Source organism: Esox lucius, chromosome 7 (assembly GCF_011004845.1).
Source record: "Esox lucius isolate fEsoLuc1 chromosome 7, fEsoLuc1.pri, whole genome shotgun sequence".
In the NCBI taxonomy this organism is placed as follows: domain Eukaryota; kingdom Metazoa; phylum Chordata; class Actinopteri; order Esociformes; family Esocidae; genus Esox; species Esox lucius.
In genome coordinates this window covers 40,429,818-40,551,713 of record NC_047575.1, presented here as the reverse complement: position 1 = coordinate 40,551,713, position 121,896 = coordinate 40,429,818, and the positions used below count along the sequence as shown (strand labels likewise).

Here is a 121,896-nt window from a genome sequence, read left to right as displayed (position 1 = left end):
TTTAGAAAATACTTTCTTTCTGTATTGTTAAATGGAAATGCCACTTCCAAAGACACTTACATTGCTGCCCCTTTTAATCGAGTAAAACAATTAACAGGGTACATACTGCCTTATAATCTATGACTACATTGAAGCACAAAGCACTTAGACACTTTCTTAATCATGATCAATCAAGTGCATTCATATACCTTCCTTTTCTCACTACAGTAGAGCACCTTTCCTTATTTGTCTGCAGGGAGGGCCACATAATAATAGGACAGTTTGACAGTCCCTTTCCAATGTTCAGCTCCGGCAGGGATGTTGTTGTTTTGTACAGTAAACAACACAGCGGGTGTATCTGAGTCACATGTGCCTAACACTTGCAGTTTGTTTGCACACCTTTGTTCTTCATATTTTGTGAGCTCTATAGAGCTACTTACGGGCAGACCCCAGGTTGTGAGCATGGGCAACCTCACCTCCTCTGCACTGAACCACCTCACCTCCTCTGCACAGACCCACCTCACCTCCTCTGCACTGAACCACCTCACCTCCTCTGCACTGACCCACCTCACCTCCTCTGCACAGATCCACCTCACCTCCTCTGCACTGACCCACCTCACCTCCTCTACACTGAACCACCTCACCTCCTCTACACTGACCCACCTCACCTCCTCTACACTGACCCACTTCACCTCCTCTATACTGACTCACCTCACCTCCTCTGCACTGACCCACCTCACCTCCTCTACACTGACCCACCTCACCTCCTCTACACTGAACCACCTCACCTCCTCTGCACAGACCCACCTCACCTCCTCTATACTGACTCACCTCACCTCCTCTGCACTGAACCACCTCACCTCCTCTACACTGACCCACCTCACCTCCTCTACACTGACCCACTTCACCTCCTCTATACTGACTCACCTCACCTCCTCTGCACTGACCCACCTCACCTCCTCTACACTGACCCACCTCACCTCCTCTGCACTGACCCACCTCACCTCCTCTGCACTGACCCACCTCACCTCCTCTGCACTGACCCACCTCACTTCCTCTACACTGACCCACTTCACCTCCTCTGCACTGACCCACCTCACCTCCTCTGCACTGACCCACCTCACCTCCTCTACACTGAACCACCTCACCTCCTCTGCACAGACCCACCTCACCTCCTCTGCACAGACCCACCTCAACTACTCTGCACAGACCCACCTCACCTCCTCTACACTGACCCCTGAGCATCGGAGCCCTGCAAAGCTGTGTACTCAGTCCCCTCCTGTACACCCTGTTCATGCCTGACTGTGTGGCCACACACAGCTCTAACACCATCCTTAAATTTGCGGACGACAAAAAACATTATGGATCTTATCTCCAACAATGTTGAGAACACTTATAGAGGAGGTAAAGAACCTGGCTACATGGTGCCAGGACAACAACCTGTCGCAACGTCTGCAAGACTAAAGAGACGAGCGTGTACTTCAGGAAGCGTCAGATCGGGTCTTGCCCCCATACACATTGATGGAGCTGTCTCTCCAAATGTAAATTCATCCAAGATGACCTTAATTGGCCCAGACAAGCGAACTCGGCAGTGAAAACTGCCCCAAAACAACTATATCCTCAGGAGACACAATAAAATTGGCATGTCTGTAAAAAGTCTCCCCAATTTTACAGGTGCACCATAGAAAGCATCCTCTTTGGCTGCATTACTGCTTGGTACAGCAACTGCTGTGCTGCAGACCGGAAGTCCCTCCAGAGGGTGGTAAAGTCTGCGGAGTGCATCATCGGCTGCCATCCTCCCTCCGTGCAAGGCATCTACCACACACGATGCCTGAGGAAAGAACGTAACATCATCAAAGATCACAGCCACCCAGGCTATGGCCTTTTCACACTGCTGCAAAACGTTAGACATTGGAGTGTAACAGGGTGGAACATGCCTTTTTAGTGTGTTTGGTATTAGTTGGGTTATTTTTGCAGTGGGATATAATTAACTTGGGCATGTACAGGTGTGCTTGATGGAGTTTTCTTTTAGCCCCCCCTATTTAATGGTGTATTACCAGTCACACAGGGGCTGTGTAGCGGATTGTTTGTGTGCAGGTGCGAGAAGAAGTGCTGCACCGAATGCGTTGTGGAACCTCCCTCTGATCTTCGGTAATCAAGAAAAGTGCGACTCAACCTTGCCTTGGAACTGGTTGGTGGAAGTATCCAATGGACTGACAGGCTACCTGGGACACAACATTGGGACTCAAGACTGCGGGCGGTCAACCTTTTGATTAGGCTTTTCCCTTTTTTGTAATTAGAATTAAAAAAAACAAGACAGATGATAGTAACCATTGTGTCGCGTCATTTCTCTGTTCAGCTCTATGCATGTTACCTTATTAATACGCACTAACAGAGTGCGTTACAGGAGCACACACTCCCAGACTCACAAACAGTTTCTTCCCTCAGGCCATAAGGCTACTCAACCAGCAAAACTGATCCATGATCATACTGATCACACATGAACATTCCAAATGCTCTGATGTCCTTTCAGATACATTTAATGGGCATTAGAACATTATTTTGGATGTGCCATTCATAAAAATATTAAACTTGTATGTATCTATAATATTCAATACTTCTACCATACTGTAAATACTCTACTCCTAGAATTGCTGCTAGTTTACATTTTTATGCATATTACTGCCATATCTATAATATTCAATACTACTACCAATATTGTTGCTAGTTGATAGTACTCTTCTAAACTACAGTCTTCTGTATATTATATTTTTTTGCTATATTTTTGCAGTATACATATTTTTCTTATTAATTCTCACTATGTAGTTGTAGTGTGCTATACCACCATTCATAAGCTTATTACACTCGAATGTGTCTATAATAGTCTATAATATTCAATAATTCTACGAAATTACATTGTTAAGTATATTATTGCCATACTTGCCGTATCTATAATATTCAATAGTACTACACAAATTACTGCTAGTTTAAAGTACTCTTTTTAAGCTACTGCTAGTGTACAGTATTATGTACAGTTGTGTTCATAAGTTTGCATTCACTGGCTGAAATTGTGACATTTTGGCATTGATTTTGAAAATGTAACTGATTTAAGGATAGTTATCATATGAAGCCATTTATTATCACATAGTTGTTTGGCTACTTTTTAAATCATAATGATAACAGAAACCCAAATGACCCAAAGTTTTTTGTCGTATCTCAAAAAAAGTGTAAGAAACCTTGGCGTAACCCTTGACCCTGACCTTTCCTTTGATGAACATATAAAATGTGTCTCAAGTGTTGCTTATTTTCATCTTCGAAACATTGCAAAAATCTGAAACTTTCTATCAAAACCGAATGCAGAAAAACTAATCCATGCTTTCGTTACTTCTAGACTAGATTACTGCAATGCTCTTCTTTCCGGTTACCCTGATGAATCAATTAATAAACTTCAATTAGTGCTGCACACGGCTGCTAGAATCCTAACTAGAACCAAAAAATGTGAACACATTACTCCTGTACTAGCCTCTTTACACTGGCTGCATGTTAGGGCTGATTTTAAGGTTTTATTGTTAACCTATATATCAATACATGGACTTGCTCCTACTCACCTTGCTGAAATGATCCAGCCATACATACCTACACGTAACCTACGATCGCAAGATGCAGGCCTTCTAACTGTACCTAGAATCCCTAAACAAACAGCCGGAGGAAGGGCCTTTTCTCATAGAGCTCCACTACTGTGGAATGATCTGCCAATTAAGGTTAGAAATGCAAACTCAGTGCAAACGTTCAAGTGTCTACTGAAAACTAATATCTACAGTACAGTTTATGATTAGGTGTAGCCTGGCCCAGGGGCGTGAAGGTGATCCTGTCCACCCTTGCTGTCTTGCCAGGTGGGCTCTCATTGCCATTGGGATTCCCTCTCTCCAATGCTTCTCGGGGGTGGAGTACCTGGCTTGTTGTTGTCTCTGTTGCGCACTTGTACAATTGGGCTATACTCTGCTGGCAATACTCGGCCCTCATTCAGGGTGGTTGCGATTGGTGGGTGTCCCTTTGGTTGATGCTTGGCAATGTGGGTGAATTGATTTCCTGCCTGTTGGGCCCTGTCCAGGGCCTCCCCCAGATAGGGCCACAGAGTCAACGGACACCCCCTATCTCAGTCCCAAGGTCTTATGCTGATATATTATTGCACTGGGGGAGTAGGGTCAGTTCTCCTACTCCACTATAAACCTTGTTGATATGAGGAATGCATTTTCTGAATTTTCCCAGTCTCCTCCCGTTTTGAACTTTTGAACACCTGCGGAGTACCTGGCTCAGGGGGCTCGTTGCTGTCCCTGTCCAGAGTCCTCCTGGTTGTGTTGCAGATTGAGACGATGCCTGACGATATCAGCAGCCACTGTGCTGACACCTCCCCACTCCCCCGTGTTGTCCCTGTCCTTATCCATCTGGTCATGCTTCTGACCTGGACTATGTTTAAATAGACTCTGGACTCAGACCACATGCACTTATTGAGTATTACAATTACTCTTAATATGTTCACCCGGCACAGCCAGAAGAGGACTGGTCACGCCTTTGAGCCTGGGTCCTCTCTACGTTTCATCCTAAATTTTGGCCTTCTTAGGGAGTTTTTCCTAGGCACTGAAATTCAACACTATTGTTGTTTGCTCCTTTGGGTTTAAGGCCAGGTGTTTTGTAAATGTACTTTGTGACAACTGCTGATGTAGAAAGGGCTTTATAAATAAATTGATTGATTGATTGATTGAATGTTTGGCCTTGTTACAGACACACAAGGTGACACACAGGTGAAAATCTCAATTAAAGGTGAATTTCCCACACCTGTGGCTTTGAAATTGCAATTAGTGTCTGTGTATAATAGTCAATCCTCTCACATGGATGCACTGCGAAGGTTAGATACTGAGCAGAAAATAACTGTCAAAAGACCTGCGGAACAAGGTAATGAGACTTCATAAAGATGGAAAAGGATATAAAAAGATATCCAAAGCCTTCCAAATGCCAGTCAGCATTGTTCAATCACTTATTCAGAAGTGGAAAATTCAGGGATCTGTTGATACCAAGCCAAGGTCAGGTAGACCAAGAAAGATTTCAGCCAAAACTGCCCGAAGAATTGTTCGGGATACAAAGAAAAACCCGACAGATAACCTCAGGAGAAACCTCTGGAAAAAGACGGTGTGGTTGTTTCAAGGAGCACGGCAATGATCCCGCCATGGCTTTATCTGATTTATCAATACACGTTCATTTCGACCAGGTGCGACAGTTTTGTAAATCTCACTAGGAAATGATCATATATCTCTTCCTAAGCTTGAATCTGAGATCTTTTCTGAGAATTTTTCATGAATGAGAGCCAATGCACAAGCCTGTGACTTTGTACTCTGCTGTCTGTTGGTTTGCTTTTCTTGGGAAAATTAAATGGATACTCATGTCTTTGTGAACAGTGGTTCTGAACTTATTTACTTATCATGAATTTATTTGCATTTGTGTAGCTGGCTATACATGAAAATATGACAAGAAGTTACACTTTGATTTGAATGTTCCATAGGACTGTGCTGGTTTTACTGATCAAAGCATTTGACATCAGGGATATGCTGTCATATTGACTAAACCAAGGGGAGCATTTAGGGGGTTCCTATGCAAAAACCCAATGGAGAATTCCTTAGTAATAGCATTTTACAAATGTGAAGTTTATTATTGATTATAAGTTTTAAGATTGGGAATTTTATTGGAATCTGTTCATCTAAATCCTTACTGGATAATATTTTCCTCAGCCATGGCAGTAATACTTACCTGAACCTAACCCTAACCTCAATTACCTAACTTTTAACTGTCTGAACTGAACCTAGCCCTAGTTCTTTAAACTAACATACTCTAACACTATACCCTAAACCAGATGTCTTAATGGGGACCAGACAAAATTCCTTAATTCCTTTTTAATGATCTTTGTGGTGATGTAAACTTAGATTACACACACAGCAGCAGCACTTAATGAAAACAAAACAACCTGTTCTTACTTTAATGTCTCCAAGCTCCAGTGTGGATCTTTCAGTTCAGCAGAGGACAACTTCCCACCTGGGTGATTATTGTCTCTAGTGGGAGGGGTCGGATCTCAGAGCTGACGCCAATAGAAACACAGCCTTCCTCTGTGACTGGATTGCCTGACAATCGGGAGAGTTTTATTTTACAACACACTACTACCCTCTGCTGGTTACAGGGAGAATGGTAGAATAACAGTCAGAAAAAGTTTGGTACCACAATGTTAGTACATTATGTTTAATCACTGAACTCTCCTTGTCCTCCCATTTTCAAATGCACATTTTCAGTTTCAGTTTGTATTTTGCCCTGTCCATTTTCCCTTTGATCCTGACCAGTGCTCAAGTCAACCTTCGTCACTTGGCCTTGGGATCTATACTGTTTTTTGGCAAAGCTCAAAAAAACTTGATGCTGCCTTTTTTGTGTTTTTTACCAACTGTGCTCCAGATATAATATATTTGAAATGATTTTATATTCATCCGTTGACTGGTGCCTTTCCACAACTTTAATGTAGATCTTTCAAAAGCCTTTCTGCCCATAGTGGATCCTTTGCTTTGAATTGCACTACTCAAAAGTAGAGTTCCATTGGACCAAATGTTTCTATTCTGAACTAATCAAAGTCACAACAGTTGATCGCAGATGGAAGCCAAAGCTTGATTTGTGTTCTGAAAGTTGGTTGGTTATACCTCAGCAAGTTTGCAACTGCAATTCTAAGGAGCGGGGGTAATTTATCCAAATATGCTATTTTGCAGACTTAATCACTTGAGTGTTTCCCAATTTCTGACTGTTACATATAAATTATACTGAATATGTATAACTAAATATGCCTACCAATGTCAAATTTTTATAAGTCAGCGCTATCCTTCCTAAATTCCATCAGGTAAAAGCCTGCACTAATAAAATTATGACACTTAAGGAGAGATCATAAAATGAGATTTGATCAAATAAAAAAAAGGTAATATGTTTAATGTAGTATTGATTAAACTTTTCCATACAAAAAAAATATATATTTTGTGAATTGATTTCAAATACAGGTGCTGGTCATAAAATTTTAATATCATCAAAAAGTTGAATTATTTCAGTAATTCCATTCAAAAAGTGAAACTTGTATATTATATTCATTCATTACACAAATACTGATATATTTCAAATGTTTATTTCTTTTAATTGTGATGATTATAACTGACAACTAATGAAAATCCCAAAGTATCTCAGAAAATTAGAATATTACTTAAGACCAATACAAAAAAATGCTTTTTTGAAATGTTGGCCAATTGAAAAGTATGAACATTAAAAGTATGAACATGTACAGCACTCAATACTTAGTTGGTACTCCTTTTGCCTGAATTACTGCAGCAATGCGGCGTGGCATGGAGTCGATCTCTCTGTGGCACTGCTCAGGTGTTATGAGAGCCCAGGTTGCTCTGATAGTGGCCTTCAGCTCATCTGCATTGTTGGGTCTGGCGTATCGCATCTTCCTCTTCACAATACCCCATAGATTTTCTATAGGGTCAAAGTCAGGCGAGTTTGCTGGCCAATTAAGAACAGGGATACCTTGGTCCTTAAACCAGCTTTGGCACTGTGTTCAGGTGCCAAGTCCTGTTGGAAAATGAAATATGCATCTCCATAAAGTTGATCAGCAGCAGGAAGCATGAAGTGCTCTAAAACTTCCTGGTAGACGGCTGCGTTGACCTTGGACCTCAGAAAACACAGTGGCCCAAACCATCACTGATTGTGGAAACTTTACACTGGACTTCAAGCAACGTGGATTCTGTGCCTCTCCTCTTTTCCTCCAGACTCTGAGACCTTGATTTCCAAAGGAAATGCAAATTTTACTTTCTTCAGAGAACATAACTCAGCAGCAGTCCAGTCCTTTTTGTCTTTAGCCCAGGCAAGACTCTTCTGACGCTGTGTCTTGTTCAAGAGTGGCTTGATCAAGGAATGCGACATGTCTTGCATATGTCTGTGCGTGGTGGTTCTTGAAGCACTGACTCCAGCTGCAGTCCACTCTTTGTGAATCTTCCCCACATTTTTGAATGGGTTTTGTTTCATAATCCTCTCCAGTGTGCAGTTATCCCTATTGCTTGTACACTTTTTTCTACCACATCTTTTCCTTCCCTTCGCCTCTCTATTAATGTGCTTGGACACAGAGCTCTGTGAACAGCCAACCTCTTTAGCTATGACCTTTTGTGTTTTGCCCTCCTTGTGCAAGGTGTCAATGGTCGTCTATTGGACAGCTGTCAAGTCAGCAGTCTTCCTTATGATTGTGTTGCGTACAGAACTAGACTGAGACCATTTAAAGGCCTTTCCAGGTGTTTTGGGTTAATTAGCTGATTAGAGTGTGGCACCAGGTGTCTTCAATATTGAACCTTTTCACAATATTCAAATTTTCTGAGATACTGAATTTGGTGTTTTCATTAGTTGTCAGTTATAATCATCAAAATTAAAATAAATAAGAAATGAAATATATCAGTATGTGTGGAATTAATGTATACATTATACAAGTTTCACTTTTTGAATGGAATTACTGAAATAAATCAACTTTTTGATGATATTCTATTTTTATGACCAGCACCTGTACATGTTTTACATTGACTTTAAGTTTGGGACACTCAGTGTTTGAGAGCTGCCTAATTAAAACATATAACCTCATTTACGCATTGAAGATTTAGGGAGGTTAGTCTTTAAGATCCAGTGAGGTTTCTTGTAATAGAATTGGTGGTATGACAACTAGATTAATACATCAATTTGTTCATTGTCCATGATGGGACAAAAGGGAGAAATTATAGAAAATATATTTATTATTATATCCTTATTTATTCATTATTCAGTTAGAAGGTCTTTGTACTTTGTATGCTTGATTCTTTACGTATACTAAAAGACTTGTCTTTCTTTGTCAGCAACTCATGTTCTCTCTATCTGTGTTCAGGGGCAGTAATGAATGGAATGTTGGCTGAGCTAGGCCCCTAGTCTCCATCTATGGGTTGAAGACTAGGCCTTGGGCCTAGCAGAAACCACTAGAAGTCTCTCTTTTGGGGTTACGTTGCAATAGCAGCAGTGGGGCTCCTGCTCCTTTTATTATAGAGGTGAACAGGACCCTATTCCTTATGGGGAGTGCTGAGTTAGAAAAACCACCAATAGTAACATGCCCCAGCTGTCGTGCGTGAGCTTTCAACAAGTTGTCTGGGCTACCGACATTCTATGATTACCTATGTCTCCTGGATCTATGTCTGTATGCAACCTTGCATTTCCTAAGCTACATCATGGCCACAACAATTCCTTGTGCTGTATGTACATTTTGCAAGTGCTGATGTTGGTGGGAAGGAATATAAGTCTGAAATTTGGCAATGTAAAATCAGAACAACTGTTATGACACCACCCTGTGTTGGTCCGTCTACCTTTTTTGTCATGATGCTTGTTCCCGAATATACGATTGAACCTGAAATAATTAACTGTTATGTTAATGATTGAAGAAGTTTTTACTTGATAAATTGCGAACATTTTCATCTTCTACACCTTCCTAAATACAATATGTAGATATGGTCATGCAAATAATTCCAAGGTAACCTCATAATACCAGTGTCACACTACTGTAGCCAGTGAGGGTAGAGGAACCTGTTCGTGGCTCTGAATGGTATAATAACCAAAAGAATGGATAGGCAAGGCACAAAAAGGAGAAGGTTTATAACTTTTTGGTATTTATTGCAAAGACGAAAAAGTCCAAGATCCATTGAAGAAAACAGAAAATGAATTGTAATACAATGTTATCTAACAAATCAGAAATTTGTGGTAATAACACTGTAATATAACAGCAATAGCCAGAACAAAAAGAACCAAAGTTTCAGTAATAAACGCCTATGCAAAGAGTGATAATTGCCTTGGAATACTAATTTAAGAAACAAGATGTTTATCTTATGACACACGGTTCAGACCCATACGTAATCTGTTTTTACAAGCCTGTCGGATTTTGGAAATTCTAACTCCATAAACAATAGGATTGAATAGTGGCTGGCACATGAGAAAATACACTGATAAAATAGTCTGAAATAAAGGTGGAACATTAGTCATAGGTCTGTCAATTCTACTCTGGATCACAGTTAAGAAACAACCAAAGGAGAAGTTAAGCAGTGATGCCAGATGAGGAGTACAGGTGCTGAAAGCTTTCTGTCGAGTCTCAATGGAAGATTTCAAACAAATTGTCAAAATCTTAATATAAGAGAAGAAAATTGTAAACAATGGGATAGCAAATAACAGAGCAACACCATTTAGGCCAAATATGTTATTAACTCTCATGTCAGAAATTGAACATGCAAGTTTCACTACAAGGTAGTTGTCACAATAAACCTTTTCTATAAGATTTCCACACAATTGTAATCGAACAGTTAAAGACAGATGTACAATGTTATTTAAAAAAGTGAACCACCATATTGCACAAACTAAAGTACACACCTTCTTTGGGGTCATAATGATGTTGTACTGTAGTGGATAACATATAGCAAGGTACCTGTCATAGGACATGACAGCTAAATTACTGAGTTCAATACATGCATATGTATATATACAAAAGATCTGTAGATAACAGTACACAGTAGAAACTGAATGGACATCTGAAACCAAATTAGTCATGAGAGCAGGAAACAAAGCAGTGCTTCCATACAAATCATTTACAAACAAACTACACAAAAACAAATACATGGGTTTGTGAAGGCTTCTCTCTGTACATATGACCACAATAAGCAATGTGTTGGCAGCAAATATAGAGATATATAACACAGTTGTTATAATGAAACACAAGTACTTCAGCTGTCCAATGTCTCTGTATCCAACTAATATAAATGAAGTGAATTGCGTTGCGTTATTCATTTTCCTAATAGTACTTATATACATATATGAACTTAATTACTTAATTCGTAGACCTTACATATGTTTTCAATACTCACGTCATTATGGAAAAGCATTGTTGCCTGTGGATAGAATGGGCAGTGAGAGTAAGACATGGTGTACAGCAATTACTATGTACCAGGAAACATAATGAGTCCCTGATGTAGTGTAAATAATGCTAGTCCAATAACCCTTAAAAGACAGTACCCGGTATAAGTCAGTGCAGGCCTACAGTATCTTCTGTGTCAGTGCCCATTTCCCTACTGAGCTATTGTCACAAGGCTGACCTACCTTTTATACCTTTTAAAGGAAGAGAAAGAAGTACACAGAGTTGTTTTTATTGTGTCGTGTTCCTCACTCAGTCGGCCCTCCCTCCAATGTTGTCCCTGCTTTTTGTTTAGTTTTAGTAAAAATACTACCATTGCCACAAGCAGAGCAGTGTTTCTATTACATTCATTTATAATACGTATTTTGATTGCTCATGGGGATTTTATTATTTGTATGTTACAGACCTGAGCTACAATCCAATGTATTAAGTAACAAGATACTTACAAGGGACCAGTGTTGTGTTCTCCTACAATACATTGTTATGTATATCTTTACTATATTTTTGTCTCATATATTTCTTAATTCTTAGGTTCTTACTACATAGATGCCGTGTACCATGTCACAAAAAATCCATTGTTCAGAATGACGTTGTGTTATTCGGTGCATTTGATAAATACAAATATGTGGACTTTGACTAATCACTAACAAAAAAAAATGTGTCCTTACAAAGTGATTAAGAAATATAATTACAAAGAAAAATAATATAAATTGGGAATTTAATTTATTATACAAGTAAAAAGGTGTTTCTATTATGTACAGGTCACAATTTGCCCTGATGGTAGTAATTTGTATACAGGACATATTTTTCTCTGCATCATGCACTTGTAAAATTGTGTCCTGTGCAGAATATGTTTTAATGTGAACGAAAGCCAATCAAACACATGCTCATCAACTAAATTAGTACAAAGAACAACTTTCTAAGGGTCTCAACTAGTGAATAGACACCTCTAAGCGACTTTTGACAAACTCAATGTAAAACAAAATATCTGTATTTACATTAAAGCACACAATAGCTAGCTGTCTCATGTGCGAGTTAGCATGACATTACATTATTTTACCCATAACTCCCTGTGTGTTTTTGCTAGAAGCACCACTATTTTTTGCATTAACAGAATGTAGTATTGTGAGGGGTTCTCACCAGGAAAGAAGTTTAAGAAGAGAGAAATCATGAACATCCTTGTAAATATGCACATATTTGTGCTACAAAAGTGTATTTTACTTCACAACTTAAGTTTTCAATTAATTTGGAGTGGTTGCAGTTTTCTAAAACATGTCGTTTCACAAAACAGTTGCCATCCCCTAACAATTGGAACTAAAACTCACAAGTTAACCCTTTTGGCCCTGTGAGTAGTGATTAAACAATGCTTCGGACGTCATTATTAATCACCTGGTGATCATACATCTGAATGATACATCTCTTTGAGAGATGTGATATTAAGATGTGATATTGAAAACTGACAAGCATATATTTCTTACGTAGGAATTATAAATGCATCGTTGCCAGTGTTATCATCAAACCCACATATGAAAAAGTAATCACTGGGACTCAAACCGGGATTACAGCATAGCCTTCTACAGTACTACACGTTGAGCCACTGGCCAGGTGATATTCCGACTGAAATTCTAACAATAATCTATGGTACTGGGCCTATACACGTCAGACCACAACACTCCCACTAACATGCTTGACTGTAGGCAAGACACACTTGTCTTTGTACTCCTCAACTGGTTGTTGCCCCACACGCTCAACACCATCTGAACCAAATACGTTTATCTTGGTCTCATTAGACCACAGGACATGGTTCCCGTAATCCATATGCTTATTCTGCTTGTCTTCAGTAAATTGTTTGTGTGCTTTCTTGTCTTTCATCTTTAGAAGAGGCTTCCTTCTAGGATGACAGCCATGCATACCAGTTTGATGTGTAGTGTATGGTCTGAGCACTGACAGGCTGACCCCCCACCCCTTCAACCTCTGCAGCAATGCCGGCAGCACTCACACATCTATTTCCCAAAGACAACCTCTGGATATGACGCTGAGCACGTGCACTCAATTTCTTTGGTCGACCATGGCGAGGCCTGTTCTGAGTGGAACCTGTCCTGTTAAACCTTTGGATGGTCTTCACCACTGTGCTGCAGCTCAGTTTCAGGGTTTGGCAATCTTCTTATAGCCTAGGCCATCTTTATGTAGAGCATCAATTCTTTTTTTCAGATCCTCAGATAGTTCTTTGCCATGAAGTGCCATGTTATACTTCAAGTGACCAGTATGAGGGAGTGTGAGAGCAATAATACCAAATTTAACACACATTCTCCCTATTCACACCTGAGACCTTGTAACACTAACGAGTCACATGACACTGGGGAGGGAAAATAGCATCCTGCTCCTGCACAACCTTCCCTAACACACCTACAACCTCCCTCTCCTGAATGTCAATCACACCCAGATCACATCCTGCTCCTGCACAACCTTCCCTAACACTCCTACAACCTCCCTCTCCTGAATGTCACTCACACCCAGATCACATCCTGCTCCTGCACAACCTTCCCTAACACACCTACAACCTCCCTCTCCTGAATGTCACTCACACCCAGATCACATCCTGCTCCTGCACAACCTTCCCTAACACACCTACAACCTCCCTCTCCTGAATGTCACTCACACCCCAGATCAGTCACCCGAATTCTAGACACCTGTTCCTCATCCACACTCCACTTCTATAGTCGACCACATAGTCGGCCACTTCCTCTTTGTGATGTATTGTTTGCGTTTCGTGACATACTGAGCTGGTTATCTTCCCAGCTTAATAATCTTCTTTGCCTACCTGTGATTGACCATTTCCCACCTCGTTTCGTGTGTTTGTGTTTTCCTGTACCATTGCCTGGATTCTGTTCATGACCTCCTGCCGACCCTGACACCGACTCTTGCCAAGCCCTTCTGCGTTTCTGCCTGTCTATTTTGGAATACCTGTGTATGACCACTGCCTGCCCTCTGTCCTGGTCGTCATATACTTGCCCTTGTTGGCGCTGAATAAAACTACCTCCGCATTCTGCGTGTGCATCCATAACCCTGTTCCAAGTGTATTGTTAGCCAATCAAGATTCCAGCCAGAAATTATAACCACCACGTAAAGATTAAGGATCTCCAAGTATGTCGATACGGCCTGAGTGACTTAAGAAAAGCAAGGCAAAGCAAGTGTATTTGTCTAGGGCATTACACACACAAAGCCATTTCATACTTCACAAACACATGAACAGAAATAAGAGAGAAAATGCAGAATAAAATGAAATAAACAAATAATACAATAATAGCCTACAGTAGTGATTCAATATTTAATATTGTGGTACGTTTGTATGTGTAATATTCCTCGTCATCTTATTTCATGTTATCTATTATTATAATTTTTAAGATCAAATTTGATCGTATGCATGTTTCATGAATGAGGGCCAAATTATTTTTCTGGGAAGGCCTTGCTTATTTCAGCAAGACAAAGCCAAACCACGTTCTATGTATTACAAAAGCATGGTTCTGTAGTAAAAGAGTCTGGGTGTTAAAGTGGCCTGAGTGCTGTCTAGACCTGTCACCCATTGAAAACATTTGGCGCATTAAGAAATGAATAATACAGCAAAGGAGATCGCGAACTGGAAACAATAACTTTTCTCAGTTTCAACATTTGATGTGTTTTCTTTGTACAGTTTTCTATTGAAATGGGGTTTAAATAATTTGCTCATCTTTTCATTCTGTTTTTATTTCCATTTTACACAGCGGATAGATCATTAATTATGCTGTGTTCGTTCTCGGTAGGTACCCCCTTTTGTTTTTGTTTTGCACAAATAAAAGGACCAGTGCCTGTCCCCTGCCCAGGAGCCATCAGTGCCACCCCTGGATGCGTCGGATGATGAGCCCCTGCAGTTGCCACCTCCTCCTTCTGCTCCAGTGCCCTGTAGATCTAGCTTCTTCCGAGCAAATCCTGTAGTCACTACCCACACCCACCTGGTTGTGTAGCTGGTCTGGATTCTGCCCAAAGACTCTGGACACAGGCCCCTGTATTTATTGTATTTAATTGTCATCTAAACATGCAACAAATACTGATGGGGCCCAAAAAGGTAATGTACTCTTATGAATTTAACTCCACAACAATCTCATTTCTTTGTGTGAATAATATTTAGTGTCCTAATCCTCCTAGAGGTGTTCAGTGGAACACAGTGCTACATAAACATGGACATAATTTACTTGTGACAGGTAGAGCAATGTAGCTTTACCCTCATTTACCGTCATTTACGGTGAGATCCCACCTTAAAGGTGGTGACCAAGAATGACCAAGGACTATAAGAAAACCTGGGATGTAATCACTGAAGTATAATAATAAGACATGCTATTTATCATCTTGATCAGTATTATTGATCTATACTTTTATATTCAGTACCGCCAATCTACAACCATGTTTCCAAATAAGTTGTGATGCTGTGGTAAATGTAAAGAATGCAATGCTTTGCAAATCATCTAAACCCTATATTCAATAGAAAATACACTGAACAAAATTATAAATGCCCCCATTTATCCGATAAACCAGTCAGTATCTGGTGTGACCACCATTTGCCTCAAGCAGTGCAACACATCTTCACATAGAGTTGATCAGGTTGTTGATTGTGGCCTGTGGAATGTTTGTCCAATCCTCTTCAATGGCTGTGCGAAGTTGCTGGATATTGGCAGGACCTGGAACACGCTGTCATACACGTCGATCCAGAGCATCCCAAACATGCTCAATGGGTGACATGTCCAGTGAGTACGCTGGCCATGCAAGAACTGAGATGATTTCAGCTTCCAGGAATTTTGTACAGATCCTTGCAACATGGGGCAGTGCATTATCATTGCAGCCACATGAGGTGATAGTCAAAGAAAACATATCAAAGTTTAAAACTAAAAAGTTATTGTTTCTTTAAAAATACATGAAACAATAACATACGTTTGCATACCTTGGCATAAGTTTGCATACCCTGGCAGAAATTGTGAAATTTTGGCATTGATTTTGGATATATGACTGTTCATACCTTTTGTCTTTTATTTAAGGATAGTGATCATATGAAGCCATTTATCATCACATAGTTGTTTGGCTCCAGTTTAAATCATAATGAGAACTGAAATCAACCAAATTGCCCTGATCAAAAGTTTACATACCCTTGTTACAGACACACAAGGTGACAAACACAGGTGAAAATGTCAATTAAAGGTGAATTTCCCACACCTGTGGCTTTTTAAATTGCAATTAGAGTCTGTGTATAAACAGTCAATGAGTTTGTTAGCTCTCATTTGGATGCATTGAGCAGGCTACATACTTTGGAATCTGATCATTAACAATTACAATATGGATGTATGTTTCATTGGAAGTGAATGTGCCTAGATAATGAGAACAACAGAAACATCTCTGTTTAGATTATCTCTCTGTAGGTTGCACTCTGATAACCACAGGAATGTTTACAGTGACCATTTGGCATGGGGGTTATTGTCTTGGAAACCTGATCTGTGCTATAGGCTAGCTGGCAACTATATTTACAGTGAGAAGATAATGGAAAGTTCACCGAATGACATCTGTGCTGCAATTTTCCAATAAACGTGAGCGAACTTCTCCCTCGATTTGATACAGGTTCTACATTATTTAACCACTATATGTAACGCTGATTTCTAACAATACTGAATCATGCGGAGCAGAAAATAACTGTCAAAAAACCTGCGTAACAAGGTAATGAAACTTTATAAAAATGGAAAAGGACATAGAAAAATATCCAAAGCCTTGCAAATGCCAATCAGTACAGTTCAATAACTTATTAAGAAGTGGACGATTCGGGGAGCCCTTGATACCAAGCCTAGGTCAGGTAGACCAAGAATGATTTCAGCCAAAACTGCCAGAAGAATTGTTCAGGTTTAATCAGCGAGCAAGCGGGGACCCAAAAGCGGACACAGAGGCAGAGGAGGGCGAGTCAAAGTGTTTGTTGAACCAATAGGGACTAGGCGGTCTCGTAGTGGTGATCCAAGCAGGATTTGGTTACCGGTGGTCAGAAGTGCGGCAGTACAGAGAGGCAGACAGCCTCGCAGTGGGGGGCGGCCAAAGGTCGTATCGGGTGGTCAGATGGTCGAAGGTGCAGAGGAAGCAGGCATGCTCGCTGTGGAGAACAGGCAGTGTTTGTTGTCTGGCAGTCAGATGGTCAAAGGTACAGAAGAGGGCTGGCATCCGGAAAAACAGGCAAGGGTCGCAACCGGGGAAGAGAATGACAGGCAGAGTGGGTACTACAACACATAGAACGCTGGAAACGACTATATAAGACAAGACGATCAGGCGACTGCCAGAACAGAGAACAGGGCCTAAGTACACAGGGCTAATGGGGAACCGGGAACACCTGGTGAGGGGCGGGGACAAGACAGCAGGTGAAACCCATCAGGGCGTGACAGGGTTACAAAGAAAAACCCAAAGGTTACCTCAGGAGAAATATAGGCTGCTCTGGAGCACAATACTACAATACTTGAACAAAAATGAGCTGCATGGTCGAGCTGCCAGAAAGAAGTCTTTACTGCACCAATGCCACAGAAAAGCCTGGTTACAATATGCCCGATTACACCTTGACACGTCTCACAGCCTTTGGTACACTGTAATTTGGATTGAAGAGACAAAATAGAGCTTTATGTCAACAGCTATAATTGCTATGTTTGGAGAGGAGTGAACAAAGGCCTATAGTGAACAGAATACCATCCCCACTGTGAAGCATGGTGGGGGCTCACTGATGTTTTGGGGGTGTGTGAGAACTAAAGGCACAGGGAATCTTGTGAGAATTCATGAATGCAGCATGTTATCAGAAAATACTGACAGACAACTTGCATTCTTCTGCACAAAAGCTGCATATGGGACACTATTGGACTTTCCAGCACGACAATGACCCTAAGCACAAGGCCAAGTTGACCCTCCAGTGGTTACAGCAGAAAAAGGTGAAGGTTCTGGAGTGGCAATCACAGTCTCCTGACCTTAATATCATTGAGACACTCTGGGGAGATCTCAAACGTGCAGTTCATGAAAGACGACTTTGAATGACCTGGAGGCATTTTGCAGCTATACCACCTGGAACAAATCAGGGCCTCAGAAACAACTATATACCTTTTTGGGACTTGTTTTAAGGCTTTGGATTGTGAGTCATCATCTGGACTTGTTCTTATGCTTTGGGTTTGGGTTGCAAGTGGTGACTTGGCAAGACATTTTAGCTGGACCAACCGTGATATTTCACTGACTTAATGTGGTTGTAATTCCCAGAAATATTATGTAAGTTTAAAATTGATGAAATAACATTGTTACCTGACACTCTACCCTCCCTGACTTGCTGTGGTATTGTTGCGATGAGGCAATAATTGTGCTTCGGACATCAGAGGAGGCCCTGGGCTGCCGTCTCTTGTCTCTAATTAGACCATTGTAGGGTTAGTCCCAGGGAGGTACAGTGTAATTAGGCTTAATTACCTCCTTCTGTCTGGTCTGATGATGAATGATGCAACACTGTCCAAAACAGGCCAAACAAGTTGGCCCTACCGAAAATACAGTAAAAACACATTGTTGATCAATCTATGTTGACCTGTGACCTGAGAGTGAAAACCATATCAAGAACGTGTCCAAATATTTTAACTTATATAGGCTTGACATATAAATATATGTGTTGAGCAGCGTGTCTAGTCCTGGCACGGCAGGTCAGTGAGACCCGACCAATACCTGTTCATTGTTGTTAATGCCCTCACCTGTGTTCCTGACCACCGTTCCTATTTAGTTCCTCCTGCCCTCACCTGTGTTCCTGACCACTGTCCCTATTTAAGTTCCTCCTGCCCTCACCTGTGTTCCTGACCACTGTCCCTATTTAAGTTCCTCCTGCCCTCACCTGTGTTCCTGACCACTGTCCCTATTTAAGTTCCTCCTGCCCTCACCTGTGTTCCTGACCACTGTCCTTATTTAAGTTTCTCCTGCCCTCACCTGTGTTCCTGACCACTGTCCCTATTTAAGTTCCTCCTGCCCTCACCTGTGTTCCTGACCACTGTCCCTATTTAAGTTCCTCCTGCCCTCACCTGTGTTCCTGACCACTGTCCCTATTTAAGTTCTTTCTTCCCTCATATGTCCGGTCCTGTTATTGATGTGCACGAACAGTTCAGGTTTTTCTAACAAGGCTTTTTAGTGACCCGGGACTCACAAGTCCTTTTTTTCTAGTGATTTGTTCAATTGTATCGTTCATTCGAATGTTTGGCAGTGGATTACTACAACATGATCACTTGCTTCATACCCGGTCCTCCAGCTCAGTTCTTCACATAAACATCTATGCACATTTGCAGAGAAAAATGTATCAAGGCAGGAACATCATAAAGAATTTTTTATAACCAATAATTGAACACGGACTATAATATTTAATACAGTTAGTTGACTACTGATGTCATAATCAACACAGATGAAAACAAGCACTAAGCCTTTGCCAAAGTAAAAAAGTGAATGACTTGTGAAGTTTTATTGTTCAGTTGAAACTCCAGAAAAACATAAATACTTCTTGACCCAAGAAACATAGAATTTTGTTGGCAGACCTTACAGTGAACCTCAATGGTTGTATGATCATATCCCAAAAAACTGTGAGAAACCTTGGCATTACCCTCAACCCTGATCCCTCCTTTGATGAACATCTCTCCTTTGATGAACATGTTTGATGAACAATGTTTTTCAAATGCTGTTTTTTTCCATCTTTGGATAATTGCTAAAATCTAAAACCTTTTATCAGAAACTGATGCAGAAAAACAAATGCATGCTTTTGTCACTTCTAGATAAGATTACTGCAATGCTCTTCTCTCTGGTTACTCTGATGAATCAATAAATAAACTTCAATTAGTGCTGCACACGGCTGCTAGAATCCTAACTAGAACAAAAAGAATTTGAACACATTACTCCAGTACTAGCCTCTTTACACTGGCTGCCTGTTAAATCTAGGGCTGATTTTAAGGTTTTATTTTTGACCTATAAAGCAATACTGTACATGGACTTGCTCCTACTAACCTCACTGAAATGATCTAGCCCTACATACCTACACGCAGGGCTGGAAATTAAGTCTAATATTAGAACCATTAGTCCGTTAGGCGAGTGAAGTTTTGCCGATTTATTTGAGGGAGTTTTAAATGCGGTGACTGTAGATAATGAGTCATCAGCCCTCCTATTATGGGGCTCATAATCAGCCCACCAGACTTGCCTGGAAATAAAGACTCAGAAACTTCGCAAAGACCCGTCCCCTTGGTTACTTTAGCTACAACTGTATAGTATTCTAATATGTGTCTCTGTACAAGCCACCAAGCACATCAATCATTTTAGAATTATTTTAGGGCCAAAACAGTAAAGGTGCGTTCAGTAGACTGAGTGCTTGCAACTTGTTAGTGTGTTTTATACATATTTGTCATGATCACTATTAAACACCACAGGTAGTAAAATCACGTTAATTAGCCAACCAGCTGTACGTTCATTAAATGTACAGTAAATTTTAAATGCTGTGAAATGCTGTGAAAACTTTGAGTGAATACTTTTGTATGTACTATTTAAGTAATACTTTATTTTGCTAATTACACTTGGCTGGATATTTTTGGGTGACTTACAAAACTGTTCTCTCATTCTAAGTAGTAATATAATATTGTGCACAGACTAATTTAACATGAATACTGGAAAAATATACAGAAAACATCCATTTATAAACTACTAGCCCTGTTCGTTACTCTGTAAATAGAGTTACAAACAGGGCTAGTAACATTTCACCAGGGTGAATGGAAATCTTGGCCTATTAGCCCAGCTGGTTACTGCCAAAACTCCTTAAGATCCACCCCTGCCTACATGTAACCTAAGATGGCAAGATGCAGGCCTTCTAATTGTACCTAGAATAAAACAAACAGCTGGAGGCAGGGCTTTCTCTCATAGAGCTCCACTAATGTGGAAGGATCTGCCAATTATGGTTAGAAATGCAGATTCAGTGCAAACTTTCAAGTGTCTACTAAAGACTCTGGTCAGCATGGTCTATGATTAAGTGTAGTCTGGCCCAGGGGTGTGAAGGTGAAAGGAAAAGCTTGATACTGTCAACCCTTGCTGTTGTGCCAGGTGGGCTCTCATCACCACAGGGATGCCCTCTCTCTAATACCATTCGGGGGCAGAGTCACTGGCTTTTTGCTGTCTCTCCATTGCACCCATTGTAGTCGGCCCTCATTTCAGGGTGGTTGTGTTTGGTTGGTGTCCCTTTGGTTGATGCTTGGCAATGTGGATGGATTGTCTTCCTGCCTGTTGGGCCCTGTCTGGGGCCTCCCCCGGATTAGGCCACAGTATCACTGGACCCCCCAGCCTCAGCTTTAAAGTTTTACGCTGCTATATTAATGTGCCGGGAGAGTAGGGTCAGTTCTCTTTCTCTGCTGTAAATCAATGTAAACCTAAGGAATGCAATCTCTAAATGTGTCCTTGTCTCCTGCTCCGTTTAGCATGCAACAAGCAAGCACGTTTATTTATATAGCACAAATCACACATAGAAGAAATTCAATGTGCTTTACAATTTAAAGAAAAATATGAAATGCAACAGAATAAAAATCAGTCAGATTGTTACAATTCTCTAACCACCCTCCAGGGGGACTCTCCACCCCAATATCTCAATCCTTGCACTCCAGCGCTAGGATGAACCCTTCAGTCCCTTTGTGAAATAATCTCTTAGGAGGCTAATTTCAGTCCCTCTTGAAGAGTTTTTCCTAGCCACTATGCTTCAACACTGTTGTTGCTTTCTCTTTGAGGATTCAAGCTGGGTGTTTTGTAAAAGCACTTTGTTACAACTTCTGATGTAATAAGGGCATTATAAATACATTTGAATGAAAATGATTGAGAGGCCAAGATACATTTTTGGGTGGTTCCACCTGTCATAAAGTTGTCATGAGGCTGATCAAGAACCGTGTCAGTGATATTTTATTTTAAACTTAAAAGCAATATTTTACAATGATTTTCAACAATATTATAGCTAAGAGTTGTGAATTTGATGGACGTGTTGTTTTCAATTAGCTTCAATCTCTTGAATATTTTTCTTATCTACCAATCACAATAGAACCATAAAGACAAAGCAATAAAAGGTCCCCACACAGTGTTTTGGGTGACAATTCCATTACATTTCATATCTGCCTCCCTTTGTTGCTTGCATAAGCCCTACTGATGTAAAGACATGGACTTCTATACAATCCACACAATAAAGTATCTGTGTCCATTCATGGGCTATCTTATCTGTGTGCATCAAAATAAAAGAAAATCTATTTCCACTACTACAAGTATGAAGGAGTATAGTTCCAATTGTAGCCATGTCCTATTGGGCCTGAATTTTAGACATAATTATACAGTTAGTTTTGGTATGGGTTTTGGTTTAGGTATCATGAAAACAATTAAGATGAACAAGGAGACACTCATTTATCAGGGTATTGACCTAGAACTAGTACATTTTTACAAGCCTTTCTAAGTTTAGACATTCTCATTCCATACAAAATGGGATTAAAAAGAGGCTGGATCATGGCAAAATACACTGATAAAATAGCCTTAACTTCAGATGGAAAATGTTTCATAGGACTGTCAAATCTGCTCTGAAGCACAGTAAAGAAACAACCAAAGAAAAAGTTGATAAGTGAAGCCAGATGAGGAGTACAGGTGCTCAAAGCTTTCTTTCTGGTAGCAATGGAAGATTTCAGACAAATAGTCAGAATCGCAGTATAAGAAAAGAAAATTGTAAATAAACAGACCATAAATATCAAATTATAACTTAGGAGTCCAAATATGTTATTTACTGCTGCATCCGAGGCTGAACAGGCTAGTTTCACTATAAGGTAATTGTCACAAAACAATTTGTCTATAACATTCCCACAGAATTCCAAACGAGCAGTTAATGACACGTTTAGAATCATATGAACAGACATACAAAACCATATCACACAAATTAAAACACACACTTTCTTGGGGGTCATAATGACAGTATACTGTAGTGGATGACATATAGCAAGGTACCTGTCATAGGACATGACTGCTAAATTACCCACTTCAATACAACCATATGTATATATACAAAATATTTGTAAATAACAGTGCCCAGTGGAAATTGAATGAACATCTGAAACCAAATGTATCATTATGGCAGGATACAAAGCAGTGCTCCCATACAAGTCATTTACAAACAAACTACACAAAATCAGATACATGGGTTTGTGAAGATTTCTCTCAATACATATAACCACAATAAGCAATATGTTTGAAAACCATATGGAGATGCATAAAACCGTCATTATAAGGACATATAAATATTTCAACTGTCCAATATCACTATAACCAGCTAGTATGAATGATGTGAATTGTGTTGAGTTCATGATTTTCTTAGCAGTACCTTTTAAAAGTATTTGTAGATATTTAGTTCACAGTCCCTTTCAGGTAAATTGATCAACCTTTACGACTGACATTTAGTATTTACTACATTTATAAAATGACCATAGCTAAATAATAATTTCATTATAACCGTTGTACTAGTCTTCAATGTCATGTGATGGAAAAACATGGTTAACTTTGGAAATCATGAGTAAAATATACAGCAATTTTTAGATCACAGTAAACATTAATAATAATTGTATTTTCAACTACAAATATAACTCTGATCACAGTGTGTGACTCCAACAGGATGGTAGTGTAGAGTTGTGTTGTGGTAACACACTCCTGGACGTGGAACTCCCCACCAGACACCAGGCTCCTAACTTCCTGTCAGCCTGTGTCAATGTTTCCCTACGATATCCTTATTGGCAGAGAAGTGTTAAAACCTAGGAAAATCAGCCAGAATCAAAAGTAATGTTAAAACCCAGATTTCAAACTAGTGTTATACAGAATACAGAAGTCTAAAACAGAATGTTCGTCTGTTCTAGTCAAGAGTATGTTCCGATTCAGCCGTCTGTTCCCAACTAAACTGTCACATCACAGACCTTTTATCTCTTTCAGAGGTAGAGAAATAGTACACAGGGTTCTGTTCATTTGTGTTGAGACTGATTGGAAAGTTGTCCCTCCTTCGTATATTGTCTCTGTCATCAGGGAGAACTTTGGGTCCCTGTTTTTCAACTGTCTGAAGTTAACAATAGCCACAAGTAGACAATGTAAAAGTGTAAAACAGATCAAATTCAATAAGCTGTCATTTTATCAACCACATTGGTTGTTTCAGTGTCCATTACAACACAATAATAACCTATTCCTATATACATTAAAATCATTTAACATGTCATTGTTATACTCTAACCACTTAAAAAATAGCTTAATATATTGATATTTCTATACTAATCTCCTCATGCATTTACAGTGCTTTTGGGAAGTATTAAAATTAAAAAGGTTTACAAAAGTTGTGCACATAGTACCAGTCAAATCTGGACAAACATATCCATTCAAGTGAATAACAGATGTCCTAAGCCTAGGTTAAAGGCATAGGCAAATGTAAATTACATTAATGCATTTTTTTTTTAATTTAACTGTAACACCTTGTTTTGAGAGTCTCAAAAGTATGTCTATAGATGATCTGCAGATGATCTACTAACTCTCAGTAACATTTTAATTAGAAATACATAAAGTCATAACCAAAAACATCACTACATAGCTTATCAGGCCATTCTACGTTGCCTGCAGCGTCGCACCCCCACTCTCGTAGATAAACTCACCGGATTGTGGGGAATGGACCAATTCAGTTATCTGAAGAAGTGAGTGACACTGGACGTGAAACGTGATAAATTAGCATCAGTAGCCTACTTCAAACGATGTTCAAAAGACCAAAACCGTCTGGTGAAAGAAAAAGAAGATGAGAGGAGGAGGGAAAATGGGATAAGGACAGAGGTAATGTGATACTAGTAACGTGAAACTAGTAAATGTGATACTCACAATACTAGTAACGTTCACTAATTTAAATAGTTTGCTATCTAGAGTTAATTAAAGTTTTTCCTACTTAGACCATAAATTCACAAGGGAATGTTGGAAAGACTGTTCAGGTGTTTCGGGAGTAAGCAAAAAAAATATTTGGAGAAATAAATTTTTTCTTTTAAGTGTGCCGCACTAACCAGCCACTGTCTCCCACAAGAAACCAGGCGCGGGCCTACATTTTATTGACATCTTCGCTTGTCTAGTTAGTCAATGTTAGCCCTGCTTGTATAAGTCAATACAAATGCTTTTCCTTTCCCATGCCCTTTTGCAATTAATAATTGTAAGCCTTTTCATTTTCATGTTTGATTAGTCATATGTGTATTATATTATTGTTTTGTTAGGTGTAATTACTCTTGCTATAAGTTGGCTAAGGTGCTATTATTGTATTGTTTCACCATCAGCAGCCATTTTATTCATATAATGTAACACCTAATGGTTAAATACACCGATCAGCCATAAATTTTTTTTATTTTTGTGTAATAATAATAATTATTGTGTAGGTCCCCCTTTTGCCGCCGAAACAGCCCTGACCAGTCAAGGCATGGACTCAACTAGACCTCTGAAGGCGTGCTGTAATTAGTAAATGTAGGGTCAGATCGGTGATTTATGACCCTGGTGGGCAGGTCTTCCAGATTGATATGACAGGTGGGCGGAACATCTGGTTTATAGGATGGGACGTATTGGAAATCCTGTATGACGTGTGTTAGGTCGGAACTTTTGGAATGACGTATGCATTTCCGATGACTTTGTAATTTATCATTACATTGATGTGTCCGTGTTTGATGTTTTACAACGACTGATGAGCAACCCAGACAAGTGTTATAACAGGTGGATATGTTTGATGATTAACAAATGGGTCTTAGGGTTTCGGAATGTTAAATTCCCAGGCAATAAATCTTATATCAGTGGCAAGAGGTTTGGTGTTTTATAAAAGAGCGCCAGGGTTCAGCAATTCTATAACCCCTGCCACGTTTTATGTTCTGACAAATGGTACTACAGATGTCCTACAACCAGTAGTAGTTAACCTTCCATGTTTTACAATGTGCGTGTAACATGGTGTTTTTCCACAAGCACAGAGTTACACGTCAGAGACATGCTTTTTGTGTAAGATAAAAGAAGGGGTCGGGACTTACGATTTTGGAGACTTTCAGCCCATTTTTCATTTAAACAAGAGATGGGCCTTAAGATCAGATCAACCCTGTAGTAATATCCCTTAAATAACCACTAGTACAAACTGTAGTATATGCAGGTTGATTCTGAGTCGCTGGGCTGTGCTGAGGTAGAAGGGACAGGAATGTTTGATTCTGAGTCGCTGGGCTGTGCTGAGGTAGAAGGGACAGGAGTGTTTGATGCACACAATAATCCTCTGATGCCAGGTTTGTTAACCGAGCTTAGTAGGCCCCGTTTTTCACATGATCAGTGGCGTTTTTATATGTAAAAAATCGGTGGGGCACAAACCATGTGAAAATATAGGAGACATACCAGTAAAGCTACATTGCATGAGGCAAATGGTGGTCACACCAGATACTGACTGGTTTTCGGACCCCCCCAAAACAGTGAAACTTCACATTTTAGAGTGGCCTTCTATTGTGGCCAGCCTAAGGAACACCTGTGCAATAATCATGCTGTCCAATCAGCATCTTGATGTGCCTTCCTGTGAGGTGGATGGATTATCTCGGCAATGGAGAAGTGCTCACTAACACAGATTTAGACAGATTTGTGAACAACATTTGAGAGAAATAGGCCTTTTGTGTAGATAGAGAAAGTCTTAGATCCTAAAGGATTATTAGGAACACCATACTAATACTGTGTTTGACCCCCTTTCGCCTTCAGAACTGCCTTAATTCTATGTGGCATTGATTCAACAAGGTGCTGAAAGCATTCTTTAGAAATGTTGGCCCATATTGATAGGATAGCATCTTGCAGTTGATGGAGATTTGTGGGATGCCCATCCAGGGCACGAAGCTCCCATTCCACCACATCCCAAAGATGCTCTATTGGGTTGAGATATGGTGACTGTGGGGGCCATTTCAGTACAGTGAACTCATCGTCATGTTCAAGTAACCAATTTGAAATGATTCGAGCTTTGTGACATGGTGCATTATCCTGGAAGTAGTCATCAGAGGATGGGTACATGGTGGTCATAAAGGGATGGACATGGTCAGAAACAATGCTCAGGTAGGCTGTGGCATTTAAACGATGCCCAATTGGCACTAAGGGGCCTAAAGTGTGCCAAGAAAACATCCCCCACACCATTACACCACCACCACCAGCCTGCACAGTGGTAACAAGGCATGATGGATCCATGTTCTCATTCTGTTTACACCAAATTCTGACTCTACCATCTGAATGTCTCAACAGAAATCGAGACTCATCAGACCAGGCAACATTCTTCCAGTCTTCAACTGTCCAATTTTGTTGAGCTTGTGCAAATTGTAACCTCTTTGTCCTATTTGTAGTGGAGATCAGTGGTACCCGGTGGGGTCTTCTGCTGTTGTAGCCCATCTGCCTCAAGGTTGTGTGTGTTGTGGCTTCACAAATGCTTTGCTGCATACCTCGGTTGTAATGAGTGGTTATTTCAGTTAAAGTTGCTCTTCTATCAGCTTGAATCAGTCGGCCCATTCTCCTCTGACCTCTAGCATCAACAAGGCATTTTCGCCCACAGGACTGCCGCATACTGGATGTTTTTCCCTTTTTCACACCATTCCTTGTAAACCCTAGAATTGGTTGTGCGTGAAAAGCCCTTGTTAAATATCATAGTGGTTAGAGATGCGAACGCTCATGCAGGGGACCGCTGTTTGAGCCTCGCTGCAGACAAAGCAAGTAATGCATTAGGATTTGTTCAGGATAGAAAAAAACATTGCTGGCCACAACCTTCAGAAGCTATGTTATAGTAAGCTTAAAGTAATATTGTTTATGGTTAAATTCCTATTTTTTCTAGTGGACTTTCAAAGAACGCATCCGTCCATGCTTTTTGGGGCAATATAGGCTAGATCACATCCCCTTGGGCAGTAAATGATGAAGGGTTTCCACAATTATCTTCACTTTTCACTTAACAAAAAAGTCAGTTATTGTCACCTATATTGATACTAGAATATTGTATAAATGTCATTCCCGAATGAAAGAAAAACAAACGTTGTTGTGCCATTAAATTGCACAAAACAAATTATGCATTAGGATTTGTTCAGGACAGACAAACACTTGGCTGGAGACAACCTTTCTGTAGCTACGTTTATAGAAAGCCTAAAATAAAACAGTTTACTATTTCTGGTGTATTATTGAAGTACACATTGTTGTGTTGTGAAATGAAATAGCTTTGGCAGTGAAAAGTTAATATTCTACTCATTTTACTAACCACACACACACCACTTAAAATAATCATACTTACAAAATGCCCAGACTGAATTGTATGCACAATAAACTGGCTTTGATTACAATGATTTTTTAAACAGAATGTTTTTTCTTTTATTGAAAGAAAAATAGTATCTTATAGAACAGGGATGAACCCTAGTGCATCCAGTGATTGTGTTTGGCCCCCTACCAGTTTAGGGTAGTATTGACCTCTACAGTAGACTCACAGAAACTCAGTTGCTGAATCACACAACTCAATTGCTGATGTCTGCATCTCATTCAGGGGAGTGAGTTATCATCGTATGGCTTTATTATGTGCAAAATTTCTATTCAACACATAAAGTGTTCATAGAGAGACGACCAGGGGCAAAAAATGATTGCACATGCATAAATTGTAAAACCAAATCATAAAGTTGGGTAAACTTTAGTAATCATAAATATACTATTTTTTATAGTGTAAATTACTAAGACAAAAACAAAAAACTGATTAAAAAATAATTTTTATAATTATTTAAAGTGTGATCACCATCATGTCTATGGTGTATATTGGTCATGGGTTAACTTATCAAGTCCATTGGCACAACTAACCCAATGGCAGGGTCTGACTGCAGGGACGCTTTTTTATCTCTATATATTTATTTATCTTTTGTCCCCAATAAGAGGCAGCTGTCTTGCGTGATCTCTAATAAGGAATTCTGTTTAGGTTTCTGGTTTTCCCACCTAGATGTGGGTCATTGTTTGTGCAAACGGCATTTCAGTTTGTGGTTGCTTTCACAACTTTGTTGTTGTTTTTGTAAAGCAATAAAAGAATAGTGTCTCTATTACTGCTGTGCGCCTCACGTCCTGCCATCCAACAAGGACAACCAAAGAAACATATTGACTATATTATCCCACACAACTGCCAGGTTGAAAGTTCTTGCAGCTACCAAGTTTTCTTTATAAACAAACATAATGTAACTCGTACAACAATACCATAATTTGACTTATAAAATAATGTTTGGGGAATAAACTTGCTTGCCACTTGTCATATGGTTTCAGCTTGTATTTATTTCTTAATATGCAGTCAAATTATAAACGTAGTGCGTATTTTCATAGAACAATTAAGGGAGCTTACAAATATTTACACATAATTTACAGCTAATTTCTTTTAAAAACGAATAGATTGATTTAAAATATTTTGAAGAATTATACATTATGTAGTAACTTAATGCAAAAGAACATATAAATTGCTTGATCTAAAATTTGATAAAAAAATATGTGTGTAAACACACAACTGCATCATGACAACACTTATCTCCGGACAGCAAATTTACGTTTGAACATCTGTCCAACACTTTTCCGAATATGAGTGAGGTTCATTCCATATATGATAGGATTTAACAGAGGAGGAACAACTAGAAACTCCACAGCCATGATATTCCTCAGGGCCAACAGACTGGTGTTGCTGCCATAACGAACATACATCACATCGAAGAAGAGAGACATTTCAAAGTTAGCCAGGGTAATTAGATGAGGCAGACAGGTCTGCATGAACTTCCTCCTCTCTGCCCGGGAACGTAAAGCTACTTTGATGATGTTTACATAGGAAATCAGAATGAGTATACTTTGAAAGAAGTGAGAAAACGTTAGAACTAAGCCATAAACGTTGCTAAGAGTTGTGTCAACACATGAGAGTTTCACCACTGCCCAGTTTGCGCAGTAGAGTTTATCAATGTCAACACCACAAAGAGGTAAACTAATTGTTATCCCTATTCCAATAGTAACTTCCAGCCATGAGAAAAGCCATGACAGAAGAATCAGTGTCCACACTTTTCTAATAGTCATAATACAGTGGTAGTGGAGTGGCTTACAGATGGCAACATATCTGTCATAAGCCATCACTGTTAAGTTGGTAAATTCACAATAAACATAGAAGTAGATTACATATATCTGGGTAAAGCACCCAATGTATGATATTACATGAGAATCAAATGAAATGTCATAAAGTATCTGTGGGTAGAGAGATGAAGCACCAATGATCCCATTGATACACAGATTACAGAGGAATAAATACATCGGATTTTTAAACATTTTCTCCAGAAAAATAGCAAAGATCAATGTAAGATTAATAAAAATGGTGAAGAGATAGAGGATCAGAATAAATACAAAGTAGATGTGTCTGTTTGTCTGTGTCACATTCAGTCCATGCAACACAAACACTATCTCCTGAGAGGAGTTGAACAGGGTTGCCATTGACAACAGACACACAAGACTTAAGTCAGTTTTTAACAGCTGGTCAATAAAAAAAAAGATTACATTCGAACATTAACAGCTGACCATACAGCATCTCTGCCACTGTCACGACAATGAAGCTCTCCTTCAAACAGAATATCTGGTATCCATATTTTGAACATGATTGTAGGACATCCCAAAACCACCAACCTGCTTCAGTACACTGCTACATACAGTACACAACAAGACAGTTTTATATGTAACAAAATCACATTCTAGAGTACATTAAGCATTATAGTTAAAAACAGCTTAACAAATTGTTGAACAAAAAGTTGAACAAAAAGTTAGGGAGAAGCTATTACAATATAGAATGTAGTAAATTAGATTATATTCCTCCAATAAAGAATGTTATCTTGAGGTTGTTCGATGTTGAACAATAAAGTTGAGGCATGATTCAAATAGGGTACAAAAATGGTCATCAATCACATGGTTCTGTCTCGTCTCCGTGCTGGATAAAAGCAAATTACCACTGCTGTCCGGACCAGATCATACCTGGGAATGGCATTTCTCCACCCTCTGAACCACTCTTTTATTGGGCAGAATCTGAACTGCCATAGCAACGTGACATGGAGTGATGACACACACTGCTCACTCAGAGGTCACTTTCCTAATGAGACCATGACATAAAGATCATAACAATGAGATTCGAAAACCAAAGCAAAATAATGTTTTTCATTGTCATTTTCACAACAAAAAAACAAAGATTTAAAGCACACTATAAATCTTTTTCATATTTCTGATATTCTTAAGATATACAGTGTGTATAAACTGGTGAGAAAAACATTATGACCAATCACAGGTGACAAGCATAACATTGATACTCACCTAACAAGGGCCCACGTCAAGGTCTGGGTAGATTTAAAGGTAAGCGAACATTCATTTCTCGTAGTCAATGTGTTGGATGCAGGAGAAAAGGGGAAGAGTGAAGACCTGAGTGACTCTGACAAGGGCCAAATTGTTATGGCCAGATGACTGGGGCAGACCATCTCTGAAATGGAAAGGCTTCTGGGATGCTCCTGGTCAGCAGTGGTGAGTACCTATACAGTGGACCACGGAGGGAGAAACTACAATAATTCACCATACTATATTGAAATATGTTATTTATCCCCAAAAATTATTTTAGTGAATTCTTTAATTATTTATATAATTATTCTATTTATCTGAAGCCAAAAATGTAACAATTGCGTTAAAAGACTAATGATTGTTTATAAAAAAAAAAGTACACACTTTAAAAAACACTTTATACACTTAGTAAACACTTTATACATGTTATATTAATAGACCCTAATAATAATTTGTACAGGGTATGGGGTCCATTTGCTCATATTACACCACATCCATCAGCACTACTTGCTCCAAGGCAAACATTTTGACTACATTTTGACTACATCAGCATCAATATAGGTCCACATATTGAAGCTGCTTGTCAAGATGTTGTGGTGGTGTGCAGGGAAAAGGAGCCAAACGCAGGAGTTGTCGTTTTCTATTTCTTTATCAAAGTAATATTCCCAAAATCAAAAAGAACACATCTGAACAAATATCCCCAAAAGAAGGGAAGCGTCAAAGCGCAAACAAACGGATTAAGTGTTCCGTCAAATGCACGGTACACTACATCAAACATAGAACAATACCACACAAAGACGCCCAGAAACACAGGAACTAATATAGGCAACCTAATGAGGGAATGGACACCAGGTGTGTGCAATAACAAGACATGACAGTGCCGTGGGAGGAGGAGCGGCGTGACTAGAAGGCCGGCGATGACGCACGCCGAATACCACGCCGGGGGGGAGGGGGTTCGTCTTCCACGCGCGTCCTCGTTACACTGCTAGGGATTCTCAACCTTTTTTGGGCCAGTGCCCGCCTATCCATTTTCCAGTTCCCTTACCGCCCCCCATCAAATAAGATGTAGGCTAATTGTCCTGAATAGTCATTATTATTATTGTTACGATTATTATTATTAGGGGTTCTCCGGATATTTTTGTGCCAGGAGTGGCATAAAGTCACACAACAGCAATGTGACAGACTGGTGGACAGCATGCCAAGAAGCATTAAAGCTGTGATTAAAAATCAGGGTTATTCCACCAAATATTGATTTCTGAACTCCTAATTCCTAAGTTAAAACGTTAGTATTTTGTTGTTGAAAAATGAATTTGAATTTGTTTTCTTTGCATTTTCTGAGGTCTAAAAACAATGCGTCTTTTTTTTGACCAATTGTTGTTTTCTACATGTGAATGTATTGTTTTCTTCAACATTTTTATGGTGTCTTGTTTTTTTTCCAGAGCTATGTGTCGTCCTGTTTGACATCCCATTCCAAAACCATGGGCATTAAGTTGGCCCCTCCTTTGCAGCTATAACAGCTGCCACTCTTCTTTTGGAGAAGATTTTGGAATGTTTCTGTGGAAATTTGTGCCCATTCAGTCAAAAGAGCGTTTGTGAGGTCAGGCACTGATGTAGGATGAGAGGTCCTGGCTCGAAACTGCGGTACCAATTAATCCCAAAGGTGTTCACTGGGGTTGAGGTCAGATCTCTGTGCTGGCCATTCAAGTTCCTCCACACCAACCTCATCGAACCATGTGTTTATGATCCCTGCTTTATGCACAGGGGCACAGTCATGCTGGAACAGGAAAGGGCCTTCCCCAAACTTTTACCACAAAGTTGGAAGCACCCAATTGTCTAAAATGTCTTTGTATCCTGTAGCATTAAGATGACCCTTCACTGGAACTAAAGGGCCTAGCCCAAACCCTGAAACACAGCCCCAGACCATTATCCCTCCTCCACCAAACTTTACAGTAGGCACTATGCAGGTAAGGTTCTCCTGGTATCTGCCACACCCGGATTCATCCTTCACTACCAGATAGTGATGTCTGATTCATCCCTCCAGAGAACACATTTCCACTGCTCCAGTGGCGGCGTTTTTTACACCCCTCCGTCAGCCATGGAAACCCATTTCATGAAGCTCCCAACGCACACTTCTTGTGCTGATCTTGTTCTCAGAGGTCGTTTGGGACTCTGAGTTGAGCGATGGAACAAATGATAGGCAATATTTACTCCCTGCGCGCGTCAGCAATCGGAGGCCCCGCTCTTTGAGTTTACATGGTTTCCCATTTCGTGGCTGGATTGTTGTTGCTTCTAGATGCTTCAACTTTACAATTAGTATTTACTGTTGAAGGGGAAGGATCTAGTAGGGCAGATGTTTCACAAACTGACTGGTGGCAAATGTGGCACCCTGTGACAGGGCTGTTTAAAGTAATTGACCTCTTCAGTATGTCCCAATGTACTGCCAGTGTTTGTCTATGGAGATTTCATGGTAATATGCTGGATATTATGCACCTGTGAGCAATGGGTGTTGCTGAATCACCTGAACTCAATAATTAGTAGGGATGTGTACATACTTTAGGCCATTTCAACCATCTTTCCCTAAACAGTATGAATGCTTAGTTCTGAATGTGGCCCTTGGTCATAATGCAATATTAATGCTAGTGGGAGTTTATTGGCCACTCTCAGCTCTGGTATGTGCTTTATGCAAATTGTTCAAGTAAATATCTAATTATGCACACTCTGAATTATTGATTATCGGAGATCTTAACCTGGACTGGCTGATGACAGCTTCTGTTAAACTAGAAGACATTTGTAACTAATAGCTAAATCTTACTCAACTAACTGCACATACCCTTCCTTATCCAAAAGATCCGGAAAAAAATGTGGTTAACAGAGATAATGTAATTGTAACAATCTGCAGCTGAAACATTTTTTGGTGGATTTTAATACTTGTGTTGCATGTTTCTGCTTCGGGTGATGCTAACTCTTGTATTCCATGCACTGACAAAGGTATAAGACTTATAAGAAGCTACATGTATATGGTGGAGTGTTCTGTGCCTAGTCTGTGGGTCCCTGGGTTAACAGTTTTGGGAACAGTGTGTAAGCATTTGAAAAAAAACATGTGCTCCGAATATATTATTTTGCAGGTGGTGTATTATGAATGAGAAAAGAGTTCTTGGATTTTGGGGAATGTGTTCATTGAATGCATTTTGTGTGAAGACAGTTTAAAATGATTCACAGCTTGGTCCACATACACTTCTGTTTGCAGACTGTATGAAGAGTAACTTCATACAGTCTGTAACTTCAGTATTGATCAATGCTTGTCAGCAATCAGGAAAAACTGTAATGTACCTTTTCTTAACAGAAACAGAGTTTACTTGAACATCCGGGATGACCAGTGATTCAAAAAAGAAAGAGAAATGATCAGACAGGGCCAAGTCTTTAACCATGACAGAGGAAATATTGAGACCTTTAGAGATAACCAGATCTAGAATGTGGCCTCGAGTGTGCGTATGCTCTTTTACATGTTGAGTGAGATCAAAAGTGTCAAGTAGTGCAAAAGGCTCTTTGGCATTATTGTCCATATTATTATTTATGTGGATGTTAAAATCCCCTCTAATAATAAACACCTAATCAACTGATATTACAGAGAGTGTTTCAGCAAAATCATCAATAACATTTGGAGAATATCGTGGAGGTCTGTAAATGGTAAAAAAAGGTATTCAAAATAAATAAAACTTCCAAGTGTATTTTTTTTGCACTGGAATGTATATTTAAATAGGGCAGCCACTCCTCTTTACCTACCATTTCGTCATGTATTCATATAACCACATTTTAGGTGCTGTCTCGTTAAGAACAGTAGCACTACAATCTTCTGTTAGCCACGTTTCAGCGAGAAATACAAAATCTAGGTTGGAGGATATTATAGTGTAATTTACCAAGAATGATATGTTGGAGAAAACGATCTGATATTGAGTAAAGCCAGCTTAATAGCAATAATAGGGGTTCCTAGACTAGTAGGTTGACATGTTACAGTTAACAGATTAGAAAGGTTTACTTTATAAGTTTGATTGCACTCGATTCCTTCTATTTCTGATCAAAACAGGAATAGACATCCTAGCTTGTACTCAAAACTGTCGGCATTGCTATTTTCACCATAGCAGAGATATAAAGTTGATTGTATGGTGTTTCACTTTACAAATAGACAATAACCCAAAACATATTGTACAAGCAACCCAGGAGTGTTTTAAGGCAAATAAGTGGAATATTTTGCAATGGCCTAGTCAATCACCTGATCAAGCATGCATTTCACTCGCTGAAAACAAAACTTAAGGCAGAAAGACCCACAAACAAACAACAACTGAAGACGGAAGCAGTAAAGACCTGGCAAAGCATCACAAAGGAGAAAACACAGCATTTGGTGATATCCATGCGTTTCAGACTTCAAGCAGTCATTGCCTGCAAAGGATTCTCGACAAAAATGTAAAATGAACATTTAATTTATGATTGTGTTAATTTGTTCAATTACATTTGAGCCCCTGAAATAAGGGGACTATGTATGAAAATGGTTGAAATTCCTAAAAGTTTCATACAATATTTTTCAAGCCCTTGAATAAAAGCTGAGAGTCTGCAGTTGAATTACTTATGGTTGTTTCATTTTAAAGCCATTGTGTTTGCGTACATAGCCAGAATTATGAAAATTGGGTAAGAATCCAAATATTTCTAACTTTATTATTTTAAATGTAATCACTTTCTGTTTATAAATTTACTGATGCTGTGTATTTAGAGAATAAAAATAAAGCAACGACAAAAATTGTATTTCACACTTTTATGGTACTCTATACAGTGGACTAGTACTGAAATACTGTACATTGTCATTCTTCAATATTCTTCCTATTCGTTTTTCCATGGAAAATAGCACATACAATTGTCAAATGTTTTATGTAAAAGGTATGCTGGTAGACAGAAGCGCATCACAAGTATGTTTACCTGAGGACAGGCTGCTGTTGAACGTACATGCTCTATTCCAGGTCTGAGTAAATTTCAACCCATACATGGGTTGTATTTTACAGTTTTCAATGAAAATCAAATATATAATCTTGAGTAAACTGTAGCAGTTTCTTCATGCTGGTTTAAAAGTAAATTATTATTACAATAACCAATCAACCCTAACATATTCTTACAAACAAGAATCATGAACTCTTCATTTTACCCTCTGAAAATCTATACTTTCTGGACCACATTTGTTTGTCAACAATAAGGTGGGTTGTTCCACAATTTTTATATAATTTTAATATTTAGATGTAGATAACTTTAATGCCAAATGGTCAATTAAATAAACAAAGATACAATATAGCAATTGTCATTTACATACTTTATATGAAATGTATTTACCAAACACACAAAAGTCAGTCAATTGAACCTCTGTTTAAATTCATATCCTATCATAGCAATTCCATATTAGAGTGGGTTTCATTGTTTTAAAAGGGTTTGAGGAGGCACAACTGGAAACTTTACCCTTTTGGACATTCCTACAAATTGAAATTGTAAAAAAGCTATACACTAAAATAGATATAGAAAAATTTATATATATAAGGTAACATCATGTCCATTCACTTAGGGAGTCATTTTACATTTGAACATCTGTCGAATTCTGTTTCGAATCTGACTGAGGTTAATTCCATATATGATAGGATTTACCAGAGGAGGAATAACTAGGTACTCCACAGACATGATATTCCTCAGGACCAACAGACTGGTGTTGCTGCCATAACGAGAGTACGTAAAATCAAAAGTGAGAGATATTAAAAAAATTGTCAGGGTGATCAGATGAGGCAGACAAGTCTGCATGAACTTCTTCCTCCCTGCCTTTGAACGTAAAGATGCTTTGACAATGTTCACATAGGAAATAAGGATAAAAATAGTTTGAGAGAAGTTTGAAAATGTTACAATGATGCTGTAGTTATTGTTCAGAATGGTGTCAACGCATGACAGCTTCAACACCGCCCAGTTTGAGCAGTAGAGTTTATCAATGTCAACACCACAGAGGGGTAACCTAGCTAATAGTACCAAACCAATGCTACATTCCAGACATGATAAAAGCAAAGTTAGAAAAATCAGTGTCCACACTTTTCTAATCGTCATAATGGAGTGGTAGTGTAGAGGCTTGCAGATGGCAACATATCTGTCATAAGCCATCACTGTTAAGTTAGTACATTCAAAATAAATATAGAAAACAGTGAGAAATATCTGGGTTAGACACCCATTGTATGTTATCACATGAGTGTCTAATAAAATGTCAAAAAGTATCTTTGGATAGAAAGCTGAAGAACCAATGATCCCATTAAAACACAGATTACAGAGGAATAAATACATTGGGTCATGCAACATTTTCTCCAAAACAATGGTAAAGATCAATGTTAAATTCATAAAAATTGTGAGAATATAAAGGATAAGAATAAATACAAAGTAGATGTGTCTGTTTGTCTGTGTCACATTTAGTCCATGCAGCACAAACACTATCTCCTGGGAGGAGTTGAACAGGGATGTCATTAACAGCAGAAACACAAGGCTAGTGTTCACTGAACCTGACCACTTTTAGAGAAAATTCAGCACTGCCGTCCTCACAGCATTGATACAGTAGCTTTCTTTCAAAACACTAGTTGCTTTGTATATGTTGACCATGATATTAACAGCAGGAAAACCCAAAACACCCATGCTTTAGCATCCACCTACAAACAGAACAGTATAACGCAGTTAGTATGATATTTATCACAAATACATTTTAGTGTAGATTAACCATTGCAGTAACCACTATTACACTAAATTATTAAGATCACAAATAAATAATTATTTCAAGGTATTTATAGTAAGTGAATGATTGTTAAAATATCAAAACAGAGTAAAAACAACAATTTAGACTGTTATTGTATGGTCTCTGTACTGAAGGTTAGAGTACATTCCACCTGACTAGGCCAGATCATATCTAGGTATGACACTTCTATTTCCTGAACCTCTATTTTACAAGCTAGCATCACAGTATCAGATGACACTGATTCCTCTGAGGTTACATTCCTAATGAGACGATAATAGCTCCATTACGTTATTGAAAAACAAAAGTAACAAAATACTATTATGTTTTTATAATATAATGAGTAATATCCCAGTAATGTCAATAAAAACCACATAAATAAAACAATTACGTCATTCTTAAGCATTATCAAAATAATATTTATTACATTCATTTTAATCTCCATTAATTGCAAATACCTCAACAGCATGTTAGCTCACATCTTCTGAATTATTTATAATTTGGATTTCTTGTCACACTGAGACTTCAGTAGTTATTATAAGTGAAATTTCAGCACATACATAAAGTTAAGCTTAAAATGCTTCATAATGTCTTTATAATGCCTTCATAAATATTACATACATGTTTTTCAAAGCATCAATAATCTTATTTAATACATTCAATAGGGCATATTAACATGGGATAACAGTGTGACATGTCAAATATGACAATAAGCTATGTTGAACATAATATAAATCCATAATATAAAGCTTTTTAAAATACTACTTAGTATAGGCCTTGTAAATCACATTCAACTGAAACATTATGTATTCTTAACACTTTCACAAAATGCTAGGTTTGTGTGTTTTATTCCCGGGTCCATCTATCATAATAAATGTAACCACAATTGTAAGGTGTTTTAGAGAATAATAATTAATCAGCTGAATACTGTACTAGAGCAATATGGCCAGAGAGAACAGTAAATTGCCAATACAATATGATTAACGGCTTTTCTCAGGCTTGAGGCAGGTTCATGTTGGGGCTGAAGGATACTACACGCTGATAATAGAAAATTCCTATCCAATTTAAGTAGCCCTCAACATCATGGACAGTTCTTTAGTTATAGGGGGAGCAGGGCCAGCCCGTGGCACAGGCATAACAGGAAAATGCTAGGGGTGTCATCCATCCATAGGGGCGCCCAAATGAGAGAAGGTTTAATTAATTAGTTTTTTACTTCTTTTGTTTTTTGTTTTTACAAATGCTATTAATACAACTAATTAGAAAAATTAGCTTATCAGGCCATTCTGTGTTGCTGATTGATGATGTTTGATGATTAACAAATGGGTCTTAGGGTTCCGGAATGTTAAATTCCCAGGCAATAAATGTTATATCAGTGGCAAGAGGTTTGGTGTTTTAAAAAAGAGTGCCAGGGTTCAGCAATTTTATAACCCCGACGCATTTTATGGTCTGACAAATGGTACAACAGATGTCCTACAACCAGTGGTAGTTAACCTTCCATGTTTTACAATGTGCGTGTAGCATGGTGTTTTTCCACAAGCACAGAATTACATAGGGGAAACATGCTTTTTTGTGTAAGATATAAAGAAGTCGGGATCGGGGTCGGGACTTACGATTTTGGAGAGTTTCAGCCCATTTTTCATTTAAACAAGAGATGGGCCTTAAGATCAGATCTGCCCATAGTAATAGTCCCTAAATAACCACTAGTACAAACTGTAGTATATGTAGATTGGAAAAATATCCCGTTTCACACAAGGTTTGTAGTCCTACAAAACACTACAGTAGACAAACATCGGATGAGCAATGCTATTATTTTGAGGAAACAATCAATGCCTGTGCGGCCACACATTATGACTTGGTTGATTGTATGATGGTTGGGTTTAAAATATTGTTAAAAAAGAAAATGATTATGGTACATGTGTATGTATGAGCAATGGTGATTTTTGTAATACATTTTTTTGTTGAAATTCAGCATTAACTTTTAAGTTACATTATATGGCAAAATGTTACAAAGTTACATGTTAAGGAGAGTGGACAGGAGTGTTTGATTCTGAGACGCTGGGCTGTGCTGAGGTAAAAGAGACAGGAATGTTTGATTCTGAGTCGCTGGGCTGTGCTGAGGTAGAAGAGACAGGAATGTTTGATTCTGAATCTCTGGGCTGTGCTGAGGTAGAAGGGACAGGAATATTTGATTCTGAGTCGGTGGGCTGTGCTGAGGTAAAAGGGACAGAAGTGTTTGATGCACACAATAATCCTCTGATGCCAGGTTTGTTAACCGAGCTTAGTAGGCCCCGTTTTTCACATGATCAGTGGCGTTTTTATATTTAAAAAATCGGTGGGGCACAAACCATGTGAAAATATAGTAGACAGACCAGTAAAGCTACATTGCATGAGGCAAATGGTGGTCACACCAGATACTGACTGATTTTCGGACCCCCCCAAAACAGTGAAACTTCACATTTTAGAGTGGCCTTCTATTGTGGCCAGCCTAAGGAACACCTGTGCAATAATCATGCTGTCCAATCAGCATCTTGATGTGCCTTCCTGTGAGGTGGATGGATTATCTCGGCAATGGAGAAGTGCTCACTAACACAGATTTAGACAGATTTGTGAACAACATTTGAGAGAAATAGGCCTTTTGTGTAGATAGAGAAAGTCTTAGATCCTAAAGGATTATTAGGAACACCATACTAATACTGTGTTTAACCCCCTTTCGCCTTCAGAACTGCCTTAATTCTACGTGGCATTGATTCAACAAGGTGCTGAAAGCATCCTTTAGAAATGTTGGCCCATATTGATAGGATAGCATCTTGCAGTTGATGGAGATTTGTGGGATGCACATCCAGGGCACGAAGCTCCCATTCCACCACATCCCAAAGATGCTCTATTGGGTTGAGATATGGTGACTGTGGGGGCCATTTCAGTACAGTGCATTATACTGCTGGAAGTAGCCATCAGAGGATGGGTACATGGTGGTCATGAAGGGATGGACATGGTCATAAACAATGCTCAGGTAGGCTGTGGCATTTAAACGATGCCCAATTGGCACTAAGGGGCCTAAAGTGTGCCAAGAAAACATCCCCCACACCATTACACCACTAGCCTGCACAGTGGTAACAAGGCATGATGGATCCATGTTCTCATTCTGTTTACGCCAAATTCTGACTCTACCATCTGAATGTATCAACAGAAATCGAGACTCATCAGACCAGGCAACATTCTTCCAGTCTTCAACTGTCCAATTTTGGTGAGCTTGTGCAAATTGTGACCTCTTTTTCCTATTTGTGGAGATGAGTGGTACCCGGTGGGGTCTTCTGCTGTTGTAGCCCATCCGCCTCAAGGTTGTGCGTGTTGTGGCTTCACAAATGCTCTGCTGCATACCTCGGTTGTAACGAGTGGTTATTTCAGTCAAAGTTGCTCTTCTATCAGCTTGAATCAGTCACCCCATTCTCCTCTGACCTCTTGCATCAACAAGGCATTTTCACCCACAGGACTGCCGCATACTGGATGTTTTTCCCTTTTCACACCATTCTTTGTAAACCCTTGAAATGGTTGTGCGTGAAAATCCCAGATACTGAGCAGATTGTGAAATACTCAGACCGGCCCGTGTGGCACCAACAACCATGCCACGCTCAAAATTGCTTAAATCACCTTTCTTTCCCATTTTGACATTCAGTTTGGAGTTTAGGAGATTGTCTTGACCAGGACCACACCCCTAAATGCATTGAAGCAACTGCCATGTGATTGGTTGATTAGATAATTGCATTAATGAGAAATTGAACAGATGTTCCTAGTAATCCTTTAGGTGAGTGTATATAGGTAGTGAACTCAGATGCCTGTGTATACAGAGCAAGGGCTTTAATCTCAAATTGCATACTATATACAGTGCACTACAAGTACGTACTTTGCGGGTGATTGGAAAGTACGTACTGTTCAGTATATATTAAGCTAGTATGCCAGTATTGGGACCGATTGGGACATATTTACTCGTCATAAAGTTGCGTCTCAACATTAGAAGATTTTGTTGCGCATTAACATTACCCAAGTTTGAAAAGTTCGCTAAACACCATTAAGCACTGTGTTAAACTGACTAACATGTCTTATGACATTCAATTAGATTTGATTAGATTCAACTTTATTTTTATTGACTATGTACAAGTACAGAACAACGAAATGCAGTTAGCATCTAACCAGAAGTGCAAATAGAAGAGGGCAGAAAATGTATAAGTGAAACAATTAAGAACAATGTACATTACAAATGGGATGTATAGATGTGCAATAAAGGTAAATGCAGGTACAATTGGCAATACTAAATGTGCAATGAAGGCAAATTGAAGGTGCAAGGTGGCATGCGCAACTGAAATTGCAGGGATAGCAGCAATGAAGTTCCCGAGGTAATCATGTACATGAAACAACTGAAAACGTCCTTATCAAACTTTGCAAAGCAGTGTCAGAGTCCAGTAGTACAAAGAGAATAGTGCAACAAGGTCCCTGAGAGGCAGTACTAAGCGATGGGTGGATGGGTATGGTTAGTGATGGGTCACAGAGTTCACAGAGTTCAGCAGGGTTACAGTGGATGGGAAGAAACTTTTCCTGGGGCCTGCTGGTGTGGGATCGAAGAGACCTGCACTGCCTAACTGATAGTAGGAGGGCAAATAATTTGTCCATTGCAGGGCCTTCCGGTCAGCTATAGAGCACCTTCTAAACCATACTGTGGTGCAGTTGGTCAGAATGCTCTCAAATGGGCAGCAGTAAAAGTTCACAATTTTGGGAGACAGGCGGGCCACTTTTCGAGCCTCCTCGAAAAGTGCAGGTGCAGCTGCGCCTTTTTAACCAGGGAATTTAAATTGGGGCTTGACTGCAGCCTTTAGACTTCCTGTAATCCATAATGAGCTCCTTGGTCTTCTTTGCCAGGTTGTCGTCAGTGCACCATGCCACAAAACACTTGACCTCCACCCTGTAGGTGGACTTGTCATTGTCACTGATCTGGCCTACCACCGTGGAGTCGGTGGTAGGTATTTCCACCACAGATAGCATGAACTGTATGGCTTTTGCCACTAACCATTTAAACTAACTAATTCATGTAAATGCCTGTTGCTACAACATTCCCACACAAGCAAATGAACATTTAAAGACATAAATGTGTGGACAACATCAAATACCACACCAAGTCTATCTCTACTATGATAACACATAATTTCACAAACACATAACAAACAGGATAGAACAGCTCAAGCTCCTTTTAATGTAATGCATTAGGTTGCATACCTATGGGTAGTATACTTTTTAAAAGCCTGTCTGATTTTAGACATCCTAACTCCATACACAATGGGATTAAAAAGTGGCTGGCACATCAGGAAATACACTGATAAAATGGTCTGAAGTACAGCTGGAACATGTGTCACAGGTCTATCAATTCTACTCTGGATTACAGTTAAAAAACAGCCTACAGAGAAGTTAAACAGTGACGCTAGATGAGGACTACAGGTGCTCACAGCTTTCTGTCTCATTTCAATTGAGGACTTCAAACAAATTGTCAGAATCTTAATGTAAGAGAAAACAATAGTTAATAACGGGGCAGCAAGCAGCAAAACAGCACAGTACAGTCCATGGATGTTATTAACTGCCGTATCTGCAGTTGAACAGGCGAGTTTCACTACAAGGTAGTTGTCACAGTACACTTTGACTATAACATTTCCACACAACTGCAAGCGAATAGTTAAAGACAGATTTATGATGACATTTACAAAAGTGACCATCCATATTAAACAAATTAAAATGTATGCCTTTTTGGGTGTCATAAGGACATTATACTGTAATGGATAACATATAGCAAGATACCTGTCGTAGGACATAACCGCTAAATTACATAATTCAATACATGCATATGTATATATGCAAAGGATCTGTAGGTAACAATACACAGTGGAAATTGAATGAGCATCCAAAAGCAAATTAGACAAAAAAGCAGGAAACAAAGCAGTGCTCCCATACAAGTCATTTACAAACAAACTACACAGAAACAGATACATGGGTTTGTGAAGGCTTCTCTCTTTACATATAACCACAATAAGCAATGTGTTGGACAACCATATAGAGATGTATAAAACTGTAATTATAAGGAAATACAAGTATTTAAACTGTCCAGTGTCACTATAGCCATCTAGTATAAATGACGAGATTTGGGTCAAGTTAATCATTTTTATAATAGCAACTACATGTAATTGTAGGTATTTACTTCACTGGACAACAGTGCCATAGAAACATTGTTACCTGTGGATATAATGAACATTGAGTAGAACCTCCAGCAGACATCAGAGCAAACAATCTTTCCCTTTTATAGACCAATAATATTAGAAAGTAAAATAACAAATACAATTGACTCGAAGACTCACCAGTCTCTAAAAGTACATTTGCCAATGCTCAAATCAAAGTATGGATGTAGTTTGTTTTAAATGCTGCGATAACACTTTGTGGGAAATGTCAGTTACTAAGCAATGTAACTCCACACCAGAGACCAGAGTTCAATTAATGTGTCCACCTTTCTCACGAGAGACATCAGATTCAAAATGAAGAGTAGAGTGAAGAGAATAAACATGATTTAAGTCAAAAACAGATGGTAAGTCTATAACATGTAGCTAGTATAAAACAGGTAGTAATTCTGTATTAGCCTACAGTATATTCTGTGTCAGTGGTCTGTTCCCCAGTAAACTAATGTCACATCACTGGACTTTTATACCTTATAAAGGAAGAACCACACAGTGGTGTTGTTTTTCCAGATCAACTGTTCAGCAGGTCCTCCCTCGCATGTTGCCTGTAACATGGGAATACTTTACAGAATTATGTTTAGGTTGTCTTTGAAATAGCCTTTATTTCAATAACTTATGATAGATTTTTATTTAATATCATCGATCCACTGTGGGGAGACCAAAGACTTTGCATGACCAGAAGGCATTTGGTCAAGACGAATGGGCAGCTATACCACCTGCAAGAATCATAGACAACTATTACAAAAGGGTGCACGCTGTCATTGATGCTAAAGGGGGCAATACACAGTATTAAGAACTAAGGGTATGCAGACTTTTAACAAGGAGTGGGTATTTTTTGTGTAATGATTTTTGTTGCCATGTTTTGTGTAATGATTTGAGTTTAGCAGAACCCAAGCGCGGACACGAAGTGCAACAAAAAGGCTTTTAATGAGGGAATGGAGGCAAGTAAAAAACAAGAAAACTACAAGAAACGGCAGGCAGGCAAAACACGGACTGGTGGCAGGGACAGACATAAACGAAGCATTAAACACAATGATTGACAAATGGCTAACAGAAGAGGGCAAACTAAATAGGCAGCTAACAAGAAACTAAACAACAAACAGGTGAAATCAATCAGGACCAAACGGGACAGGCCACATTCAGAAAAAAATACAAAAAACAAATAACACAGGCTATGTACAAAAAAGAAGCACAAAACGAAAAGGAACCAAACAGAACCTCACAGTAACCCCCACCCGGGCAGGGCGTGATGTCAGGCAAGGGGTTCCTTCCCCCGGTGCGTACTGGGACATTGGCGCTGGCGATCGCATTGCCCCCAGGGCAGCACTAGGGACACCGGGCTGGGTCAGTGTGTCTAGGAAGCCAGGCGACCCCAGCTCAGGGTCTGGGACGCCGGGCTCTGGGTATGGGACGCCGGGCTCTGGGTATGGGATCCCGGGCTCCGCCGGCTCAGGGTCTGGGACGCCGGGCTCTGGGTATGGGACGCCGGGCTCTGGGTATGGGATCCCGGGCTCCGCCGGCTCAGGGTCTGGGACGCCGGGCTCTAGGCAGGCAGGCAAAAACACGGACTGGTGGAAGGGACAGACATAAACGAAGCATTAAACACAATGACTGACAAAGGGCTAACAGAAGAGGGCAAACTATGAGTATCCAGATTAACACATCTGGTACCAAAATAACTAGATATTTCACTTTTTAGGCTGTAGAAAATTGGGGTAAGGACACGCAGGACTTACACTTTGACACTGAAAGATGTGTTCTTATTTTTAGTCCAGAAACTCCCTGTTGTGATGGGAAGTACGTTAGACTAAGTAGTAAGTAACACGTGTAAAGACGTAATATAGGCCACTCTTTAGTGCAAAGCTTCGGTATTCATCTAGAAGTCCTTGTTATTTGGATAGCAGGTTGACGCGTATGTAGTAATTATGTAAATCTTGTACAAGTAAGAGGGAGTAAAGAAAATGACGTCTTTAAGTTAACGGGGACAGCAGCCCTGTTGTTGCAATTCTGAAACATTGCTAAATCATTGGCTGATGACATAGATGACTGTCACCAAGAGATAATTAAACCTGTTGCCTCCACTGAGCTGCAACCGTCCCGGCACCGGGACACCAAACGTTTATGCCACAAAGTGTGCCAAGTGTTGTAAATATATATTTATTTTTATAGGCATATTATATATGTGCAGAAAGCTTAATCTAACTGCAGTACACATTTTAAAGTAGCTATTACGGTGACAAACTCCTATGCAAGTGTTTGAGTATAGTCAACATTCACAAAAATGGCACCAGGGTAGCTAGTTTGGTGTCTGATGGTAAATTGTGTACTTACAATGAGCCGTCTTCTTATGATTTCTTATCTTGATGGTCCCAGAGATATAACCAAGTGTCGTTTTGTTTGATATAATCCTAAACGATTCATGTTCTCCACAGCGTTGTACAACAAAATCCAACTCGGAGCAAAGCTATTCATGATATTCAAACCTTCCTAGGTTTTAACACCGAAATAATTGGTATTCCTGAAAAGAACAGAATCTTTAGCATTTAACAAGACATAGCTTAATAAGCTTATCCTTCTGCGTTGCCTATATGCTTCGCACCACGTAAGCAAAGACATGCAGTCTGGCACCAGTTACGCGCCAGCGCATGACTTTGGTAGCATGTAACTCCCTCAAATGACGACCAATGGAAACTCGCTAGGTTTGGAGCACACGAGCCACACTTTACGCTAATTTCGAACGATCAGGCTATGTCATATAGTTTCTGAGCATTTACTGCCAATTGGGTCAGGTCATCATAGTAGATTTCAGTTCATAATGTCCTTATATGTTACCAATTGTCTGTGATTTGGCTATGACATTTTGTGGCTGTTTCTTATGGCCTATTCATCCCCATATTTTTCCCTGAATCCCCAACAGTGATTCAGGAGGTCCCTCTGACTCTTGACCCCCACTGTGACGCCATCATCTGGCTGGCCATTTCAGAGATTTCCCAGAAGTCGATAAGTCTCCCCCTTCTTTCTCCTATTCCCTTCTACTATTTTCCATCCTACTCCTGCCAACTGTTTGCTTACTATCTATGTGTGTAAGGAGGCATAGATACCAGATATGATCTAACATCATATGTGGTGATCTGACATATTATACAAACACCACATATGATGGTAGATCACCACATAATATGCAAACACCCCATATGTTAGATCAAATATGATGCAAAGACCACATATGTTAGATCACCACATGATGCTAACACCACACATGTTAGATCATTGGACCCGTATCTAAATTTATCTAAAGTATCTACCATACACAACGAGCCTGGGACTCGTTGTGTATGGTAAAGATCGATCACGATGGTCACTACGACTGCAGTGTCATACAGTGCTATGTATCAGGGCAAGCTGTGTCCATTGCATCTTATTTTCATTTCATTTAAGGAATAATAAAGCTTCATAGGCCAGATAATCCTTTTTCTTATTATTATTGCTTTTTAAGGGACGTGTTTGGACTTTTTCAGTTCATTAGGAATTGGATTGTACTTTTATTTGCTAGGTTTATCAACATGTAATGATTATGTATCAACATATAATGATTATTATGTGTGAAGGTGGAACTGAGATACAGTGGGGAGAACAAATATTTGATACACAGCTGATTTTGCAGGTTTTCCTACATACAAAGTATGTAGAGGTCTGTAATTTGTATCATAGGTACACTTCAACTGTGAGAGACGGAATCAGAAAATCACAATTATTTTGCATTTTATTGCATGGCATAAGTATTTGATCACCTTCCAACTAGTCAGAATTCCGTCTCTCACAGAACTGTTAGTTTTTCTTTAAGAAGGCCTCCTGTTCTCCACTCATTACCTGTATTAACTGCACCTGTTTGAACTCATTACCTGTATAAAAGAAACCTGTCCACACACTCAATCAAACAGACTCCAACCTCTCCACAATGGCCAAGACCAGAGAGCTGTGTAAGGACATCAGGGATAAAATTGTAGACCTGTACAAGGCTGGAATGGGCTACAGGACAATAGGTAAGCAGCTTAGTGAGAAGGCAACAACTGTTGGCGCAATTATTAGAAAATGGAAGAAGTTCAAGATGACGGTCAATCTCCCTCGGTCTGGGGCTCCATGCAAGATCTCACCTCGTGGGGCATCAATGATCATGAGAAAGTTGAAGGATCAGCCCAGAACTACATGGCAGGACCTGGTCAATGACCTGAAGAGAGCTGGGACCACAGTCTCAAAGAAAACCATTAGTAAAACACTATGCCGTCATGGATTAAAATCCTGCAGTGCACACAAGGTCCCCCTGCTCAAGCCATCGCATGTCCAGGCCCGTCTGAAGTTTGCCAAAGACCATCTGGATGATCCAGAGGAGGAATGGGAGAAGATCATGTGGTCTGATGAGACAAAAATAGAGCTTTTTTGGTCTAAACTCCACTCGCCGTGTTTGGAGGAAGAAGGATGAGTACAACCCCAAGAACACCATCCCAACCGTGAAGCATGGAGGTGGAAACATCATTCTTTGGGGATGCTTTTCTGCAAAGGGGACAGGATGACTGCACCGTATTGAGGGGAGGATGGATGGGGCCATGTATCGCGAGATCTTGGCCAACAACCTCCTTCCCTCAGTAAGAGCATTGAAGATGGGTCGTGGCTGGGTCTTCCAGCATGACCACGACCCGAAACACACAGCCAGGGCAACTAAGGAGTGGCTCCGTAAGAAGCATATCAAGGTCCTGGAGTAGCCTAGCCAGTCTCCAGACCTGAACCCAATAGAAAATCTTTGGAGGGAGCTGAAAGTCTGTATTGCCCAGCGACAGCACCGATGTCCTGATGGATCTGGAGAAGGTCTGTATGGAGGAGTGGGACAAAATCCCTGCTGCAGTGTGTGCATGACTGTGGAACGTTTCACTGAGATGATGAGAAGAAGCCAGGTTGTATCCTTCCCCCACCCAACTCTGTCCTCACAGGAATGTGGGCCTTTTAGTATGGCCACAACAGCGGCGGTAGGTTACAAGTCTCTGGAAGATGGGGATGTGATGACGATATGAAGGTGTTACGGATGTTTTGAAGTAGGCAATGGGAAAAGGAGAATGGAAGAATGGAATTACCATAGGAAGAAAATTACCAAGAAACTAAGCTAGATTCGGCACAGAGTTCCAAAGAGGGTAAAACCAAGAACAAGAAGGGGGAATTGGATGCGAGTGAGGCCATGACCAGCAGGGGACCCAACATGGCTTCTAGCTGGGTCTCTGGCCCAGGAAGTCAGCACTACTTCTCAATGACAGATGCCACTTTTCCTTGAAGCTCTATACCTTGGCAGAGTTTTTGGTCATTTATGGGCAATGGAAAACATGCAACACTGAACACATGGTAATACTACTTAAGCTTACTTGGACACCCCTATGAATCCCAATGACGGCTGAGTGCAACAGCTGACAGCTAGTATTGATGCCTTGGTTTATCACTGTGCTGTCCATGAAACCTGTGACTCCCCATGTAGTACATTGATTCTTCCGGTGAGGAAACTTTTAAAAAGTATTGTTGTAATTTTTTTAAAGATAAAGAAATCGAGGGTTTGAGATGCCATCTGGTGTCCACATCTGGTGAGGCTCGCCATGTTTTTTCCCCTTTCCCTGTTTTTCAATCTGAAACCCTTTAACCCTCCATAGGGCTGCTTATTGATACAGAATGTTCACACTTTATGTTTCCCCTGAATTAATGTCTGCAAGACTGTCATTTTGTTTTCATTGTTGTTGTTTGACGGTACACTGATTGTCTCAATCACTATATCTCTTGTCGTTTTCACTGAGATCCCTATTGACGACATTGACTATTTCTATGATGGTTCAGATTCCTGTGCTGTTTCTGACCATTCCAATTTTGCGTATGCGGTTGTTGTTGCTCATGCCTTGGTGGAGAGCACGCATCTGCTCTCCGCTTATTGCACAAGCAGTTGAGTTGTTTGCTTTTACCTGAGCTTGTATTGGATAAGTAAGATTTTGACAGCCTGTGGAAGCACCTTGGCTTCCTTCCTTTTACTGGTGAATCTATTCACCACTCCGTGTTTCTTCCTTCGATTCCATCCTCTTTACACAGCCGATTCCTGTTATGGGGTATTTGGCTCACACCCCTTTTTGCTGACTGTGTCTTCTCTTATTGATGCCCCTGGTGTGTGGCTGGCTGGGGATTTGTGCTCAGACATACTGTGGTCCTGTTTAGTTTTTTCTGGCTTACATGACACACGGCAGGAAGGACCCGTGTGTCAAAAGGAGGGATGGTTGACAATGTTTTTTACAGAGAATGTTTGTAAAAGATATCTGATCTGTGAAAATATTCAACCAATATTGTTGTTTATCTCTCCCTCTCATGACTTTGTGACTTGACAACCTTTTGAGAATGACTAACACACCTTTTTCCTGGAAGAGGTTGACGTGCCAGTGAAAGAATGAGGACAAGTGTGAATACTGTAAAAGTCTTAATAATGTTCTGAAAGTTCTGTTCCCAAGAGTCAAAGCCACTCTAGCAGCGCTTCAACACGCAGGCAACCACAGGATTGAGCAAGGTGGCTTTGTGGTGGTGAAGGATTTATGCAGGAAGTGCTGGAAAGATCCAAGATGGAAAGGATCATACTTAGTGCTCCTGACAACTTCCGCTGCAGTAAAAGTGGCTGAAAGCGATACATGGATTCATGCCAGTCACTGACGCATAGTTGCAGAACCTGAAGGAAACTAAGTGCGTACAGCAGGGCAAGGAAAAGCGTCCACATTTTATTGATGGCACTGTTTCTTAGTCACTGGATAGACCGAGCATACTCAAGTAATGCTAAGTAGTGATATCTCCACTGTCCAACAGCAGGACGTGATTAACCACGTTTCTAATAACAGCCACCTGGACAAATGGTGGGTATGGACTAATTATTGTTCAAAGACAAAGAAGGGACACTGATCACATTTGCTGATTATAGACCAAACGAGAAGCCCAGACATGCTAGAAATTTTAGGTAGTCCTTTTGTAATTATACTGAATTTAAAATATGCTAATGAATCATGTTATGTACAGTATGTGTAGTGGTTCCCCGTTCTGTCAAATCCCCCTGTCATCTCACACCTGTTACAATAGGAAATTATACTTGTTTTTCTAGTAGTCTTGTCGTTTGACATTCAATTTAATAATTTGATAACTTGTCAAGTAGATATGAACATTACTAGACATTCACAGAATAATCCTTGGTGACATAATTGGTTTTCGGTTTGATACGGTAGGTATCCGTTATCACAGTAGAACCCACTAGTAATGCTAAATGCTAATCTGTTTCAGTATCACCAATGGTAGCATAAGCATCGGTATTACCCAGGAATGTTTCCCCTGAAACCTCTATCTTTGTTGGTGGCACCTACTTTGTATGGTCTTTATTGGTTGTATGGTTCGATGGTGTTTACGTACCTCCCTAAGGGGTGGCTAGGATGTTGTGATTTTACCTGCAATAGCTCCACCTGGTGTCAGTGAGCGTGCACATCGTGACTTGGCTAAACCAAACACTGTGCCCCTTATCAGAGGCGTATTACTGCTGGGGAGAAGCTTGCAGTTATTGTTTCTCCATGGGATGATGCCAGTCTAGTTTTCGCCTTGTAGATAAAGTAGGTTATGAATTGGAAATCGTAGTTAACCTAAGGTTTGAACCATTGGTCAAAGTATTAAAGTCGATTGTTAGGTTTCTATGCAGAATTATTTAGCGTTAGATTACATTTTGGCAAATAAAGGGGTGTGTCTGTACTTGCAAGGTGAGCATTGGGGCACTTTCGTCTGTTCCAAAGATTCTTTTTTTGCATTGCATCATCTTCCGCTTATCCGGGGCCGGGTCGCGGGGGCAGCAGTCTAAGCAGGGATGCCCAGACTTCCCTCTCCCCAGACACTTCCTCCAGCTCTTCCGGGGGGACACCGAGGCGTTCCCAGGCCAGCCGGAAGACATAGTCCCTCCAGCGAGTCCTAGGTCTTCCCCGGGGTCTCTTCCCGGTGGGACGGGACCGGAACACCTTCCCAGGAAGGTGTTCCGGAGGCATCCGAAACAGATGCCCAAGCCACCTCAGCTGACCCCTCTCGATGTGGAGGAGCAGCGGCTCTACTCTGAGCTCCTCCCGGGTGACCGAGCTTCTCACCCTATCTCTAAGGGATCGCCCAGCCACCCTGCGGAGAAAGCTCATTTCGGCCCCCTGTATCCGGGATCTTGTCCTTTCGGTCATGACCCAAAGCTCATGACCATAGGTGAGAGTAGGAACGTAGATTGACCGGTAAATCGAGAGCTTCGCCTTGCGGCTCAGCTCTTTCTTCACCACGACAGACCGATACATCGACCGCATTACTGCAGAAGCTGCACCGATCCGTCTGTCAATCTCCCGTTCCATCCTTCCCTCACTCGTGAACAGGACCCCTAGATACTTAAACTCCTCCACTTGAGGCAGGCACTCTCCACCAACCTGAAGTGGGCAAGCCACCCTTTTCCGACTGAGAACCATGGCCTCGGATTTGGAGGTACTGATTTTCATCCCCACCGCTTCACACTCGGCTGCAAACCGTCCAAGTGCATGCTGAAGGTCCTGGCTTGAAGGGGCCAACACGACAACATCATCCGCAAAGAGCAGAGACGAAATCGTGTGGTCCCCAAACCTGACACCCTCCGGCCCCTGGCTGCGCCTAGAAATTCTGTCCATAAAAATTACAAACAGAACCGGTGACAAAGGGCAGCCCTGCCGGAGTCCAACATGCACAGGGAACAAGTCTGACTTACTGCCGGCAATGCGGACCAAGCTCCTGCTTCGGTCGTACAGGGACCTGACAGCCCTTAGCAAAGGACCCAGGACCCCATATTCCCGAAGCACCCTCCACAGGATGCCGCGAGGGACACAGTCGAATGCCTTCTCCAAATCCACAAAACACATGTGGACTGGTTGGGCAAACTCCCATGAACCCTCCATCACCCTGTAGAGGGTATAGAGCTGGTCCAGTGTTCCACGGCCTGGACGAAAACCACACTGTTCCTCCTGAATCCGAGGTTCTACTATCGGCCGTATTCTCCTCTCCAGAACCCTGGCATAGACTTTCCCGGGGAGGCTGAGAAGTGTGATTCCCCTATAGTTGGAACACACCCTCCGGTCCCCCTTCTTAAAAAGAGGGACCACCACCCCGGTCTGCCATCCCAGAGGCACTGTCCCTGACTGCCACGCGATGTTGCACAGGCGTGTCAGCCAAGACAGCCCCACAACATCCAGAGACTTGAGGTACTCAGGGCGGATCTCATCCACCCCCGGTGCCTTGCCACCGAGGAGTTTCTTAACCACCTCGGTGACTTCAGCCCGGGTGATGGACGAGTCCACCTCTGAGCCCTCATCCTCTGCTTCCTCAATGGAAGACGTGACGGCGGGATTGAGGAGATCCTCGAAGTACTCCTTCCACCGCCCGACGACATCCCCAGTTGAGGTCAACAGCTGCCCACCTCTACTGTAAACAGCGTTGGTAGGGCACTGTTTCCCTCTCCTGAGGCGCCGGATGGTTTGCCAGAATCTCTTCGAGGCCAGCCGATAGTCCTTCTCCATGGCCTCACCGAACTCCTCCCAGGCCCGAGTTTTTGCCTCCACAACCACCCGGGCTGCAGTCCGCTTGGCCTGTCGGTACCCGTCAGCTGCCTCTGGAGTCCCACAAGCCAACCAGGCCTGATAGGACTCCTTCTTCAGCTTGACAGCATCCCTTACTTCCGGTGTCCACCACCGGGTTCGGGGATTGCCGCCTCGACAGGCACCGGAGACCTTACGGCCACAGCTCCGAGCGGCCGCTTCAACAATGGCGGTGGAGAACATGGTCCACTCGGACTCAATATCTCCAGCCTCCCTCGGGATCCAGTCAAAGCTCTGCCGGAGGTGGGAGTTAAAGATCTCTCTGACAGGAGACTCGGCCAGACGTTCCCAGCAGACCCTTACAGTACGCTTGGGCCTGCCGAGTCTGTCCAGCTTCCTCCCCCGCCATCGGATCCAACTCACAACCAGGTGGTGATCAGTTGACAGCTCCGCCCCTCTCTTCACCCGAGTGTCCAAGACATACGGCCGCAGGTCAGATGAAATGACAACAAAGTCGATCATCGACCTGCGGCCTAGGGTGTCCTGGTGCCACGTGCACTGATGGACACCCTTATGCTTGAACATGGTGTTCGTTATGGACAAACTGTGACTAGCACAGAAGTCCAATAACTGAACACCGCTCGGGTTCAGATCAGGGGGGCCGTTCCTCCCAATCACGCCCCTCCAGGTGTCACTGTCGTTGCCCACGTGGGCGTTGAAGTCCCCCAGTAGAACGATAGAGTCCCCAGTCGGAGCACTTTCCAGCACCCCTCCCAGAGACTCCAAGAAGGTCGGGTACTCTGCACTGCCGTTCGGCCCGTAGGCACAAACAACAGTGAGAGACCTATCCCCGACCCGTAGGCGCAGGGAAACGACCCTCTCGTTCACCGGGGTAAACTCCAACACATGGCGGCAGAGCTGGGGAGCTATAAGCAAACCCACACCAGCCCGCCGCCTCTCACCATGGGCAACTCCAGAGTGGTGAAGAGTCCATCCTCTCTCAAGGAGTGTGGTTCCAGAGCCCAAGCCGTGCATAGAGGTGATCCCGACTACCTCTAGTCAGAACCTCTCAACCTCACGCACCATCTCAGGCTCCTTCCCCGCCAGCGAGGTGACATTCCACGTCCCTAGAGCTAGTTTCCGTGTCCGGGGATCGGGTTGTCTAGGCCCCCGCCTTCGACTGCCGCCCGATCCTCTCTGCACCGGCCCCTTATGGTCCCTCCTGTGGGTGGTGAGCCCACGGGAGGGCGGCCCCATGTCGCTCGTTCGGGCTGGGCCCGGCCGGGCCCCATGGGGAAAGGCCCGGCCACCAGGCGCTCGCGAACGAGCCCCAACCCCGGGCCTGGCTCCAGGGTGGGGCCCCGGCTGCGCCATGCCGGGCGACGTCACAGGACACACAATTTTTTTCTTCATTAAGGGGTTTTTGAACCGCTCTTAGTCTGACCCGTCGCCTAGGACCTGTTTGCCTTGGGAGACCCTACCAGGGGCATATAGCCCCAGACAACATAGCTCCTAGGGTCACTCGGGTACTCAAACCCCTCCACCACGTTAAGGTGGCAGTTCAAGGAGAGGAACTTTCGTCTGTTCCAAAGATTCTAATGTCACAAATATTATTAGTCGTTTGAAGGGTTCACAAGATAAAGTCATAGTGAAATCTCATCCAATATTTTTTTTTTTTTAAATGTAGTTTGGTCCATTTGGATTGATGTCATTTACTTTGTTACTCTGGATAATTGTTTCTTGTTTTGTGTTTGAATGACTGCAAGTATTTTTGTCCGATCCATTCCTGTTGGTGATGTGAAATTATAGATGTATCTATAATTGTGTAATTGTTGATAATGCTGGACAGGTGGAAGGAAACGTGACTATTTCAAATTCTGTTATTTAGAATTTGAAAAGCGATTTCAGTAGGTTATCTCATCAGCGGTTGCTCTGGATACAGCATGTCAGATTGTGTAGGCCAGTATCTACTTGTAGTCTGCCTGCTGCATTATGGCCTCTAAAACATTTTGGAAGGGGTGCCGGAATACGTTATTATGAATGTTAAATCCGATTCTAACGGGAAGTGAAGAACGCGACTTGAGTTGTGTGTTTGGTCCAGTCTACGCAACCTGGCCAAACTCCCTATGTTTAACACCTGCGTCTGTATTTTATGGGCAACTAAAAAACATTGCTATGGGGATATCTTTATCTTTATGGACGTTTACAAACGACTCTAACTTGTAAAGGATTACGTCTACTATTGAGCTATAGAACGGTTCCCACAGCTGGGCACAACCAAGACACAAACACTTCTCCGGTCTTCCACTTGATCATGCGGTTGCCGTGATAAGAGCAACTGAAAAATCCCACATGCAAACAAAATAGATTCTCTGGTTAATGAGTTCTCAAAGCCACCCAAATGTGTATCCATAACGGACAAGGAAACAATGGAACTCATTCCGGTGCTACTTGATTGACAGCGCTCATGGGATAGTTTGTACTCAAGTGGCCAATCACAGTGTTACAAGCATAAACCACTGCAGTCTAATGAGGACAGCTCTATCAAATGGGTTAGGTCCCGCCCCGTTGCATTGGACGATGTACAACTTCACACCATCCAAATGAAATGTTGTACATGGGCACATGGTGGTCATAAAGGGATGGACATGGTCAGAAACAATGCTCAGGTAGGCCGTGTCATTTAAACGATGCCCAATTGGCACTAAGTGTGCCAAGAAAACATCCCCCACACCATTACACCACCAGCCTGCACAGTGGTAACAAGGCATGATGGATCCATGTTCTCATTCTGTTTACGCCAAATTCTGACTCTACCATCTGAATGTCTCAACAGAAATCGAGACTCATCAGACCAGGCAACATTCTTCCAGTTTTCAACTGTCCAATTTTGGTGAGCTTGTGCAAATTGTAGCCTATTTTTCCTATTTGTAGTGGAGATGAGTGGTACCCGGTGGGGTCATCTGCTGTTGTAGCCCATCCGCCTCAAGGTTGTGCGTGTTGTGGCTTCACAAATGCTTTGCTGCATACCTTGGTTGTAACGAGTGGTTATTTCAGTCAAAGTTGCTCTTCTATCAGCTTGAATCAGTAGGCCTATTCTCCTCTGACCTCTACAATCAACAAGGCATTTTCGCCCACAGGACTGCCGCCTACTGGATGTTTTTCCCTTTTCACACCATTCTATGTAAACCCTAGAAATGGTTGTGCGTGTAACTGAATCCCAGTAACTGAGCAGATTGTGAAATACTCAGACCGGCCCGTTTGGCACCAACAACTATGCCACGCTCAAAATTGCTTAAATCACCTTTCTTTCCCATTCTGACATTCGGTTTGGAGTTCAGGAGATTGTCTTGACCAGGACCACACCCCTAAATGCATTGAAGCAACTGCCATGTGATTGGTTGATTAGATAATTGCATTAATGAGAAATTGAACAGGTGTTCCTAATAATCCTTTAGGTGAGTGTATAGTTTCTAGAAGGTTACACAATTAGAGAAAGATATTGAGACAACACTGACCACTGACCAACAGTAGCAACCAGGCAATAGATGTTAACGAATTACGAAAACTTATTTTGGCAACCCTGCATGCTTGTGTTCCCTGCATAAATTTTGAAACAAACACAACCTACCAGTAGCCCAGCTCACAGAGATTTCAGTATCTCATTAGCCACTCTGGATTAGGCTTGTGAGATTGCTTATGTCTATGCGTAGTCTGCCTGATACATTCAGGCCTATTCAGTTTTTGAATGGGTGTTGGAAGTAACGTTTTGTTATGATTGTTAAATCCGATTATAACAGTGAAGCGGAAAACAGTACTTGAGTTGTATCTGTTTTGTCCAGCCTGTCTGGACCTGGTCCCTATGTTTAACACCTTGCATCTATGTATTCTTTCGGCAACTAAATAACATTGCTACAGTGAAATCATACCTTGTAAAGGCTTACGCCTACTATTGAGCTATTGATCGGTGCTGGCAGCCTGGCACAAACAAGACACACCCACTTTACCAGTCCTCCACCTGATTACGCACTTGCAACAATGAAAGTAGCCACATGCTATCAACATAAATTCTCTGGGTAAATAGTTCTCAAAACCAACCCAATTCTGTAATCTATAACGACAAGGGTGCACTGAAACTCGTTCGTGTGCTACATGACTGACAGCCTCATCTAATGGTTGCTTCTCAAGTGTCCAATCACAGTGTTCCAAGCATAAAACACACAGTCCAATGTGGACAGCTCTATCAAATGGGTGAGGTCCCGCCCAATTGCATTTGGATGACACAAAACTTCACACCATCCAAATGAAATGTCTATTTAATTTGGACGATGCATAAGTGTACACAATGCAAATGTATTATGTATTTATTTATTTATATATTTATGTATTTAATTATTTATTTATTAATTTATTTATTTATTTCATATTATGGCACATTTAGTCCTCCATATACACAGAAACTAACCGTTCACATTCACATTTTAATTGCCATTTTCACCTGTGTGTGTCACCTTGTGTGTCTGTAACAAGGCCAAACATTCAAGGGTATGTAAACCTTTGATCAGGGCCATTTGGGTGATTTCTGTTATCATTATGATTTAAAAAGGAGCCAAACAACTATGTGACAATAAATAGCTTCATATTATCACAATCCTTAAATATATATTTTTTTTTTTTGCATGATCAGTCATATTTTCAAAATCAATGCCAAATGTCACAATCTCTGCCAGGGTATGCAAACTTATGAGCACAAATGCACATCTGCGAAGGCCTGCCCGCCCTCAGGGGTTGTTCTCCAGGTGGGAGGGGGTCCGTGGTGGGCAGCAGAGTAGGTTTGTACTGTATATTGGGGGGTCAGGGTCACAGAAAATATTCAAACCTGAGAAGAAGTAAACACACAGGGAACACATGCAAACACTGACAATACTCGACAAAGACTAGGGAAACAGAGGAAACTAAATACACAGGTTGATTGGGGAAAAGAGTCCAGGTGTGTGTAATGGGCATGACGAGAGTCCAGGATTGGCTGAAAAAAGGGCATTTGGTCGGTGGCAGCTAGAAGCATTACTGACCTATCATTAAACAAATAAGTAATGTCCTTTAGTATCGTTAGAAAATCGTTAGAAAATCATAAAATAATTATATAACAAAATCACTAATAATAAAACCAGTATATATTAAATACAAAATAGTAACTGTATCACTGTCTCACTGAAGCCCAGACAGATTCATGCACCAGAGACCAATGGATATTTTAGGTGTTTCCTCTTGTCATCAGGCTGTCATGAGGCAGATCAGATTTTTTTTTTATTTAAACACATTACCACAATATTTTCCATAATCATATTCAACATTATTATAGGCAAGAGCAGTTGTGAGTTGGTAGTTGTTTTCAGTTACCTTGATTCTCTTGAAAATGTTTCTTATTTTCCATTAAAAACAGAACCATACGGGGAGTTCAATGAAAGGTCCCCACAGGCCAAACATGACATAGCTACAATTGGAAGTACACCCCTTCATGCACGTGTAAATTTACAAGTGTTTTTATTTCAGTATATGTAGATAACCCACAATTGTGCAGAGAGTATCATGTGTGGACATATAAAAGTCCATGCTTTAACATGAGTATGGCTCATGCAAGCAACTAAGACAGCTAAATGAGTTACGGAAGGGATTGTCACCCAAAAAACTGGGTGATCCTACAGCATAAAATGTCCCTTTAACATACATGTAACACCATGACAACAATAAGGACAATGGTCACACTCATGTTTATCTTAAGGTTTCGGGTGCAGATATACAGGTATTATATTTCTACAAGCCTGTCTAAGTTTAGACATCCTGACTCCATACACAATAAGGATTAAAAAGTGGCTGGCAAATCCCAAAATACACTGATAATATAGTCTTAACTTCAATTGGAACATTATTCATTGGCCTGTCAAATCTACTCTGGATCACAGTTAAGAAACAACCAAAGGTGAAGTTGAGAAGTGAGGCCAAATGAGGAGTACAGGTGCTCAAAGCTTTCTTTCTGGTCGCAATGGAAGATTTCAAACAAATAGTCAGAATCGCAGTATAACAGAAAACAATTGTAAAAAACAAGACCGCAACTATAAAATAATAACTTAAGAGGCCATAGATGTTATTTACTGCTGCATCAGAGGCTGAACAGGCGAGTTTCACTACAAGGTAGTTATCACAAAACAATTTGTCTATAACATTCCCACAGAATTCCAAACGAACAGTTAAAGACACATTTATAAACATATGTAAAAACATACACAACCATATTAGAAAGACTAAAACACACACATTCTTGGGTGTCATAAGGATGGTATACTGTAGTGGATAACATATAGCTAGGTACCTGTCATAGGACATAACAGCTACATTAACAAATTCAATATTTGCATATGAATATATACAAAAGATCTGTAGAAAACAGTGCACAGTAGAAACTGAATGGTCATCTGAAATCAAATTAGTCATGAGAGCAGGAAACAAAGCAATGCTTCCAAACAAGTCATTTACAAACAAACTACACAGAAACAGATACATGGGTTTGTGAAGGCTTCTCTCCAAACAAATAACCACAACAAACAACGTGTTGGAAAACAATATAGATATATATAACATAGTTATTATAATGAAATACAAGTACTTTAACTCTCCAATGTTGCTATATCCAGTTAGTATAAATGAACTGTATTGGGATGAGTTCATTATTCTCCTAATAGGACCTATTTGAAATGTGTAGATATAGTTCACTACAGTTTTTTCCGGTAAGACTTTCAGCCTCTATGATTGATATTATTGATTAATTTAAAGGCTATTATATAATCAATACTTACTACATGATTCCAACAATAGTACTTTTCAGTGTGGTTATGAAAATCAGTTACCTGTGAATGTAATGGACTATAGTACAAAATACAGCAAACATTACATAAAAGCACAAATATTGGATCCCTGGTGTATTCAAATATTAATCTTATTTTTAATTACAAATATAATTGATTCAGCCAGTCTTCACCAGTCTGTGTTATACTATCACACTCACAAACACTCCAGTCACAGTGTTTCACTCCAACAAGATGCTGGAAGTGTAGAGTTGTGTTGTGGCAATAGTAGCTTGCATGTAGAACTCACAATTCGTTACTGGCTTAATAAAATTTACAAAAATAAATGAAAAAGACAATGGATTTAGGTCAAAAACATTGTGTAAGTTGTAGTTACAGCTGGACAGTATGTTCTGTTGTTTGCCTCTCTGTTTGCTCTAAACTAAAGAGACATCACCAACCTTTTATACCTTTTAAAGGAAGAGAGAATTATACAGCAGAGTGTTTACTGACTGACTGTACAGGTTGCACAAACCCCCCCAGCCCTCCCACCCCCAGCACTTCCCCTGCATCACCTGGGGCAATTCTGAAATGTTTTTCAACAATCTCAGTGAACAGCAACAAGCAGAGATTAGCTCTTTTATTTTAAGTGCTTCCTTTAGCCTAAACCAGAGGTTATTCTAGATTGCAATCCTACGGACCGGATCCACATTATAATAATAATAAAAACAAATTTTAATGAATTAATGTATTACATATATTTTATAGTAAAACTTTGAAGAAAGTGAAAGATAATAAAATACAGTTTGAAGTCTTTCTGGATATGTCACTACAAACTTGTGCACTTGTACTTTGTTTCTGCAGATCCTCTCAAGTTCTGTCAGGTTGGACATGAAACGTTGCTGTACAGCCATTTTCAGGTCTATCCAGAGATGTTCCGCAATGTTCACGTTTGAGCTCTGGTTGGACCACTCAAGGACATTCACAGACTTATCTGGAAGCCACACCTGCATTGCTTTGGCTGTGTGCTTTGAGTCATTGCTAAGTTGAAAGGTGAACAGTTGCCCCAGTCTGAGGTCAAGTTCTCAAGGATCTGTTTTTTCTGCTTGTGTCCATTCATTTTTCCCTCAATCCTGACTCATCTCCCAGTCCCTGCTGCTGAAGAACACCCCCACAGCATTATGCTGCCACTGCAATGCTTTACCATAGGAACGTTATTAGCCAGGTGAGGAGCAGCGCCTGGTTTCTTCCAGATGTTACACTTGACATTCAGGCCAAAGAGTTTAATTTTGGTTTATCAGCTTAGAGAATCTGAGGATCGACTTCTGTCTGGCCAATCTATTGTTAGAAATTGTCTTCTTTTGATCCATGAACCCCAGAAATCCAGTGGTGGACTTCTTTAAAAGCATCAGTAGCAGTAATGTTGATCTTCTTTAGGTGTTACATGCTCTCCAATAATTAAAAGATTAACACAGTTTTGGCCAGAAGAGGTGGCCAATGATTATATAGCCAAGCCCTACACATTCTATACATCCACCAATGAGAAATGTGTATCCCACATTCCATCCTTGTATGGTCTTGTAGTGTCCATGGGTCTATCCCATTTTATGACACACACACACATATACATACATATGATATATTGGAGATCCTAGCCTTGGTTTGTTGTGTTTCAGTGGGTACTTCCAAGCATTTTGATACAAGCTTTCTTGCCCATAGTCTTACACTATCATGAATACCTGATGGGTTGGGTGCTACAGAGATGGTTATCCTTCTGGAAGATTCTCCCATCTTCACATGGGAACTCAACAGCTCTTTTACAAAATTTTAAGTACTTAACATGCTTATAATCCCCTGCCTTACCAGTTTCAACAAACATACTTCACAGACAGAATCTAAAGGTATAGAAAAGGATAAGGAGGACAGTTTTACTACTGAATGCCTATACAATTGTTATTTGTTGAACACAGTTATTCTAGCAAACATTCCAATTAGAAACACAGAGAACTGGCGCAATTTTGAGAGATTATGTAGTTTAAGAAATACTGGAGAATGACTGAGTGATTAATTCAATTGTATCATTCTGTGTCGTTCATTCAAACTCCTGGCAGTAGAGTTCTATAATATCACCGGCAGTCGCAGGATGCATACAGAATCCACCAGCTCAGGCACCCACCAGCTCAGCTCAGTGTATCGACCAACAACTTTGCCCTACGTGCACAGAGAAAAAATAGCTCAATATGAAGGCAGCTTTCAAGAACAATACAGGTTTAGGACTGATAATTGGACATAGGATGTGTTAATTTATCACATTATTGATTATGTTGAGTATGTCACGGTTGAGGAGAGGCAGGACACGAGGAGCAGAACTAAGGTTCAGTCCTTTATTCGTTCACTTCCAAACAACAAATAAAGGCGTGCAAACTAGAGGTCCACCGATTAATTATTTGTCCGATTAATTGGTGCCGATGGGATGTTTTACAAACTATTGCTATCAGCAGAACATGGTGCCGATAGTGGCCAATGGCTGCGCAGCCTCTACCGGTCACTTGCGACTTACATCCCCTTGCGATGGGCGGGAGGCTCCATACAAGAAGTCAAGGTAATGTCACTGTGTACGGTACCTGAGATTATTTATATTTAAATGAAAGTAAACATACACTCACCTAAAGGATTATTAGGAACACCATACTAATACTGTGTTTGACCCCCTTTCGCCTTCAGAACTGCCTTAATTCTACGTGGCATTGATTCAACAAGGCGCTGAAAGCATTCTTTGGAAATGTTGGCCCATATTGATAGGATAGCAGATTGCAGTTTATGGAGATTTGTGGGATGCACATCCAGGGCACGAAGCTCCCGTTCCACCACATCCCAAAGATGCTCTATTGGGTTGAGATCTGGTGACTGTGGGGTCTATTTCAGTACAGTGAACTCATTGTCATGTTCAAGAAACCAATTTGAAATGATTCGAGCTTTGTGACATGGTGCATTATCCTGCTGGAAGTAACCATCAGAGGATGGGTACATGGTGGTCATAAAGGGATGGACATGGTCAGAAACAATGCTCAGGTAGGCCATGGCATTTAAACAATGCCCAGTTGGCACTAAGGGGCCTAAAGTGTGCCAAGAAAACATCCCCCACACCATTACACCACCACCACCAGCCTGAACAGTGGTAACAAGGCATGATGGATCAATGTTCTCATTCTGTTTACGCCAAATTCTGACTCTACCATCTGAATGTCTCAACAGAAATCGAGACTCATCAGACCAGGCAACATTCTTCCAGTTTTCAACTGTCCAATTTTGGTGAGCTCGTGCAAATTGTAGCCTCTTTTTCCTATTTGTAGTGGAGATGAGTGGTACCCGGTGGGGTCTTCTGCTGTTGTAGCCCATCCGCCTCAAGGTTGTGCGTGTTGTGGCTTCACAAATGCTTTGCTGCATACCTCGGTTGTAATGAGTGGTTATTTCAGTCAAAGTTGCTCTTCTATCAGCTTGAATCAGTCGGCCCATTCTCCTCTGACCTCTAGCATCAACAAGGCATTTTCGCCCACAGGACTGCCGCATACTGGATGTTTTTCCCTTTTCACACCATTCTTTGTAAACCCTAGAAATGGTTGTGCGTGAAAATCCCAGTAACTGAGCAGATTGTGAATTACTCAGACCGGCCTATTGGGCACCAACAACCATGCCACGCTCAAAATAGCTTAAATCACCTTTCTTTCCCATTCTGACATTCAGTTTGGAGTTCAGGAGATTGTCTTGACCAGGACCACACCCCTAAATGAATTGAAGCAACTGCCATATGATTGGTTGATTAGATAATTGCATTAATGAGAAATTGAACAGGTGTTCCTAACAGAGGGGACAAGTCACACATGGTCAAGTCCAAGCAAGTCTCAAGTCTTAACCATCAAGTCTCAAGTCAAGTCTCAAGTCACAGTTCAGATAAATCAAGCAAGTCAAGTCAAGTCAAGTGTTCACCCTAAGCAAGTCAAGTCGAGTCCTTATAAGTTTCAAGTCAAGTCAAGTCACAGTACTAAAGAGATGAACACACACACACACACACTGTCCTCTGTTTCTGACGTGCGTTTGGTGCGAAGCTCGATTTCAAAATCAAATATTGTTCTCCTCCACGGTACAATTTTTTGGGGGGACGAAGCGGAGGGATCTTGAATCAGCCTGAAGGTGTTGTATTCGCTATAACAACCGCCTCGCTATACCTTATCCCGCTTATTACATGGCTACCTACCAAATAAATCTATAATTTGACACAAAATATTGATTTCAAAAGGAATTTATTGATTTAAAAACGATTGTATTGCTTCCTCTAAAGAAAATAGTCCGTTCCGTCTCTGGTTAGAATCCTGCTGCGTCCATAGCAACGCGCTGTTTTTCATGGCAACGGTCTGTTATCAAGAAATAACACACATTCTGCACTGGAATTCAGCCAATCCATGTAATAAGGGCTAATAATAACAACCTTATAAACTAATTATTGTGACTGAAAAACTGCCTAATATGTAATTACGCTGTAATTATTCTTGTCTGTATGAGGAAAAAAAAAAACTCTTCGAAATGTTTAGGTGCTAGTAATCACATCGGCGCCTCCATGTTAGCCTTTCATGCAGTAAAAATTAACTGTTATGGTGTAGGCACATTTCTTTTTAGTTTCCACACGCAGTCCACAAACACTTGAAAATGCCCACATTTAATACAAACATTATAGCCTACGTGTAATAATATACATCCCCGCTCATTTTAAGATGCCCATCAACATTGAAATTCAGGCTATGCCACTGTTATAGTCAAATTCCCTTACATTTATTTTCCAGACGTATTCAGTAATGATGATGGTCACATTTCTAACAAGAAAAAAACAAACATAATATGCAACCAAGTCCAAATTATGAAAAACAAAAGATTAATTCATTACATTAGCAACTTAATCATTATAGATCTTAGTGAAACTGAAAATAAAGAGATTACTTTCTTACCTTTCCTTGTGGTTCTTAAAATAACGAATGAAATTTGACGTTGTTGCATATTTTGCATCTGGTTCCTAATGATCCTTTAGGTGAGTGTAGATTATTAATTATTCATTAATTAGACTGAAGATAACTGTTGCTCTGCCGAAATCATGGGGTCTCTGTTTGTCTAGCAAGCGTGGTTGTTAGAATTTGGCTAGCCAGAATTTGGCTAGTCGTATGTGCCAGACTAGCACAACTACGGGCCAATGGCTATCTGATAATTTGAGGGCCACTTTTGATGAAAATGTGTGCGTGGGATTAACTCCTGTGTAACGAGGACGCGCATGGAGGACGCGCGCCACCCCTCCCGACGTGGTGTCCGGCGCACGTCATCGCCGGCCTTCTAGCCACGCCGCTCCTCCTCCCACGGCACTGTCCTGTCTTGTTATTGCACACACCTGGTGTCCATTCCCTCATTAGATCGCTTATATAAGTTCCTGTGTTTCTGGCTGTCTTTGTGTGGTATTGTTCTATGTGCGGTGTACATTTTGTATTGAGCTGTCTGCATGCTTGAGTTTTACGCGTGCCCTTCTGTTATTATATCCTTAGCGATTGAACCTACCTCCCTGCGTTGGCTCCTTATTTCACGCACCTACTACACCGATTACAGAATACCACACCTGCCGAATGGAGTCAGCAGGGAGCGACCTGATTCTGCAGCACGGGAACATGATCGCGTCCCTGGGGGAGGCCGTGACGGAGATGGTCCACGCTATGCGGCGGTTGGAGGCGAGGCTGCCATCTGAGCAGCAACCCCCGACACAAGACCCGGCTGGAGGGCCCCTGCCATCGTCTCCACCGTCGCCGAGGAGGACCATACAGCTGAGACTTCCCCAGGGATTCGGCGGGGACGCTGCCCAGTGCTCTGGGTTCCTGCTCCAGTTGGAGCTCTACTTTGCCTCCCTCAGCCCTCACCCGGGGGATAGGGAGAAGGTCTCGGCCCTTGTCTCCTGCCTGAGGGGCAAGGCGTTGGACTGGGCCAACTCCGTTTGGTCCACTAACGGGCCGGAGTTGGCCCATTACGGGGCGTTCGTCGGCCTCTTCCGGGCCGTGTTCGATCACCCGCCCGACGGCAGGGAGGTCGGCGAGCGTCTCGTGCACCTGAGGCAGGAGACAAGGAGCGTGCAGGCCTTCGCCCTGGAGTTCAGGACCCTGGCGGCGGGGTCGGGCTGGAACGACAGGGCACTTATCGATCATTTCCGGTGCCACTTATGGTCTGACGTCCGTAGGGAGCTGGAATGCCGGGACGCCATGTTGACATTCGACCAGCTTGTCGACATGGCGATCCGGCTGGACAATCTGCTAGCCACCCGCGGACGCACCGGGAATGATCAGCCCCCTCCGGTACACCCCGTCGCCGGACCTGAACCCATGGAAGTGGGAGGCGCCGCACGTAGGGAGACGGTGCGGTCTAGGGAGTGTTCCTTTTGTGGGAGGAAGGGACACTCTGCCTCCCACTGTTTCCAGCGAGAGAGGGTCGAGCGGAGGAAGCCTGACACCCCTACACTGAGTCAGGTGAGTAGACCACACACACTGTCAGGGCTCTCTGCGAAGCACATGACACTTTTGGTGGCCTTCCCTGATTTTCCTGCTAACTCTCAGTGTAAGGCGCTCGTAGACTCAGGCGCAGCTGGGAATTTTATGGACAGCGGTTACGCACAGAAACTGCGCATTCCGCTGGTTCCATTGTCTCAACCTAGGTCCATTACAGCAAACCACTAGGCACTGGTCTCGTTGAGCACATCACGGTCCCTATCACGATGACCGTACAGCACGCCCATACCGAACAGATAGAGTTTCATGTTATTCACTCTCCTGCTTTCCCTGCTTCCGTGGTTGTCGGGACACAACCCAATTATTTCCTGGTCGCAGAGAGTGTTGACAGGGTGGTCTCAGGGGTGTCAGGAGAGGTGTCTAGGTGTTTCCGTTGGTGCGACCTCGGTGGAAAGCCCAGACAGTGTCTCCGCAGTGCACATTCCCCCGGAATATGCCGATTTAGCACTGGTCTTTTCGAAGACCATGGCTAGTCGTTTGCCACCACATCGGTCCGGGGATTGTGCTATAAACCTAAAGGGAGATGCTGTGCCGCCTTATTGTCATGTGTATCCCCTGTCGCAGGCAGAAACCGCAGCGATGGAGACCTATGTGGCCGAATCCCTGCGGCAGGGGCAGATCCGCCGTTCCACCTCGCCCGCCTCCTCGAGTTTCTTTTTTGTGAGGAAGAAGGATGGGGGTTTGCGTCCGTGCATTGACTACAGGGCGTTAAACAAACTGACGATCCGGTGCTCATATCCTATCCCCCTGATTTCCCAATATATTGAGTCAATGCATGGGGCGCGCTTCTTCACGAAACTGGACCTCCGGAGTGCGTACAATTTGGTGAGAATCCGAGAGGGAGACGAGTGGAAAACCGCCTTCAGCACCACCACGGGTCACTACGAATACCTGGTGATGCCGTATGGGTTGATGAATGCCCCGGCAGTGTTTCAGTCCTTTGTGAACGATGTGTTTAGGGACATGCTGGGGCGCGGAGTTGTGGTTTACATTGACGACATCCTCGTGTATTCCGCTACGCGTGCTGAGCATGTGTCTCTCGTTCGCAGGGTGCTGAAGCGGCTGTTGGAGCATGGCTTGTACGCTAAAGCAGAGAAGTGCGCGTTCTTCCAGCGAGCCGTCTCCTTCCTCAGGTTTCGAATTTCCGCCGATGGGGTGGAAATGGAAGTTGATCGTGTGTCAGCCGTGCGTAATTGGCCCGTTCCTACCACGGTTAAGGCGGTGCAGCGGTTCATTGGGTTTGCCAATTTCTACCGTAGGTTTATACGGGGCTTCGGCAAGGTAGCAGCTCCTATCACTTCCTTATTGAAGGGTGGGCCGAGCCAGATATCCTGGACGGCCGAGGCAGACGAGGCGTTTCGCACCCTTAAGAGAATGTTCACCTCTGCCCCGGTTTTGGCTCACCCCGACCCGTCACTGCCGTTCATAGTGGAGGTGGATGCCTCTGAGGTTGGGATAGGTGCTGTGTTGTCCCAACTATCAGGTACCCCTCCTAAGCGTCGCCCCTGCGCTTTTTACTCGCGGAAGCTCAGTGAGGCAGAGCGCAACTATGGCGTCGGTGATAGGGAGCTGTTGGCTGTGTTTAGCGCCTTGACTGTTTGGAGACATTGGCTCGAAGGAGCGAGACACCCGTTTGTAGTCTGGACCGACCACCGAAACCTGGAGTATATCCGGGCGGCGAGGAGACTGAACCCTCGTCAGGCCAGGTGGGCGTTGTTTTTTACCCGGTTTGATTTCACGCTGGTCTGGCCAAGGATGTGAGAGTGTACGTGTCCTCCTGTTCGGTGTGCGCTCAGTGTAAGGCACCTAGACACCTTCCGGCGGGTAAGTTACATCCTTTGCCCGTTCCACAACGATCATGGTCTCACCTGTCCATTGACTTTTTGACTGATCTACCCCCCTCACTAGGCAACACCACGATCCTGGTTGTTGTGGACCGGTTCTCAAAGGCCTGCCGGTTCCTTCCTCTCCCTGGTCTCCCGACGGCCCTGCAGACCGCGGAGGCTCTTTTCACCCATGTCTTCCGGCACTACGGGGTGCCGGAGGACATTGTATCTGACCGGGGCCCTCAGTTCACGTCCCGGGTTTGGAAGGCCTTTATGGGCCGGTTGGGGGTCTCGGTCAGCCTCACCTCTGGGTTCCACCCCGAAGCCAATGGGCAGGTGGAGCGTGTGAACCAAGACCTGGAGAGGTTCCTGCGGTCCTATTGCCAGGACCGGCCGGGGGAGTGGTCGGAGTTCCTGCCCTGGGCAGAGTATGCTCAGAATTCACTCCGCCACTCCTCCAATTCCTTGACCCCTTTCCAGTGCGTCCTGGGTTACCAGCCGGTCTTGGCACCATGGCAGAGCCAGCCCGAGACCGGGGCTCCGGCAGTGGACGACTGGTTCCGGCGCGCCGAGGACACCTGGTCCGTAGCTCATCGGCACATCCGGCGCGCCGGGGCTCGCCAGAAGTCTGCTGCCGACCGCCGGCGCAGCGACGCCTCGGTCTACACAGTGGGCGACCGGGTCTGGCTCTCGACCCGGAACCTCCCTCTCCGCCTGCCCTGCCGGAAGCTGGGCCCGCGGTTTGTGGGGCCGTTCAAAGTCCTGAGGAGAGTGAACGAGGTAACCTACAAGTTACAACTTCCCCCTGATTACAGGATTAATGCCTCGTTCCATGTGTCTCTCCTCAGGCCGGTGGTGGCTGGTCCCCTCCAGCAGTCTGAGGTGCGGGAGGTCCCTCTGCCCCCTCTGGACATCGAGGGGGGCCCGGCGTATTCGGTCCGCTCTGTCCTCGACTCGAGGCGCCGGGGGGGGGGCCTGCAGTACCAGGTGGAGTGGGAGGGGTACGGCCCGGAGGAGCGTTGCTGGGTGCCGGCGGTGGATGTTCTTGATCCGGAGCTCCTCGCCGACTTCCATCGTCGGCGCCCTGATCGTCCTGCGCGGCGTCCTCCGGGTCGGCCCCGGGGCCGGCGGGGGCGCGCTGCCGGAGCCGCGCGTCGAGGGGGGGGTAATGTAACGAGGACGCGCATGGAGGACGCGCGCCACCCCTCCCGACGTGGTGGCCTTCTAGCCACGCTGCTCCTCCTCCCACGGCACTGTCCTGTCTTGTTATTGCACACACCTGGTGTCCATTCCCTCATTAGATCGCTTATATAAGTTCCTGTGTTTCTGGCTGTCTTTGTGTGGTATTGTTCTATGTGCGGTGTACATTTTGTATTGAGCTGTCTGCACGCTTGAGTTTTACGCGTGCCCTTCTGTTATTATATCCTTAGCGATTGAACCTACCTCCCTGCGTTGGCTCCTTATTTTCACGCACCTACTACACCGATTACATCCTGATAGTAATCTAAACAACTGGTAAAGACCCCATAGAATGGCACTGGCTGTTAATCAATTCCAAGTACGCTAAGAACGTACTTATGTCCTTGAGAAGAAGGACAGAGAACACACCTATCTGGATTGAGATGCATGGGTACTTGGCTATTGCGCAATACCCCGCCACTCTATGAGGGCTGTAACCTCCCCGTAGTCCTAAAATAGAATATGATTGTGAATATGAACAGCAGAAGGTTGTATGGAGACTATAGCCATAATCATATGATATATGACATTTGTATATGAAATTTTTTTGAAAGTGGAAATCAACTGCAATTCTAAAAAAGCTCCCCCTCTACCGGTACTGTAATTACTTAATTTTGCAAATGTTACCTGCCTCTTCACTGCCCTGAATAACGTTAGCTAGCTGATCGAAAAGTCGGAAGCAAATTTATAAATTTGCCATTTCTGAAGCAAATATTCAGCGACTACAATGCTTTCTCGTCTCAATTTTTTTTCAGATGCTGATTTACAGTTACCGTTTAATCTGTTAAATTATTACAGTTGTGGAGTTTTTCCTGCTCTCCTGACATCCTGAAATGATTTCTGGGATATCAGATGCGTTCTCGCTGTACAAGTCACCAACCCATGCATCCTCGATAAAAGAGGCGGATATAGTACACATCCGGGCATTTTAGGCGTTCTTGGTAACTTGCGTTCTTTGTATTGGTACCGTTGATAAACAATAGTGCAATCATTTTATTTTTAGACTTTTATAAGGCCTTTGACACGGTTGAGCATGAGTTTATGTTTGAATCTTTGCGCAAATTTGGTTTTGGCTCTTCCTTTATTAGAATAGTTCAGACTTTGTACAAAAATATTAACAGCAATGTATCTTTGATGAATGGTGTTTCTCTCCGGTTTACGATTACCAGGGGCATCAGACAAGGGTGTCCTTTTTCTAAATTTTTGTTTTTATTAGTTACAGAGTTTCTTAATAGTTTTTTTACTCGCTGTGTAGATGTTCAGGGTATTGTTGTAGCTGAACACACTTTTCTAATTAGTCAATTGGCGGATGACACCTGTCTGTTTTTAAAAGATGAGAAACTGGTTCCTGTTATTTTGGAAGCTTTAAAAACATTTTCTAATGCTTCAGGACTCACTGTTAATCGTTATAAAAGTGAAATTCTACCTATTCACAGTCTTGAAAAAGGTCATATAGAAGTTACTGAGGTCAAAAATTCTGTAAGATATTTAGCTATTTTAATAAGTAAATCACCCAAAGATAGAATTTCAGATAATTTTTCACAACGGGCAAACAAATTAAAGAATGTCTTCAATTGCTGGCTACAAAGAAATTTAACTATCTATGGTCTTGATCTCTAAAGCTGAAGGTATTTCTAGGACTGTTTACCCAGCTTTGTCCTTATATATCGACCCGAAAACTTGCTCATCTATCGACTCTATATTATTTACATTTTTGTGGAAAAATAAAACTGAGTATGTTAAAAGGAAGACTTTGATAAGAAATACTTTGAAGGGAGGTGTGAATGCTTTGGAGTTCAGTACTCTCAATCAGGTTTTTAAGATCGGCTGGATTAAACGCTGCCTGAATGATGATTCAAATTTGTTATGGTTTCACATACCTAAATTAATCATTGAAAAATGTGGGGGGTTAAGTTTTTTATTGTCTTGCGATTTTAAATGCAACAAACTTCCGTTCAAGGTTGCTAATTTTCACAAGCAAGCCTTGGAGGCCTCTAAGCTTGCCTTTTGCCACAATATTTCCCCTCATAGGAGTATTATATGTAACAATCAGAATGCGCTGCGTGGAAAAAATTATATCTTTATTAAGGATTGGGTTGACAAAGGTGTTATTTTTATTTTGGATCTGTTAAAGAAGGATGGCAGCTTTTATTCCTTCAATGAATTTATCAACCTTTTTGGAGTGGTTTCCTCACCTAAAGTTTATAACTGGGTTACTAATTCTATTTCTCCTAAACTTTTGCATATGGTTAGGTCATACTGTAGTTACAGAGTATCTGCTTGTGAAATGCCCCAGTTGTCTATTGGAGGTTTGGAGCTTTCCAATGTCAAATGTAACAATGTTTGGATTATATTTTTTTTTTTGGGAAAGTCAGCTGTCTTCCCATAGCTTTTTTCAAATGGAAATTAAATTATCCTTCTCTTTCTACTGTTAATATATGGTCTGGTATTAATACGTTTCTGTTACCTAACAAGTGGAAAGAGCTTCACTTTAAAATTCTACATAATTACTATCCCTGTAATTCTTTTCTTTCTAAGTTTAAATTAGAAATTTTTTTTGTAACTCTAATCTTGAAAAAATACCACGTTTGTTTTTTGAATGTGACAATTCAAGGGAGTTCTGGAGGAAGGTAGCTTGGCTTATTTTTTCTGCTTATTAAAAACTCTTTACTTTTGAAGTTGTGAATGTGATGTTTTTGTTTTGGGACTCCGGGTCAAGGGAGATGGATGACAGTTTAAAACTACATACTTTAAATGGCAAATTTCATCTTCATAAGTGTAAAGTAACTGATTCTAAGCCCAATTTATGACTTTTGATTTACAATTATTTTATGACTCACTTTGTTTATCAGCTAATAAGAAAGCTGCTAAAACCTCTTCATTGTTCAAAGAAATTATGGTTTCATTATAAATTACCTCTTGATTTTCTGAAGATTATAATTTTTATTTTTATTTAATTTTTTGTATTTCCAATGCACTTGTATTTTTTTTCATATGTAGTCTCTGTGATTGTTTTAGTAGATTATCCCGTATATACTGCCTTGCTTACTTTGAGTTTTCTGTCTTACTGTTATTTGTATTTTAATTTTATTTTGTGTGATTGATACTTGTATCCCCTGTGCTCTTTGTTCAATAAAAAAAATAAAAATAAAAAAGGATTGGAACCGTACTTGGTCCATGAAAGATGACGTCAAACGAGTTCACGAGAACACAAGTACGGACAAAAACGCGGATAGATTTTATTGGACACGAGCCTTAGCACGAGAGGGGCTACCATAAATGCGCGACAAACTTTAAATTATGTTTTCAATTTAGACTACATAAAACAATATTTTTCTCAGAAAGCAATTCTCCACTCCATGAAAAAACATTAAACGCATTATTCTGGCGATGGGGTTACGAAACGTGGGCTAAACCTTGCGGTTCCGGGAAAAACGTTGGCACAGCTGATTCTAAAGCAAGGCTAACAACTGGCATTCAAGTAGCATCGGTTTTCAGTTTATTTCTCCCCACTAAAGTTCTCTTTCGAATATATACCGCCACACTATCAGCTCCTTGTTCACGATACTAGACACACTGCGGTGAAATTAGTTTTAGATGGACATTTGACAGACATTCGGCTCTTCAAATCTCAGTAGCTCTTTAACGATGTAATCCAATATTGGCCTTATTGTGATTACAAAAGTGTATACAATGTTGCACAGCCCTTATTTACCCATATTTTAATCGAGCATAAAGTTAGCGAGCCATAGAGAACATAAAGTTGTGTATCAGAGCCTAAACCGAAAAGGAAGTGATCTCCGTCTGGTGCTGGTTGTGGGAGCGTTCAAAGTGTTAACAAATGCAGCCATGTTCTTCAAACTTCTAGTTTCAATAGCTCTTACAAAAAGTATACAGTAACTATTTAAAGTATATATTATTGATCAGAGGAGTGTGAGGAACAATGTACAACTTACATTTTTTATTTAATCTAGAAGTTCCAAAATGACAGTACTTCTTAATTTCTATAGTAGAAATGCCATTATTTAAAAAAATGCCTATACTTGATCGGGGAGGGTGAGGAACAGTGCACACCCTTAATTTTTTCAAAATCTGAAGTTGAAGCCAATGAAGTGCTCCGCTACAGCAGGAATAAAGGGGGAGTTGACAACCTTGTTAAGGTTTACTACTTTTTATTTTTCATTTCTCATGTACTTTTTATTCTATTTCAGATTTTTTTTATCTGCTTTTTACCAAAAAATAAGACATGTTGTTTTGTGAAAACTGCTCAGAATTTGTTAACAATATGGAGTCAATTCCAATTATTTGAATAAGAGGATGGTAGAACAAGTATTTGATACACTGCTGATTTTGCAGGTTTTTCCACTTACAAAGCATGTAGAAGTCTGTAATTTTTATCATAGGTACTCTTTTTTAAGTAATTAATTAGCATTTTATTGCATGACATAAGTATGTGATACATCAAAAAAGCAGAACTTATTATTTGGTAAAGAAACCTTTGTTTGCAATTACAGAGAACATTTCCTGTAGTTCTTGACCAGGTTTGCTCATACTGCAGCAGGGATTTTGGCCCACTCCTCCATACAGACCTTCTCCAGATCCTTTCGGGGCTGTCGCTGGGCAATACAGACTTTCAGCTCCCTCCAAAGATTTTCCATTAGGTTCTCATTAGTTGCCCTGGCTGCGTGTTTCGGGTCGTGGTCATACTGGAAGACCCAGCCACGGCCCATCTTCAATGCTCTTACTGAGGGATGAAGGTTGTAGGCCAAGATCTCGAACTGTAGTTCTGGGCTGATCCCTCACCTTCCTCATGATCATTGATGCCCCACAAGGTGAGATCTTGCATGGAGCCCCAGACCGAGGGAGATTGACTGTCATCTTGAACTTCTTAAATTTTCTAATAATTGCGCCAACAGTTGTTGCCTTCTCACCAAGATGCCAGCCTATTGTCCTGTAGCCCATGTATTTATTCATATAATAAATACAAATATATTAATATTATTTGTAGTTATTTAACAAAGTAAACAACCACATTAGAAAATTCTCGGTCAAAATGGCAAACATTTTCTAATTCAATACAAAAAAGGTCACATTCATGTTTTTTTTATGTTTTCGTATAGAGACGTACAGGAAGTATGTTTCTACAAGCCTGTCTGATTTTAGACATCCTAACTCCATACACAACAGGATTTAAAAGGGGCTGACACATCAGGAAATACACCGAAATAATTGTTTGAAGTACAGGTGGAAAGGTTTGCAAAGGCTTATCAAATCTGCTCTGGAGCAGATTTATTAGGCAGCCAAAGGAGAAGTTAAGCAGTGATGCCAGATGAGGAGTACAGGTGCTGACTGCTTTCTGTCGAGTCTCAGTGGAAGATTTCAAACAAATAGTCAAAATCTTAATATATGAGAAAATAATTGTAAATAACGGGACAGCCAAAAACAAAACAAGACCACAGAGTCCATAGATATTTTTGACAGTTATATCAGGAGCAGAACAGGCTAGTTTCACTACAAGGAAGTTGTCACAGTACACTTTTTCTATTACATTCCCACACAATTTTAAATGAATAGTTAAAGACAAAAGTATAATGTTATGAATACAAATCAACAACCATATTACACATGAAGAAATGCACACCATCTTTGGTGTCATCAGGACATTATACTGTAGTGGATAACATATAGCAAGATACCTGTCATAGGACATGACAGCTAAATTACTGAATTCAATTGCTCCATACGAATATATACAAAAAATCTGTAGATAACAGTACATAGTGGAAATTGAATGGTCATCTGAAACCAAATTAATCATTAGAGCAGGAAACAAAGCAGTGCTTCCATACAAGTCATTTACAAACAAAATACACAGAAACAGATACATGGGTTTGTGAAGTCTTCTCTCCATACATATGACCACAATAAGTAATGTGTTGGCAAACAATATAGAGATGTATAACACAGTTATTAGAATGAAAAACAAGAATTTTAGTGGTCCAGTGTCATTATATCCAGCTAGTATAAATGACAAGAATTGGGTCGAGTTAATCATTTTTCTTATAGTAACTACATCTATTAGTAGATATTTACTTCACTGGACAAGTGTCTATAAGGTAAATGACCAACATGATGACAGGGTTAACGTCCATAGGTTGAAACATTGTCACCTGGACTTAATGAACAATGAGTAGAACCTTCAGCAGTTTCCACATATGAGTGAAGTCAACACCTGATGTAGTCCAATAATATTATTATGTAAAATAACAAATTCAATTGACTTCCAGACTCACCACTCTCTAAAAGTATATCTGCTATCACTCCAATCAAAGTATGCAATCCTCTTTTTTAAATGCTGTAAAAAAAGGTCAGTTACTAAGCAGTGTAACTCCACACCAGAGACCAGAGTTCAATAAATGTATCCACCTTTCTCATGAGTGACCTCAGACTCAAAATGAAGAGTAGAGTGAAGAGAATGAACACGATTTAAGTCAAAAACAGGTAGTAAGTGTGTATCAGGTAGTAAGCATAAAACATGTAGTAATTCTTTATTAGCCTACAGTATATTCTGTGTCAGTGGTCTGTTCCCCAGTAAACTAATGTCACATCACTGAACTTTTATACCTTATGAAGGAAGAAACACACAGTGGTGTTGTTTTTCCAGATCAACTGTTCAGCAGGTCCTCCCTCGCATGTTGCCTGTCACCTGGGAATTCTTTACAGTATTATGTTTAGGTAGTCTTTGACATAGCCTGTATTTATGATTTAATCTTCATTTATATGTAATTGACATCAACAGAAATGCAATTAATCGTGTAAATACCTCAGAGCTCAGTATTTTATTATCTATTTATTTTGTAGCTTACCATTTATCTCATCGTGTTTCCAGTGCTTTAACCTGTTTAGCTTCCACTGCTTGTCTGCAGTGGGATACAAAGCGTTCTGCTGCCGCTGATATGTTTCAGGTCTCAGTAAAATAATTAATTTCTCTGAGTAGGAAATACTATTGTTCCATGTAACACAAATTTGTTTTGTGAACAAATGGTTAGCATTTCTTAGCTAGTAACTGTGAGTTAGTAACTAGATGTGATGATTTTCACGAAGCAGCTGCCAGAGAAGACATGCTGACAGACCGAGATTCTATAATAGTCATTTGCATTTGTGGACAATATGTTTAAAACCTACTCTAGCTTGCTTTAATAAGTACTCTAGCAGTACTTATTGTGGTACTGTAAGCAGTACCACGTGTATTGTGGTACTGCTTACAGTACCATAATACACGTCGGCTCAGCCTGTGACATCGCTACACCCTCAGCATTCGAACTCTCCCTCCTAATGGCCGACGGCCGGGAATGACGGTTTCCCCTTTCCTCTGTAAGCACTTCTTTGTGTGACACTAGTAGCACTCTTTTGACCATGCCTCTGACAAGTCTAGCACACCCCTTTTGTATTGTATTGTAATGTTATATGCAAAAATTGTTTTTTATGAACAAATGGGAAGCATTTCTTAGCTAGTAACTGTGAGTTAGTAACTAGATAGCAAAAAACATCCAGTATGCGGCAGTCCTGTGGGCAAAAATGCCTTGTTGATGCTAGAGGTCAGAGGAGAATGGGCCGACTGATTCAAGCTGATAGAAGAGCAACTTTGACTGAAATAACCACTCATTACAACCGAGGTATGCAGCAAAGCATTTGTGAAGCCACAACACGCACAACCTTGAGGCGGATGGGCTACAACAGCAGAAGACCCCACCGGGTACCACTCATCTCCACTACAAATAGGAAAAAGAGGCTACAATTTGCACGAGCTCACCAAAATTGGACAGTTGAAGACTGGAAGAATGTTGCCTGGTCTGATGAGTCTCGATTTCTGTTGAGACATTCAGATGGTAGAGTCAGAATTTGGCGTAAACAGAATGAGAACATGGATCCATCATGCCTTGTTACCACTGTGCAGGCTGGTGGTGGTGGTGTAATGGTGTGGGGGATGTTTTCTTGGCACACTTTAGGCCCCTTAGTGCCAATTGGGCATTGTTTAAATGCCACGGCCTACCTGAGCATTGTTTCTGACCATGTCCATCCCTTCATGACCACCATGTACCCATCCTCTGATGGCTACTTCCAGCAGGGTAATGCACCATGTCACAAAGCTCGAATCATTTCAAATTGGTTTCTTGAACATGACAATGAGTTCACTGTACTGAAATGGCCCCCACAGTCACCAGATCTCAACCCAATAGAGCATCTTTGGGATGTGGTGGAATGGGAGCTTCGTGCCCTGGATGTGCATCCCACAAATCTCCATCAACTGCAAGATGCTATCCTATCAATATGGGCCAACATTTCTAAAGAATGCTTTCAGCACCTTGTTGAATCAATGCCATGTAGAATGAAGGCAGTTCTGAAGGCGACAGGGGGTCAAACAAAGTATTAGTATGGTGTTCCTAATAATCCTTTAGGTGAGTGTATGTACCATTTGTAAAGAAAACACGAGTGAGCAGGCCAAACACGTGTTTTTTTCCTTATGGGATTCACATTCTTCTGTGGGTCATAACAGAATGGCACAGAACATGGCAACAAAGAAAAATATTTACTGCCCCCTGTTCAAAAGTCTGCATACCCTTAGAACTTAATAATGTGTATTGCCCTCTGTAGCATCAATGACTGAAACATGGTGCATTCATCTTGACATCAATTCCTCATGCCTTTAGAGCGCACCCCCACCCCCAAAAACATCAGTGAGACACCATCATGCTTCACAGTGGGGATGGTATTTTGTTCACTATAGGCCTTGTTGACCCCTCTTTTGTGACCATAAAGCTCTATTTTGTTCTCGTCACTCCAAATTACAGTGTGCCAGAAGCTTTGAGGCTTGTCAAGGTGTTGTCAAACATATTGTATCCGGGCTTTTTTGTGGCATTGGGGCAGTAAAGGCTTCTTTCCGGCAACTCGACCTTGCACCTCATTTTTGTTCAAATATTGTCGTATTGTGCTTTTTGAAACAACCACACTGTCTTTTTCCAGAGCAGCCTGTATTTCTCCTGAGGTTACCTGTGGGTTTTTCTTTGTAACCCGAACAATTCTTCTGGCAGTTTTAGCTGAAATCTTTCTTGGGCTACCTGACCTTGGCTTGGCATCAAGAGATCCTTGAATTTTCCACTTCTTAATACTGACTTTTGATATCTTTTGATATTCTTTTCCGTCATTATATTGTTCCATTACCTTGTTATGCAAGTCTTTTGACAGTTATTTTCTGCTCCCATTGGCTCAGTATCTAGACTGCTCAGTGCATCCATGTGAGAGCTAACAAACTAATTTACTAATTTCCTGCCTGTTGGGCCCTGTCCGGGGCCTCCCCCGGATAGGGCCACAGTGTCTCAGGACCTCCCTGTCTCAGCCCCAAGGTCTTACGCTGCTATATTATTGTGCTGACCCTTGAGTAGGGTCAGTTCTCCTTCTCCACTATATGATGATTTTTAAATAATTAATTTGCATTTTATTGCATGACATAAGCATTTGATCACCTACCAACCAGTAAGAATTCTGGCTCTCACAGACCTTTTAGTTTTTCTTTAAGAAGCTCTCCTGTTCCCCACTCATTACCTGTATTAACTGCACCTGTTTGAACTCGTTACCTGTATAAAAGACACAATGGCCAAGACTATGAGGCTGTGTAAGGACATCAGGGATAAAATTGTAGACCTGCACAAGGCTGAGATGGGCTACAGGACAATAGGCAAGCAGTTTAATGACAAGGCAACAACTGTTGGCGCAATTATTAGAAAATGGAAGAAGTTCAAGATGACGGTCAATCTCCCTCAGTCTGGGGCTCCATGCAAGATCTCACCTAGTGGGGCATCAATGGTCATGAGGAAGGTGAGGGATCAGCCCAGAACACGGCAGGAACTGATCAATGACCTGAAGAAAATTGGGACCACAGTTTCAAAGAAAACCATTAGTAACACACTACGCCGTCATGGATTAAAATCCTGCAGCGCACGCAAGGTCCCCCTGCTCAAGCCAGCGCATGTCCAGGCCTGTCTAAAATTTGCCAATGACCATCTGGATGATCCAGAGGAGGAATGGGAGAAGGTCATGTGGTCTGAAGGATCTGGAGAAGGTCTGTATGGAGGAGTGGGCCAAAATCCCTGCTGCAGTGTGTGCAAACCTGTTCAAGAACTACAGGAAACGTATGATCTCTGTAATTGCAAACAAAGGTTTCTGTACCAAATAATAAGTTCTGCTTTTCTGTTGTATGAAATACTTATGTCATGCAATAAAAAGCAAATTAATTACTTAAAAATCATACAACGTGATTTTCTGGATTTTTGTTTTAGATTCCATCTCTCACAGTTGAAGACTTCCACATGCTTTGTAAGTGGGAGAACCTACAAAAACCTGCAAAAATGCTTTCTGAAGCATTTGAGGCTTTTTCAAATTGTGCCATAAATCAGTTCATTCTCTCAGCTTTTGAACTCACTGTACAGTGGCATAACCTGCTGGTCATGAACAAATAACACATGTTTAATGTTTCTATATATGTCTTTTTCCATAATATCATTCAAGACTTTGTGGTGCAAATGTTTAAGTGTGTGCGTTGCGAAGGGGAATTAGAATGCGGGTTCGTACCTTACATTCATCTTGCCTTACCAGATAGCTTTTTAACTGTGCATCCATTCAAATGTTTTGGATTATAAAGACAAGGATGTCACTGGATTTGATTGCTGTGCCCCACCCTACTCTAGGACTCTCAGACCGCATCATGGTCCATCTAACACCCACAAACAGGAAAAGGAGGATGAAGTGAAGAGCCTTCTTTATACAGATCCAGACCTTCTGTCAAAGGTATGCAGCAGTGAAGCCACAGAGGGACATTTTCAGGTCTGCCATTAATGGTCTGGATGAGTACACTGATGCTGTGACATCGTACATCAGCTTCTGTGAGGACGACTGCATACCAACATGGACCAAGGTGAGCTACAACAACGACAAACTGCCTGGTTCACTGCCAAACTCAGATAGCTGCGTTCAGAAAGGACACGATGTTCAGGAGTAGAGTGAGAGACAGGTACAGAGAGGCTAAATATAGCTTTGGTGAGGCAGTGAAGGAAGCCAAGTGCCTGTATGGAGAGAAAGTAAAACAACTGTTCCAAACTAACGACTCCACGTCTGTTTGGAGAGGTCTCCAACAGATTATCAAATACAAGCCTAAATCCCCCCACTCCGACTTGCCAACGACATGATTGAGTTCTACTGCAGATTTGAAAGACAAAAGGGCAGTCCTGACAACATACCTTCTCCCTGTGCATCCAGCCATCAACACCAACCCCCCACCATCAGGGCTCATTCACAATCACACATCTCAATCATCCTCAACTACAATGGAACACTGCAATGGAACTTTCAATCCTGGTAGGGGACGTTAACAGACTATTCAAGAGACAGAACACCCAAAAAGCAGCAGGGCCAGATCAGATCAGCTTTCTGCTGTGATTACGGACATCTTCAACCCCTCACTGGAGACATACTGCATCCTAGACAGTTTCAAGTCCTCCATCATCAACCCAAGTCATTTGAGTGCATTGTGCTGTCCCACCTCAAGACCATCACCGACCCTCTACTAGACCCACTACGGTTTGCCTGCAGAGCCAACAGGTCTGTGGACGACACGGTCAACATGGCTCTTCACTTCATCCTCCAGCATCTGGACTCCCCTGGAACCTACACCAGAATCCTCTTTGTGTATTTCAATTCCCTATTCAAAACCATAACTCCCACTTTGCTCCAGACAAGCTATCCCAACTGGGAGTGCCCGAGTCCACATGCAGGTGCATCACAGCCTTCCTGTCCAACAGAAGGCAGCACATGAGGCTGGGGAAGCACCTGTCTGACCCCCTGACCATCAGCACCGGCTCCCCTCAAGGTTGTGTCCTATCCCCCCTACTCTTCTCCCTTTACACCAACAGCTGCACCTCCAGTCACCACTTTGTCAAGCCCCTGAAGTTTACAGATTATACCATCCTCATTGGACTTATTTCTAATGAAGACGAGTTTGCCTAGAGGTGGGAGATTGAAAATCTTGTGTCCTGGTGTAGTCAGAACAACTTGTAGCTCAACTTCCTAAAGACAGTGGAGATGATAGTGGACAATTCAGAACTCTCCCCTCTGGCAGAAGGTTGAGGTCTATCTGGACCAGAACCTCTCACCACAAGACCAGTTTCTTTCCTACAGCATTAGGCCTCATGAACATTACCCATGCCCCCGGCATACAGGGGTTTCTGATTCTGATCTCGTACCACCTGTTACTTATGAGCCTGCAATGCTACCAGCTGCACCATTGCTGGTGTGAGAATGCAGGCATTTGTTTTACGTAAGTTATTAAATCAGGTGACCAGTTGAGGTCTGTCACGATAGAGAAGATACAAAAAGTATTCTGTGTTTAACTCAAGTCTTCAAATCCAGGACTTGAGAATAACGATGGCCTGTTGGCACCCGGCCAGTAAAAAGTTGGGACTAAAAACTAGCCACTCGCTGTCCTTGTTGCGCTAGGTTTAAGGTTTGGGGTAAGGCAATAAACTGAAAAAGATTAGGTTAAGGTTAAGGTTAGGTATCACAGCACTGGGGTTAAGGTTTGAGTTAGATTAGAAGAAAAAATTTAAATCCCCCAACATATCATAGTGACCTTGGTAAGGGACTGGATGTCCTTATTTGGAGCAGTGGGTACTTGTGGACCTGAAGGAGATGGGTTCGAAACACTGCTTGCCAATTGCTACTCTTTTTCTAAAATTTTTGCTTAACAGTTTTGGAAACAGCATTGTACAGTAAATATTAAATAATAAATCAGCCATTTCCAGCTACAATAGTCATTTACAACATTTATAATATACACACTGTATTTCTGTTCAGTTTGATGTTATTGTAATGGACCACAAATGTGCTTCTCTTTTGATTTTTTTTAAGGAATTTCTAAGTGATCACAAACATTTGAACATTAGTGTAAGCACATTTTTCCTACAGTGGTATACAAAAAAATAGTTAGGTTAAATTGTACATTTTCAAACATATTTATTGTAGGTCTATGATAGGTCTGTGCTTGTTTATGTACTGACAAACACAATTCCCCTAAGGGGTTTTAAAGCTTTCTTTGAAAGTTTGTATATCAGAATCAGAAAAGGTTTTATTGCCAATTCCTTTTCTGTTATCCAATCATGCCCACTAATCTTCGAACATAATTCCTATTAATGTTGACAGAGCATATCTAAATAATCAGAAAATATGGATTATGAAGCTCACCAAAGTAATCCATAAATCAATAAAATAAGACAAGTTAAGATTATAGTGAAAGTGCTATGGCATTACTGTCACGTTTCAAGGAAGGCAGTAGGCATGGAGCAGAGCGAATATGGAAACTTCCTTTATTTTTTCTACAACTCACTATCAACTGAGTACATAATATTAAAGCGCCACAAATGTGAACTGAAGCAAAATGGCATAAAATGAACCACAAAACAGAAGGCAAACCAGAGTAACTTAAATAGGGTCCCCAATTAGTGGCAACAAGGGGCAGCTGCCCCTAATTGGGGACAATCAAAAACATCAGCGCAGAGATGCCTAGATGCACAACTGCAGGCAGGCCCTGGCTGTGACCCCCAGAAGCTTAGAGATGCCCGGAGGCCCCCAGCCAGGACCTGACAATTAGGTTATTAGTGGAACCAATCACATTCAGTTAAAAATCTCAATATTGTAATGTATTTAGGGTTTTTAGGCTTATAGTATGTTTTTACAAGCCTGTCTAATTTTATCCATCCTAACTCCATACACAATTGGATTGAAAAGTGGCTGGCACATCAGGAAATACACTGATAGAACAGTGTGAAGTACAGCTGGAACATTTTGCCTTGGTCTATCAATTCTACTCTGGATCAAAATTAAGAAACAGCCAAAAGAGAAGTTAAGCAGTGATGCCAGATGAGGAGTACAGGTGTTGAAAGCTTTCTGTCGGTTCTCAGTAGAAGACTTCAAACAAATAGTCAGAATCTTAATATAGGAGAGACAAATTGTAAATAAAGGGACAGCAAACAACACAACAAAACCGCAAAGTCCAAAGATGTTATTAACTGTCATGTCTGAAGTTGAACAGGCTAGTTTTACTACAAGGTAGTTGTCACAGTACAGCTTTTCGATAACATTTCCACACAGTTGCAAACGAAGAGTTAGAGACAGATGTATGATGTCATTAACGAAAGTAAATAACCATGTTACACAAACTAATATACACACCTTCTTGGGTGCCATAAGAACATTATACTGTAGTGGATAACATATAGCAAGGTACCTGTCATAGGACATTACAGCTAAATTGCTTAATTCAATTGATCCATACGTATATATACACAAAAGATCTGTAGATAACAGTACACAGTGGAAACTGAATGGTCATCTGAAACCAAATTAGTCATGAGAGCAGGAAACAAAGCAGTGCTTCCATACAAGTCATTTACAAACAAACTACACAGAAACAGATACATGGGTTTGTGAAGGCTTCTCTCTGTACATATAACCACAATAAGCAATGTGTTGGCAAACAATATAGAGATATATAATGCAGTTATTATGAATAAATAAAAATACTTTAACCGTCCAATATCACTATATCCAGCAAGTATAAATGAGTGAAATTGTGTTGAGTTCATCCTGTATGTGACAAAAAACACACAAATAAAATACTTCAGTTTCGATTTTCAGGTGCCTAAGACTTTTGCACCATACTGTATATACTTTTTACGCAATATTTAGTTTACCAGAGAGCAGTGTTTATGAGGTACACTAATCAGCCTCTATGACTGACATCTCCGCTTCATTTATATATATTTATATAATTACTCATCACAGAATTTGTCTTCAAATTCATCACTGTCGTAGCTACAGTATATTCATGAGAAAGCATTATTTACTGTTGCAGAACAACACAAACAGAACATACAGCAGATATTATATAAAATTAAACATAATAGATCCTTCATACAGTTTAACAATATTCACATTTTCAGTAAGAATTACATTAAACTCACCCTCTTCTACCAGTTTTAGTTCAACACTTATAAAGACTACATGTATAAACACCCCAAACACAGTGTGTGACTCCAATGCTATGCTAGTAGTGAAGTGATGTTTGTGGTAGCTCTGGTGATCAAGCGTTTAAAAAATAACAGGATTCTTGTCTAAAACAGGTGTATGTCAAAAACAGTATGTAGGTCTGTGTAGGCCTACGGTATCTTCAATGTCATTGATCTGTTCCCCACTACTCTAATTTCACATCACTGAACTTTTATACCTTTCAAAGGAATATAAATAATTATACATCACTGTTGTGTTGTTGTTCCAGACTGACTGTACAGTTGGCCCCATGCTGCCTGAATCATCTGGGACCTCAGAGATCACTTGAAAGGGCAATGCATATTGGGAAATGATATCATGCTTAATTCCTTTAAGCAAATACAACTCAAATTTGAAACCCTGTTTAATTTTATTTATTTGTTTTAATTCTGGGAGCTTATGGAGTTGTACAGTGTAAGTGAGTGGTACTCATTTTGTTTGAGGCAATCAGTTACCACAAAACTTTCAACTTTTGAACCAAAAGGTTGTGAGTTATTTAAATCATAGCCTTTTAGTTTTATACAGCTCCAGAAAAAAATTAAGAGATCACTGCACCTTTTTCTTTCCTTTCCAAAAGAGTTTAAAAGAAAAGTTTTGAGTGAGGAACAGAAGTGTTCATTTTGCAGTGGTGTCTTCATTTTAACCCTTCTGTTCCTCACTCAAAACATTCCTTTTTGACTTCTTTGGAAATGAAAGAAAAATTTTCAGTGGTCTCTTAATTTTTTCAGGGCTGTTTTACTTAAATTATTACATTTCCTTTAAATTACATTACAAGTATGATGGACACATACACATTGAGTTTTTCCAACATTAAATACTCAGTTACTTTACTTAATATTTTGTTTTGCTATATTGACTTAATTTCATCTAATAAGCAAGCAAGTTTATTTATATAGCACAATTCATACATAGAAGCAATTCAATGTGCTTTACTATACACATTTTTATTTATTTATAGAATTTAAACAGTCAGATTGTTACAATTATCCTCACATTCCAATGCTAGGATGAACCCGTCAGTTCCTTTGTGAGTCAATCTTTGCATCAATGTCTTACTTGGCTCTCTCCAGGGGGACATTTATGCCATGTCTGTACATGCATTTTATATTGATCATCAGTGAATTACAGTTAACATTAACACTCTTTACTGAACCACCCCGGTATCTCAATCCTTGCGGTCCAGTGCTTGGGTAAACTCGTCAAACCTTTTGTGAGAAAATACCCTTAATCGATGTAAACAGCAACAGAAGAACTTGCATTATCCGTCATCTGCAGATTGTTACATTTACACAGTTTATTCCTCTGATAGCACCAGAAATTGCGATTGGTAAAACATAGCAACATTGAAATTTAATAACAGAAGAAATCAAAGAATGAGAGAAATATAAAAGACATCATAAAATAACAGCATAATAATTAAACATAGAATAAGAAAATAGAAATAGAATAAAAACGTGATAAAAACATAGCTATAAAAGCTGTAAGGCTAAACAGTGCGGTTAAGTTTAAGCTCTCAGTCATAGGCACATGAAAACTGAAGTGTTTTTATCCTGGATTTAAAAATGGATACGTTTGGGGCATCTAAGATCTTCTGGTAGTTTATTCCAGTTGTGTACAGCATAACTGCTAAACGCCGCTTGACCATGTTTAGTTTGGACTCTGGGCTCTACTAGCTGATCTGAGTTCATGGAGCTAAAAGCCCTGCTCGGTTTATATTCTTCAAACATATCGGAAATGTATTCGGGGCCTAAACCATTCAGTGATTTATACACTAAAAGCACCACTTTAAAATCTATTCTGTAACTGAGAAGTGAGAAGAATTACCATTTTGAGTTTCAGTAACTGAAAACATTTCAGTTGACTCTTTTAGCAATTCAATTAATTTGTAATCAAAAGGTACATGTAAAAGTAACTGCAAAAATGTAAGTTCCACACACAAATTACTTTTAAGTGAATAAACTTTACAGTTGCCTTAACATTTTTGAGTTCTGCTAACTTATTTGGGTTTACAGTGTAGCACACCAGGCAATGATGCTAATTAAAAACATGCTAATTATTAGCTGGCTACAACTAGTCCAGCATGAGACACTTCCTATTTGGCATGTTTGCTGTAAGACTCATTAATGTAATGAGATGCTACTTAACATAACAGGGTAGGGTTTGCGGTTATTGTACTTTTTTTTCAAAACTCCAAACATGATAGCATGCTAGGTTGCAAGAAACTACAAAGGCTTATTTGGAAGAAAAAGCTAAGCAATTCTATTATATCTTTACATGCAGAATATATTATGTATGATTTTACTTGGAGAGATATTTGGAGTTTTTCGAGCTACTACAATGCTGCACTTGGTGGTGACATCGTCATTGAGTGTAGTTTTGTAAGCCACATTAGCAACTAATTAGGTTTTCGTCATGTTTTGGTAAAATCTAGTAAGAGGTCTGGATAAAAGTCACCTTGTGTTTAATATGTTTACACAATTATCAAAACAGTGAGATCATGTAAGCCTACTATGGAAAAAAATCAATGGTGTAATGGCTGAAATCACAACTTTTTATGGATTTTAAGACCAATATGATTCATACTACACTGCTCAAAAAATGTGGGGAACCCTAAGGGAAAGTAATCATCCCAGTATAACATCAAGTCAATTAAACAGGGATAACAATCCATCCAGTTAGGAAGCATAAGCGATTGTGTATCAGTGTCACCTGTTTTTACAGGTGGTGGCCACAGACAGTTACTCTCTCCTTAACCTGTCCCTGTCACTACTGGTAGCATGAGGACCACTGGAACCCTGTTCTCTTCACAGATGAGAGCAGGTTCACCCTGAGCACACGTGACAGACGTGTAAGAGTCTGGAGACGCCATTGTGAACGTTATGGTGCCTACATCATCATCCTGCATGAACAGTTTGGCGGTGGGTCATTGATGGTCTGGGGAGGAATATCCCCAGAGGGTCGCAGAGACCTCCACATGCTAGCCTACAGTACCCTGAAGGCTGTTAGGTACCAGGATGAAATCCTCAGACCCATCGTCAGAACTTACGCTGGTGCAGTGGGCCCTGGATTCTTCTTAGTTCAGAACAATGCCCCGCCTCATGTGGCCAGAGTGTGTAGGCAGTTCTTGGATCACAAAGGCATTGATGCCATTGACTGGCCCTCACGTTCCCCAGCCATGAATACAATTGAGAACCTCTGGGACGTTATGTATCAGTGCATTCTACGCCACCAAGGAGCACCATAGACTGTCCAGGAGCTCACTGATGCCCTGATCCAGGTCAGGCCGGAGATCCCCCAGGACACTATCCATTGTCTAAACAGGAGCATTGACAGACGTTGTCAGGACTGCATACTTGCAGGTGGGAGCCATACACACTACTGAGCAGGCACGTGCACAGGTAAGGCTCAACCTGTGCAGAGCACATGCCCCTTTGCTATCTAGTGCCCTTTCATGTGCCCGTCTGCCTTGGTGACGTGCGTCGTGCACACCGACGAGCATGCCTCGGCCATGTCTTTTACGCGCGTCACTCACTCACTCCGATGGGCATGCGTCCTCCGTTTTTCTTTTTTGCACGCCACTCTCTCTGTCCATGTGACACGACAACTCCACCCACTTTTTCAGATTCAGCACATGCCCCTCAGTCTGTGCACAGTAATGCTACTGAGTCACATTATGTTGGAACAGCATAATGGATTTTTATCCAGCCCTCAATCGGTTGGTGATACAGAAGATAGCAGTACTCTGGAGAGTTGAAGCTGCAAGGTCCAGGAGGCATGTAGAGGCAGAGGAAGAAGCCAGGAGATCCAGTTCTGAGACTAAATCATTGGTATAACCAACATTCAAATCCAGGGATGTTTGAGGATCAGGAGGGATTTTAACAACCTCTGAACCCACTATGTTATCACTGCGCACATTCCAGTCTATGCCTTCCATAGTGCCACCTGGTGGTGTCTGTATAAATCATCTGCCATGCTTCAACACCCAATACATTACATTTGTTCTAAGACACAGGTACAAAGAGACAATTGTGTAAATAGAACAGCAGCAAGAAATAGCATTCAAATGACACAAAATAACATTACATAAGGCACATACTGTACATGTCATACGAGATATACAGCTCCGAAAAAAACTCAAAACCTTCCTCAACATTTTTAGAAAGGAAAGAAAAAAGTGCAGTGCTCTCTTAATTTTTTCTAGAGCGATGTATATGACAAATATATGTATATGACAAATAGGCCATCTGAATGAATAAACTAAATAATCAAGAAATATTTAAATAGGTAGTGAAGTAACATAGAATCAAGGTTAATTCCTCATTTACAAAGACAGATAGGTCAAAGTGCACACTATCAGCATAAATTATAGCAATGTTAGAAGTTGAACAGGCAAGTTTTACTACAAGGTAGTTGTCACAGTACACTTTTTCTATTACGATACCACAGAAGTTTAAATTAATAGTTAATAACAAAAGTATGATGTTTTGTATGAAAATCAACAACCATATTACACACAGAAATACACATCTTCTGTCATCAGGACATTATACGAGAGTGGATAACATATAGCAAGGTAAATGTCATAGGACATGACTGCTAAATTACTGAATTCAGTAAATCGATATGAATAAATACAAAAGATCTGTAGATAACAGTACACGTTAGAAACTGAATGGTCATCTGAAACCAAATTAGTCATGAGAGCAGGATACAAAGCAGAGCTTCCATACAAGTCATTTACAAACAAACTACACAGAAATAGATACATGGGTTTGTGAAGGATTCTCTCCATACTTATAACTACAAAAAGCAATGTGTTGGTAGATGCTATAGAGATATACAGTGGGGAGAACAAGTATTTGATGCACTGCCAATTTTGCAGGTTTTCCTACTTACAAAGCATGTAGAAGTCTGTAATTTTTATCATAGCATGACAAAAAAGCAGAACTTAATATTTGGTACAGAAACCTTTGTTTGCAATTACAGAGATCATACGTTTTCTGTAGTTCTTGACCAGGTTTGCACACACTGCAGCAGGGATTTTGGCCCACTCCTCCATATAGACCTTTTCCAGATCCTTCAGTTTTCGGGGTTGTCGCTGGGCAATATGGACTTTCAGCTCCCTCCAAAGATTTTCTATTGGGTTCAGGTCTGGAGACTGGCTAGGCCACTCCAGGACCTTGAGATGCTTCTTACGGAGCCACTCCTTGCCCTGGCTGGGTGTTTCGGGTCGTTGTCATGCTGGAAGACCCAGCCACGGCCCATCTTCAATGCTCTTACTGAGGGAAGGAAGTTGTTGGCCAGGATATTGCGATACATGGCCCCATTCGTCGTCCTGTCCCCTTTGCAGAAAAGCATCCCCAAAGAATTATGTTTCCACCTCCATGCTTCACGGTTGGGATGGTGTTCTTGGGGTTGTACTAATCCTTCTTCTTCCTCCAAACACGGCGAGTGGAATTTAGACCAAAAAACTATATTTTTGTCTCATCAGACCACATGACCTTCTCCTATTTCTCCTCTGGATCATCCCGATGGTCATTGGCAAACTTCAGACGGGCCTGGACATGCGCTGGCTTGAGCAGGGGGACCTTGCGTGTACTGCAGGGTTTTAATCCATGACGTGTAGTGTGTTACTAATGGTTTTCTTTGAGACTGTGGTCCCAGCTCTCTTCAGGTCTTTGACCAGGTCCTGCCGTGTAGTTCTGGGCTGATCCCTCACCTTCATCAAAATCATTGATGCCCCACGAGGTGAGATCTGGCATGGAGCCCCAGACCGAGGGAGATTGACCGTCATCTTGAACTTCTTCCATTTTCTAATAATTGCACCAACAGTTGTTGCCTTCTCACCAAGCTGCTTGCCTATTGTCCTGTAGCCCATCTCAGCCTTGTGCAGGTCTACAATTTTATCCCTGATGTCCTTACACAGCCTCGTAGTCTTGGCCATTGTGTCTTTTATACAGGTAACGAGTTCAAACAGGTGCAGTTAATACAGGTAATGAGTGGGGAACAGGAGAGCTTCTTAAAGAAAAACTAACAGGTCTGTGAAAGCCGGAATTCTTACTGGTTGGTAGGTGATCAAATACTTATGTCATGCAATAAAATATTAATTATTTAAAAATCCTACAATATGATTTTCTGGATTTTTGTTTTATAATCTGTTTCTCACAGTTGAAGTGTACCTATTACAGACCTCTACATACTTTGTAAGTAGGAAAACATCAAGTATCAAGTATACTTGTTCTCCCCACTGTATATATATAAATGTATTATTGAAATAAAGGAAGTATAAAGAATAGACATAATATAAAATCACTATGATAAAATATTCATAAAAGCCATCTTCATAAAAATGTGTTTTTACATAAGATTTACAATAATACATTGACGTAGCATCTCCGACATTCTGTGGTAGGCTGTTACAGTCTAGGTTGCCCATATTGCACCAGTTCCCTTTCATTTTCAGTCTGTACCCCGGGACAGCCAGAAGTCCTTTTTCAGCTGGTCTGAGAGGCGTATGTGTTTAGCATGTCACTAATGTAATCAGGTGCCAGATCATGTCATGCCTTTTAAAAGTGATGAGTATCATTTTAAAATCAACTCTGAACTTTACTGGTAACCAAAACGTTGGTTATATGAGACCTTAAATTAGCCTTGAACAAAGAAAGAACAAAGAAGGACCGGAACTGTACATGCATGTTTCAGTCAGTAGGTTCTGCCTCCTGAACAACAGACAGCTAATGAGGAAAACCCACTGCCAGTGGAGGATATCCAGTGGGGATCTCCAGATATTCTTGTGCAATGGTGTTTATTTAAATATGATGATGACCTTTTGATGATGACCTTTATCCAAGCATCATGCCCAGCACGGACGAAACAACTGTGTGCATGATAACGGACCAAACCGATTTTTCTGGACTTCTCAGGATGACCTCAATTGGTAACAGTTTGGTGAAATCCTTGAGATGATTCCACCCCCACAACGAGTTCCATCCTGCCATGTAGAGGTTGAGAGGTGATGTGGGCCAAACTCTCATGATAAACACAGTACATCTACCGTTTGTTGCATTTAGTTCACAAACAGCTCAACTACTCGACATACACACACACACACACACACAAAGATGGCCATGCTGTTACTGCTGTAATTACAGCTGTTCTGGTCAACATGTGCTTGGAGAATGTTCAGTTTTCATGATTCTGTTTAGCTGTTGAATTAGATGTCCTTTATGTGGTGAGATGTGAGATGTGGTAATAAAACCCAGATTATTCTATATATATCTGATGTCCTTATTACATTGTTGCTTTCAATGAGATGTAAATCTTGGAAGGACTTTGATTTGAAAGTACATATGGAAGCCAATGTGTCTCTTCAACTTCGTTACAGTATTCAACCAAGTCACATGAAAGTTTTGGGTTGAAAAATGGTAAAGATGATTAAATATGAATTAAGCTTTTGTTATGATTAGTCTGATATGTTGAGGGCAATCTGAAGAAAATGAAATTTTAGTAAATTTTTCTGACTGAATTGGTCTGGGGGACACATGATCATTAAGTAATTGTTGATTTTATATCAAGTTTACAGCTCTGCTTACAGCACAAATGTTCAAGTAGTTCGGCTTTGTCTGATGGCTTGTGACCATCCATCTTCCTCTTGATCAAATTCCAGAGGTTATCAATGGTGTTCAGGTCTGGAGATTGGGCTGGCCATGACAGGGTCTTGATCTAATTGGTCTTCCATCCACACCTTGATTGATCTGGCTGTGTGGCATGGAGCATTGTCCTGCTGGAAAAGGAAGCAGGTCAGAGCAGAAGGAAGCAGGTTTTCTTCCAGGATAACCTTGTACTTGTCTTGAGTCCTTCACAAAGACAAATCTGCCCAATTCCAGCCCTGCTGAAGCATCCCCAGATCATCACGATCATCCAGCAAATTTCACAGTGGGTGTGAGACAATGTGGCTTGTAGGCCTCTCCAGGTCTCAGTCTAACCATTAGGTGACCTGGTGTTGGGCATAGCTGAAAATGTGACTCGTCAGTGATGATGACCTTACTCCATTCCTCTACGGTCCAATCCTTATGGTGTTTTGCAAATTTCAGCCTGGCTCTTCGTTGCTTCTCATTGATGAAGGGCTTTTTTCAAGTTTTGCAGAATTTCTGCCCTGCCCCTAGGAGCCTGTTTCGAACCGTCCTCGCTATGCACTTCACCCCAACTGCTGAATGACATTCTTTTTGTAGGTCACTTAATGTCATGTTACAGTTGTTGAGTGACATTCAAATGATTTGACGGTCATCTTGGTCAGTGGACAGTTGTTTTTTTGCCCTCTGCCAGTCTGTAGCTTTGTTGTTCCTAATGTCTGTTGCTTGACCTTTTTCGTATGAACTCCCGTCTTTGAAATTTTCAGTATGGAAGCAACCCTGACGCTCACCTTATCCCTCTGCCAATAAAGCCAGAATTGAACCCTCCTGTTCCTCACTGAAAGCTTTTCTTTCCAACAATTTTGTCATGCTGAATAATTATTTTATTTATTCAAATTTCCTTTGAGGTAATACTTGCACAGTTTTTACCATCCATCTGGTCCTATTGCAAGAGGATAGTGATGACCACAGCAGTGGTCTTTATACTTTGTCTCATTAAATTAGATTTGGTTCAGGTACTTACCTAATTAGTACCTCATTAAGTAAAATTAGGTGTGTCTGTGTTGGAATTTAACAGATACTGGAATGGAATGGCTGCCATACATACATACAAATTAGGAGTGGTCACTTAATTTTTTCCAGAGCAGTATATTAGTGCATACATATTTATTTTCTCGAACTGGCCTGCTGTGGTTATCCAATTCACAACCAGAAAAAGTATTTTAAACGGCAACGGCAGCAAAAGGATCAATTCTGAAGAGTACAGAGACATGTTGTCTGGACAGATATAACCAAATCCATCTAAATTTATTGAAAGGAACTTGTAGCAGGCCAAGGACTGACAACATAAACTGGAGTCTCCAACATGAGGATTGCTTGCAGCCTATTTATGAGAAGCTCACTTATGAATAGTACATACATAGTTTACTTTTACTACAGAAGCATGCTTTTGTAATACATGCAGAATGTGGTTTGGCATTGTCTTGCTGAAATCATCAAGGCCTTCCATTTAAAATACTTTTTCTGGATGGCAGCATATGTTGCTCCAAAACCTGTATATATTGTTCAGGATTAATGGTGCCTTTACAGATGTGCAAATCACAAGCCATATTGTTACGCATGCAGGTTACCTGTATGTGCATTTGTGTTTTTTCCCCTCCTTCTGCCCTAATCACAGGTGTCCTTTATGTTCCTGATTGTTGTTGTTGGTAAGTCCCACATGACAGTCGTCAGTACATCACCTGACTGCTAAGGTGGACCAATGAGTGGAAACTCCTCCTGATTGTTCCACCTCTTCCTTTTGTCCATTACCGAATCACATCACACATCCCCTGGTTTAAAAATTTAGTCAGTTATTTCCCCCCAGAGAGACTCTTTCGCATTATTACATGATTATATTGACACAAACCTTACATACATATCTTTTGACAGACAGACACTTTTGTTCATTCATTCACCACATAGATTTAGTGCATACATCTCACTTTATCCTGTTTCATGTGAGTACTGTATAGTTTCATTCCTTGGGTTCAGCTCAACCGCTTTCCCTAATCCGTTTACCGTGTGTTTAAAGTAAATGTAAAATTTTTGACAGAAGCTTTGGTTGTCTTGTTCTGACTATTCTTTTACACTACACCACTTTTATGTTACAGGTCTCTGTACCATTCACCCTTGACTGCTAGAGCCACAGGGTTCGTAACACATGTGCACTAATGCACCCCCATACCATAATTGATGCTGGCTTTTGAACTGTGCACTGATAACAAGACTGATGGCTCCTCTCCGCGGTGTCCATGATTCCCAAAATAGTTTCACATTTTAATTTGTCAGACATTAGAACAGTTTTCCACTTTGCCTCAGTCCATCTTAATTGAGCTCATGCCCAGAGATCCCAGTGGCGTTTCTGGATCTTGTTTATAGTTGGTTTCTTCTTTGCATGGTCGAGTTTAAACTTGCATTTGTGGATGCAGTGACATACTGTGTTTACAAACAATTGTTTTCAGAAGTGTTCCTTAGCTCATACAGTGATTTCCTCTACAGAAATGTATCTATTTTTAATGCATTGCTGTCTGACGGCCTAAAGATCACAGCCATCCAATATTGGTTTTCAGCCTTTTCCCCTACATACAGAGATTTATTACACAACTTTTCCAGTCTTCTTTTCCCCCGTCTCAGCTTTTTTGAAACATTTTGCTGGCATCAAATTCAAAGTGGGCATATATTTTTTCAAGAAACAATAATATTTCTCAGTTTCAGCACTTGATATGTTGTCTTTGTACAATTTTTCTGTTGAATATAGTGTTAAAATGTTTTGCACATTGCATTCTTTTTTTTTTCTTTACATTTTATACAGTGTCCCAACTTCTTTGGAGTTGTATGTCACTGTCCTACTATTTATGGTATGCACTATATAACCAATTCACATTAGTATGTTTTTAGCTACCCAGAGCCTTTCTAAAGAATGTTCTTTGCAACATTTGTAATTGGTCTATCAATTCTACACCACAGAGTTAATAGAAAAATGCCCAGATTTCCTAATTTGTTCTTACGCTTCTTTTGATTGTTGCTAGGTTTTGTGGCTTAAATTTCATTGTCCTGCTACTGTTTAAAGCATTACCAGAAACTAAATCATCGCTGATTATTTGAACCCTATCCATGAAATGTATAATATTATATTGGTTCTATGCCTTTAAGGCAATTTTGTATCACATCCCTTTCAAGTGAATGGCCTAAGATTACCCTTTTTTGGTGGGTTTGACCTACAGGTATGTTTATACAAGCCTGTCTGATTTTAGACATCCTAAATCCATACACCATATGTGCTGTCTGCCACAGCACAAAATAAACTGATAAAATAATTTGAAGTAAATTTGGAACATTTTGCATAGGTCTGTCACAACACTTATAGATGTTTATGAAACCATGATGTCAAAACATTTCAAAATCAAGACCAAAAGTGTCATTCATGTTTTACTTATGTTTTCTGTTGCAGATGTACAGGAAGTATGTTTCTACAAGCCTGTCTGATTTTAGACATCCTAACTCCATACACAATAGGATTAAAAAGGGGCTGACACATCAGGAAATACACTGAAATAATAGTTTGAAGTACAGGTGGAAAGGTTTCCAAAGGCTTATCAAATCTACTCTGGAGAAGATTTATTAGGCAGCCAAAAGAGAAGTTCAGCAGTGATGCCAGATGAGGAGTACAAGTGCTGACTGCTTTCTGTCGAGTCTCAGTGGAAGATTTCAAACAAATAGTCAAAATCTTAATATATGAGAAAATAATTGTAAATAACGGGACAGCCAAAAACAAAACAAGACCACAGAGTCCATAGACATTTTTGACAGTTATATCAGGAGCAGAACAGGCTAGTTTCACTACAAGGTAGTTGTCACAGTACACTTTTTCTATTACATTCCCACAGAATTCCAAACAAACAGTTAAATACACATTTATGAACATATGTACAAACATACACAACCATATTAGAAAAACTAAAATACACACCTTCTTTGGTGTCATAAGGATGTTATATTTTAGCGGATAACATATAGCAAGGTACCTGTCATAGGACATAACTGCTAAATTACCAAATTCAATACATCCATATGTATAAATACAAAAGATCTGCAGATAACAGTACACAGTGGAAATGGAATGGTCATCTGAAACCAAATTAGTCATGAGAGCAGGATACAAAGCAGTGCTGCCATACACGTCATTTACAAACAAACTACACAGAAACAGATACATGGGTTTGTGAAGGCTTCTCTCCATATATATAACCACAATAAACAATGTGTTGGAAAACAATATAGAGATGTATAACGAAGTTATTATAATTAAATACAAGTACTTCAACTGTCCAATTTCACTATATCCAGCTAGTATAAATGAGTGGAATTGTGTTGCGTTCATTATTTATGTAATAATACCTTAACTATTTATATATATATTCAGTTCACAGGACAGCTCTGTATATCAGGTAAATTGATTGATCTATGATTGTCATCTCATAATTGTTTCATTCTTAGAACTGTCATGGATTAGTAATACTCAACACATTAGCTCAACATTATTCTTTAAAACGCTGCTGTAGATCAGTAGTTTTATGACTTTCAATAACAATTACAATTGACCCCCTGTCGCAGCAGCTTTACCACTCTGTGTGGTAATACTACACTTACAAACACTCAAATCACAGTGAGCAACTCCAACAGGATGGTATAACAGCAGAACTGGCTAACGTCAATTAGGACTCTTTCAATCCCTTTCTCCACGCTTCACACTGATGTCCTTTTTTCTGTTAAAAAATGTAATATCAATAATAAGACATGATTCTGTTGCATATGAAAACAGGATTTAAATTTAAAACAGGATTTAAGTCGATAAGAGAATTTAGGTTAACAACAGGATTTAATCTGTGTAGACCTCCAGCATATTGTGTCAGTGGTCTGTTACCCCTGAACTAATGTCACATCACAGAACTAATGCCACATCACAGAACTTATATACCTTTTAAAGGAAGATAAAGAAGTATACAGTGTTTTTGTTTTTTTACTTGTGTTGTATTCCACACTTACTGTGTAGTGGGCCCTCCCTCAAATGACATCTTTTGTCACCTGTTTTGTTGTTCCCAACAGACAGAACAGTTGGCCCCATGCTGCCCGAGTCACCTGGGATGATACATATCACTGGGTTTTTGTCCTGGTATTGAAGAAACAATTCTTACAAGCAGAGATGGAATGCATTTCTGCTAGATTTAAAATAGGTAATTTGAAATGACAGTATGTTTTCATTCATTAGCCTTTTTACATTAGCGGTACTTTTACTGAAATCCAGCCTGAAACACCAAAGAAGAAGCAACCGCAAGAGTTTATACACAATGGCTAGGAAAAACGACCTAGTAGGGTTGAAACTTAGGAAGAAACCTAGATAGGAGCCAGACTCTGAGGAGTGGCCAGTCCTCTTCTGGCTATGCCAGTGAAGATTATAAGACTACATCCCCTTTTAGGTCACATTAAAGGTTTTGCATATTCAGTTGACAAGCAGGTCATAAATGCATCTGGGCTGTGTCCAGAGTCTTTGAACAGAATCCTAATCAGCTGCCTTACCAGGTGGAAAAGGACAGGAACAACCAGGTGGGGTGTTGGCAGTGACAGTGGAAATCACCAGGTAGCAACTTGAGCTGCAACACAACCAGGAATTTGGCCTGGGACAGATATGAGCAATGAGTCCTTTGGGCTAGTCAATCCTGAGGTGTGGTCCAAGGGTAAAGTCATCCTAAGGTGTAACAGGACACTGGGAAAGGTAGAGAGAGCATTTCTTGGATTCAAAGGATCCCTGCACATACTTTTCAGACTCACTCCAGATCCTTCAGATTCCGAGGTCCACGCTTGTGGACACTCCAGCTCATCCCAAGGTTTTTCCATGGGTTGTAGGTCAGGGGACTGGGATGACAAGGTATTTTTCTACATTTTAAACTTCCTGTCTACACCAAACCCACCTTTAGTGTTTGTTTACAAAAAGCAATTTTTTTTAGAATCTGACCATAAAACCCAGTCCCATTTAAACCTCCAATAACTTGAGACGACCGGTAGGTGCTTGAGTTTGATTTTTGATGACAACAAAAGCTTTTTTATGGCAACCTTCCCAAATAGCTTGTGCTTATATACTGTAGGTGGCTTCTGATCAGTGCTGGCTCGAGCCTTTTGGGGGCCCTATGCAAAATTTCAGTTGGGGTCCCCTCTCTTCTATCAGTCGGGGCTCCCTAGAAGTTGGAGGCCCCCTGACGGTCAGGGGCCCTAAGTGACTGCTTTTGTTTTTTATGCCTGGAGGCGGCCCTGATTCTGATTGTAGTTTTGGAGACTTTCTGAGACCCAAATAAATTCTGCAATTCTCCATCTATGATCCCTGGAAATTCACTCAAACCATCCTCCTCATTGTGTGGGGGCTCAATATAGACCCATATCTTCTTCCAGGCCAATTTTTAAAATCTCCATTGGCTTTAAACTTCTTGATTATTGCCCTGACAGTGGAAATGGCCATGATACATTTTCTTAGTCATTTCATGATTTGTGCAGCTCAACCACATTTGTGTCACATCCTTTCTGTATTCTTGGGCCTTTACCATAATGGGGGGGGACTTCAATGCCCACGTGGGCAACGATAGTGACACCTGGAGGGGCGTGATTGGGAGGAACGGCCCCCCTGATCTGAACCCGAGCGGTGTTCAGTTATTGGACTTCTGCGCTAGTCACAGTTTGTCCATAACGAACACCATGTTCAAGCATAAGGTTGTCCATCAGTGCACATTGCACCAGGACACCCTAGGCCGTAGGTCGATGATCGACTTTGTTGTCGTTTCATCTGACCTGCGGCCATATGTCTTGGACACTCGGGTGAAGAGAGGGGCAGAGCTGTCAACTGATCACCACCTGGTGGTGAGTTGGATCCGGTGGCGTGGGAGGAAGCTGGACAGACTCGGCAAACCCAAGCGTACTGTAAGGGTCTGCTGGGAACATCTGGCCAAGTCTCCTGTCAGAGAGATCTTTAACTCCCACCTCCGGCAGAGCTTTGACTGGATCCCGAGGGAGGCTGGAGATATTGAGTCAGAGTGGACCATGTTCTCCACCGCCATTGTCGAAGCTGCCGCTCTGAGCTGTGGCCGTAAGGTCTCCGGTGCCTGTCGAGGCAGCAATCCCCAAACCCGGTGGTGGACACCGGAAGTAAGGGACGCCGTCAAGCTGAAGAAGGAGTCCTATCGGGCCTGGGAGGAGTTCGGTGAGGCCATGGAGAAGGACTGTTTGGCTGGCCTCGAAGAGATTCTGGTAAACCGTCCGGCGCCTCAGGAGAGGGAAACAATGCCCTACCAACGCTGTTTACAGTGGAGGTGGGCAGCTGTTGACCTCAACTGGGGATGTCGTCGGGCGGTGGAAGGAATACTTCGAGGATCTCCTCAATCCTGCTGTCACATCTTCCTTTGAGGAAGCAGAAGATGAGGGCTCAGAGGTGGACTCGTCCATCACCCGGGCTGAAGTCACAGAGGTAGTCAAGAAAGTCCTCGGTGGCAAGGCACCGGGGGTGGATGAGATCTGCCCTGAGTACCTCAAGTCTCTGGATGTTGTGGGGCTGTCTTGGTTGACACGCCTGTGCAACATCGCGTGGCAGTCGGGGACAGTGCCTCTGGGATGGCAGACCGGGGTGGTGGTCCCTCTTTTTAAGAAGGGGGACCGGAGGGTGTGTTCCAACTATAGGGGGATCACACTTGTCAGCCTCCCCGGGAAAGTCTATGCCAGGGTACTGGAGAGGAGAATACGGCCGATAGTAGAACCTCGGATTCAGGAGGAACAGTGTGGTTTTCACCCACGTGTGAAGCGGTGGGGATGAGAATCAGTACCTCCAAATCCGAGGCCATGGTCCTCAGTCGGAAAAGGGTGGCTTGCCCACTTCAGGTTGGTGGAGAGTGCCTGCCTCAAGTGGATGAGTTTAAGTATCTAGAGGTCCTGTTCACGAGTGAGGGAAGGATGGAACGGGAGATTGACAGATGGATCGGTGCAGCTTCTGCAGTAATGCGGTTGATGTATCGGTCTGTCGTGGTGAAGAAAGAGCTGAGCCGCAAGGCGAAGCTCTCGATTTACCAGTCAATCTACGTTCCTACTCTCACCTATGGTCATGAGCTTTGGGTCATGACCGAAATGACAAGATCCCGGATACAGGCGGCCGAAATGAGCTTTCTCCGCAGGGTGGCCGGGCGATCCCTTAGAGATTGGGTGAGAAGCTTGGTCACCCGGGAGGAGCTCAGAGTAGAGCCGCTGCTCCTCCACATCGAGAGGGGTCAGCTGAGGTGGCTTGGACATCTTTTTCGGATGCCTCCGGAACGCCTTCCTGGGAAGGTGTTCCGGTCCCGTCCCACCGGGAGGAGACCCCGGGGACGACCTAGGACACGCTGGAGGGACTATGTCTCCCGGCTGGAGCTGGAGGAAGTTTCTGGGGAGAGGGAAGTCTGGGCATCCCTGCTTAGACTGCTGCCCCCGCGACCCGGCCCCAGATAAGCAGAAGAAGATGATGATGATGATGACCTTTCTTTCCCATTCTGACATTCAGTTTGGAGTTCAGGAGATTGTCTTCACCAGGACCACACCCCTAAATGCATTGAAGCAACTGCCATGTGATTGGTTGATTAGATAATTGCATTAATGAGAAATTGAACAGGTGTTCCTAATAATCCTTTAGGTGAGTGTATAGTTTCTAGAAGGTTACACAATTAGAGAAAGATATTGAGACCATACTGACCACCTAGCAATAGATGTTAACGAATTACGAAAACTTATTTTGGCAACCCTGCATGCTTGTGTTCCCTGCATAAATTGTGAAACAAACACAACCTACCAGTAGCCCAACTCCCAGAGATTTCAGTATCTCTTTAGGGCAACTCTGGATTAGGCATGTGAGATTGCTTATGTATATGCTAGTCTGCCTGATACATTCAGGCCTATTCAGTTTTTGAATGGGTGTTGGGAGTAACGTTTTGTTATGATTGTTAAATCCGATTATAACAGGGAAGCGGAAAACAGGACTTGAGTTGTATCTGTTTTGTCCAGCCTGTCTGGACCTAGTCCCTATATTTAACACCTATTTATTCTATTGGCAACTAAAGAACATTGCTACAGTGAAATCATACCTTGTAAAGGCTTACGCCTACTATTGAGCTATTGATCGGTGCTGGCAGCCTGGCACAAACAAGACACACCCACTTTACCAGTCCTCCACCTGATTACACACTTGCCACAATGAAAGTAGCCTAACTGAAAACAGGCCTCATGCTATCAACATAAATTCTCTTGGGTAAATAGTTCTCAAAGCGACCCAAGTGTCTATAACGACAAGGGTGCACTGAAACTCGTTCGTGTGCTACATGATTGACAGCCTCATCTAATGGTTGCTTCTCAAGTGTCCAATCACAGTGTTCCAAGCATAAAACACACAGTCCAAGTGTACACAATGCAAATGTAATGTGTATTTATTTATATATTTAAGTATTTAATTATTTATTTATTTCATATTATGGCACATTTAGTCCTCCATATACACAGACACTAACCGTAATTTAAAAAGCCACATGTGGGAAATTCACCTTTAATTGCCATTTTCACCTGTGTGTGTCACCTTGTGTGTCTGTAACAAGGCCAAAAATTCAAGGGTATGTAAACTTTTGATCAGGGCCATTTGGGTGATTTCTGTTATCATTATGATTTAAAAAGGAGCCAAACAACTGTGTGACAATAAATGTTTTTTTTTTGCATGATCAGTCATATTTTCAAAATCATTGCCAAAATGTCACAATCTCTGCCAGGGTATGCAAACTTATGAGCACAAATGCACATCTGCGAAGGCCTGCCCGCCCTGAGGGCTTGTTCTCCAGGTGGGAGGGTGTCCGTGGTGGGCAGCAGAGTAGGTTTGTATTGTATATTGGGGGGTCAGGGTCACGGAAAATATTCAAACCTGAGAAACAAGTAAACACACAGGGAACACATGCAAACACTGACAATACTCGACAAAGACTAGGGAAACAGAGGAAACTAAATACACAGGTTGATTGGGGAAAAGAGTCCAGGTGTGTGTAATGGGCATGACGAGAGTCCAGGATTGGCTGAAAAAAGGGCATTTGGTCGGTGGCAGCTAGAAGCATTACTGACCTAACAAATAAGTCATGTCCTTTAGTATCGTTAGAAAAAACAAAATCACTAATAATAAAACCAGTGTATATTAAATACAAAATAGCAACTGTATCTGTCTCACTGAAGCCCAGACAGATTCATGCACCAGAGACCAATGGATATTTTAGGTGTTTCCTCTTGTCTTCAGGCTGTCATGAGGCAGATCAGGCTTAATTTTTTTTTAATTTAAACACATTACCACAATATTTTCCATAATTATATTCAACATTATTATAGGCAAGAGCAGTTGTGAGTTGGCAGTTGTTTTCAGTTACCTTGATTCTCTTGAAAGTCTTTCTTATTTTCCATTAAAAACAGAACCATACGGGGAGTTCAATGAAAGGTCCCCACAGGCCAAACATGACATAGCTACAATTGGAAGGACACCGCTTAATGCACGTGTACATTTACAAGTGTTTTTATTTCAGTATATGTAGATAACCCACAATTGTGCAGAGAGTATCATGTGTGGACATATAAAAGTCCATGCTTTAACATGAGTATGGCTCATGCAAGCAACTAAGACAGCTAAATGAGTTACGGAAGGGATTGTCACCCAAAAAACTGGGTGATCCTACAGCATAAAATGTCCCTTTAACATACAAGTAACACCATGACAACAATAAGGACAATGGTCACACTCATGTTTATCTTAAGGTTTCGGGTGCAGATATACAGGTATTATATTTCTACAAGCCTGTCTAAGTTTAGACATCCTGACTCCATACACAATAGGGTTAAAAAGTGGCTGGCAAATCACAAAATACACTGATAATATAGTCTTAACTTCAATTGGAACATTATTCATTGGCCTGTCAAATCTACTCTGGATCACAGTAAAGAAACAACCAAAACAGAAGTTGAGAAGTGAGGCCAAATGAGGAGTACAGGTGCTCAAAGCTTTCTTTCTGGTCGCAATGGAAGATTTCAGACAAATAGTCAGAATCGCAGTATAACAGAAAACAATTGTAAAAAACACGACCGCAACTATAAAATAATAACTTAAGAGGCCATAGATGTTATTAACTGCTGCATCAGAGGCTGAACAGGCGAGTTTCACTACAAGGTAGTTATCACAAAACAATTTGTCTATAACATTCCCACAGAATTCCAAACGAACAGTTAAAGACACATTTATAAACATATGTACAAACATACACAACCATATGAGAAAGACTAAAACACACACATTCTTGGGTGTCATAAGGATGGTATACTGTAGTGGATAACATATAGCTAAGTACCTGTCATAGGACATAACGGCTACATTAACAAATTCAATATTTGCATATGAATATATACAAAAGATCTGTAGAAAACAGTGCACAGTAGAAACTGAATGGTCATCTGAAATCAAATTAGTCATGAGAGCAGGAAACAAAGCAATGCTTCCAAACAAGTCATTTACAAACAAACTACACAAAAACAGATACATGGGTTTGTGAAGTTTTCTCTCCAAACAAATAACCACAACAAACAATGTGTTGGAAAACAATATAGATATATATAACATAGTTATTATAATGAAATACAAGTAATTCAACTGTCCAGTGTTGCTATATCCAGTTAGTATAAATGAACTGAATTGGGATGAGTTCATTATTCTCCTAATAGGACCTATTTGAAATGTGTAGATGTAGTTCACTACAGTTTTTTCAGGTAAAACTTTCAGCCTCTAGATTGATATCATTGATTAATTTAAAGGCTATTATATAATCAATACTTACTGCGATTCCAAAAATAGTACTTTTCAGTGTGGTTATGAAAATCAGCAACCTGTGAATGTAATGGAGAATAGTACAAAATGCAGCAAACATTACATAAAAGCACAAATATTGGATCCCTGGTGTATTCAAATATTAATCTTATTTTTAAAAACAAATATAATTGATTCAGCCAGTCTTCACCAGTCTGTGTTATACTATCACACTTACAAACAATCCAGTCACAGTGTTTCACTCCAACAAGATGCTGGAAATGTAGAGTTGTGTTGTGGCAATAGTAGCTTGCATGTAGAACTCCCCACCAGAGAACAGTTCATTCCCAGTGTCCGCTTTTCAAACTGTTTCACAATTCATTACTGTCTTAATAAAATGTACAAAAATAAATGAAAAAGACAATGGATTTAGGTCAAAAACATTGTGTAAGTTGTTGTAACAGCTGGACAGTATGTTCTGTTGATTGCCTCTCTGTTTGCTCTAAACTAAAGAGACATCACCAACCTTTTATACCTTTTAAAGGAAGAGAGAATTATACAGCAGAGTGTTTACTGACTGTACAGGTTGCACAAACCCCCCCAGCCCTCCCACCCCCAGCACTTCCCCTGCATCACCTGGGGCAAATTCTGAAATGTTTTTCACCAATCTCAGTGAACAGCAACAAGCAGAGATTAGCTCTTTTATTTTAAGTGCTTCCTTTAGCCTAAACCAGAGGACATTCTAGATTGCAATCCTACTGACAGGATCCACATTATAATAATAAAAAAAAATGTATTAGTGATACATGTATTACATATATTTTATAGTAAAACTTTGAAGTTAGTAAAAGATAATAAAATACAGTTTCAAGTCTTTCTGGATATGTCGCTACAAACTTGTGCAGAAACAAATTTGTTTCTGCAGATCCTCTCAACTTCTGTCAGGTTGGACATGAAACGTTGCTGTACAGTCTATCCAGAGATGTTCCGCAATGTTCACATTCAAGCTCTGGTTGGACCACTCAAGGACATTCACAGACTTATCTGGAAGCCACACCTGCATTGCTTTGGCTGTGTGCTTTGGGTCATTGCTAAGTTGGAAGGTGAACAGTTGCCCCAGTCTGAGGTCAAGTTCTCAAGGATCTGTTTTTTTTTGCTTGTGTCCTTTCATTTTTCCCTCAATCCTGACTCATCTCCCATTCCCTGCTGCTGAAGAACACCCCCACAGCATTATGCTGCCACCGCAATGCTTTACCATAGGAACGTTATTAGCCAGGTGAGGAGCAGCGCCTGGTTTCTTCCAGATGTTACACTTGACATTCAGGCCAAAGAGTTTAATTTTGGTTTATCAGCTTAGAGAATCTGAGGATCGACTTCTGTCTGGCCAATCTATTGTTAGAAATTGTCTCCTTTTGATCCATGAACCCCAGAAATCCAGTGGTGGACTTCTTTAAAAGCATCAGTAGCAGTAATGTTGATCTTCTTTAGGTGTTACATGCTCTCCAATAATTAAAAGATTAACACAGTTTTGGCCAGAAGAGGTGGCCAATGATTATATAGCCAAGCCCTACACATTCTATACATCCTCCAATGAGAAATGTGTATCCCACATTCCATCCTTGTATGGTCTTGTAGTGTCCATGGGTCTATCCCATTTTATGACACACACACACATATACATACATATGATATATTGGAGATCCTAGCCTTGGTTTGTTGTGTTTCAGTGGGTACTTCCAAGCATTTTGATACAAGCTTTCTTGCCCATAGTCTTACACTATCATGAATACCTGATGGGTTGGGTGCTACAGAGATGGTTATCCTTCTGGAAGATTCTCCCATCTTCACATGGGAACTCAACAGCTCTTTTACAAAATTTTAAGTACTTAACATGCTTATAATCCCCTGCCTTACCAGTTTCAACAAACATACTTCACAGACAGAATCTAAAGGTATAGAAAAGGATAAGGAGGACAGTTTTACTACTGAATGCCTATACAATTGTTATTTGTTGAACACAGTTATTCTAGCAAACATTCCAATTAGAAACACAGAGAACTGGCGCAATTTTGAGAGATTATGTAGTTTAAGAAATACTGGAGAATGACTGAGTGATTAATTCAATTGTATCATTCTGTGTCGTTCATTCAAACTCCTGGCAGTAGAGTTCTATAATATCACCGGCAGTCGCAGGATGCATACAGAATCCACCAGCTCAGGCACCCACCAGCTCAGCTCAGTGTATCGACCAACAACTTTGCCCTACGTGCACAGAGAAAAAATAGCTCAATATGAAGGCAGCTTTCAAGAAGAACAATACAGGTTTAGGACTGATAATTGGACATAGGATGTGTTAATTTATCACATTATTGATTATGTTGAGTATGTCACGGTTGAGGAGAGGCAGGACACGAGGAGCAGAACTAAGGTTCAGTCCTTTATTCGTTCACTTCCAAACAACAAATAAAGGCGTGCAAACTAGAGGTCCACCGATTAATTATTTGTCCGATTAATTGGTGCCGATGGGATGTTTTACAAACTATTGCTATCAGCAGAACATGGTGCCGATAGTGGCCAATGGCTGCGCAGCCTCTACCGGTCACTTGCGACTTACATCCCCTTGCGATGGGCGGGAGGCTCCATACAAGAAGTCAAGGTAATGTCACTGTGTACGGTACCTGAGATTATTTATATTTAAATGAAAGTAAACATACACTCACCTAAAGGATTATTAGGAACACCATACTAATACTGTGTTTGACCCCCTTTCGCCTTCAGAACTGCCTTAATTCTACGTGGCATTGATTCAACAAGGCGCTGAAAGCATTCTTTGGAAATGTTGGCCCATATTGATAGGATAGCAGATTGCAGTTTATGGAGATTTGTGGGATGCACATCCAGGGCACGAAGCTCCCGTTCCACCACATCCCAAAGATGCTCTATTGGGTTGAGATCTGGTGACTGTGGGGTCTATTTCAGTACAGTGAACTCATTGTCATGTTCAAGAAACCAATTTGAAATGATTCGAGCTTTGTGACATGGTGCATTATCCTGCTGGAAGTAACCATCAGAGGATGGGTACATGGTGGTCATAAAGGGATGGACATGGTCAGAAACAATGCTCAGGTAGGCCATGGCATTTAAACAATGCCCAGTTGGCACTAAGGGGCCTAAAGTGTGCCAAGAAAACATCCCCCACACCATTACACCACCACCACCAGCCTGAACAGTGGTAACAAGGCATGATGGATCAATGTTCTCATTCTGTTTACGCCAAATTCTGACTCTACCATCTGAATGTCTCAACAGAAATCGAGACTCATCAGACCAGGCAACATTCTTCCAGTTTTCAACTGTCCAATTTTGGTGAGCTCGTGCAAATTGTAGCCTCTTTTTCCTATTTGTAGTGGAGATGAGTGGTACCCGGTGGGGTCTTCTGCTGTTGTAGCCCATCCGCCTCAAGGTTGTGCGTGTTGTGGCTTCACAAATGCTTTGCTGCATACCTCGGTTGTAATGAGTGGTTATTTCAGTCAAAGTTGCTCTTCTATCAGCTTGAATCAGTCGGCCCATTCTCCTCTGACCTCTAGCATCAACAAGGCATTTTCGCCCACAGGACTGCCGCATACTGGATGTTTTTCCCTTTTCACACCATTCTTTGTAAACCCTAGAAATGGTTGTGCGTGAAAATCCCAGTAACTGAGCAGATTGTGAATTACTCAGACCGGCCTATTGGGCACCAACAACCATGCCACGCTCAAAATAGCTTAAATCACCTTTCTTTCCCATTCTGACATTCAGTTTGGAGTTCAGGAGATTGTCTTGACCAGGACCACACCCCTAAATGAATTGAAGCAACTGCCATATGATTGGTTGATTAGATAATTGCATTAATGAGAAATTGAACAGGTGTTCCTAACAGAGGGGACAAGTCACACATGGTCAAGTCCAAGCAAGTCTCAAGTCTTAACCATCAAGTCTCAAGTCAAGTCTCAAGTCACAGTTCAGATAAATCAAGCAAGTCAAGTCAAGTCAAGTGTTCACCCTAAGCAAGTCAAGTCGAGTCCTTATAAGTTTCAAGTCAAGTCAAGTCACAGTACTAAAGAGATGAACACACACACACACACACTGTCCTCTGTTTCTGACGTGCGTTTGGTGCGAAGCTCGATTTCAAAATCAAATATTGTTCTCCTCCACGGTACAATTTTTTGGGGGGACGAAGCGGAGGGATCTTGAATCAGCCTGAAGGTGTTGTATTCGCTATAACAACCGCCTCGCTATACCTTATCCCGCTTATTACATGGCTACCTACCAAATAAATCTATAATTTGACACAAAATATTGATTTCAAAAGGAATTTATTGATTTAAAAACGATTGTATTGCTTCCTCTAAAGAAAATAGTCCGTTCCGTCTCTGGTTAGAATCCTGCTGCGTCCATAGCAACGCGCTGTTTTTCATGGCAACGGTCTGTTATCAAGAAATAACACACATTCTGCACTGGAATTCAGCCAATCCATGTAATAAGGGCTAATAATAACAACCTTATAAACTAATTATTGTGACTGAAAAACTGCCTAATATGTAATTACGCTGTAATTATTCTTGTCTGTATGAGGAAAAAAAAAAACTCTTCGAAATGTTTAGGTGCTAGTAATCACATCGGCGCCTCCATGTTAGCATTTCATGCAGTAAAAATTAACTGTTATGGTGTAGGCACATTTCTTTTTAGTTTCCACACGCAGTCCACAAACACTTGAAAATGCCCACATTTAATACAAACATTATAGCCTACGTGTAATAATATACATCCCCGCTCATTTTAAGATGCCCATCAACATTGAAATTCAGGCTATGCCACTGTTATAGTCAAATTCCCTTACATTTATTTTCCAGACGTATTCAGTAATGATGATGGTCACATTTCTAACAAGAAAAAAACAAACATAATATGCAACCAAGTCCAAATTATGAAAAACAAAAGATTAATTAATTACATTAGTAACTTAATCATTATAGATCTTAGTGAAACTGAAAATAAAGAGATTACTTTCTTACCTTTCCTTGTGGTTCTTAAAATAACGAATGAAATTTGACATTGTTGCATATTTTGCATCTGGTTCCTAATGATCCTTTAGGTGAGTGTAGATTATTAATTATTAATTAATTAGACTGAAGATAACTGTTGCTCTGCCGAAATCATGGGGTCTCTGTTTGTCTAGCAAGCGTGGTTGTTAGAATTTGGCTAGCCAGAATTTGGCTAGTCGTATGTGCCAGACTAGCACAACTACGGGCCAATGGCTATCTGATAATTTGAGGGCCACTTTTGATGAAAATGTGTGCGTGGGATTAACTCCTGTGTAACGAGGACGCGCATGGAGGACGCGCGCCACCCCTCCCGACGTGGTGTCCGGCGCACGTCATCGCCGGCCTTCTAGCCACGCCGCTCCTCCTCCCACGGCACTGTCCTGTCTTGTTATTGCACACACCTGGTGTCCATTCCCTCATTAGATCGCTTATATAAGTTCCTGTGTTTCTGGCTGTCTTTGTGTGGTATTGTTCTATGTGCGGTGTACATTTTGTATTGAGCTGTCTGCACGCTTGAGTTTTACGCGTGCCCTTCTGTTATTATATCCTTAGCGATTGAACCTACCTCCCTGCGTTGGCTCCTTATTTCACGCACCTACTACACCGATTACAGAATACCACACCTGCCGAATGGAGTCAGCAGGGAGCGACCTGATTCTGCAGCACGGGAACATGATCGCGTCCCTGGGGGAGGCCGTGACGGAGATGGTCCACGCTATGCGGCGGTTGGAGGCGAGGCTGCCATCTGAGCAGCAACCCCCGACACAAGACCCGGCTGGAGGGCCCCTGCCATCGTCTCCACCGTCGCCGAGGAGGACCATACAGCTGAGACTTCCCCAGGGATTCGGCGGGGACGCTGCCCAGTGCTCTGGGTTCCTGCTCAAGTTGGAGCTCTACTTTGCCTCCCTCAGCCCTCACCCGGGGGATAGGGAGAAGGTCTCGGCCCTTGTCTCCTGCCTGAGGGGCAAGGCGTTGGACTGGGCCAACTCCGTTTGGTCCACTAACGGGCCGGAGTTGGCCCATTACGGGGCGTTCGTCGGCCTCTTCCGGGCCGTGTTCGATCACCCGCCCGACGGCAGGGAAGTCGGCGAGCGTCTCGTGCACCTGAGGCAGGGGACAAGGAGCGTGCGTAGGGAGCTGGAATGCCGGGACGCCATGTTGACATTCGACCAGCTTATCGACATGGCGATCCGGCTGGACAATCTGCTAGCCACCCGCGGACGCACCGGGAATGATCAGCCCCCTCCGGTACACCCCGTCGCCGGACCTGAACCCATGGAAGTGGGAGGCGCCGCACGTAGGGAGACGGTGCGGTCTAGGGAGTGTTCCTTTTGTGGGAGGAAGGGACACTCTGCCTCCCACTGTTTCCAGCGAGAGAGGGTCGAGCGGAGGAAGCCTGACACCCCTACACTGAGTCAGGTGAGTAGACCACACACACTGTCAGGGCTCTCTGCGAAGCACATGACACTTTTGGTGGCCTTCCCTGATTTTCCTGCTAACTCTCAGTGTAAGGCGCTCGTAGACTCAGGCGCAGCTGGGAATTTTATGGACAGCGGTTACGCACAGAAACTGCGCATTCCGCTGGTTCCATTGTCTCAACCTAGGTCCATTACGGGCTTAGACAGCAAACCACTAGGCACTGGTCTCGTTGAGCACATCACGGTCCCTATCACGATGACCGTACAGCACGCCCATACCGAACAGATAGAGTTTCATGTTATTCACTCTCCTGCTTTCCCTGCTTCCGTGGTTGTCGGGACACAACCCAATTATTTCCTGGTCGCAGAGAGTGTTGACAGGGTGGTCTCAGGGGTGTCAGGAGAGGTGTCTAGGTGTTTCCGTTGGTGCGACCTCGGTGGAAAGCCCAGACAGTGTCTCCGCAGTGCACATTCCCCCAGAAAATGCCGATTTAGCACTGGTCTTTTCGAAGACCATGGCTAGTCGTTTGCCATCACATCGGTCCGGGGATTGTGCTATAAACCTAAAGGGAGATGCTGTGCCGCCTTATTGTCATGTGTATCCCCTGTCGCAGGCAGAAACTGCAGCGACGGAGACCTATGTGGCCGAATCCCTGCGGCAGGGGCAGATCCGCCGTTCCACCTCGCCCGCCTCCTCGAGTTTCTTTTTTGTGAGGAAGAAGGATGGGGGTTTGCGTCCGTGCATTGACTACAGGGCGTTAAACAAACTGACGATCCGGTGCTCATATCCTATCCCCCTGATTTCCCAATATATTGAGTCAATGCATGGGGCGCGCTTCTTCACGAAACTGGACCTCCGGAGTGCGTACAATTTGGTGAGAATCCGAGAGGGAGATGAGTGGAAAACCGCCTTCAGCACCACCACGGGTCACTACGAATACCTGGTGATGCCGTATGGGTTGATGAATGCCCCGGCAGTGTTTCAGTCCTTTGTGAACGATGTGTTTAGGGACATGCTGGTGCGCGGAGTTGTGGTTTACATTGACGACATCCTCGTGTATTCCGCTACGCGTGCTGAGCATGTGTCTCTCGTTCGCAGGGTGCTGAAGCGGCTGTTGGAGCTTGTACGCAAAAGCAGAGAAGTGCGCGTTCTTCCAGCGAGCCGTCTCCTTCCTCAGGTTTCGAATTTCCGCCGATGGGGTGGAAATGGAAGTTGATCGTGTGTCAGCCGTGCGTAATTGGCCCGTTCCTACCACGGTTAAGGCGGTGCAGCGGTTCATTGGGTTTGCCAATTTCTACCGTAGGTTTATACGGGGCTTCGGCAAGGTAGCAGCTCCTATCACTTCCTTATTGAAGGGTGGGCCGAGCCAGATATCCTGGACGGCCGAGGCAGACGAGGCGTTTCGCACCCTTAAGAGAATGTTCACCTCTGCCCCGGTTTTGGCTCACCCCGACCCGTCACTGCCGTTCATAGTGGAGGTGGATGCCTCTGAGGTTGGGATAGGTGCTGTGTTGTCCCAACTATCAGGTACCCCTCCTAAGCGTCGCCCCTGCGCTTTTTACTCGCGGAAGCTCAGTGAGGCAGAGCGCAACTATGGCGTCGGTGATAGGGAGCTGTTGGCTGTGTTTAGCGCCTTGACTGTTTGGAGACATTGGCTCGAAGGAGCGAGACACCCGTTTGTAGTCTGGACCGACCACCGAAACCTGGAGTATATCCGGGCGGCGAGGAGACTGAACCCTCGTCAGGCCAGGTGGGCGTTGTTTTTTACCCGGTTTGATTTCACGCTGGTCTGGCCAAGGATGTGAGAGTGTACGTGTCCTCCTGTTCGGTGTGCGCTCAGTGTAAGGCACCTAGACACCTTCCGGCGGGTAAGTTACATCCTTTGCCCGTTCCACAACGATCATGGTCTCACCTGTCCATTGACTTTTTGACTGATCTACCCCCCTCACTAGGCAACACCACGATCCTGGTTGTTGTGGACCGGTTCTCAAAGGCCTGCCGGTTCCTTCCTCTCCCTGGTCTCCCGACGGCCCTGCAGACCGCGGAGGCTCTTTTCACCCATGTCTTCCGGCACTACGGGGTGCCGGAGGACATTGTATCTGACCGGGGCCCTCAGTTCACGTCCCGGGTTTGGAAGGCCTTTATGGGCCGGTTGGGGGTCTCGGTCAGCCTCACCTCTGGGTTCCACCCCGAAGCCAATGGGCAGGTGGAGCGTGTGAACCAAGACCTGGAGAGGTTCCTGCGGTCCTATTGCCAGGACCGGCCGGGGGAGTGGTCGGAGTTCCTGCCCTGGGCAGAGTATGCTCAGAATTCACTCCGCCACTCCTCCAATTCCTTGACCCCTTTCCAGTGCGTCCTGGGTTACCAGCCGGTCTTGGCACCATGGCAGAGCCAGCCCGAGACCGGGGCTCCGGCAGTGGACGACTGGTTCCGGCGCGCCGAGGACACCTGGTCCGTAGCTCATCGGCACATCCGGCGCGCCGGGGCTCGCCAGAAGTCTGCTGCCGACCGCCGGCGCAGCGACGCCTCGGTCTACACAGTGGGCGACCGGGTCTGGCTCTCGACCCGGAACCTCCCTCTCCGCCTGCCCTGCCGGAAGCTGGGCCCGCGGTTTGTGGGGCCGTTCAAAGTCCTGAGGAGAGTGAACGAGGTAACCTACAAGTTACAACTTCCCCCTGATTACAGGATTAATGCCTCGTTCCATGTGTCTCTCCTCAGGCCGGTGGTGGCTGGTCCCCTCCAGCAGTCTGAGGTGCGGGAGGTCCCTCTGCCCCCTCTGGACATCGAGGGGGGCCCGGCGTATTCGGTCCGCTCTGTCCTCGACTCGAGGCGCCGGGGGGGGGGGCCTGCAGTACCAGGTGGAGTGGGAGGGGTACGGCCCGGAGGAGCGTTGCTGGGTGCCGGCGGTGGATGTTCTTGATCCGGAGCTCCTCGCCGACTTCCATCGTCGGCGCCTTGATCGTCCTGCGCCGCGCCACCCCTCCCGACGTGGTGGCCTTCTAGCCATGCTGCTCCTCCTCCCACGGCACTGTCCTGTCTTGTTATTGCACACACCTGGTGTCCATTCCCTCATTAGATCGCTTATATAAGTTCCTGTGTTTCTGGCTGTCTTTGTGTGGTATTGTTCTATGTGCGGTGTACATTTTGTATTGAGCTGTCTGCACGCTTGAGTTTTACGCGTGCCCTTCTGTTATTATATCCTTAGCGATTGAACCTACCTCCCTGCGTTGGCTCCTTATTTTCACACACCTACTACACCGATTACATCCTGATAGTAATCTAAACAACTGGTACAGACCCCATAGAATGGCACTGGCTGTTAATCAATTCCAAGTACGCTAAGAACGTACTTATGTCCTTGAGAAGAAGGACAGAGAACACACCTATCTGGATTGAGATGCATGGGTACTTGGCTATTGCGCAATACCCCGCCACTCTATGAGGGCTGTAACCTCCTCGTAGTCCTAAAATAGAATATGATTGTGAATATGAACAGCAGAAGGTTGTATGGAGACTATAGCCATAATCATATGATATATGACATTTGTATATGAAATTTTTTTGAAAGTGGAAATCAACTGCAATTCTAAAAAAGCTCCCCCTCTACCGGTACTGTAATTACTTAATTTTGCAAATGTTACCTGCCTCTTCACTGCCCTGAATAACGTTAGCTAGCTGATCGAAAAGTCGGAAGCAAATTTATAAATTTGCCATTTCTGAAGCAAATATTCAGCGACTACAATGCTTTCTCGTCTCAATTTTTTTTCAGATGCTGATTTACAGTTACCGTTTAATCTGTTAAATCATTACAGTTGTGGAGTTTTTCCTGCTCTCCTGACATCCTGAAATGATTTCTGGGATATCAGATGCGTTCTCGCTGTACAAGTCACCAACCCATGCATCCTCGATAAAAGAGGCGGATATAGTACACATCCGGGCATTTTAGGCGTTCTTGGTAACTTGCGTTCTTTGTATTGGAACCGTTGATAAACAATAGTGCAATCATTTTATTTTTAGACTTTTATAAGGCCTTTGACACGGTTGAGCATGAGTTTATGTTTGAATCTTTGCGCAAATTTGGTTTTGGCTCTTCCTTTATTAGAATAGTTCAGACTTTGTACAAAAATATTAACAGCAATGTATCTTTGATGAATGGTGTTTCTCTCCGGTTTACGATTACCAGGGGCATCAGACAAGGGTGTCCTTTTTCTAAATTTTTGTTTTTATTAGTTACAGAGTTTCTTAATAGTTTTTTTACTCGCTGTGTAGATGTTCAGGGTATTGTTGTAGCTGAACACACTTTTCTAATTAGTCAATTGGCGGATGACACCTGTCTGTTTTTAAAAGATGAGAAACTGGTTCCTGTTATTTTGGAAGCTTTAAAAACATTTTCTAATGCTTCAGGACTCACTGTTAATCGTTATAAAAGTGAAATTCTACCTATTCACAGTCTTGAAAAAGGTCATATAGAAGTTACTGAGGTCAAAAATTCTGTAAGATATTTAGCTATTTTAATAAGTAAATCACCCAAAGATAGAATTTCAGATAATTTTTCACAACGGGCAAACAAATTAAAGAATGTCTTCAATTGCTGGCTACAAAGAAATTTAACTATCTATGGTCTTGATCTCTAAAGCTGAAGGTATTTCTAGGACTGTTTACCCAGCTTTGTCCTTATATATCGACCCGAAAACTTGCTCATCTATCGACTCTATATTATTTACATTTTTGTGGAAAAATAAAACTGAGTATGTTAAAAGGAAGACTTTGATAAGAAATACTTTGAAGGGAGGTGTGAATGCTTTGGAGTTCAGTACTCTCAATCAGGTTTTTAAGATCGGCTGGATTAAACGCTGCCTGAATGATGATTCAAATTTGTTATGGTTTCACATACCTAAATTAATCATTGAAAAATGTGGGGGGTTAAGTTTTTTATTGTCTTGCGATTTTAAATGCAACAAACTTCCGTTCAAGGTTGCTAATTTTCACAAGCAAGCCTTGGAGGCCTCTAAGCTTGCCTTTTGCCACAATATTTCCCCTCATAGGAGTATTATATGTAACAATCAGAATGTGCTGCGTGGAAAAAATTATATCTTTATTAAGGATTGGGTTGACAAAGGTGTTATTTTTATTTTGGATCCGTTAAAGAAGGATGGCAGCTTTTATTCCTTCAATGAATTTATCAACCTTTTTGGAGTGGTTTCCTCACCTAAAGTTTATAACTGGGTTACTAATTCTATTTCTCCTAAACTTTTGCATATGGTTAGGTCATACTGTAGTTACAGAGTATCTGCTTGTGAAATGCCCCAGTTGTCTATTGGAGGTTTGGAGCTTTCCAATGTCAAATGTAACAATGTTTGGATTATATTTTTTTTTTTGGGAAAGTCAGCTGTCATCCCATAGCTTTTTTCAAATGGAAATTAAATTATCCTTCTCTTTCTACTGTTCATATATGGTCTGGTATTAATACGTTTCTGTTACCTAACAAGTGGAAAGAGCTTCACTTTAAAATTCTACATAATTACTATCCCTGTAATTCTTTTCTTTCTAAGTTTAAGTTAGACATTTTTTTTGTAACTCTAATCTTGAAAAAATACCACATTTGTTTTTTGAATGTGACAATTCAAGGGAGTTCTGGAGGAAGGTAGCTTGGCTTATTTTTTCTGCTTATTAAAAACTCTTTACTTTTGAAGTTGTGAATGTGATGTTTTTGTTTTGGGACTCCGGGTCAAGGGAGATGGATGACAGTTTAAAACTACATACTTTAAATGGCAAATTTCATCTTCATAAGTGTAAAGTAACTGATTCTAAGCCCAATTTATGACTTTTGATTTACAATTATTTTATGACTCTCTTTGTTTATCAGCTAATAAGAAAGCTGCTAAAACCTCTTCATTGTTCAAAGAAATTATGGTTTCATTATAAATTACCTCTTGATTTTCTGAAGATTATAATTTTTATTTTTATTTTATTTTTTGTATTTCCAATGTACTTGTATTTTTTTTCATATGTAGTCTCTGTGATTGTTTTAGTAGATTATCCCGTATATACTGCCTTGCTTACTTTGAGTTTTCTGTCTTACTGTTATTTGTATTTTAATTTTATTTTGTGTGATTGATACTTGTATCCCCTGTGCTCTTTGTTCAATAAAAAAAATAAAAATAAAAAAGGATTGGAACCGTACTTGGTCCATGAAAGATGACGTCAAACGAGTTCACGAGAACACAAGTACGGACAAAAACGCGGATAGATTTTATTGGACACGAGCCTTAGCACGAGAGGGGCTACCATAAATGCGCGACAAACTTTAAATTATGTTTTCAATTTAGACTACATAAAACAATATTTTTCTCAGAAAGCAATTCTCCACTCCATGAAAAAACATTAAACGCATTATTCTGGCGATGGGGTTACGAAACGTGGGCTAAACCTTGCGGTTCCGGGAAAAACGTTGGCACAGCTGATTCTAAAGCAAGGCTAACAACTGGCATTCAAGTAGCATCGGTTTTCAGTTTATTTCTCCCCACTAAAGTTCTCTTTCGAATATATACCGCCACACTATCAGCTCCTTGTTCACGATACTAGACACACTGCGGTGAAATTAGTTTTAGATGGACATTTGACAGACATTCGGCTCTTCAAATCTCAGTAGCTCTTTAACGATGTAATCCAATATTGGCCTTATTGTGATTACAAAAGTGTATACAATGTCGCACAGCCCTTATTTACCCATATTTTAATCGAGCATAAAGTTAGCGAGCCATAGAGAACATAAAGTTGTGTATCAGAGCCTAAACCGAAAAGGAAGTGATCTCCGTCTGGTGCTGGTTGTGGGAGCGTTCAAAGTGTTAACAAATGCAGCCATGTTCTTCAAACTTCTAGTTTCAATAGCTCTTACAAAAAGTATACAGTAACTATTTAAAGTATATATTATTGATCAGAGGAGTGTGAGGAACAATGTACAACTTACATTTTTTATTTAATCTAGAAGTTCCAAAATGACAGTACTTCTTAATTTCTATAGTAGAAATGCCATTATTTAAAAAAATGCCTATACTTGATCGGGGAGGGTGAGGAACAGTGCACACCCTTAATTTTTTCAAAATCTGAAGTTGAAGCCAATGAAGTGCTCCGCTGGATTACAGCAGGAATAAAGGGGGAGTTGACAACCTTGTTAAGGTTTACTACTTTTTATTTTTCATTTCTCATGTACTTTTTATTCTATTTCAGATTTTTTTTATCTGCTTTTTACCAAAAAATAAGACATGTTGTTTTGTGAAAACTGCTCAGAATTTGTTAACAATATGGAGTCAATTCCAATTATTTGAATAAGAGGATGGTAGAACAAGTATTTGATACACTGCTGATTTTGCAGGTTTTTCCACTTACAAAGCATGTAGAAGTCTGTAATTTTTATCATAGGTACTCTTTTTTAAGTAATTAATTAGCATTTTATTGCATGACATAAGTATGTGATACATCAAAAAAGCAGAACTTATTATTTGGTAAAGAAACCTTTGTTTGCAATTACAGAGAACATTTCCTGTAGTTCTTGACCAGGTTTGCTCATACTGCAGCAGGGATTTTGGCCCACTCCTCCATACAGACCTTCTCCAGATCCTTTCGGGGCTGTCGCTGGGCAATACAGACTTTCAGCTCCCTCCAAAGATTTTCCATTAGGTTCTCATTAGTTGCCCTGGCTGCGTGTTTCGGGTCGTGGTCATACTGGAAGACCCAGCCACGGCCCATCTTCAATGCTCTTACTGAGGGATGAAGGTTGTAGGCCAAGATCTCGAACTGTAGTTCTGGGCTGATCCCTCACCTTCCTCATGATCATTGATGCCCCACAAGGTGAGATCTTGCATGGAGCCCCAGACCGAGGGAGATTGACTGTCATCTTGAACTTCTTAAATTTTCTAATAATTGCGCCAACAGTTGTTGCCTTCTCACCAAGATGCCAGCCTATTGTCCTGTAGCCCATGTATTTATTCATATAATAAATACAAATATATTAATATTATTTGTAGTTATTTAACAAAGTAAACAACCACATTAGAAAATTCTCGGTCAAAATGGCAAACATTTTCTAATTCAATACAAAAAAGGTCACATTCATGTTTTTTTTATGTTTTCGTATAGAGACGTACAGGAAGTATGTTTCTACAAGCCTGTCTGATTTTAGACATCCTAACTCCATACACAACAGGATTTAAAAGGGGCTGACACATCAGGAAATACACCGAAATAATTGTTTGAAGTACAGGTGGAAAGGTTTGCAAAGGCTTATCAAATCTGCTCTGGAGCAGATTTATTAGGCAGCCAAAGGAGAAGTTAAGCAGTGATGCCAGATGAGGAGTACAGGTGCTGACTGCTTTCTGTCGAGTCTCAGTGGAAGATTTCAAACAAATAGTCAAAATCTTAATATATGAGAAAATAATTGTAAATAACGGGACAGCCAAAAACAAAACAAGACCACAGAGTCCATAGATATTTTTGACAGTTATATCAGGAGCAGAACAGGCTAGTTTCACTACAAGGAAGTTGTCACAGTACACTTTTTCTATTACATTCCCACACAATTTTAAATGAATAGTTAAAGACAAAAGTATAATGTTATGAATACAAATCAACAACCATATTACACATGAAGAAATGCACACCATCTTTGGTGTCATCAGGACATTATACTGTAGTGGATAACATATAGCAAGATACCTGTCATAGGACATGACAGCTAAATTACTGAATTCAATTGCTCCATACGAATATATACAAAAAATCTGTAGATAACAGTACATAGTGGAAATTGAATGGTCATCTGAAACCAAATTAATCATTAGAGCAGGAAACAAAGCAGTGCTTCCATACAAGTCATTTACAAACAAAATACACAGAAACAGATACATGGGTTTGTGAAGTCTTCTCTCCATACATATGACCACAATAAGTAATGTGTTGGCAAACAATATAGAGATGTATAACACAGTTATTAGAATGAAAAACAAGAATTTTAGTGGTCCAGTGTCATTATATCCAGCTAGTATAAATGACAAGAATTGGGTCGAGTTAATCATTTTTCTTATAGTAACTACATCTATTAGTAGATATTTACTTCACTGGACAAGTGTCTATAAGGTAAATGACCAACATGATGACAGGGTTAACGTCCATAGGTTGAAACATTGTCACCTGGACTTAATGAACAATGAGTAGAACCTTCAGCAGTTTCCACATATGAGTGAAGTCAACACCTGATGTAGTCCAATAATATTATTATGTAAAATAACAAATTCAATTGACTTCCAGACTCACCACTCTCTAAAAGTATATCTGCTATCACTCCAATCAAAGTATGCAATCCTCTTTTTTAAATGCTGTAAAAAAAGGTCAGTTACTAAGCAGTGTAACTCCACACCAGAGACCAGAGTTCAATAAATGTATCCACCTTTCTCATGAGTGACCTCAGACTCAAAATGAAGAGTAGAGTGAAGAGAATGAACACGATTTAAGTCAAAAACAGGTAGTAAGTGTGTATCAGGTAGTAAGCATAAAACATGTAGTAATTCTTTATTAGCCTACAGTATATTCTGTGTCAGTGGTCTGTTCCCCAGTAAACTAATGTCACATCACTGAACTTTTATACCTTATGAAGGAAGAAACACACAGTGGTGTTGTTTTTCCAGATCAACTGTTCAGCAGGTCCTCCCTCGCATGTTGCCTGTCACCTGGGAATTCTTTACAGTATTATGTTTAGGTAGTCTTTGACATAGCCTGTATTTATGATTTAATCTTCATTTATATGTAATTGACATCAACAGAAATGCAATTAATCGTGTAAATACCTCAGAGCTCAGTATTTTATTATCTATTTATTTTGTAGCTTACCATTTATCTCATCGTGTTTCCAGTGCTTTAACCTGTTTAGCTTCCACTGCTTGTCTGCAGTGGGATACAAAGCGTTCTGCTGCCGCTGATATGTTTCAGGTCTCAGTAAAATAATTAATTTCTCTGAGTAGGAAATACTATTGTTCCATGTAACACAAATTTG

General features: G+C 41.4%; 9 protein-coding genes and 1 pseudogene across 9 annotated transcripts; all 10 read right to left on the bottom strand.

Annotated features, from left to right (window-relative positions):
* Nucleotides 1-9,936: 9,936 nt before the first annotated feature.
* LOC105011182 (olfactory receptor 11A1-like) lies at nt 9,937-10,887 on the bottom strand. Its single transcript, XM_010871027.1, has one exon. The coding sequence runs from the start codon at nt 10,885-10,887 to the stop codon at nt 9,937-9,939; it is 951 nt and encodes a 316-aa protein (XP_010869329.1).
* Nucleotides 10,888-22,473: 11,586 nt separating this feature from the next.
* LOC105011183 (olfactory receptor 1509-like) lies at nt 22,474-23,421 on the bottom strand. Its single transcript, XM_010871028.3, has one exon. It carries the CDS (start codon nt 23,419-23,421, stop codon nt 22,474-22,476), a length of 948 nt encoding a protein of 315 aa, XP_010869330.3.
* A 7,790-nt stretch (nt 23,422-31,211) lies between these two features.
* LOC117594689 (olfactory receptor 4S1-like) lies at nt 31,212-37,816 on the bottom strand. Its single transcript, XM_034293010.1, has 2 exons — nt 37,391-37,816; nt 31,212-31,226 (listed from the first exon to the last, which is right to left on the bottom strand). The coding sequence occupies exons 1-2, from the start codon at nt 37,814-37,816 to the stop codon at nt 31,212-31,214; spliced, it is 441 nt and encodes a 146-aa protein (XP_034148901.1).
* Nucleotides 37,817-43,504: 5,688 nt separating this feature from the next.
* On the bottom strand, nt 43,505-50,442 carry LOC105011186 (olfactory receptor 11A1-like). The gene is made up of 3 exons (XM_034293009.1): nt 50,407-50,442; nt 45,855-46,086; nt 43,505-44,412 (listed from the first exon to the last, which is right to left on the bottom strand). The coding sequence occupies exons 1-3, from the start codon at nt 50,440-50,442 to the stop codon at nt 43,505-43,507; spliced, it is 1,176 nt and encodes a 391-aa protein (XP_034148900.1).
* A 9,534-nt stretch (nt 50,443-59,976) lies between these two features.
* LOC117594711 (olfactory receptor 1509-like) lies at nt 59,977-60,783 on the bottom strand. Its single transcript, XM_034293114.1, has one exon. The coding sequence runs from the start codon at nt 60,781-60,783 to the stop codon at nt 59,977-59,979; it is 807 nt and encodes a 268-aa protein (XP_034149005.1).
* Nucleotides 60,784-75,742: 14,959 nt separating this feature from the next.
* LOC105010412 (olfactory receptor 11A1-like) lies at nt 75,743-76,693 on the bottom strand. Its single transcript, XM_010869745.3, has one exon. The coding sequence runs from the start codon at nt 76,691-76,693 to the stop codon at nt 75,743-75,745; it is 951 nt and encodes a 316-aa protein (XP_010868047.3).
* A 7,712-nt stretch (nt 76,694-84,405) lies between these two features.
* LOC105010380 lies at nt 84,406-85,331 on the bottom strand (annotated as a pseudogene).
* An 11,569-nt stretch (nt 85,332-96,900) lies between these two features.
* Nucleotides 96,901-97,848, bottom strand: LOC105010401 (olfactory receptor 11A1-like). The gene has a single exon (XM_010869733.1). It carries the CDS (start codon nt 97,846-97,848, stop codon nt 96,901-96,903), a length of 948 nt encoding a protein of 315 aa, XP_010868035.1.
* Nucleotides 97,849-104,301: 6,453 nt separating this feature from the next.
* LOC114839536 (olfactory receptor 11A1-like) lies at nt 104,302-105,249 on the bottom strand. The gene has a single exon (XM_029121197.1). It carries the CDS (start codon nt 105,247-105,249, stop codon nt 104,302-104,304), a length of 948 nt encoding a protein of 315 aa, XP_028977030.1.
* A 14,722-nt stretch (nt 105,250-119,971) lies between these two features.
* On the bottom strand, nt 119,972-120,922 carry LOC114839537 (olfactory receptor 11A1-like). The gene has a single exon (XM_029121198.1). The coding sequence runs from the start codon at nt 120,920-120,922 to the stop codon at nt 119,972-119,974; it is 951 nt and encodes a 316-aa protein (XP_028977031.1).
* Nucleotides 120,923-121,896: the final 974 nt, after the last annotated feature.

Bases quoted from the DNA above. Each gene is read 5' to 3' on its own strand.
- LOC117594689 (XM_034293010.1), bottom strand. From the start codon at position 37,816: ATGTATTTATTCCTCTGTAATCTGTGTTTTAATGGGATCATTGGTTCT.
- LOC105011183 (XM_010871028.3), bottom strand. From the start codon at position 23,421: ATGAACTCAACACAATTCACATCATTCATACTAGCTGGTTATAGTGAT.
- LOC105011186 (XM_034293009.1), bottom strand. From the start codon at position 50,442: ATGAGCAACAACAACCGCATACGCAAAATTGGAATG. The intron at 46,087-50,406 runs GTCAGAAACAGC...CCCTTCCACCAG, and splicing joins GCATACGCAAAATTGGAATG to TCCGTGTTTTTGCCTGCCTG. The intron at 44,413-45,854 runs GTGTCCCTAGTG...CATTTATACTAG, and splicing joins AGACACACTGACCCAGCCCG to ATGGCTATAGTGACACTGGA.
- LOC117594711 (XM_034293114.1), bottom strand. From the start codon at position 60,783: ATGTTATATATATCTATATTGTTTTCCAACACGTTGTTTGTTGTGGTT.
- LOC114839537 (XM_029121198.1), bottom strand. From the start codon at position 120,922: ATGATTAACTCGACCCAATTCTTGTCATTTATACTAGCTGGATATAAT.
- LOC114839536 (XM_029121197.1), bottom strand. From the start codon at position 105,249: ATGAACTCATCCCAATTCAGTTCATTTATACTAACTGGATATAGCAAC.
- LOC105010401 (XM_010869733.1), bottom strand. From the start codon at position 97,848: ATGAACGCAACACAATTCCACTCATTTATACTAGCTGGATATAGTGAA.
- LOC105011182 (XM_010871027.1), bottom strand. From the start codon at position 10,887: ATGAATAACGCAACGCAATTCACTTCATTTATATTAGTTGGATACAGA.
- LOC105010412 (XM_010869745.3), bottom strand. From the start codon at position 76,693: ATGATTAACTCGACCCAATTCTTGTCATTTATACTAGCTGGATATAAT.